Source organism: Theropithecus gelada, chromosome 11 (assembly GCF_003255815.1).
Source record: "Theropithecus gelada isolate Dixy chromosome 11, Tgel_1.0, whole genome shotgun sequence".
NCBI classification, from domain to species: domain Eukaryota; kingdom Metazoa; phylum Chordata; class Mammalia; order Primates; family Cercopithecidae; genus Theropithecus; species Theropithecus gelada.
In genome coordinates this window covers 15,545,592-15,687,221 of record NC_037679.1, presented here as the reverse complement: position 1 = coordinate 15,687,221, position 141,630 = coordinate 15,545,592, and the positions used below count along the sequence as shown (strand labels likewise).

At 45.1% G+C, this 141,630-nt stretch overlaps 4 protein-coding genes, 1 non-coding gene and 1 pseudogene across 13 annotated transcripts in view; 2 read left to right on the top strand and 4 right to left on the bottom strand.

Annotated features, from left to right (window-relative positions):
* The window catches only part of BAZ2A (bromodomain adjacent to zinc finger domain 2A), a 39,623-nt gene extending 26,227 nt beyond the window's left edge, over positions 1-13,396 (top strand). For both annotated transcript variants that reach the window (XM_025401305.1, XM_025401304.1), the window contains 23 exons: positions 1-44; positions 1,079-1,187; positions 1,383-1,484; positions 1,652-1,862; positions 4,663-4,763; positions 5,084-5,149; positions 5,333-5,566; positions 6,075-6,329; positions 6,603-6,817; positions 7,113-7,187; positions 7,710-7,890; positions 7,992-8,051; positions 8,866-9,010; positions 9,529-10,187; positions 10,323-10,545; positions 10,638-10,793; positions 10,904-11,055; positions 11,264-11,553; positions 11,659-11,791; positions 11,906-12,052; positions 12,396-12,625; positions 12,743-12,886; positions 12,972-13,396. The exon at positions 1-44 is cut by the window's left edge and continues 17 nt beyond it. In XM_025401305.1, the coding sequence (XP_025257090.1) occupies positions 1-44; positions 1,079-1,187; positions 1,383-1,484; positions 1,652-1,862; positions 4,663-4,763; positions 5,084-5,149; positions 5,333-5,566; positions 6,075-6,329; positions 6,603-6,817; positions 7,113-7,187; positions 7,710-7,890; positions 7,992-8,051; positions 8,866-9,010; positions 9,529-10,187; positions 10,323-10,545; positions 10,638-10,793; positions 10,904-11,055; positions 11,264-11,553; positions 11,659-11,791; positions 11,906-12,052; positions 12,396-12,625; positions 12,743-12,886; positions 12,972-13,137 (4,098 nt within the window). In that variant the 3' untranslated portion in view covers positions 13,138-13,396. The remainder of the gene's footprint in view (positions 45-1,078; positions 1,188-1,382; positions 1,485-1,651; positions 1,863-4,662; positions 4,764-5,083; positions 5,150-5,332; positions 5,567-6,074; positions 6,330-6,602; positions 6,818-7,112; positions 7,188-7,709; positions 7,891-7,991; positions 8,052-8,865; positions 9,011-9,528; positions 10,188-10,322; positions 10,546-10,637; positions 10,794-10,903; positions 11,056-11,263; positions 11,554-11,658; positions 11,792-11,905; positions 12,053-12,395; positions 12,626-12,742; positions 12,887-12,971) is intronic.
* A 6,652-nt stretch (positions 13,397-20,048) lies between these two features.
* RBMS2 (RNA binding motif single stranded interacting protein 2) lies at positions 20,049-91,751 on the bottom strand. Of its 3 annotated transcripts, none has more exons than XM_025401308.1 (14): positions 91,497-91,751; positions 50,303-50,469; positions 43,844-43,902; positions 42,901-42,992; positions 41,006-41,163; positions 31,089-31,168; positions 30,844-30,953; positions 30,473-30,519; positions 30,197-30,290; positions 25,329-25,406; positions 24,261-24,371; positions 23,556-23,636; positions 22,923-23,009; positions 20,049-22,797 (listed from the first exon to the last, which is right to left on the bottom strand). In XM_025401308.1, the coding sequence occupies exons 1-13, from the start codon at positions 91,560-91,562 to the stop codon at positions 22,929-22,931; spliced, it is 1,224 nt and encodes a 407-aa protein (XP_025257093.1). In that variant the 5' UTR covers positions 91,563-91,751; the 3' UTR covers positions 20,049-22,797; positions 22,923-22,928. The 3 variants fall into 3 exon arrangements, with proteins under 3 accessions (XP_025257093.1, XP_025257094.1, XP_025257092.1); XM_025401309.1 differs by having other exon boundaries at positions 20,049-22,794; XM_025401307.1 differs by lacking the exons at positions 20,049-22,797; positions 22,923-23,009 and having other exon boundaries at positions 23,243-23,636.
* LOC112635609 lies at positions 23,309-23,412 on the bottom strand. The gene has a single exon (XR_003121956.1). It is a non-coding gene; the product is annotated as a U6 spliceosomal RNA (small nuclear RNA).
* Positions 91,752-105,829: 14,078 nt separating the features above from the next.
* On the bottom strand, positions 105,830-107,624 carry LOC112635043 (annotated as a pseudogene). Its single transcript, XR_003121858.1, has one exon. The product of XR_003121858.1 is annotated as a 60 kDa heat shock protein, mitochondrial pseudogene (transcript).
* Positions 107,625-116,763: 9,139 nt separating this feature from the next.
* GLS2 (glutaminase 2) lies at positions 116,764-135,232 on the top strand. Of its 5 annotated transcripts, none has more exons than XM_025402691.1 (18): positions 116,764-117,328; positions 125,476-125,575; positions 125,962-126,083; positions 126,679-126,808; positions 127,597-127,676; positions 127,763-127,926; positions 128,145-128,203; positions 129,940-129,972; positions 130,235-130,293; positions 130,800-130,866; positions 131,017-131,067; positions 131,181-131,357; positions 132,601-132,732; positions 132,875-132,967; positions 133,438-133,499; positions 133,991-134,067; positions 134,344-134,407; positions 134,539-135,232. In XM_025402691.1, the coding sequence occupies exons 1-18, from the start codon at positions 117,147-117,149 to the stop codon at positions 134,693-134,695; spliced, it is 1,809 nt and encodes a 602-aa protein (XP_025258476.1). In that variant the 5' UTR covers positions 116,764-117,146; the 3' UTR covers positions 134,696-135,232. The 5 variants fall into 5 exon arrangements, with proteins under 5 accessions (XP_025258476.1, XP_025258477.1, XP_025258480.1 ...); XM_025402692.1 differs by having other exon boundaries at positions 116,857-117,566; XM_025402695.1 differs by having other exon boundaries at positions 116,867-117,328; positions 130,727-130,866.
* On the bottom strand, positions 135,199-137,713 carry SPRYD4 (SPRY domain containing 4). Its single transcript, XM_025402697.1, has 2 exons — positions 137,524-137,713; positions 135,199-137,160 (listed from the first exon to the last, which is right to left on the bottom strand). Exons 1-2 carry the CDS (start codon positions 137,606-137,608, stop codon positions 136,622-136,624), a joined length of 624 nt encoding a protein of 207 aa, XP_025258482.1. The 5' UTR covers positions 137,609-137,713; the 3' UTR covers positions 135,199-136,621.
* Positions 137,714-141,630: the final 3,917 nt, after the last annotated feature.

Here is a 141,630-nt window from a genome sequence, read left to right as displayed (position 1 = left end):
CGTATTGCTACCCCAGAAGAAGTTCGTCTTCCCCTCCAACATGGGTAAATGCTCTAGTTTGCTACATTTATTGACCTTGACAAGTTTAATGCACAACTCTAGAAAGAAGGGAATGCCTCTTTTCCTCTGAGATGGGGGAGGAATGAGCCATACAAGAGTAGATTACAGGACAGTTATCTGCAGTGATAATGTTTCTTGGCATGAGATTCCTAGGTTTTCCGTCTTCTCTCAAGGTCTATCTTCCATCACCTATTCTTTCTTCATCTTGTAGTGACTCAATTTTGCCCAAGGAGCTCCAGCTATTACCTTTTTCAAACCCTAGGGCTTACATCCAAACTAGCTGGCTTGTCCTATTTCTGTAGAGAAGGGATAGTAATGAATGAGGAGCGACTTAGTACTAATGAATTGAGGTGGTTTTGTTGTTTTAATGCTCTTAGGAGAGGTGAGGGCAGGAACAGTACATGACCAAAATGAACAAACTAGCTGACACCAGGGCCTTGTGGAAATAACTGCCTTCCTGGATCTTCCCCACCCCTCCCCTTCAAGGCTACTTGTGGTCACCAAGTCTGAGTACTGCTTAAAATTTTGAGAGAAAGATTAGAGTTAGTCTTAGAATAATATTGCTCAGAACACAGAGTTCCTAACTAAACCCTGGCATATTGAGTCTTTTCATGGAGTCAGCAGCAAATTTACTTTTCTGCTTGCCTCCCTGTCCTTTGTCTTCTGCTTTTATTCCCCTTAGGTCTTTATCCTCTTTACTGGAAATCCAGTAACTGCCCTGAATGGCTCAGGGAGGGGTTTCTGACTGCTTATCTCACTGATTTTGTAAAGGGGGGTGGAGATTTCTGAGCTTGTGCAGTTTGGTGTATTGCTTTTCTCCTAAGGACCTTGGTGTATTTGCTGGAGCTTAAGTCAGCCTTCTATCCAAGCTTATCTCTGTTGGTGCTTTTGCATCTGCATGCAGTTCTAGAGATACAAATGTGGGGAGGGCCATCTGCTCAAAGGGCTTGGCTCTTAGGTGGCATGGGAGTGGGTAGGGGTGTGACCTGGCGGCAGGGCCCATGTGCTTCTCTGGCAGGTGGCGGAGAGAGGTGCGCATCAAGAAGGGCAGCCACCGATGGCAGGGGGAGACCTGGTATTATGGCCCCTGTGGGAAGAGGATGAAGCAATTTCCAGAAGTGATCAAGGTAATGTAGCTTTTTTTTAAAGGACTCCTTTCTTGGGCTCAGTGGACTCCTTTCCACTGCCTAAGACTCCGTTCTTGGGCTCAGTGGCAACAGGCTGCCATTGTCTGCTCTGGGTCTGTTCTGCTTGTGCCTTTGCTGACCAAATGCATGGTAGGATTCCAGCTTTATTAATGTTACTTTACTTCCTCCTCTTAGTACCTGAGCCGCAATGTGGTACACAGTGTCCGCCGTGAGCACTTCAGCTTCAGTCCCCGTATGCCTGTTGGAGATTTCTTTGAAGAAAGAGACACGCCAGAGGTGCAGACCTAAGGGTTAAATATGCTTTTGTCCCTGAGGATGAGTTGGTGGACAAGCTGCAGCTTCCTCTTGTGGGGTTTGAAGGTTCTGGGGCATTGAATGGTTCCGAGGGTCTAGTGGCCTGCACCGATTCCTTCCTACTGTAACAGTCTCCCTTGCTACCTTAGGGCTTGCAATGGGTGCAGCTCTCAGCAGAGGAGATCCCATCAAGGATTCAGGCAATTACTGGCAAACGGGGTCGACCTCGAAACACTGAGAAGACTAAGACTAAGGAAGTCCCCAAGGTGAAACGGGGCCGAGGTCGGCCACCTAAGGTCAAAATCACTGAGCTGTTGGACAAGACAGACAACCGCCTCCTAAAGAAACTGGAGGCCCAAGGTACAGTGGTGTTTCTTACTTTGGAATTCGGCTTCCTCCGTGAGGTATCTAAAATGTTGATGAATTGCTAATACCTGGATTTCCCAGGAGCGTGACTAACATTATCTGGGAAGAACGAATCTGAATCAGCTTCTCTTTGGAATCCAGCATCATAGTCCCAGCGCTTGGGAATGCTTCTTTTCCAGCCATACTCTTTCTTGAGTTGCTGCTACCAGTGAAACCTTGGGCTGTCCCCAGATGTGTTTAGCCCAGAGGAGAGGACTTTCTTGCCCTTTTTTTCCATCTTTTAGCTCCTTATCTTATACTGGTTCAGTTGTACCCTCCTACCTTACTCATTTTTACGATCATGGAAGTTCAGAATTCACATCTGAATTTAAAAGATAATTGGGAGCCAGGCATGGTGGTGTGTGCCTAATAATCCCAGTTACCCAGGAGGCTGAGGCAGGCAGGAGAGGATCTCTTGAGCCCAGGAGTTTGGAGGCTGCAGTAAACTGCAGTTGTGTTATTGCACTCCAACCTGGGCAATACAGCAAGACCCTGTTTCTAAAAAAAAATAATAGGCCGGGCACAGTGTTTCACGCCTGTAATCCCACCTCTTTGGGAGGCCAAGGCAGGCAGATCATGAGGTCAAGAGATTGAGACTATCCCAGCAAACATGGAGAAACCCCATCTCTACTAAAAAAAAAAAAAAAAAAAAAATTAGCTGGCGTGGTGGTGCATGCCTGTAGTCCCAGCTACTCCGGAGGCTGAGGCAGGAGAATAACTTGAACCCGGGAGGCAGAGGTTGCGGTGAGCTGAGATCGCACCATTGCACTCCAGCCTGGGCAACAAGAGTGAAACTCCATCTCAAAAGAATAATAATAATAAGAAGAAGAAGAAGAAGAAGCACTGTTTTAGTGGATGGATGGGTGAGAAATACCTAAATTTTTCAGTAAATAGTGCGTTTACCCTGGTGTAGTGTGAAGAATGTGAAAAAACTTAGTCTTTTGATTCTCACTCAGACATGTAGCTCTGTCATGTTTCAACCAAATGACCTAGAACAAGTCTCTTTTTTTTTTTTTCATTTTGAGACGGAGTCTCACTCTGTCACCCAGGCTGGAGTGCAGTGGCGCGATCTCGGCTCACTGCAAGCCCCGCCTCCTGAGTTCACGCCATTCTCCTGCCTCAGCCTCCCGAGTAGCTGGGACTACAGGCGCCCGCCACCACGCCTGGCTAATTTTTTGTATTTTTAGTAGAGACAGGGTTTCACCATGTTAGCCAGGATGGTCTCGGTTTCCTGACCTTGTGATCCACCTGCCTTGGCCTCTCAAAATGTTGGGATTGCAGGCGTAATCCACGACACCTGACCTTTTTTTCTTTTCTTTTCTTTTTTTTTTTTTTGAGATGGATTTTTGCTCTTGTTGCCCAGGCTGGAGTGCAATGGTGTGATCTTGGCTTACTGCAACCTCCCAGGGTTAAGCGATTCCCTAGTTAAAACCTCCCAGGTTTAAGCGAATCTGCTGCCTCAGCCTCCAGAGTAGCTGGGATTATAGGCGTGTGCCAACACACCTGGCTAATTTTGTATTTTTAGTAGAGATGGGGTTTCTCCATGTTGGTCAGGCTGGTCTCGAACTCCTGACCTCAGGTGATCCACCTGCCTCAGCCTCCCAAAGTGCTGGGATTAGAGGCGTGAGCCACTGCACCCGGTCAAGTCTCATATTTTATTCAAAGCCTTAGGTAGTTCATCTGCCCGTAATTGTCTTAAAGGGTTGTCATGTAGACATATGGTGGCGTTTCTATACCAGAAACAAATTAATAAATATTGTTATGTCAGGGCCGGGCACGGTGGCTCACTGCTGTAATCCCAACTCTTTGGGAGGCTGAGACCAGCGGATCATGAGGTCAGGCGATCAAGACCGTCCTGGCTAAAACGGTGAAACCCCTCCTGTACTAAAAATACAAAAAATTAGCAGGGCGTGGTGGCCACACACCTGTAGTCCCAGCTACTCAGGAGGCTGAGGCAGGAGAATGGCTTGAACCTGGGAGGCGGAGGTTGCAGTGAACCGAGATTGTGCCATTGCACTCCAGCCTGGGCGACAGAGCAAGACTCCGTGTCTGTATATACATACATACACACACACACACACATATATACACATACATATATATATAGAGAGAGAGAGTCATGTCAGAAACATCAATTATGAAATACTCTATTGCTTGCAGAATTATACTTCCACAAGTCTTCCGGAAGGAAGAAATTCAGAACTTTTAGTGAAGCAAGACATGGAGCTGAGCATGATCAATAGCTATGTCAATGTTGATCTGATTCTTTTGAGGTGTCCGCTGTGTGGGCTTTTTTTCGGCACATCCTTGCTTAATCAGTGCTTCTAACTACTACCCTCTTTCCCTGACAGTTTGGCTTGCTATATCCTTTCTCTGCTCTCTGCTCTAAAATCAGTTTGTGGGTTGCTGCTCTTGTCAGGTATCCTGGGATAGAGATTGGCTACAAGGCTACTCTGCCATTGTGGCCTCTTTTCTATCAGCAGGACACCTTGTAAAGCAGTCTGATTGGAGCCAGGGGCTGGTGCTTCTGGGCAGATGTCATTTGAGTTCTTTGTGCCACACCCATAGCAGGTGCCTCTCCTACATTTTTCCCCCCAATGTTTTATTATGTATACTTAAAAAAAAAAACAACAAAAAAACTAGATTATTCAGGGAACTGCTTGGGAGGCCAGCTTTGAGACAGGCATGTGTTGCCCTGGATGCTAGAGAACTGCCTTCCTGCCTCACTTGTTTCATTTTTCTTTCTGCTCTCAAGAAACATCGAATGAGGAAGATAAAGCAAAGATTGGTAAAAGCAAGAAGAAGATGAGGCAGAAGGTACAACGGGGAGAGTGTCAGACTACTATCCAAGGGCAGGTGAGGGACATCAGAGAGATGACACAGTAGGTTAATTTTTCCTACAGTCTACTTCATGTTTTATTTTCATCTCCCACATCCACCACTCCCTGTGTAGCAGTATATCTTCATTACCCTGAAATTTCTTGCGCTTGATTTAGAGAATTGGGCTTGTTCAAAAATAACGTGGGCATCTCTAGGGTGAGAGAATTAATCCATTGCCAACCCCTCATTCCATCTCTCACCTCTCCTCCCCAGCACCCTTGTCTGTTTTTGAATCCTAGCCCAAGCAGAGATGCTTTCAGAGTTTGAGGAGAAATGACTTCCCTTATGGTTTACAGGCCAGAAATAAGCGGAAACAAGAGACCAAGAGCTTAAAGCAGAAGGAAGCTAAGAAGAAATCCAAGGTAGGTACATGTACAAACTTGCCAAGTATAATTTTGAAGCCACTAAACTGATTTTGCAAGACACATACATCAGTCTTGTTTTATAGTGAGATTTCTGGGCCGTGAGGTTGGGAGGACTGGGAACAGGGAAGGATAGTAACTGGTATCTTTATGGCACTCCTGGTTCCTCTTTTCCTTGGGTAGGCTGAGAAAGAAAAGGGAAAGACAAAGCAGGAAAAACTGAAGGAAAAAGTCAAGAGGGAAAAGAAGGAGAAGGTAAAAATGAAGGAAAAGGAGGAGGTGGCCAAAGCCAAGCCAGCCTGTAAAGCAGATAAGACCCTGGCCACACAGAGGCGCTTGGAGGAACGGCAGAGGCAACAGATGATCTTGGAGGAAATGAAGAAACCAACAGAGGATATGTGTCTGACTGACCACCAGGTAGTGAGGAGAGAGTAACAGTTCCTGGGTCAGTTGGGAAGACTTTCCTTTAAAAAAAAAACAGGGACTTCTGCAATGGGAGAAATATTTCCATTAAAGATTAAAGGAAGGCCGGGTGCCATGGCTCACACCTGTAATCCCAGCACTTTGGGAGGGCTGAGGCGGGCAGATTGCTCGAGCCCCGTAGTTCAAGACCAGCCTGGGCAACATGGCGAGACATCATCTCTACAAAAAATATGAAAATTAGCTGGGTGTGGTGGCATGTACCTGTAGTCCCAGCTATTTGGGAGACTGAGGTGGGAGAATTGCTTGGGTTTAGGAGGTCAAGGCTGCAGTGAGCAGAGATCATGCCACTGCACTCTGGCTTGGGTGACAAGAGTGAGACCCTATCTCAAAAAAAAAAAATTACATAAAGATTAAAGGAAGAACCCCAGTGTTAACTGTTTTATTTTAAAAAATAAAACAGTGTTAACTGTTTTATTTTAACAGAACACTTTTATCTCTCTAGCCCCTGCCTGACTTCTCACGAGTCCCTGGTCTGACATTGCCCAGTGGGGCCTTCTCAGACTGCTTGACCATTGTGGAGTTCCTGCATAGCTTTGGCAAGGTGCTGGGCTTTGATCCTGCCAAAGATGTGCCTAGCCTGGGGGTCCTGCAGGAGGGACTCCTGTGTCAAGGCGACAGCTTGGGTGAGGTGCAAGACCTGCTGGTGAGGCTGCTGAAGGCTGCACTCCATGATCCTGGCTTGCCCTCCTACTGTCAGGTGAGTGCAAGTCCCTCCCAAAGTAACCAGGACAAGTAAAGGAGATATAACTACTTAGTGTTTCTCTTTTCCTTATATTTTTCCATTTCTTTTTCTTCCTGATTCCTCTCTCCTTATTTTATTTTTCTTTATTTTACTCCTTTTCTTTTGTGGTCTTTTGTATTCTATCTTAACCCCCATAGTTCTCTTCTGGTGTATTTTCCTGTTGCACATTCACCCAACTTGGTTGTTCATCTTTCCCTACTCACTCCCATTATGCTCTCCTCCACACAGTCCCTAAAGATCTTGGGGGAGAAGGTGTCTGAGATCCCACTGACAAGAGACAATGTGTCGGAGATCCTGCGCTGCTTCCTTATGGCATACGGAGTAGAGCCAGCCCTCTGTGACCGCCTGCGCACCCAGCCTTTTCAGGCCCAATCACCCCAGCAGAAGGCTGCTGTCCTGGCCTTCCTTGTGCATGAGCTCAATGGCTCCACCCTCATCATCAAGTGAGAGGCTGGGAGTGGGGATGGTCATTGTATGCCTTGCATCAGAATGGGATGGAGGACTTCTAGCTTTCCAGAAGTCCTCAGAAATGTGTGTTCACTGCCATGTTCTGAAGATATGGAGTGACTTGGGACTGAATTGCAGTGCCCTCCCTGGGAGAGCCTAAGCCTTCCTCTGCCATTCATCTGATCTAGTTTCTAGGCTGGAACTCCTTTTTCAGCTGCAGCCCCTTTACCCTTGAGCCTCCTTTCCCTTTTTTTGTGCTGCCACTTCATCCTATTCCCTATTCCCCTGCAGTGAGATTGACAAGACTCTGGAGAGTATGTCCAGCTACAGGAAAAACAAGTGGATTGTTGAAGGTCGGCTCCGGAGGTAGGGACCAGACAGAGGGTAGAGCCCCAGAGAGGAGAGAAGTGGGGTGGGTGAAGCATAGCCAGGGTTTTGGCGTGAAATGTGATGCTTTAGCCCCTTCCCTGGATTTGGGACCTTACCAGGGCCCAGGATGGTTTGGAGTCCAGGTATTTCTTCTGTGGCACTATCATGTTCCTCACCAGTTTCCCTTAATTTTTTTTTTTTTTTTTTGAGATGGAGTCTTGCTCTGTTGCCCAGGCTGGAATGCAATAGTACAGTCTCGGCTCACTGCAACCTCTGCCTCCCATGTTCAAGCGATTCTCCTGCCTCAGCCTCCCAAGTAGCTGGGATTACAGGTGCCCACCACCACACCTGGCTGATTTTTGTATTTTTAGTAGAGACAGGGTTTCACCATGTTGGCCAGGCTGGTCTCGAACTCCTGACCTCAGGTGATCCGCCTGCCTTGGCCTCCCAAAGTGCTGGAATTATAGGTGTGAGCCACTGCGCTCGGCCATCCCTTCATCTTTCTCCATCTGTTTCAAGACTGAAAACTGTTCTGGCCAAGCGAACTGGGCGGTCTGAGGTAGAGATGGAAGGGCCAGAGGAATGCCTGGGACGGAGGCGCAGTTCTCGGATCATGGAGGAGACCAGTGGCATGGAAGAAGAGGAAGAAGAGGAGTCTACAGCAGCTGTCCATGGCCGCAGGGGTCGAAGAGATGGAGAGGTACTGGCCCAAGATCAAGGAAAGTGGGAGTTAGAAAATAGATTCCTCTTTCTTGAATCTGATAACCTCCTTTTTCTTAATGCTCACATGTTTCTCCCCAGGTTGATGCCACAGCATCTAGCATCCCAGAGCTAGAGCGCCAGATAGAAAAACTCAGTAAGGTATTGTGCTTCTAACCTCCCAAGAGTTGGAGATATGGGCTGGGCAAGAATTGATCACCGTATTTTTTTTTTTTTAATTTGAGACGGAGTCTCACTCTGTCGCCCAGGCTGGAGTGCAGTGGCCGGATCTCAGCTCACTGCAAGCTCCGCCTCCCGGGTTTACCGTTCTCCTGCCTCAGCCTCCCGAGTAGCTGGGACTACAGGCGCCCGTCACCTCGCCCTGCTAGATTTTTGTATTTTTTAGTAGAGACGGGGTTTCACTGTGTTAGTCAGGATGGTCTTGATCTCCTGACCTCATGATCCGCCCGTCTCGGCCTCCCAAAGTGCTGGGATTACAGGCTTGAGCCACCGCGCCCGGCCGATCACCGTATTTTTTAAATTTAATTTTAATTTTTATTCTTTTGAGATGGGGTTTCTATTACCCAGGCTGGAGTGCAGTGGTACGATCATGGCTCACTGCAGCCTCAACCTCCTGGGCTTAGGTGATCCTCCCAAGTAGCTGGGACTATAGGCGGGAGCCACCATGCCTGGCTAATTTTTGTGTTTTTATAGAGACAGAGTTTCCACATGTTACCCAGGCTGGTAACATGGAACTCCTGGGCTCTAGCAATCCACCTGCCTTGGCCTCCCAAAGTGCTGGGATCACAGGTGTGAGCCACCGCTCTTGACCTTAATCACCTTCTGAGTTAGGCCCAGATGGCATCACTTTTATAGAGGGGCTGAGAGCCATTGCCTTTCTCCGACATACTGGATGAATTCACCACTGTCACTCTAGAAATGCGTTTATTCATCTTCATTTTCATTGTCTACCCAGCGTCAGCTTTTCTTTCGCAAAAAGCTGCTTCACTCATCCCAGATGCTTCGGGCGGTCTCCCTGGGTCAAGACCGCTACAGACGTCGCTACTGGGTATTGCCATATTTGGCTGGTATCTTTGTAGAAGGAACAGAGGGGAACTTAGGTAGGTGTGTCTGTGGGAGTGTGGATTCTGAGTCCTATCAAACAAGAATTAAATAATTCCTTTTCCTTAGTAGTCTTGGGCTTCTTTCATTTTCTGATAATATGGTGTAATGGTTAAGAGCACAGATTTTAGAGTAAAGCTGCCTACCCACCTGCTCTGCCATTTCCAGTTGTATATTTCTGTTTCATTTGTGAAGTTGAGATAATAATAGTATTTGTACTTCATGAGGCTACTGAGAGGATTAAAATGAGTTAAGTCTCTTAGAATAATACTTAACCTATAGTTGGTTTGCAATAAATGTTAGCTTATGATTGTGCTGCTGCTGCTGATTACTTGGGAGAATAGTGTTTCTTCCCCAGATACTGTGTTCATTGGTATGTAAGCTCTTCCCAGTGGAATCTCGAAAAAGGGGGGCTAAGTCCAAGAGAAAAAGAAAGCATAGGTCCTAAGTTTATATACCCTTTTACTTTTCCCTTGTATGTCAGCATATGTCTTAAGCTCTTTACTTCTCTTTACAGTTCCCAAGGATGTGATAAAGAAGGAAACTGACTCCTTAAAAGTGGCAGCCCATACGTCACTCAACCCTGCCCTCTTCTCTATGAAGATGGAGTTAGCTGGCTCCAACACCACTGCCAGTTCTCCTGCCCGGGCCCGAGGCCGACCTCGAAAAACTAAGCCTGGGTCTATGCAACCTAGGCACCTTAAGTCCCCTGTCAGGGGTCAGGATTCAGAACAGCCCCAGGCCCAGCTTCAGCCTGAGGCTCAGCTTCATGCTCCTGCCCAGCCCCAACCTCAGCTTCAGCTTCAGTTTCAGTCCCATCCTCAGTCCCATAAGGGGTTCCTGGAGCAAGAAGGCTCCCCTTTGTCACTGGGTCAGAGCCAGCATGACCTCAGCCAGTCAGCCTTCCTGTCTTGGCTGAGCCAGACTCAGAGCCATAGCTCCCTGTTGAGCAGCTCAGTCCTCACGCCTGATAGCAGTCCTGGAAAACTAGACCCAGCTCCATCACAGCCCCCGGAGGAGCCAGAGCCTGATGAGGCAGAATCCAGCCCTGATCCTCAAGCACTCTGGTTTAACATCTCAGCCCAGATGCCCTGCAATGCTGCCCCTACACCACCCCCTGCAGTTTCTGAGGACCAACCCACTCCCTCCCCTCAGCAGCTTGCCTCCTCCAAGCCAGTAAGTAGCCAGAATTAGTAGTATGCACTTGATTTCATCTTGCCACAGGCACCATTGCCTGGGTATGGAGCTGCTGCCTGAAGTTGAGGCAACCTATAAACATGAAAACATCCTTATGTCTCATTTTATTCACAGATGAATAGACCCAGTGCTGCCAACCCTTGTTCTCCAGTGCAGTTCTCTTCCACGCCCTTGGCTGGGTTGGCCCCTAAGAGGCGAGCAGGAGACCCTGGAGAAATGCCACAGAGTCCCACAGGGCTGGGACAGCCCAAACGGAGAGGGAGACCTCCCAGTAAGTTCTTCAAACAAATGGAACAGCGTTACCTAACCCAGCTGACAGCCCAGCCTGTCCCACCTGGTGAGTGATCTTGGAGTGAGAGTGGAGTGGGGGTATCCAGTGTGGGCAGTGCTTCACAGCTGGCACCCCACATATATTTCATCCGCTCACAGAGATGTGCTCAGGCTGGTGGTGGATACGAGATCCTGAAACGTTGGATGCCATGCTCAAGGCCCTACATCCCCGAGGTATCCGGGAGAAGGCACTTCACAAACACCTTAACAAGCACAGGGACTTCTTGCAGGAAGTCTGCCTACGGCCCTCAGCTGGTAAATACACTCCTACACCCAGCTTGAGCTGAAGAGCCCAGGGTAAGCACTGAGCTGCTGCTGTGGACAACAGCCTCATGGGCCTCTCCCTCTGCCACCTCTCTTCTCAGACCCCATCTTTGAGCCCAGGCAACTACCTGTCTTTCAAGAAGGCATGATGAGCTGGTCCCCCAAAGAGAAGACGTATGAGACAGACCTAGCAGTGCTTCAATGGGTCGAGGATCTGGAGCAGCGGGTTATCATGTCTGATCTGCAGATTCGGGTATGGTGGGATTGGCACTGTGTAGGAAGTTGTTTAGGGAAAAGCATTAGTCCCTTATGCCCTGTTAGAAAAAACCCTGGGTCCCTACTTCACAGGTGACCTACCTTAAGTGGGTCATGTTTTTTTTTGTTGTTGTTTGTTTTGGTTTTTTCCTATGCCAAATTTTCCTCCTTTTACAGTGAGTTTTATTCCTCTCTCTTAACTCAAGGGCTGGACATGTCCTAGCCCGGACTCTACCCGTGAAGACTTGGCCTACTGTGAGCACCTCTCCAGCTCCCAGGAGGATATCACCTGGCGAGGTCGAGGCAGGGAAGGACTGGCACCTCAGCGTAAAACTACCAACCCTTTGGACCTGGCTGTGATGCGGCTGGCTGCCCTGGAACAGAATGTAGAACGGCGGTACCTGCGGGAGCCCCTCTGGCCAACTCATGAGGTTGTGCTGGAGAAGGCCCTGCTTAGCACACCTAATGGTGCCCCTGAGGGCACCACTACAGAGATGTGAGTGACTCCCACCCTCCATTCTTGGTCTTGGAGAGAAAGGGATAAGTTCCCTCTTTAGTGGATCCTGCTCCTCATCCAAAGATCACCACTTTCTCCCTCCAGATCATACGAGATCACCCCTCGCATTCGTGTCTGGCGCCAGACCCTCGAGCGGTGCCGGAGCGCAGCCCAGGTGTGCTTGTGCCTGGGCCAGCTGGAGAGGTCCATTGCCTGGGAGAAGTCTGTCAACAAAGTGGTAAGAGGCTGAGAGAGCCTGGAAAGGCTGAGGGGCCAGCCAGCAGGGGCGGGTGGGGTCACTGGCAGGTAGAGGCTTGAGAGCTCATTCTGCCTCCTCACAACCTTGGTCCAGACGTGTCTAGTCTGCCGGAAGGGTGACAATGATGAGTTTCTTCTGCTTTGTGATGGGTGTGACCGTGGCTGCCACATTTACTGCCATCGTCCCAAGATGGAGGCTGTCCCAGAAGGAGATTGGTTTTGTACTGTCTGTTTGGCTCAGGTGAGGCTTCTGCTCTTTCTTTCCCACACTCAAACAGAAATCAGAGATTATGCTCAATCTCTCGTCTCCTTGGAAAGAGTCCCAGACTGGGTATTAGGGGACCTGGGTTCTAAGTCCTTTTTTGGACAAGTCACTTAAATTCTATAGCTTTAATTGCTTTCTCTATAAAATGATAATAACTGTATCTTCCCTTTTACCTACTTCATTGGGTTATGTGAATAAACCAGTGCCGGCTTATGCATGATAGTATTTTGAAGCCTTAAATCACATTTAGGCAGAGCTTGTAGTAGGGCAAGCAGTGCATCTCCAGCTGTTGCTAATCTCACTTGTTTCCTATACTAAGCAGGTAGAGGGAGAATTCACTCAGAAGCCTGGTTTCCCAAAGCGAGGCCAGAAGCGGAAAAGTGCTTATTCGCTGAACTTCTCAGAGGGTGATGGCCGCCGACGCCGGGTACTGTTGAGGGGTCGAGAAAGCCCAGCAGCAGGGCCTCGGTACTCAGAAGAGGGGCAGTCCCCCTGCAAGCGGCGGCGACTCTCAATGCGGAACCACCACAGTGATCTCACATTTTGCGAGTGAGTTGAGTGAATCCTCGGGGGACAGTTGGCCCTACCTCTGCCAGAGGAAAGGGCTGGGAGGGGTCAGTATATTTGCTTTCTGAGATGGAGCCATCACTGTCCCTGTAATGATAGGATTATCCTGATGGAGATGGAGTCCCATGATGCAGCCTGGCCTTTCCTAGAGCCTGTGAACCCACGTTTGGTGAGTGGGTACCGGCGCATCATCAAAAATCCTATGGATTTTTCCACCATGCGGGAGCGGCTGCTCAGGGGAGGGTAAGTAGATGTGGGTGCATCCGCCTGGTATTTGCTACTGCTGCAACTCCTACCCAGCTCACAGCTTTGCCCCTGCCCTGTCCAGGTACACCAGCTCAGAGGAGTTTGCGGCTGATGCCCTCTTGGTATTTGACAACTGCCAGACCTTCAACGAGGATGACTCTGAAGTAGGCAAGGCTGGGCACATCATGCGCCGCTTCTTCGAGAGCCGCTGGGAGGAGTTTTATCAGGGAAAACAGGCCAATCTGTGAGGCAAGGGAGGTGGGGAGTCACCTTGTGGCATCTCCCCGCCACCTTCCAAACAAAAAACCTGCCATTTTCACCTGCTGATGCTGCCCTGGGTCCAGACTCAAGTCAGATACAACCCTGATTTTTGACCTTGCCCTTGGCAGCACCCCACATCCTCTTATTCCTATATCCCTTTCTCCCTTTCCTCCTCTTGCTCCTCAAATAAGAGGTGCAGAGATGAGGTCCTTCTGGACTAAAAGCCAAAAAAAGAAAGAAAAAAATTTTTCTTTTCTGTTTTATTTGCTAATTAAAAATGGGGACGGGGAAAGAAGTCCCTACTTCCTCCTCCCTGCTTCCTCTCCTCCCCTGTACGTGCCCCAGCATTCTGGGGTTATTTAACAATAGCAATAGTTCTAGTGAATGTGTGAAACCAAGAAACACTCTGTACTGTGTGCGGACCCGCAGTGACGGCCAGTAAAGTGGACTTAACTCCCAAGTGTGTCGCGCCGGACACCGGGCCCTGGACATGCTGCTTCCATGTTCAGTCCCTTCCCTGCTTTTCGCGGTCTGTTTTTCTTTTCCCACCTCCCACCCCCCAGTTTTCAGATTTTCTCTTATCCAATAATGTAAAACTATCGTGTACGGGTTCCTCCCTCCTTTTCTCTTCTCCCAAATCTTTTCCCTTCAAAGGAAAAAAAAAACGTTCAGAGGTCCCTGTCTTTTTCTCTGTCCCCATCTTCCTGCCGATAGCTATCCCCTGTATGACGTTGGATGCTCCTCACATGCTGAGTTTCCAGCCTTTTCTGAAACTCAGTAGCTGGGGAGAGGGCAGGGAGGCCTCCTGGGCCTTCCAGCCTCCTTCCCCACCTCCTTCCCAAACCCTCTTGGGAACTCCTCAGGGACAACTACTGCTGAGTTTGGGTGCACCCCAAGATGGAGGCCAGGTAGCAATGGGGCCGGCCTCAGAGAGAGAGCACGTTGTGTGTGTGTGTGTATGTGTGTGTGAGAGAAGATGCTGTGCTTGTGACCCTGTATTGTTTGATAGGATCCATTCAGTTTCCCCAAGTATCTGTTTTCATTCCCATTTTTCCCATTGTTTAAAACCATCACTTTTTTGTCTTTGGGAAACCACAGGAACAATTTCTCTGGAGACAAGGCTGTGTCTCTCTCCTGGTCATTTTTGTTCCAGCCTCTTCAGACTGTGCAATCTTTCAGCAGGAACTCCCTCTCCTCTCGGTAGTTTTGAATCTTAAGCTTCTACGGGAGAGTGGTAGAACTGGATCTTTTCCTTATCCCATTTAGTTGTGCTTTTCTTCACTTCATACTCCAGGACCCCTTCCCCAGCAGCAGAGACCCTGGAGCACAGGAGAGTAGGGAGGAGGGGTTCTGGGTCCATCACTGCCCTACATGTGACTGTGTCCAAGTTAACCCCCAACATGAGAGGAAAGCTGCTGACTCCCAGCTATAGCCATGGGCCCTTGGCCCCCTGCTTCTCCTGCTCAGCAGAGCCCCTCCCTTCAGAGATTACGGGTACTTGCACTGGGGAGGTGGCTGCTGGCTGGCCCAAGCAGAGAGCTGAGGCATCCAAGAAATGTTCCATTGGGGGTAGGGGTGCCAGGTGAGGTGGAGCATTCCTTGTATTCTGGCAGCACTGAAGAGCCACTGAAGGGGGCAGGGGCAGTGTAGGTCCTGGGGCAGCCCCTTTATTCCTTTATGCCCCTTCTCCCCCATAGCCTATTTCTAAAGTCGCCTTTTCTGTCAGATAAACCTCAAAACTTTTAATTTTATTTGAGATTTTTTTTTTTTTTTGCTTTTAAATAAGAGGTGGATTGAAGAATATTTGAATTGACTTTATATTATGCATAAATATTTATATTTTATCTAAATAACTGCGCTGTAACAAACTTTGTGTTAGACAGTTGAAACTGTTAGAGTTGGGGGCTCCGCTTTTTCCCCCTGGCAGTTTTCCCCTGGTATAAGATGTACTAGATTAATTTCATTGTTGGAGGTGAGGTGGATGGGGGAGTGAAATCTCCATGGTTCCTGCTTTGTGTTCCTTTCCCAGCTCCATCTCTTTCCCTAGGGACCAGGCACTCATATGGCGGGGTGGGGTCCTAGCCTCAGTTTGAAGAAGTGGGGGCGGAGCGGGGTGGGGTGGGGGTAGGGATAGGGCATAATCAAAGGGGCCATTTCTTGCTTTTCTTTCCTCATCTTCACTGCCCCCTTGAGCTAGGTGGATTTTCTCTCATGACAAGAGTATTTGGTAGGGAAAGCAGGTTTAAGATAAAAAGACAACCCACTCCCTGCCCTTTTGCTTCCCCTCCATCAGTCTGGTTGACAGGAAGAAACCACACCATCAACACCAACAAGTTTCCGTGTTCCTTTTACAGCAAAAGGGACTTTTTATATAACCAAATGTGGTGTTTTAGTGACTTTTTGATAATGTACAGTTTTTTGTGAATTTAAATTTATTTCTTTCTATATTTTTAGGACCAATCTCATTTTTAATAAGGTTAAAAAGAAAAAAAAGTCTAGCGAAAAAACTCCTGTTTTTGCCATGTGATGTTCCACAAGTGCAGCTGTAGAAAAGTGCTTGTCAGTTGAATAAAAAAAACCACATTTGATAGAGATTCAAAAGACTCTGTGTATTCATCTTCCCTTCTACGTGTACACCTGAGGGGGAGACGGCGTTGGGATGGTCATGACTGGCTTAAGAGACCACAGGCAGGGGAACAACATGTTCGCCTTTTCTGTGCAAACGGTACTAAAAGCCGGACTCCTGTTCCACACCCTCTGTGTGGATGGAAAGGGTTATTAGTGCTCTTGCCTAAATGTCTGGCTGAGTTGCTGGGCTGGAGCAAAGTGGGATTCAGTGTATCCAGGTCCTGCCTTGTGAGATGTGGCCCCAGCTTCCTAACTGTTTCTGTCATAGCAAATGTGGGACCATCACCAGCTTACCACTTTCCACTCACGGATAAGACACCAAAATGTAGACTTTTGTGTTTTATTAAAAAAAAAAAAAAGTGTGAAGTAAGACAAAATGGACCTCTACCAAGTTGTAGGGAAGGACAAGGAAAAGACCAGGGGTAGAAAAGAAGCGTAAGTTAGAATGATGGCATTGGCATAGATGTGAGAAGAGTATAAAACTAGAAGTCTCCAGATAAAAATGCATAAAATGTGTTTAAGTATAAATTAAACATTTTCTGTCCACATGCAAAGAAGTATTCACCCACCCAGAAAGGGTATATGTTGGAGTGGGGGCTTCACTGAGGCTGGAAAAGTATTACCCTCCAGCCTGGAAACTTTGTCTTGGTGAACCCCCTAAACTGTATGTTAAGATAGAGAAGGAACATTCGCTTCCAGCCTTATGAAAATGACAGACTCCCTCTTTGGTATTTGGTTACCTTTACAGCTATACACCAGCCACCGAGCAGCTTTCTTGTCCTCTTAAGTACTAAGTTCTGTTCCTATGCTGGTGTCCTCCAACAATTACTTATTACCCTAAGCAGTCACTGCACAGCCTACTCCCCTGGCTTATCACAGCAGGACCTATCTGGAGAGTTCACACTGTTCTAGGGTGATCAGTGAGCTAAAAATCTCAGAGAAAACATTGTAGGAATAGAAATTCCCAAGAGTTTTTAAATTCCCAAGAGTTTAAAAATTATGAGCCTTTTCTAGCCCCCACCTTCCCAACCCTCATAGAGAAGACAGTAAAGAAATAGGTGAATATGTCCTTGTTTAATTGTGAGATTGTGAGGTAGATGTGTAACAAGGACAAGGAAATTTGGGGATCTGCTTGGAGAATGAAAGTTTATTCAAAACAATCAGGTCAGGGGTAACCGGGGTGATGAGGGTACCTGGCTTTTGTATAGTCATGTGGGGACCGTCCCCTGGGAGGTGCAGCAAAGATCAGAAGGAAGGAAGAAGCTCAGTCTGGTTTTAGCTGCCAACTCCTATGGAAGTCCATAGCTGACTCCTATGGAAGGCCTACCAAATGAGGAAATTTCAGGAATTTGCTAATGCTTGGGAGGATTGAAAATGTAGGCAGCACAAAAATAAGAGTAGTTGGTTTAAAAGGGAATCAGAAAGGATTGGTATAACAAGGCACAAGATTTGGAATTTACCCTTTACAGACTGGCTTTTATAACACCCACCCTCCTCTCTCAAGCCTGCTGATTCAGGGCTAGCCGAGTCTAGGGGCAAGTTTGGGCCAGATCACCCACCCAAGTTTATTGCCCTTGGCTGAGAATGCAAAGCCCCTCATGAACACAATGCTGCCACTTTCCCAGAAGGTGGGGCATGTGCACAAGGCAGCGGCAATAGTTCTTTTCTAGAAGACTAGTAGCCACTGCTACTAGGGATTCCTAGGACATTCCAGCAAGGCCTCTTACAGCATCTGTATGACGCAAAGTAACAGCCCACATGCAGGCCTCAATTCCCAATGGGTTGACATTGGAGTGACAGGAGTAGGCACTAAGGGAGGGTGAAGGAGCTCACTGATTGTCAAGTTAGGAAAGGAAAACGAATGGAGTGGAGCTGAAGTGGCCCAACCCCCGGCATGGCCTGTGAAGCAGCAAAGTCTGGTCTTCATCTTCAGTATGAGTAATGTCCTCCTACCACCCCCACTGTCTGTTACTGACAAGGTCTATTACCCTTTAGAGCCACCAGGATTCCTGGTCTGGGCAACTCTACAAATTCTTTGGTTAAAAACACTGCAAAGGGCCAGGTGCAGTGGCTCACGCCTGTAATCCCAACACTTTGGGATGCCAAGGCAGGCGGATCATTTGAGCCCAGGAGTTCAAGACCAGCCTGGAAAACATGGCAAACCCCATCTCTACTAAAAATACAAAAATTAGCTGTTTGGAGGTCAGGAGTTAGAGACCAGCCTGGCCAACATGGTAAAACCCCATCTCTACTAAAAAATACAAAAATTAGCCAGGCGTGGTGGCAGGCACCTGTAATCCCAGCTACTCAGGAGGCTGAGGCAGGAGAACTGCTTGAACCCAGGAGGTGGAGGTTTCAGTGAGCCAAGATCACGCCATTGCACTCCAGCCCAGGCAACAGGGTGAGATTCCGTCTCAAAGAAAATAAATAAAAAAAACTAAAAAGGCCAGGTGCAGGCGCTCACACCTGTAATCCCAGCACTTTGGGAGGCCGAGGTGGATCATTTGAGCCCAGGAGTTTGAGACCAGGCTGGGCAACATGGCGAAACCCTGTCTCTATTAGAAACACAAACATTAGCCGTTTGGAGTTCAGGAGTTGGAGACTAGCCTGGCCAACATGGTAAAACCCCGTCTCTACTAAAAATAAAAAAATTAGCCAGACGTGGTGGTGCACGCCTGCAGTCCCAGCTACTTGATGGCAGGGGAACGGGCAGCTGAGGCAGGAGAACGGGCAGCTGAGGCAGGAGGATCACCTGAGCCTTGGGTGGTCGAGGCTACAGTGAGCCATGATGGTGCCACTGCCCTCCAGCCTGGGCCACAGAGTGAGACCCTGTCTCAAAAAAACAAACAAACAAAACAACCAAAAAAAAAAAAAAACCCCAAATCAAAAACATTAAAAATAACATCTCGGCCAGGCGCGGTGGCTCAAGCCTGTAATCCCAGCACTTTGGGAGGCTGAGACGGGCGGATCACGAGGTCAGGAGATCGAGACCATCCTGGCTAACACGGTGAAACCCCGTCTCTACTAAAAAATACAAAAAAACTAGCCGGGCGTGGTGGCGGGCGCCTGTAGTCCCAGCTACTCGGGAGGCTGAGGCAGGAGAATGGCGTGAACCCGGGAGGCGGAGCTTGCAGTGAGCTGAGATCCGGCCACTGCACTCCAGCCTGGGTGACAGAGCAAGACTCCGTCTCAAAAAAAAAAAAAAAAACAGATGGAATTTTTGTTTTGTTTTGTTTTGTTTTTTTTTAAGACAGAGTCTCGTTCCGTCACCTAGGCTGGAGTGCAGTGGCGTGATCTCGGCTCACTGNAAAAAAAAAAAAAAAAAAAAAAAATCTCATCCAAGCGTAGAGGTTCACACCTGTAATCATAGCACTTTGGGAAGCTGAGGTGGGAGGCTCACTTGACAGGAGTTCAAGACCAGTCTGGGCAACATAAGTAAGAACCCTGTCTCTACAAAAATTTAAAAAACTCACTGGGCTTGGTAGTACGTGCCTGTAGTTCCAGCTACTTGGGAGGCTTAGGTGGGAAGAACCCTTGGGCCCAGGAATTTAAGACTGTAGTGGGCTACGACTGCATCACTGCACTTCAGCCTGGGTGACAGAGCAAGACCATCTCTAAAAAATAAAAACATCTCTCTCCATCATCATCTCCACATCTTCCTGACCTCTACTGGCACCCTCCTCCAAAAAGTCCAATCAGTTTAGGGTCTGAGTATCATCTCATAGCCTGAGATGGGGAGTAATAACACCAACAGGAGATGGCTAGACAGGCTCAGAGCCTATAAAGGATTATGCCATCTGAGGAAGGGACTCTGGTGTGTTCTAGTTGACTGAAAACAGAAAAATGACAAGTACTAAAATATTTTAAGAATGTTATGAGCATCTATAATGAGTGGGGGTGAGATGTAAAGTACAAAGAGAGTAAGAGCTGGGCTCCGTGAAGACAGTATTCAGAAAACACTAGGCATAGTGTTTAAGAGCCCAGCCCTAGGCTGTGAGCTGGAAGGCTCCCCTACATTTCCCTCTGCCATCACCCCAACCAATTAGACTATTTCATGGGAGAAACAGTATCCCTCCTTTCTCCCTCCTTTCCTCCAAACACTCACCCACTGTTACAAATGAACTAACAGTTAGGGGGGAAATGAGTGTAAACCAAATGCACCAAAAAAGAAATTCCTCAGTGCCATTAGCCACTGCAAAATAACTTCAGGTTCCCTATCACTTCCCATGCCCAAACCAGAAACACTCATTAATACAATCTAACAAGTAGATTCATATGAGAAGAACTCCAAAAGGTAAATTCAAAAATCAAAACAAAAAATTAGAGCCATTTAAACATTTAAAAGAATAGAGAGAGAGAAAGAAGACAGAATCAGGAGTTCTGTGAGGCAGAGGAGAGGGGAGCAGCAATATCAACCATGGTTTCTATGCATGAAAGGCCCTTTCTAAACCTCCTACCATAGCAAAGCTCCCCTGGTCTATCAAATGAACAGAATTCTAGATTTGTTTTCTCTTTCTCTCAAAGACCACTGACAAGAAAGCAGCTATGGTATATTTTCCTTGACTGAGGGCTGGAGACTCAAAACCAAAAGCTATCTGCCCAGCCAAAGCCCTCTATAAGGCTGCTGGGCTTGGGGCTATTTTACACTGGGTAAGCCCTTCCTGAGGTTGGAAGCATCAATGAGAAGACTGCGGCAGTTTGTCCTTTACACTCTATATCCTACCCATTGCCCCGCACTCCCCCACCCCTAGGATGTATATAGAACGTCGACACTAGGGGGCACTGGGACTCTCAATTCTGGGGTGTCTGGGAAGGGAGGGAAAGCTGGGCCAAGTTCTACTTGCAACAACTGATACTACAGTTTCTTTTCCCCAGCTGTCAGCCCCTTCCTCTCCCTATGGCCAGCCTAGTGAACACTGTCTCTCTATCCTCCATCATTTGCCTTTGACTGTCTGGTGGAGAGGCACCTGGCCTTGAAGTGCAGGGCAGTGAAATTCTCCTTTCAGTGCATAAGGGAGTGACTGGGAGAAGACAGGAGCAGGATCTGATTTCCTAGAAGATGGGTGAAGGCTTTCTTCAATCTGTCTCCATGTGTATAGAGTCACAACTTGCAGAAGGGGACAGTTAAAGACCAAGACATAGGCTTTTTTAAAGGACTCCTGGCCTCATAAAGAGTTGGAATTTATTGTTCTTTTCTACCCTAGCTCTCTGTTGTCCTTCCACAGAAGGAACATTATTTCTCATGTCCCGGTTCCCTGGGCAAAGGGTCCAAGCACACCAGGGCAGGGCAAGTTGTTCTGGACAGTTTAGAGAGTTTTGTCCTTTCCCACCATTGCACAGCACACACCAGAACAGTGCCCACCTGAATCCCTCCGAGTACACGTTTGCATTCAGCATGGAGCCACAACTCTTTCAAGAATCACTCTTGCTACATGCAGAGTTATCAAAAGTCAAAGTCTGGGGAGAATTCAAGGATCCCAGTCCAGTCCTTCTCAAACAGTTGCATGAGTGTCAAAAGGCACTGTTTGTCCAGGGTTGGGGTGAGAATTTACCCTAACCCAGGAGGCAGGGACAACACTGATATATCAGTGTTTCCCAATCTTGGTAATATTGACCTCTGGAGTCAGATAATTCTTAGTTGGGGGTAGTGGGGACTATACTATGCAGTGTAGGATGTTTAGCAGCAACCCTGGTTTCCAGCCACTAGATGCCAGTAGCACACACATCCCACCTCCAGGCATGGCAATCGAAATTGTCTCTAGATGTTGCCAAAGGCCTGGGAAGGACAAAATCACCTCTGGTTGAGAACCTCTGGTCTGTGGGTGAAGCAGCAGATCTTCCACAGTGTGGAAGGAGCCTATGTGGATTCAACTAGGTCACAACTGCAAAGGCTCTGAGCATAGCAACGTGCAACAGGAAAGAGAGGGGCCATGAAGCCCAGGACAGAAAATGTCCTCCAGGAAGCAGGAAAGCAGGTACTCCCAAAAAGCTGTAGCTGGAAAAGATACTTCCTCAGATGCTGTTGGCCTTGGCAGTGAGAAGAGTTGGTAAAAGTCAGTAAGTCCATTCTTCCGGAACTTGCCAGGGAAGACCTAGTCTTCAAATTTGGCTCAAGGGTGTGTTCCCAGGACTGTGGAATTGTCTCTTTAGTAAGCCTGGGTCACATCTGTGCTTTCTGAAGCCAAAGTCTAGTTTTTTCTCCCAGGGTGTGGCAGGGTGAGGGAAAGAACAGCCACTTCCATGGCCTACTTAGTGTTCTACCTTGTTCCTTGCCCAGCCTGCCCCCCAACCCCAAATTCCACATGAATTGTCATTTTTAAAAATCCATAAAATTAAAAGCTGTAAGAGGGCAAAATAGGCAGGCTCAGCTGTTTAGAAAAGAGAAAAAGAAGAATCTGGACTAGAGAAAGAAGGCATAATATGGGTGAAGAGGAGATGGGGTGTGTGAGCTGAGAGCTTTACCAAACAAATTTTTTAAAGGCTGCATACTTTTTAAAACACATAGACACACATCAAAAAAGTCCAGAACTAAGCTCAGTAAGTAGAGCTCCTTCATCAATGTTCTAGCACCACATCTTTCTGTTCTGTTTTGGTTTGTAAAGAAATAATTACAAATTATTTTAAAAGCATTCCCAAATAATTCCAATATATCAAAAACTTTTTCATATCGATGAGAAGCTACAACCACCATGTCTCTTTAGGGTAGGGGAAAAGTACGTTGCAGTTAAAAACAAAAAGCTTTCTTTGCAAAAGAAAAAAACTTTTTTTGATCTCCTTGAATGTAGCACACAAGAAAAGTGATGGTTCCCCCAGGCTCCATCAGCAATGGAGAAATAGCAAAGGGCAGGAACATAGAGCTTTCTTTTTCCAGGCCCAGGCCTGTGAAAAACGATGGCTAAGTGTTAGTCCTTAGCAGGGCCGACGGATGGTCTCCATTCCTGGTTAACCCTCTGGAATCTGGGAGCAAGAGTATCTCCAAGAATTCATTTCTATTCAGTAAAGATGGGGAGGGGAATCTCCTAAAGAAGGCACAAGCCAGAGAGGAGACAAGCAAGACAAACATGAGAACCTGTCTGACTTCAGGCTGGGCTGAGCTGCTATCTGCCAGCACAGCCCTCCCTGCCCCCCAGCATGTGGTTCTTACCCACTGTTACTTGTTGAACTGGAAAGAATAGACCCCATGCTCTGAGGGTGCGTCCACTGCCACTTGGTTCTGTTGGCCGCTGCTCTCCTGTGCCATAGCCAAGGAGGGGAGTCATCTTACGCATTCCTTTCCTCACCTCCCACTACACCAAAGCCCACCCTACATCGAGCGCCCTCCCAAACCTACCCACTCTCCACACTCATGTGTGAGTGTTTCCACCCACACCACCACTTCCCCAACCTTCCTAGCAGCCTGTCCTCTTCCCAAGACACATTAGTCAATACAAGCCAGCATCCTGGTGTTAACTACTGGCTGGCCAAATGTAAGGAAGGGCCTCATTCATGAACTCAGACCAAGTCCTTCTTTCCTACATCTGTTGTTGTTTTTTAAATGTGGAACGCTTCACAAATTTGCGTGTCATCCTTGCACAGGGGCCATAATCTTCTCTGTATCGTTCCAATTTTAGTATGCATGCTGCCTAAGCGAGCACATCCTTCCTACGTTCTTCACATACCTACCAGCTATTTGTGAACACAGAATCAGCATCATTGTGAGAGGAAGATCTTGATCAGGGGGAAACCTGCCTTCGTTCATTTTCCTAACCTCAATCCAAAGAAATGATAACACCCTTACCTCGACTGAAACACTGGAAGAAGGCACAGGGGTGTACTGGGAGATGTAAGCTCCTTGCATAGCTGCAGCCGTCTGCATATACTAGAAAGAGAAACAACGGGCTTACAGCAGTGATTCTTGGCTACATTTGAAGCAGCTGGGGGGCTTTAAAAATACTGATGCCTGTGTTCTACCCCAGAGATTCTAATTTAGTTGATCTGAGCATTAGCTTCTTAAATGCAATTCAGGTGGTTCTAAAGTACACTGTTAGGGAGACATCTCCCTATACGGCTTATTTTCCTCCTCTTTCCCGACTTCCTTCTGCTTTTCCTCAACACACTTCCTTCTCTACCCTCGAGCCCTTTCTATGCAAAAAGGAATACAGTAGGCCTAAAAGAAACCTAATTAAGAAACCTCTGTCCTTCCAGGTACTATTTTGATGAGGATTCCTAGGACACATGTGTATCTTAAACTAATATGCAGACAGAAGCACTATTTATGAGGTGCATGAGTAGGAATCAGTTAAAAGGGGTGGGCTGGGGAGCAGAATGGCTGTATTCCTGGCTCATGGAACACTACCATTGTAGTTTATGTCCTGTTCTGAGTGTGCCCTGGATGACACTGAAGTAATTCCATCATTATTCATAAGTTACTTATGCTGAAGAGTATTACATAGGTATGCCGTGCTCATTCAGAGAGTTTACAATCAGAAATATCCTGCTTTACCGTGCCTGTGCTGCTGAGGGAGAGGTGGCCCAGTTGCTGGGTAAGGGGTCCCATCATGGAGGCAGGCTGGAGAGAAATGGGATGGTCCATCCCTGGTGTCAGAACTGAACCCTAGAGACAGCAACAAAGGACAGGGTTAGCTGCAGCATCCTGTGAGGCTGCCTAAAGCAGTGATTGGTGGCTGTCAGGACCACCGGAGACAGACATTTAAGAATCCTGAGAAATGGTAAGTGAGCAGCAACCCAGCTATGCAAAAGAATAGGAACTCTGCCTGTCGGTGTGGAAGGACCCTCGTCTAAGAATAACAAGCTTAGGTCTTACTGCTGGGTTGCACAAGGGTCTGAGCCAGAACTCACACCCACATCTCCTGGCATCNCTTTTTTTTTTTTTTTTTTTTTTTTTTTTTTGAGACGGAGTTTTGCTCTGTAGCCCGGGCTGGAGTGCAGTGGCCGGATCTCAGCTCACTGCAAGCTCCGCCTCCAGGGTTCCCGCCATTCTCCTGCCTCAGCCTCCGGAGTAGCTGGGACTACAGGCGCCCGCCACCTCGCCCGGCTAGTTTTTTTTTTTTGTATTTTTAGTAGAGACGGGGTTTCACCGTGTTAGCCAGGATGGTCTCGATCTCCTGACCTCGTGATCCACCCGTCTCGGCCTCCCAAAGTGCTGGGATTACAGGCTTGAGCCACCGCGCCCGGCCGCCATTTTTTTTTTCTTTATCTTTTTCTTTTTTGAGACGGAGTTTCACTCTTGTTGCCCAGACTGGAGTGCAACGGCACAATCTCAGCTCGCTGCAACCTCCACCTCCTGCGTTTAAGCGATTCTCCTGTCTCAGCCTCCTGATTAGCTGGGATTACAGGTGCCTGCCACTACGCCTGGCTAATTTTTGGTATTTTTAGTAGAGATGGGGTTTCGTCATGTTGGCCAGGCTGGTCTCGAACTGCTGACCTCAGGTGATTCGCCTGCCTTGGCCTCCCAATGTGCTGGGATTACAGGCGTGAGCCACCGCACCCGGTCAGTTTTTTCTTTACATCAAATTGCCTCTTTGGCTTCTGCCCACTTCTGAACACTCACTGAAGGCTGCATGAGGTATGAATGGTGGTGCATCCAAGATGGGTTAGGTACTTGTAGAGGAGATGTCTGAGTCACTCTCTAAAACAAGCAAAAACAAAAAATGTTAATTGCCTGGAAACTATTGTTCAGACCCAAAGATCTAATAATATTCAACAAAGCCCAGAAAAGTTGGCATGCCCCACTCAAAATAGAAACATTAAGAAAACTGTTTTTAAAATATTAGCAACTCTTAAAACTCAATAAATAATCCAGTTTAATAAAGAGCAAAGAGGAGTTCAAAATTACAGTGAGCTATGATTCTGACACTACACTCCAGCCTGGGCAACAGAGTGAGACCCTGTCACTAAAAAAATTAGGAAAAAAAAAAAGGTTTGGAAAGATATCTCTCTAAGAAGATATACAAATAGCCAATGAGTACATGAAAGAGGCTCAAGTGCAAATCACAACCACAATGGGATACCACTTCATACCTATTAGGATGGCTACAATTATTATTTCTATTTTTTGAGATAGGGTCTTGCTCTGTTGCCCAGGCTGGAGTGCAGCAGCGGGACTACAGGTGTGCATCACCACACCTGGCTACTTTTGAGACAGGGTCTTGCTCTGTCACCCAGGCTGGAGTGCAGTGGCAGGATCTTGGCTCACTGCAAGCTCCGCCTCCTGGGTTCACACCATTCTCCCGCCTCAGCCTCCTGAGTAGCTGGGGCTACAGGTGCCTGCCACCATGCCTGGCTAATTTTGTTTTTGTATTTTCAGTAGAGACAGGGTTTCACCATGTTAACCAGGATGGTCTCGATCTCCTGACCTCGTGAGACGCTCGCCTCGGCCTCCCAAAGCGCTGGGATTACAGGGGTGAGCCACTGCACCCAGCCCACACCTGGTTATTTTTTGTATTTTTTGTAGAGACGGGGTTTCACCATGTTGCCCAGGCTGGTCTTGAACCCCTCAGCTCAAGTGACCTGCCCACCTCGGCCTCCCACAGTGCTGGGATTACAGGTGTGAGCCACAGTGCCAGGCCAGCATGGCTACAATTATAAGGACAGAATAACAAGTGTTTTACACTGCCGCTGGTGGGAATGTAAAATGGTGCAGCTACTCTGGAAAATGCTTTGGCAGTTCCTCAAAAAGTTAAATACAGGGTTACTATATAGCCCATCAATTCCACTACTAGGTATATACCCAAGTGAAATGAAAACATATGTCCACACAAAAACTTGTATATCAATGTTTATAGCAGTATTATTCATAGTAGCCAAAAGGAAACAACTCAAATGATGACCAATTGATAACTGGATGGACAAAATGTGGTATAGCCATATAATGGAATATTATTCAGCCATAAAAAGAATGAAGTACTGATAAATGCTACAACATGGATACATCTTGAAAACATACTAAGTGAAAGAACCCAGACACAAAAAAAAATTGTGTGATTTTACTTATGTGTAATCTCACAATCATACAATTTTCTGAGCTTTGACTACTATATCCAGAATAGGCAAATCTATAGACACAGAAGGTATATTATGGGTTGCAAGGACATTTCAATTCAAACTGGATTTGAAATAATCCAGTAAGTTAGATTATTTAATAATTTGGTGCTAGGCCAACTGGTTAACACTCTGAAAGAAAACAGACTCCTATCTTATGCCATACACAAAGATAAATTCCTGATTACACATTTAAACGTAAATGTAAAACATAAAATCTTTGAGACCAGATACACAGTATAGAGACAGAGAATACTTTTTAAAATTAAGACAAGAAATTTGCCGGGCGCAGTGGCTCACCCCTGTAATCCCAGCACTTTGGGAGGCCGAGGTGGGTGAATCACCTGAAGTCGGGAGTTTGAGACCAGCCTGATCAACATGGAGAAACCCCGTCTCTACTAAAAATACAAAATTAGCCGGGCATGGTGGCATATGTCTGTAATCCCAGCTACTTGGGAGGCTGAGGCAGGAGAATCGCTTGAACCCGGGAGGCGGAGGTTGCAGTAAGCTGAGATTGGGCCATTGTACTCCAGCCTGGGCAACAAGAGTGAAACTCCGTCTCAAAAAAAAAAAAAAAAAAAGACAAGAAATTCAAAAGTTATTTATTTATTTTTTTGAGATGGAGTCTGGCTCTGTCTCCAAGGCTGGAGTGCATGTGGCACGATCTCAGCTCACTGCAAGCTCCGCCTCCTGGGTTCACACCATTCTCCTGCCTCAGCCTCCCCAGCAGCTGAGACTACAGGTGCCCACCACCACACCCGGCTAATGTTTTGTATTTTTAGTAGAGATGGGGTTTCACCATGTTAGCCAGGATGGTCTCCCGGGTTCACGCCATTCTCCTGCCTCAGCCTCTCCAGCAGCTGGGACTACAGGCGCCCGCCACCACGCCCGGCTAATTTTTTGTATTTTTAGCAGAGACAGGGTTTCACCGTGTTAGCCAGGATGGTCTTGATCTCCTGACCTTGTGATCCACCTGCCTCGGCCTCCCAAAGTGCTGGGATCACAGGCGTGAGCCACCGTGCCCGGTCTCAAAAATTATTTATAAAAGAAAAAGACAAATTTAACTATATACAAATTTTAAACTTTTTTTTTTTTTTTTTTTGAGACATGATCTTACTCTGTTGCACAGGATGGAGTACACCGGCACGATCACAGCTCACTGAAACCTCAATCTCCAGGCTCAAGCAATTCTCCCACCTCAGCCTCTTGAGTTGCTGGGATTATAGGCACGCACCACCATGCCTGGCTAATTTTCATATTTTTTGTAGAGATGGGGGTTTTGCCATGTTGCCCAGGCTGGTCTCGAACTCCTGAGCTCAAGTGATCCGCCTGCCTCTGCCTCCCAAACTGCTGGGATTTCAGGCATGAGCCACCATACCTGGCCGAATTTTAAACTTTTATATGACAAAAACTAGTGATTCCCACAGTATGGTCCCTGGACCAGCAGCAGTAGCAGCAGCATCACCTGGGAACTTGTTGGACATGCAAATTCTTGCCTTCCACCCATCTTACTGAACCAGAAACTCTGGGTGTGATGCCCACCAACCCAGGTTTCAATGAGTTTTCCACGTGATTCTGATACATCACTAAAGTTTGAGGACCACAAAGTCAACAGCCAAAAAATAAAATTGGAAAACAAATTTGTAACAAAGATAACATTTAGAAGATTAATACTTATATAGAGTTTTTATAAGCTGCTGAGAAAAGAACAAATAACCAAATAGAAACATGGGCGAAGCATATTAATAGCAATCAGACAGAAGCAAATCCAACTATGACAAATGAAATGATTAAATTCACCTCTAGTAAGGGACATGCAAATTAAAATAACAATGTACTTTACATTCATCAAGACAGGAACAATTTTTTTTTTTTTTTTGAGACAGAGTTTCACTCTTGTCGCCCAGGCTGGAGTGCAGTGGCACGATCTTGGCTCACTGCAACTTCCGCCTACCGGGTTCAAGTGATTCTCCAGCCTCAGCCTCCCGAGTAGCTGGGATTACAGGTGCCCGCCACCATGCCCAGCTAATTTCTGTGTTTTTAGTAGAGACTAGGTTTCACCATGTTGGCCAGGCTGGTCTCGAACTCCTGACCTCAGGTGATCCACCTGCCTCAGCCTCCCAAAGTGCTGGGATTACAGGTGTGAGCCACTGCGCCCAGCAAGACAGGAACAATTTTAAAAGAGCAGTAGCACCAATGCCTGAAGGGAAACGGGTACTTTCATACAGGGTTGGTGGAAATGTGAGGTGACACAGCCTTTGTGGAAAGCAATCTGGCAACATCTATAAAACTGAAAATCCATACAGCATTCAACCTAGCAATCCAACTCCTGGGACTCTAGCCCCCAGAAATAGAAGCACGCATATGTAAAAATATAGCACAAGGGTGTTTAGTGGAGCATTATTGATAGCAGCAAAAAAACAAATCTAAGTGAATGCCCCTATTTGGTATAGCTAAAGAATTCTGGCATATCTGCAGCATGAAATATAATGCAACCATTAAAAAAGATAAAATTAGAGCAGAGGATCTCAGCATTAGCTGCAACAGGATCACCTGGAGGGCTTGTTAAAACCCAGATCACGGCTGGGCATGGTGCAGCACTTTGGGAGGCTGAGGAGGGCGGATCACCAGAGGTCAGGAGTTTGAGACCAGCCCGGCCAACATGGTGAAACCCCATCTCTACTAAAAAGAACAAAAATTAGCTGGGCATGGTGGCGCATGCCTGTAATCCCAGTTACTCCAGAGGCTAAGACAAGGAGAATCGCCTGAACCCAGGAGGCGGAGGTTGCAGTGAGCCAAGATGGCGTCACTGCATTCCAGCCTGGGCAACAGAACTAGATGCCATCTGAAAACAAACAAACAAACAAACAAAAACCCAGATCACTGGGCCCCATCCTCAGAGTTTGTAATTCAGTAGATTTGGAGGGGAGTCCAAAATTTCTGTTTCTAAAAATTCTCAGATGATACTGATGCTGCTGGTTCAGGGACCATACTTTTGAGAATCACTGCTGTAGGATACTGTTAAGTGAGATGAGTGAATGTAAAAATATATTTAATATGGTTCAAGTTTTGTAAAATAAACAACTCCCCAAATGCTTCACATGTGTGTATCATCATATGAAAAAATATGACAAATGCTACACAGTAGGACATTAACATGAGTTTACTTGTGGAGGTGGTGGAGGGGGAGTAAGAGGACACCATTAAAACTATATACCATATATATGACCACACACACAGATCATCTTTTACGCTGTTACGTAAAATTGTGTGTAATAGGATTAAAAGAAAAAACAAGTAGTTCCTAGCCTTATATTACTTCACTTAAAGCACAACAGTAGGGAAAACCACCACACCCTTTTTCAGGCATGAACATACCTGATACGAAGACACAGGAGAGGAAAGGTATGGGGAGAGTGCAGACTGAGCAAGCATCCTGTTGGGGGTGATGTTATAAGGGGCTGGGTAAAACCTGTGGGAAGGAACCTCAATCAGTACTGAGTCACAGGAAACCACAAGGGAAGGGCCCCAACGGATAGGCACAGCCAACATTCCCTTGACTTCCAAATAGAGAGAATTAAGATGAAACATTTGAGTGTCTGGACACAGGCCATTATCATTTTCAGGTGACTTGATTATATAAAACAACCTTACCCATTCTGAAGAGCTGTTGTGGGGTCATAGGTCAAGGCCATGCCGCCCTATAAAGAAAGAACACAGTGTTCACATTGTGAGCCCTTGGGTGAGAACAGGAGCCGGTCCAGAATGTCCAAGGCTGGGAATGTTTTAGTTTAACAAATTAAAGCCTGGACAAGTCCCACTACAGCTGTTTCAGAGTTTTTCTGTTTCTGCAGGCCACAAAGCCCCACTTGAGAACATACTGGCAGTATGTTAACAGCCAGCATCTCTCAATTACATACTGTAGCTCTCAAGCTTTCCACCTAAGCTCACAGAAATCATGCCATGATCATTTCCATTCCACTTTAATGTCGTCAGTACTCCTGTCTCCTCAGAGGTCCTCTTACCATGTCTCCATTCCTTGGCCAAGCCCGTCCATTTTGCACAAATTTTCCTTGGTTCTGTCGTTTCTTTGGCCCGCCATCAGCAAATTTGCAAAGCAAGGGATCAGATGGGGCTGCCAAGAGAGAAGGGAAATGGGCAGCTGAGTCCCACCTCATGTGGCCCAGGCACACTCATGCAAAGCTGCTCCAGAATCTTCACTGGAAGTAACAACCTGTGGCCCTCTCAGCCTGAGCCCCAGATGCCTCACCTGGTACTCCAGGGGGTGTCTTAATATATTTTCCATTAAAGTGGGTGATGATGGCTTCACACTTCTCTGTGGACTCCATCCTAAGGAGCATAAGAGGGGTTAGGCTCTAGCTTCTCCAGGATCTGTGCCCTCCACACATTGAAAGAGAAAGCAAAGCTCTAAGTTCCCAGCCCCACAATTGCTCCAAATGTTATGACTACAGAAACACAGAGTGCCACACAAATTCAAGGTTCTTGACGAGGTAACCCCAGCTTGTAATGAAGGTTCTCTCAACTGGTCCCTGTATGGGATCCTCACAGCAATGACAGTCTTCAGACTATTAACATGGGCCCTCTCTTGTGTCTGCCATATACATAAGAATACAAGAAATAGAGGCCGTTACCATTATTTTTTATTAGAAAATTCTGAATGAAAATTGTTCCTTTAATTTGATAAAATTGTACAAGCTAACAATTTGCCAATATTTATTTTTTGCTTCTTGTTGTAATTAAGGTCAAGGTCTAATTAGCTATTGATGATATCATTAAGATTTCATGAATCTGTGGAAGGAAAAAGCAATAAGAAAGAGTTCATGGCCCATAGTGATAGAAAAAGGAATGCTGGAATCTACTGAGTTAGTTTCTTGTTGAAGAAAGAGGAATAAGGAATCAGAAGACTGAGATTCCAGCACCAGTTCGCCACCCAGAGCTCTGTGAGTGAGGACACTCACAAAAAGCCTCTGATTGGCCGCATGTGGTGGCTCACGCCTGTAATCCCAGCACTTTGGGAGACCGAGGCAGATCGCTTGAGGTCAGGAGTTTGAGACCAGCCTGGACAACATGGAGAAACCCTGTCTCTACTAAAAATACAAAAATTAGCCTGGAGTGGTGGCACGTGCCTGTAATCCTAGCTACTCGGGAGGCAGAGGTGAGAGAATCGCTTGAACCTGGGAGGCGGAGGTTGCAGTGAGCCAAGATTGCGCCACTGCACTCCAGCCTGGGCAATAGGGCGAGAATCTATGTCAAAAAAAAAAAAAGGCCAGGCACGGTGGCTCACACCTGTAATCCTAGCACTTTGGAAGGCCAAGGAGGGCGGATCACGAGGCCAGGGGATCAAGACCATCCTGGCCTACATGGTGAAACTCCGTCTCTACTAAAAACAACAAAAAAAAAATTAGCTGAGCATGGTGGTGCGTGCCAGTAGTCTCAGCTACTCGGGAGGTTGAGGCAGAAGAATTGCTTGACCCCGGGAGGCAGAGGCTGCAGTAAGTTGAGATCACGCCACTCCACTCCAGCCTGGGTGACAGAGCAAGACTCTGTCTCAAAAACCACAACAAAAAACAAAACAAAACAAACCCCCGCCCCCGATCCACTCCTTCTTTGTGCTTTAGAGATAACATCCATCTACCCTACCACATGGTGCTGTGTAGATCAAAGGAGATAATGTATATAAATGTGTTCTAAAAATTATAAGGGACTATATAGAACAAGGAACAGTATTTTCACCTATTTCCATATTTAAAGTAACTCAGTATATTTAACCTATTTCCATATTTAAAGAAAGACTCACATTTTCTGTGCCAGTGACCCCCAGAAATATGAACCATTCCTATAAAAGTTTTTTTTTTTTTTTTTTTTTTTTTGAGATGGAGTCTCGCTCTGTCGCCCAGGCTGGAGTGCAGTGGTGCAATCTCAGCTCACTGCAAGCTCGGCCTCCCAGGTTCATGCCATTCTCCTGCCTCAGCCTCCTGAGTAACTGGGATCACAGGTGTCCATCACCACACCCGGCTAACTTTTTTGTATTTTTAGTAGAGACGGGGTTTCACCGTGTTAGCCAGAATGGTCTCAATCTCCTGACCTCGTGATCCGCCCACCTCGGCCTCCCAAAGTGCTGGGATTACAGGCGTGAGCCACCGCGCCCGGCCAAAAGAAGATATTTTTAAAAGTCCTCAAATTGAGCCTTTTAGAGAAAACCACACATTAGGTATCGTAGAGCTGTGGTGTTCTGTTGGGTACTTCTACTCCTTACAGTCTTTCCAAAGGGTAAGCAGGCCGTGGAGCATTTCAGAATCTCAACTTTCTCAAAAACTGTTAAATCTGATCTTCCTGAGGGAGAGCTCCTGATGGCTAATGATCAAGGCTGAAGTCCCCTCTTACAATAGCTCCTCTCAAATGGTTTCCAATTCTTTAGAAACGACAAAGTTGGGGGACTTTAGCAAGTTGTCAATTCACACATAAAAAATCAATTTTGATGACAGAACACCTTGGTTCTTGGCATATAATTCAGAAGAATTTTTTGTTTGTTTTTTTAGATGGAGTCTCGCTCTGTCGCTCAGGCTGGAGTGCAATGGTGCAATCTCGGCTCACTGCAACCTCCTCCTCCCAGGTTCAAGCGATTCTCCTACCTCAGCGCCTGAGTAGCTGGGATTACAGGCATGTGCCACCATGCCTGGCTAATTTCTGTACTTTTAGTAGAGATAGGGTTTCACCATGTTGTCCAGGCTGGTCTCAAACTCCTGGCCTCAAGTGATCCGCCTGCATTGGCCTCCCGAAGTGCTGGGATTACAGGCACAAGACACCATGCCTGACCAGAAGAAATTTTTTAAATTCCTGTTTTAATAAAATTATTTCCATTCCCATCTACTTACTTATGAGAACAAGTTTTCTCAGCATGAAAACAAAAAGCAGGAACAGAACTGGCATTAAACTCTCCCTTGTTATAGTAATAAACAATATTAATTTATGCTTACCTGACCTAATTAGAAAAATCTAAACAAAACAAAACCTATCCATGTCATAGATGCTTCTGCATTTGCAATAAAATTTACTTCTATAAAATAATTTGGCCAGGCATGGTGGCTCACCTCTGTAATCCCAGCACTTTGGGAGGCCAAGGTGGGTGGATCACTTGAGGCCAGGAGTTCAAGACCAGCCTGGCCAACCTGGTGAAACTCATCTCTACTAAAAATACAAAAATTAGCTGGGCGTGGTGGCATGCACCTGTAATCCCAGCTACTTGGGAGGCTGAGGCACAAGAATCGCCTGAACCCGGGAGGCGGAGGTTACAGTGAGCTGAGATTGCACCATTGTACTCCAGCCTCGGCAACAGAGCGAGATGCCGTCTCAAAAAAAAAAAAGGCCAGGCACAGTGGCTCATGTTTAAATCCCAGCACTTTGGGAGGCTGAGGTGGGAGGACTGCTTGAGCACAGGCGTTCAAGACCAGCCTGGGCAAAACAGTGAGACCCCCATCTCTACAAAAAAACTAAGAAATTAGGCTGAGTGCAGTGGCTCACACCTGTAATCCTAGCACTTTGGGAGGCCGAGGCGGGCGGATTGCCTGAGCTCAGCTCAGGAGTTTGAGACCAGCCTGGGCAACACAGTAAAACCCAGTCTCTACTAAACTACAAAAAATTAGCTGGGCGTGGCAGCATGTGCCAGTAGTCCCAGCTACTTGGGAGGTTGAGGCAGGAAAATTGCTTGAACCTGGGAGGCAGAGGTTGCTGTGAGCCAAAATTGCACCACTGCACTCCAGCCTGGGCGACAGAACGAAACTCCATCTCAAAAAATAAATAAATAAATAAAATAAAAAATTTGCTGCCCTCACCATACCCCACCAAAAAACTTAGCTGGGCATGGTGGTAGGGGCCTATAGTTCCAGATACTTAGGAAGTGGAGGTGTGAGGATCACTTGAGCCCAGAAGGTCAAGACTATGATGAGCCAGGATCGTACCACTGCACTCTAGCCTGCACAACCAAGTGAGACCCTGTCTCAATAATAATAATAATTTTGTATGAACATTTTATTTTATTTTATTTTATTTTTTTTATCTTTTTTTTTTGAGACAGAGTTTTGCTCTTTTTGCCCAGGCTGGAGTGCAATGGCGCGATCTCGGCTCACCGCAACCTCCGCCTCCTGGGTTCAAGCAATTCTCCTGCCTCAGCCTCCCGAGTAGCTGGGATTACAGGCATGTGCCACCACCCCGGCTAATTTTGTATTTTTAGTAGAGACGGGTTTTCTCCATGTTGGTCAGGCTGGTCTTGAACTCCCGACCTCAGGTGATCCACCTGCCTCGGCCTCCCAAAGTGCTGGGATTACAAGCGTGAGCCACCGCGCCCGGCGAACATTTTATTTAATTAATTAATTTATTTATTTTGAGACGGAGTTTTGCTCTTGTTGTCTAGGTTGGAGTGCAGTGGTGCAATCTCGGCTCACTGCAACCTCCGCCTCCCGGGTTCAAATGATTCTCTTGCCTCAACCTCCTGAGTAGCTGGGATTACAGGCGCCCGCCACCATGCCCAGCTAATTTTTGTATTTTTAGTAGAGATGGGGTTTCGCCATGTTGACCAGGCTGGTCTTGAACTCCTGACCTCAGGTGATCCACCCACCTCGGCCTCCCAAAGTGCTGGGATTACAGGCTTGAGCCACTGCCCCTGGCATTGTATGAACATTTTAAGATATTTATGTTGTTCGGGCAATTGTGAGCTCATCATTGTAAAGATAATTTTTTTTTTTTTTTTGGAATCTCACTCTGTCATCCAGGCTGGAGTGCAGTGGCGTGATCTCAGCTCACTGCAACCTCCATCTCCCAGGTTCAAGTGACTCTCTCCCCTCAGCCTCCTGAGTAGCTGGAATTACAGGTGCCCACCAACACACCCAGCTAATTTTTATATTTTTAGTAGAGATGAGGTTTCACCATTTTGGCCAGGCTGGTCTCAAACTCCTGACCTCAAGTGATCTGCCCACCTCAGCCTCCCAAAGTGCTGGGATTACACAGGCATGAGCCACCACGCCTGGCCAAAATTTTTAATTTATATATATATTTTTGTGGCAGAGAAGTGTGACAAGATGATCCATAAAGGCTTTAATTATAAAAATATTTTACACTAGAATACAATTCTATAAAGAAATGGCATAGAAACTAAATTCTATAGAGAAATGGAATAGAAACACAAGATCAAGAAGAAAAAATGAATATTATAAGAATGATATGAGATTTATGACTATAGTAGTCCCCCCTTATCCTCAGGAGGTACATTCCAAGGCCCCTAGTGGATGCCTGAAACCATGGATAGTACCAAACCCTAGATATACTATGCTTTTTCATCTGATAGCCATGATGACTACTAAGTGACTAATGGGCGGGTAGCATTTGCAGTGTGAATACTTTGGACAAAGGGTGGGATGGAGCGGACAACATGAAATTTTTTATTTATTTATGTTTTTGGGACAGAATCTCACCGTGTCACCCAAGTTAGAGTACAGTGGTGCGATCTCGGCTCACTGCAACCTCTGCCTCTCAGGTTCAAGCAATTCTACTGCCTCAGCCTCCTGAGTAGCTGGGACTACAGGTGCACACCACCACGCCTGGCTAATTTTTGTATTTTTAATAGAGATGGGGTTTTACCATGTTGACCAGGCTGGTCTTGACCCCCTGATGTCAAGTGATCTGCTCGCCTCAGCCTCCCAAAGTGTTGGGATTACAGGCGTGAACCACTGAGCCCAGCCTGAAGTTTAATCATGCTACTCAGAATGGCATACGATTTTAAAACATTTTAATTGTTTATTTCCGGAATTTTCCATTTAATATTTTCAGTTGACTGTGGGTAACTGAAACCATAGAAAGTAAAACCATAAATAAGGGGGGACCACTCCATTTTTTTTTTTTTTGAGATGGAGTTTTGCTCTTGTCGCCCAAGCTGGAGTGCAATGGCGCGATCTCAGCTCACCGTAACCTCCGCCTCCCAGGTTCAAGTGATTCTCCTGCCTCAGCCTCCTGAGTAGCTGGGATTACAGGCATGCGCCACCATGCCCAGCTAATTTTGTATTTTTAGTAGAGACGGGGTTTTTCCACGTTGGTCAGACTGGTCTAGAACTCCCGACCTCAGGTGATCCGCCCGCCTCAGCTTCCCAAAGTGTTAGGATTACAGGCATGAGCCACCACACCCAGCCGAGAGTACTGTATTAAAAAAAAAAAAAATAGCACTTTGTTTTTTGTTTTTTTTTGGGGGGGGTGTAGGGGTAAGGGGGACTAGGAAGTGGCTGGGGGTCCTATGGGCCCATAGCTCCATCCCCAGGGCAAGGCCCACCCCATCTGCCTCCAGCCCTACCCATGCTCCTGTATTGATTTATTGAGACAGGATCTCTCACTCTGTAACCCAGGCCAGAGTGCAGTGGTGTGATCATAGTTGACTGCAGTTTTGACCTCCTGGGCTCAGGTGATCCTCCCATCTTAGCCTCCCAGGTAGCTGGGACTACAGGCATGTGCCACCATGCTCGGCTAATTTTTTTGTTTGTTTTATTTTTATAGAGATGGGGTTTCACATGTTGCCCAGGCTGGTCTTGAACTCCTGAGCTCAAGCAATCTGCCCGCCTCAGCCTCCCAAAGTCCGGTTGTTGTTTTTTTTTGTTTGTTTGTTTGTTTTTCTGAGACGAGTCTCACTCTGTCAGCTAGGCTGAAGTGCATGTTGCCCAGGCTGGAGTGCAGTGGCACGATTTCAGCTCACTGCAAGCTGCGCCTCCCAGGTTCACACCATTCTCCAGCATCAACCTCCTGAGTAAGCTGGGACTACAGGCGCCCGCCACCATGCCCGGCTAATTTTTTTGTATTTTTAGTAGAGACGGGGTTTCACCGTATTAGCCAGGATGCTCTTGATGTCCTGACCTCATGATCCGCCCGGCTCGGCCTCCCAAAGTGCTGGGGTTACAGGCGTGAGTGAGCCACTGCATCTGGACAAAGTCAGGTTTTTTGTTTTTGTTTTTGTTTTTTTTGAGACAGAGTTTCACTCTTTTTGCCCAGGCTGGAGTGCAATGGCACGATCTCGGCTCACCGCAACCTCCGCCTCCTGGGTTCAAGCAATTCTCCTGCCTCAGCCTCCCGAGTAGCTGGGATTACAGGCATGTGCCACCACCCCGGCTAATTTTGTATTTTTAGTAGAGACGGGTTTTCTCCATGTTGGTCAGGCTGGTCTTGAACTCCCGACCTCAGGTGATCCATCTGCCTCGGCCTCCCAAAGTGCTGGGATTACAAGCGTGAGCCACCGCGCCCGGCCTAAAGTCAGGTATTTTTTAAATGAATGATTTGTGTATCAGATTGCTATGTATTTAGATCTCATTTGAATACATTTTTAAATGAGGTAACAGTTTTATTTTAAATGCCAATATTTATAATTTGCTGGAAATCATACTTTGCATGAATCTGAACATATGAAGAAAACTTGTAGACATTAACATAGAAATATACAAGAGATTTCATAGTTTTTCAAAAGTCTCTAAAACCACGGTTCCTAAACTGTGCTCTCAGGCACTGTGGGTGGCTGTGGTGAACTCAGAGGGGCACAATGAAGGTTATTTTAACTCTTTGAAGAAAAATAGCAATATCTGTTGGAGAATGTGTACACTACTAGCTCAAAATTGTTTACTGTTTCAACATTAGTTCCCCCTACAATCCTTTTGATAGATAACATCATATTTTCACAAAGCTGGGTTTAAATAGTTGCTATGACAAAAGCAAATACCATAAGAAAACCAATATGTAACAGGAAATGAGTGTGTAGGTGTCCATTCTGATACAAAATTTTGATAAGTTGTGCAATTCCAACAGGCACATATTCCATTAGTAAGGATAGTTAGAATGAAATAAAGACATTCTCTCTTTCAATATTTGTGTATTATTTTTTCAAACAGCTACAAAGTTGTTAAAGCATAAACACTTCTTAAGCTGTGTGGACCATGAAGTTATTGCTGTCAGGAAATTTTTTTTTTAAAGTTGTGTGGACTGGCTGGGCGTGGTGGCTCATACCTGTAATCCCAGCACTTTGGGAGGCCAAGGTGGGTGGATAACCTGAGGTCAGCAGTTCGAGACCAGCCTGGACAACCTGGTGAATCCCATCTTTACTACAAATACAAAAATTAGCTGCGCATGGTGGCAGGCGCCTGTAATCTCAACTACTCAGGAGGCTGAGGCAGGAGAATCACTTGAACCCGGGAGGCGGAGGTTGCAGTGAGCCGAGATTGTGCCATCGCACTCCAGCCCAGGCGACAGAGCAAGACTCCGTTTAAAAAAAAAAAAAAAAAAAAAATTGTGTGGACCATTCAGTTACTTAATAAATTGAACTGTTAGGTATTTATTTTGGTCTAGGGTGAAAAAGTATTAAATAACTAAGGGTGCCACAAACTGAGAAAGGTTGAGAACCTCTGCTTTAAGGGAGTATGGAAGCAAAGTAAGTTCGATGGTCCCAAGCCAAGGAACTCTCCTTTAGTTATACCCGGGATTGCCAGCAGGTGGTGCTACTAAGATTGAGTCAGCTGGGGAAGAGGAACTATTTCTTTTCTTCTTTTTTTTTGAGACGGGGTCTGGCTTTGTCGCCCAGGCTGGAGGGCAATGGTGCGATCTCAGCTTACTGTAACCTCCGCCTACCGGGTTCAAGTGATTAGCCTGCCTCAGCCTCCCTAGTAGCTAGGATTACAGGAGCCTGCCACCACACCCAGTTAATTTTTGTATTTTTAGTAGAGACAGGGTTTCACCAGGTTGGCCAGGCTGATCTCAAACTCCTGACCTCAGGTGATCCGCCCGCCTCAGCCTCCCAAAGTGCTGGGATTACAGGCATGAGCCACCACACCCGGCCAAGAGAAACTATTTCTTGTTCCCAAGGTCTGAAACACTCAGAGTAAGGGGGTGTTTGTGGACCAGACAAGATATTATAAATCTAAAAGGGGTGCTTAGCTCACTTAGTCCAGTCATTTTGAAACTTAAAAAAAAAAAAAAGTCAAAAGAATCTCCTTTCAAATAAAATCTTAAAATAAATAAAAGCAGAGACATTTCTTAAGTGGGCTAAGGCAGGCTGATGCCCTGCGACAGTGAGGGCAGATACCAGAGCCCAAAGAAGGGCACCCGGGAAAACTGCAGGTATAGGGAAGACTTTGGGAAATTTCCTCATCTGAATCAATCTCCACCTCAGAGAGTGAACCAAGGCTCACAAAGCTCTGATATCACAGATGCAGAATTGTTCTAGAATAGAGATCTGAAAAGGAAGATCAACTTCATCCTACTGATCTCAAAGCCAGAAGGATCAGGGCTCTGCTCTAACACCCACTCCTGTAAGACCCTGGGCAAATCAATTCATACTAAAGAGTTCACTTTCCTCATCCGTAAGATGGAGAATATTTATCTCATAGGGCTGTTGTAAAGATTAAATGAGACAAGATGAGAAATAGTAAACTACAAGAATATACAGAATTTTTTACTCTGTTTGGGTCTGGATTAAAGGAACAAAGCCTAGCGTAGTAGGAAGTAGTAGGGAGCTCAGCCAGTGTGGTGGCTCATGCTTGTAATCCCAACTGCTTATGTGGCTGAGGCAGGAGGATCACTGGAGCCCAGATGTTCAAGAGCAGCCTGGGCAACACAGCAAGACCCCATCTTTATTAAAAAAATTTTTTAGGTAGGGGCTAATGGGTTTTTGAGTATTGTAACCTATAATAAAATGAACTTTTTTTTTTTTTTTTTTTAGAGACAGAGTCTCACTCTGTTGCCCAGGCTGGAGTGCAGTGGCACGATCTCAGCTCACTGCAACCTCCGCCTCCTAGGTTCAAGCAATTCTCCTGCCTCAGCGTCCCAAGTAGCTGGGATTACAGGCATGCGCCACCACGTCCAGCTAATTTTTGTATTTTTTAGTAGAGACGGGGTTTCATCATGTTGGCCAGGCTGGTCTCAAACTCCTGACCTCAGGTGATGTGACTACCTTGGCCTCCCAAAGTGCTGGGATTATAGGTGTAAGCCACCGTCTGGCCTAAAATGAACTTTTGACTTACCATCAAGTATTTTTTAATAATAGTATAGTATTTTGACCTTGTGTGGGAAAGGCACAGATTTTGTTTTCTGGTGACCCCTAAGTGACATTTGTTATTAACCTCATCATTTCCCCACTCCTGCCATCCTCACCTTGCAAAGCCAACACCTCTGCTGGTCCCACTGGTATCTCGAAGGATACGGGTGGAGATAACCTGGCCAAAGGGCTTCAGCATCCCCTCCAGTTCCTGCTCATCCATTGACAGTGGGAGGTTTGAGATGTATAAATTTGTGGGGTCCTGTTCCTGTTGCTATGGAAATAACAATGAGAAAATGAAGCTCACATCTCTTATCCCTCTCCCGCCCTCAGCCCGCCTCACAAATGACATTTCAGAAAAGAGACTATAGGAACGGTCCCACATAAACAGAGATTATTCTATTTGTTAACACCCAGTCCCACTGCCACGGGTTGTATATTGAGTTCCAAGAGGGAAAAGCACAGATTTAATATTTCTAGTACTATACAAGCCCATCATACAAGTCATAAATGGTGTTTGGCTGTCTCTTTTAGAAACAGGCAGAGCAGCATTCCCGCTCTCCCCAGCAGCCGGTGCGGTGCCCGAGGCTGGATTCCCTCAGACTGCCTTGCTCCTTGGCTGGCTTGTTTGAGCAGCCCCTCCCCACTTCTCTTCCGGCCAGGCCACGCAGAATCCTCTAAGTAGGAATGCCTGTTCACTCCCTGATGGAGGAAGAGCAGGAAGAGGGGAGAAGGGAACAGGGAAAGAGCCAGATGTGGAGTTCACTGGGTCACCATGGAGCCCTGAAAGCTACAGTCTCCTAGGACCCTGAAGGCTCCTAAACCTTTGAGCTTTTGCCAGAGGGTTTTCCTCCTGGAAGAAGAGGTAGGAGAGCCCTTCCAGGGAACAGAATGTGCAAAATGGCAATATCATCCAATAGTTGTATTTTTAAGAATTTAAGCAGTCACACTGCCCTGAACAGTGGTGGTCACCAGCAACCTTAATCCTCTTCTGCTTTTTCCTTTTGTTTTCTTTTTCTTTAACCTTTACAGAAAAGGTGTCTAGCAGGCCTGCCTCACAAGCTTTATGTATAATACTCATAACAGCTTCAGAAAGGCAAAGGGATGACCAGGCGTGGTGGCTCATGCCTGTAATTCCAGCACTTTGGGAGGCCGAGGTGGGTGGATCACAAGGTCAGGAGATCTAGACCATCCTGGCTAACACGGTGAAACCCTGTATCTACTAAAAATACAAAAAATTAGCCAGGCGTGGTGGCGGGTGCCTGTAATTCCAGCTACTTGGGAGGCTGAGGCAGGAGAATGGTATGAACCCGGGAGGCGGAGCTTGCAGTGAGCCGAGATTGCGCCACCGCACTCCAGCCTGGGCAACAGAGGGAGACTCTGTCTCAAAATAAGTAAGTAAGTAAATAAATAAATAAATAAAATTAAATAGAAAGGCAAGGGGACAATCCCACCTAATAGAAGAAGTGAGAGAAAAGCTTCTAGATTTCTAGTAGTCTAGGTGAAGACAACAGTTTCAGACAGATCTGAAGAGAAGGGACTGTTTCCTCCCTTGATGTGGCTTCCCTCCTGCCTCCCCAGCCCACTACCCAGCCCCTATGGGGAACAACATTGGGAGGTGGAAAGCATTGTTCTGAAATTCTGAGTTGCACAACTGACTTGTTTAGAGAATGCTGTAAAACCACCACAAGCTGTCTGGTAGGGAAGTGGGGCCAGGGTGAATAATACAGGGAAAATAGGGAAGCAGCAGGAGTACTGGAAGAGGCCACCTTACCTTTCTTGCTGCCAATAACTTGGTGACAGGAACAGAGCTGATAGAGCTACCTGCCACAGACTTTGAATACATCTTCCTCCAGCAGCCAGGGGTGCTCATGGACTGTCTAGAAAGCACTGTGGATAGCCCTTGCCCACTCAATTTCATGGTTCTGAAGCCCTCTGGAACCCTTAGAACTGGAACTTTGGTGCTAACCACAAACTCCTTGGAGGAACAGACATGGGGTAGTACCCTTACCTTTGCCATCTGTGCCTGTACACCACTGGCCTTCAGTGCTGTTACAGCTTTCTGTGCTGCTGAAGGGCTGTCAAAATCTACAAAGCCATAGCCTGGAACAGAGAAACAGCATCACTAGGAAGTGGGAGGTGTAAGGAACATAGGGAGGTCCAGGCTTTTCAGGAGACAGAGGAAGGGTTATGATCCATGGAACAGAAATGGGAGGCTACTGAGAGGTTTCAGGTAGTTATCTACATGCTCCTCAAACCCTGAGATGTGATCTAGTTTGTGGCTAAGAATGCCAAGGCAATGAGCTACTCTGGTGTCCCTGCCTTTCTCCCTCCCCCTTAAGGAATCTGAGGTTTCAGGAGCTAGGATCTTCTAATAACCCAAAGCCCCCCTATACCTCTAAAAGAATTCGCTCCTCTCTTTTCTTGATATACCCCAGAAATGCTAGGCATGTGGGGAATGCGGCCTCTCCAGGGCAGACCACCAGCCACCTGCTGGAAGAAGTCCCTCACCACCCCAACCTATAGGCCTTTCTCTTCTTTCCACTCTTCCAGCTCTATCTAGAACTGCTCAAACCCCAATAAAACTACTCACCCTCAGAAAATAACACCCACCAAAACACTCCCAAAAACAGGCATTTACATGGCTTTGCTAAGCAGAAGGAAATCTCACCCACTTCTACCACCTCATCTAGGGAAATACAAAGTCCAAAATAAGCTCAGTAGACTCAAAGGCGTTTTGTACAGTCTTCTGGCCTTGGGGCCCTAAACAGCATTTTCAGCTCTAGCTATCTGGTCACCAAATAATCTAAATATCTCCTAATCTTTTAAGCCTAAAAATTTCAGGGACTCCTTGCTGACACTGTAGACTCAGGAATCTCAGCAGTAAAGGGCAGTGGCGAGGGATGACCTCACTTACTGGTGCTCTCCATCACCAAGGACAGTTGTTCTCTCACCTTTGCATTTGTTTGTGGTCTTGTCCAGTATGGCCTTAGTGGAAACAATCTTGCCATATCTAAGGGAGAGGAAAATGCAAAGTAATAATCTGGGGGCAGAGACTAAGAATAGGACAGAGATTCAGACATCTCGACAAATCCATGCCCTTTCCATGGTCCAACTTTTCCTACTCAAGCCTTAATAAAAATAAAAAAGAAATGGGAGCCGGGTGCAGTAGCTCACACCTGTAATCCCAGAATTTTGGGAGGCTGAGGCTGGAGGATCACTTGAGGTCAGGAGTTTGAGGCCAGCCTGGCCCAACATCATGAAGCGTCACCTCTACTAAAAATACAAAAATTAGCTGGGCATCACGCCAGTAGTCCCAGCTACTTGGGAGGCTGAGGCAGGAGAATTGCTTGAACCTGGGAGGTGGAAGTTACGGTGAGCCAAGATGGCATCACTGCATTCCAGCCTGGATGACAGAGCGAGACTCCATCTCAAAAAAAGAAAAGAAAGAAATGGGTTAAAAATGCCACACTTAATATAAACTCATCCTCCCCAAAGGTACCTAAAAGAAATAAGGTAACTGTAGTCCTTATAATACCAACACATTTCTCTCTTCTTTCCCAGCTAAGACTCACACACTAGTTGGAAAGAGATGACTGTCTTTTGAGGAAAGAAGCTTGGCAATGTCCACACAAAAGAGTGTGTAGAGGCAGAGCTCGGGCTGGAATTCCCTGAGGACTAAAAAGAATCCTTGCTATTACTTATTTTCTTTTGGAAAACACCACTGATCCTATGAAAAAAACTATAGACATTTTTCTTCTCTGATACCCTATTCCCATCACCCCTCCACTGACCCCTTTAACTGAAGGTCAACCTGAGCCAAATTGCTTTGGTTCAAATGCTGGTTCTGCCACATTTTAGTTATGTGTGATCTTGAACAAGTCATTTAACCTTTTGGTGTCTCAGCCTCATCATCTGTAAAATGGAGATAGGATTGTTAGGAATGTGAAATGAATAAACACAAATCATTAATGTCTACCACATGGTAAGCACTTAAAAATTTTAATTGCTATTATTATTATACTCAAGGAACCTCAACTATAATACCTTTCTTTGCCTTAGTCTAAGACTTCTATTTCTCACTGTCAAGATTTGAGAGTGTTAGGGAGGGGAGTGGGAACTGTAATATTAAAAAAAATTGTGTGTGTGTGTGTGTGTGTGTGTGTGTGTGTGTGTGCGCGCGTCAGGGTCTGGCTCTGTTGCCCAGGGTGGAGTGCAGTGGTGTGAACATGGTTCACTGCAGCCTCAAACTCCTGGGCTCAAGCAATTCTCCTGCCTCAGCCTCCTGAATAGCTGGGACCAAAGATGTGCTCCACAATGTCCAGCTAATTTTAAAAATTATTTGTAGAGATAGGATCTTACTATGCTGCCCAGGCTGGTCTTTAATTCCTGGCTTCAAGCAATCCTGCTGCTTTGGCCTCCAAAAGTGCTGGGATTACAGCTGAGAGCCACCATGCCCAGCTCTAAGAAAATCATCTTATAAACAAAAAAAGTCTAAATTTTGGTGATATGGCCAAAGGGCTGCATATCCTTTCTTCTTCTTCTTTCTTCTTCTTTATTCCTCTCCCTCCTCTCCTTCTCCTTCTCCTTCTCCTTCTTTTTTTTTTGAGACAGAGTTTTGCTCTTGTTGCCCAGGCTGGAATGCAATGGCGTGATCTCAGCTTACTGCACCCTCCGCCTCCCAGGTTCAAGCGATTCTCCTGCCTCAGCCTCCCAAGTAGCTGGGATTATAGGTGCACATCACCACACCCAGCCAATTTTTACATTTTTAGTAGAGACGAGGTTTCGCCATATTGGCCAGTCTGGTCTCAAACTCCTGACCTCAGGTGATCCACCCGCCTTGGCCTCCCAAAGTGCTGGGATTACAGGTGTGAGCCACCACACTTGGCCAAGTTATAGATATTTGTACAGTAAAAATGCAAATTATTTCTGTACAGTAGAAAAAATAATTGCAAAGGTTAGTGGCTTTACTATCCTATAGGACATAAACCAGTTTTTATCTAGTGTAGCAATCTTATTCCAACATTCTTTCTTCATTTCCTATAGTTCCTCAAATGCTCTTTGAACTCATTTTGCCATCCTGCTGGTTGGTTCCCTCATTAATGAGTTATAAAAATCTTTGACACTTGTTCATTTTATATTTGCATGACAGTTGTGTTTTCTTTTCATTTTTTGAAACAGAGTTTCGCGCTTGTTCCCCAGGCTGGAGTGCAGTGGCACGATCTCGGCTCACTGCAACCTCCGCCTCCCGGGTTCAAGTGATTCTCCTGCCTCAGCCTCTCAAGTAGCTGGGATTACAGGCATGCACCACCACACCCAGCTAATTTGGTATTTTTAGTAGAGACAGGGTTTCACCATGTTGGTCAGGCTGGTCTCAAACTCCAGACTTCAAGTGATCCACCTGCCTCAGTTTCCCAAAGAGCTGGGATTACAGGTATGAGGCACTGTGCCTAGCCTGACAGTTGTTTTTTTCAACTTTTTGAAAATTATACTTTGGTAGCAGAGTCACATGGAACTTCTAAAACTTGAATAGTAGTGTATCACAGATCAGGGATTGTATTAGAGGTGTTCCACTAGAAAAAAGCCTCTACATTCCACTCCAGGAGGATGAAACTATTAAAGAGACAGAACAGAAATCACTAACAAAGTCAGAAGTACAAGAGCTAACTGAAAATAGTTGGCAGGGACTGAATTTGAGAACAATACCCCAAACAAGCAATTTTCCCATCTCTCCTTCCATCCCTAAAGAACATATGATGACTGATTTGTTTTCACTCCTTGGCAGCATCTCACTGACTTTTTCAGTGGAACTTCTGTGATCCAAAGGATTAGACAGAATAAGCCACGCAATGCCCTGGAAGCTAGGAACAGAACACATTAAAAGGAGGGTGAGGATGGATGTGGCTACCCTAGCCCTTCCAGGCTACATACTTGGATTCATTCCCAAGTTTAGGCAAGGGGAGGGACTCTTGAAAAGTCTGACTGTGGGGCGGAGGACACAAGTGCTGCTATCCCTATGAAGGCCCCAGGGTGGAGCTTGCTGTGGTCTAGCAGCTGAGACTTTGAGCTCAGAATTTCCACTGCAGCTGGCAACAGCTGGGTCACTGCTGCTGCTTCCTTGAAGGAGCCCCTCTGAGAACCAGGAGTTCCAGTCCTAGACTCCACGCCTCTCCTTCCCACATACCAGACTTTAGGATCCAGCAATATTTACTTCCTCTACAACCCAGGGAGAGACAACTGGGACAAAGGCAGGAAGTCCTTCTACGCATGAGAAACATCCTTCCTAGAAAGGCTTAACTCCCTGCTCACAGCAGACCGAGGGCTCTACCCACCTGCTCTGCTCAGTCTCCTCGTCAGGACTCCTGTGGCACCTCTTTCATCCCTGCCTCACTCCTGCCTCTCCACAGTCCCCTTTTGGGCTCCTTACTTCAATCCTACATGCTGTCCTTGACTATACTTATGCTTCAGACTCAGCAAAAAATATGGCAATTGTTCAGAATGGCAAAATAAAAATCACTGTGTATCTGTGGGTTTCCCACTTGTGGATTGAACCAGCCATGGATTGAAAATATACAGGAAAAAAAAATGGCCTTTCTTCTATGAGAGGTTCAGGGAAAAAAAACTAAAAAAATAACTGTTGGGTACTATGCTTAGTACCCAGGTGATGAAATAATCTATACACCAAATACCTGAGTCCCGAGTTTACCTATAGACCAAACCTGCACATGTACCCCTTAACCTAAAATCAGTTAAAATATATTTTTAAAAAAAGGATGGTTGTATCTGTACTGAACATGTGCAGACTTTTTTCTTGTCATTATTCCCTAAACAATACAGTATAACATTTATTTATATGGCATTGGTATTGTATTAGGTATCATATGTAATCTGGAGATAATTTTAATGTATATAGGAGCATGTGCAAAGGTTACATGCAAATACTACACAATTTTATTTTATTTTGATTATGTTTGAGACAAAGTCTTGCTCTGTCACCCAGGCTGGAGTGTAGTGGCGTGATCTCGGCTTACTGCAACCTCTGCCTTCTGGGTTCAAGCGATTCTCCTGTCTCAGCCTCCTGAGTAGCCGGGACTACAGGTGCCCACCACCACGCCCAGCTAATTTTTGTAGTTTTAGTAGAGACGGGATTTCACCATGTTGGCCAGGCTGGTCTCAAACTCCTGACCTCAGGTGATCCACCCATCTTGGCCTCCCAAACTGTTGGAATTACAGGTGTGAGCCATTGTGCCTGGCCACTACACCATTTTATCTAAGGGACTTGAGGCCAGGCTCAGTGGCCCATGTCTGTAATTCCAGCTTTTGGGGAGGCCAAGGCAGGAGGAATGATTGAGTCCATGAGTTTGAGACCAGCCTGGGCAACACAATGAAATCTCATCTCTATAAAATATACAAAAAATTAGCCAAGCATGGTGGCGTGTACCTGTAGTCCTAGCTACTCAGGAGGCTGAGGTGGGAGGATTGCTTGAGCCCTGGAGGCTATGGTTAGTTGTGATTACACTGCTGCACTCCAGCCTTGGTGACAGAACAAGATCCTGTCTCAAAAAAAATGGGTAGGGACATGAGCTCGGTGAATTTTGGTATCCATGCAGGGGGACAGAGGAGGTCCTGGAACAAATCTCCCACAGATACTGAGGAACGAATATATGGTAAAGTCTAATCAAGGTTCTTCTCTGAGCAGGGTGCGGTGGCTCACACCTGTAATCCCAGCACTTTGGGAGGCTGAGGTGGGCAGATCACCTGAGGTCAGGAGTTTGAGACCAGCCTGGACAACACAGTAAAACCCCATCTCTAGCAAAAAAAAAAAAAAAAAAAAACACAAAAATTAGCCGGGTCTGGTGGTGTGCGCCTGTAATCTCAGCTACTTGGGAGGCTGAGACTCAGTCTTAAAAAAAAAAAAAAGATTCTTCTCTGTCTTGTGATGTGAGAGAATTTCTGTAGCACATTATATTTAGTATGAGAAACAAAATTTAGAAATCAAGGACCTAGATTGATATGATACTCTTTCCCTCCCTCATAAACCAACATATCTGCCAATTCCCACCTCTCAAAAATTACTAGTCCAAGACAGTCCCCTTAGTTCCACTTACATACCTTTCTAGCAAGGTAAGCTGAGATAACAGACCAGTTAAAAATTTTTTAAAATATATATTTTTACTATATTTTTTATAGAGACAAGGTCTCACTATGTTGTCCAGCCTGGTTTTGAATTCCTGAGCTCAAGCAATCCTCCTGCCTTGGTCTCCCAAGGTGCTAGGATTACAGGTGTGAACCACCATGCCCAGCCCAAGGACCAGTTTTAGATATACACCAGACTTTATTTTTTATTGTTTATTATTTTTTGAGCTGGACATCTGTGCACTCTTGCCATTTTTCCAACATTCCTAATTGGGCAATTCCATGATTCAAATCTACTAAAAAGAACTCTGAGGGGTCTTCACGGGGTAGATGCACAGCAGTTGCTTCTATCTCCACCTTCTTTATCTGCTAATTTGAGGTCTCCATTCCCAACGAATATCTCCAGCAGCAGAAAGTCTCCGAAGTGCATGATTTGATTGGCGAGTCCCACTTTCTTCCATCCCCACTGCCAGCTCTCTCATGCCTTCTAATTAACATCTATAGAGATACTAAACTTTTCTATTCAAGGTGTAAGGACAGCAACTTTCCACTAAGACCATCAGGTTGGGGGAGGTGCTGGAAAGAAAGCTAGATATTAGGCTTTAAAGGCCCTTCCCACACTGGCTTTCCTTAAAGAAACACATAAAAGCTTTATAATATATATCAGTAGCAGTTAGAATTTTTTTTTTTTTTTTTTTGAGATAGAATCTCACTATATTGCCCAGGCCGGAGTGCAGTGGCACGATCTCGGCACACAGCAAGCTCTGCCTCCTTGATTCACACCATTCTCCTGCCTCAGCCTCCTAAGTAGCTGGGACTACAGGCGCCCACCACCACGCCTGGCTAATTTTTTTGTATTTTTAGTAGAGACAGGGTTTCACCGTGTTAGCCAGGATAGTCTTGATCTCCTGACCTCGTGATCCGCCTGCCTTGGCCTCCCAAAGTGCTGGGATTACAGGCGTGAGCCACCACACCCAGCCAGTAGCAGGTAGAATTTTTTAAGAGAGAGGCTACTGAGTCTCTGGAGTAGAAACAAAATGCTAGGTGTCTTTTGTTTCTATGTGTCTATGGAGTAGAAACAAAATGCCATTGCCTTTTAGGATAAGTGAGCTGGCAAGGCCAGGAGTGGTGGCATGCATCCGTAATCCCAGCTACTGAGACAGAAGGATCACTTGAGCCCAGGAGTTCAAGACTAGCCTGGACAACATAACGAGACCCTGTCTCAAAACCAAATCTATACTGTCCCTGGAAGCCTACCCACACGCACTCCAACTTACGGCTGACACAGCTTGACAAGATCTTGGTCAGTAGTGCCTGGCTGCAATCCTCGGATGTATAGGTTGGTTTTGCTCAGCTGGTCATTTCCATTGCTTCCACTACTGCTGTTAGGTGTACTGTTGCTTGGGCTAGGTGGTGCCATCTGCTGAGCCAATGACACATATGGCTGCAGGGAGACATGAGGAAAAGGTAGAAGGATTATACATTTACATGTTGGAGAGTGAGGAAGATCCTGGCCCTCTTGAAAAAATGATTCCAAACTATATATAATCACAAATGTGCACTCACTTGGACACACATAGTTTGTTCCTTAGCTCCATATTTTAGCAGAGAAGAAGAAATCCAATACCACATTCTGAGATAGCCCAAAGACTTAAAATCCTGTTGTAGCTTTTAATACATCCTTTATATTTCCTATTCCTTTCTCCCTCTTTTTGCCAGCACTTACATTAGGATTTCCCAGATAACACTCTGTAGGCTGGGCGTGGTGGCTCACACCTGTAATCTCAGCACTTTGGGAGGCCAAGGCGGGTGGATCACAAAGTCAGGAGATCAAGACCATCCTGGCTAACATGGTGAAAGCCCATCTCTACTAAAAATACAAAAAAATTAGCCAGGCATGGTGGTGGACGCCTGTAGTCCCAGCTACTCAGGAGGCTGAGGCAGGAGAATGGCGTGAACCCGGGAGGTGGAATTTGCAGTGAGCTGAGATTGCGCCACTGCACTCCAGCCTGGGCAACACAGCGTTTGAAAAAAAAAGAAAGAAATGCAGACCGGGCACGGTGGTTCACGCCTGTAATCCCAGCACTTTGGGAGGCCAAGGCACGTGGATCACGAGGTCAGGACTTCGAGACCAGCTGACCAATGTGGTGAAACGCTGTCTCTACTAAAAATGCAAAAAAAAAAAAAAAAAAAAAAATTAGCCAGGTGTAGTGGCACTCACCTGTAATCCCAGCTACTCAGGAGGCTGAGGCAGGAGAATCCCTTGAACCTGGGAGGCAGAGGTTGCAGTGAGCCGAGATCACGCCACTGCACTCCAGCCTGGGTGACAGGGCAAGACTCCGTTCCCCCGCCCTCCAAAAAAAATGCAACTCAAAACCACAGTGGGATACTGTCTCACAACAGTCAGAATGGCTAGCATTAAAAAACTAACAGATGCTGGTGAGGTTATGAGGTTATGGAAAAAAGGGAACACTTATACACTGTTGGTGGGAGTGCGAATTAGTTCAATCATTGTGGAACACAATGTAGTGATTCCTCAAAGACCTAAAAACTGAAATATAATTTAGCCCAGCAATCCCATTGCTGAGTATATACCCAAAGGAATAGAAATCATTCTATCATAAAGACACAAGCATGTGTATGTTCGCTGCAGCACTATTCACAATAGCAAAGACATGAAATCAACCAAAATGCCCATCAATGGTAGACTGAATAAAGAAAAGGTTATACATATACACATGTAATACTATGCAGCCATAAAAAGGAATGAGATGCTGTCCTTTGCAGGAACGTGGTTGGAGCTGGAGGCCATTATCCTTAGCAAACTCACGCAGGAACAGAAAACCAAATACTGCATGTTCTCACTTATAAGTGGGAACTAAATGATGAGAACACATATTTACATTAAGGGGAACAATACACACTGGGGTCTGTCCGAGGGCGGAGGGTGAGAGGAGGGAGAGGAACAGGACAAATAACTAATAGGTTACTAGGCTTAATAACTGGGTGACAAAATAATTTGTAAAACAAAACCCCATAACACAAGATTACCTATATAACAAACCTGCACATGTACCCATGAACTTAAAATAAAAGTTAAATAAATTTAAAAAAGAATCACTTTGAAATTTCCATTTAAGGCCGGGCGCGGTGGCTCAAGCCTGTAATCCCAGCACTTTGGGAGGCCGAGACGGGCGGATCACGAGGTCAGGAGATCGAGACCATCCTGGCTAACCCGGTGAAACCTCATCTCTACTAAAAAAATACAAAAAAAACTAGCCGGGTGAGGTGGTGGGCGCCTGTAGTCCCAGCTACTTGGGAGGCTGAGGCAGGAGAATGGTGTAAACCCAGGAGGCAGAGCTTGCAGTGAGCTGAGATCCGGCCACTGCACTCCAGCTTGGGTGACAGAGTGAGACTCCGTCTCAAAAAAAAAAAAAAAAAAAAGAAATTTCCATTTAATTACTAGTTCTGCAATAATAATAATACACTGGTCCAGGCACAGTGGCTCACATCTGTAATCCCAGCACTTTGGGAGGCTGAGGTGAGAGAACTGCTTGAACCCATGAGTTTGAGACCAGCCTGAGCAATATAGCAAGACCCCATCTCTACAAAAAATACAAAAATTAGCTGAGGCAGGGTGCAGTGGCTCATGCCTGTAATCCCAGCACTTTGGGAGGCTGAGGCAGATGGTTCACTTGAGGTCAGGAGTTCAAGACCAGCCTGGCCAATATGGCAAAACCCCGTCTCTACTAAAAATACAAAAATTAGCCGGGCTTGGTGGCGCATGCCTGTAATCCTGCCTATATGGGAGGCTGAGGCAGAAGAATCGCTTGAACCCGGGAGGCAAAGGTTGCAGTGAGCCAAGATTGCACCATTGCACTCCAGCTTGGGTGACAGAACAAAACTCTGTCTCAAAAAAAAAAAAAAAGGCTGGGCGTGGTAGCTCACGCCTGTAATGTCAGCACTTTGGGAGGCCGCGGCTAGTGGATCACAAGCTCAAGAGACCGGGACCATCTTGGCCAACATGGCAAAACTCCGTCTCTACTAAAAATATAGAAATTAGCTGGGCATGGTGGTGCGTGCTTGTGGTCCCAGCTTCTAGGGAGGCTGAGGCAGGAGAATGGCGTGAACCCGGGAGGAGGAGAGCTTGCAGTGAGACGAGCTCGCGCCACTGCACTCTAGCCTGGACGACAGAGTGAGAGTCTGTCTCAAAAAAAAAAAAAAAAAAAGAAAGAAAGTAAAACCCAGGCAAGGTGGCTCACGCCTGTAATCCCAGCACTTTGGGAGGCTGAGGCAGGTGGATCCACCTGAGATCGAGAGTTCGAGACCAGCCTGACCAACACAGAGAAACCCTGCCTCCACTAGAAATACAAAATTAGCTGGGCGTGGTGGTGCATGCCTTTAATCCCAGTTACTCAGGAAGTGGAGGTTGCAGTGAGCTGAGATCGCCTATTGCACTCCAGCCTGGGCAACAAGAGTGAAACTCCCTCTCAAAAAAAAAAAAAGAAAGAAAGAAAGAAAAAAAAAGAGGCTATTGGTTTGCTACCATGGTTACCATCTTGGTTTTAATACTAAGGTCTTAGCTATAGTTTAAAAATATGACTTAGTCAATAATAAACTTACTACAAGGCCTGAAAAAATTCTTAGAAAAGAAGATATAGCTCAGAAAAAAACAACTTTTCTGCCTTTATGGAGCTTACAGTCAGCAAAAACACTGTGGGACTGGCCCCTCTGATCAGGAGGTAAATTCTTTAGGCTTTTTGCTCTGTAGTAAGCCATTGCCTACTATAAAACAACTTTTATCTCTTGCTATTCTCACGTACCTTCTGAAATTGCTGCATAGGTTTGACAACAAAGAAAAATGGTAGAAAAATATTCACTTTTAAGGGTAAGAGAATACAAGGGGGGAGAAATGGCTAACAAAGCCCCTAAGTAAAGCTTATCTGGCTTCCTAAAACAATTTGGAGACAAAGACCCTGTAAACTAATAATATGTTTACCTATAATATGTGAGAGAGAAAGGGGTAATACGTATGAGCACCCAGGGCACTGACATATTCTTACTGGAGAAGAGAAGAATAAAAAGAAGCTATGGTTTCTCCAGAGCCCTATAATGGATTCCCTTTTAAAGTTTCTCAGCTGAGGAAGTTCTAATTCTTCAACAGAAGAGCATCATAAATGCATTTATATCCAAATTGGTAGAAAGATGAAGGCTAGGGTAGGCAATGGCTTCCTATAGAGCAAAAGGCCTAAAGAATTTCCCTCCTGATCAGAGGGACCAGTCCCACAGTGGTTTTGCTGACTGTAAGCTCCGTAAAGCAGAAAATTGTCTGAGTTGCCTATCTTTGAATCCATAGTGACTAGCACATGGCAGACATTAAATATTTGTTGATGAATAAATAATATCATCAGTTAATATTATCAGCTAATATCATCATCATGAATGAGCTGCCTTCTCAGCTCTGTTCAATCATTGATAAAGGGAACTACCAAGGGGGCAGTTTTACCTCTATACTTCTTTCATGTTATTTTGGCCTTAAATATAGTTCGGAATGTGGTTAGTATTAGTTCTCAGCAGCTGCTTAAAAGCTAAAAGACAGGCCAGGTGAGGTGGCTCACACTCATAATCCCAGCACTTTGGGAGGCTGAGATGGGTGGATCACCTGAGGTCAGGAGCTCAAGACCATCCGGGCCAACATTGTGAAACCCTGTCTCTACTAAAAATACAAAAATTAGCTGGGTGTGGTGGCGCATGCTTGTAATCCCAGCTACTCCAGAGGCTGAGGCAGGAGAATCGCTTGAACTCAGGAGGCAGAGGATGCAGTGAGTCAAGATCATGCCACGGCACTTCAGCCTGGGCGACAGAGTGAGACTCTGTCTCAAAAAATAAAAAATAAAAAGCTGGGTGCGGTGGCTCAAGCCTGTAATCCCAGCACTTTGGGAGGCCGAGACGGGCGGATCACGAGGTCAGGAGACCGAGACCATCCTGGCTAACACGGTGAAACCCCGTCTCTACTAAAAATACAAAAAACTAGCAGGGCGAGGTGGCGGGCGCCTGTAGTCCAGCTACTCGGGAGGCTGAGGCAGGAGAATGGTGTGAACCCGGGAGGTGGAGCTTGTAGTGAACCAACATCTGGCCACTGCACTCCAGCCTGGGTGACAGAGCGAGACTCCGTGTCAAAAAAATAAATAAATAAAATAAAATAAAATAAAAAAATAAAAATAAAAAGCTAAAAGACAAAGTAATGTTTAATATAAGAGGAGATTACAGTGACATACTTTTACATTAAATACTTTAGATCCTATGATCCCCAGATTTTTTATAGGGTATCTTACAGCATAATTCTCTATCCTTTATTTATTATTTTTCAGGTCTCGCTATGTTGCCCAGGCTGGTCTTGAACTCCTGGGCGTAAGCAGTCTTCCAGCCTTGGCCTCCCAAAATGCTGAGATTACAGGTCTGAGTGAGCCACTGTGACTACCCTGTCTATTCTTTAAATACCACATCACCAATTTATAGGGAATTGAGGTATTTCTCACTCCCTCTCTCTCGTCCTCTTTTTTTTTTTTTTAAGACACAGAGTCTAGCTCTGTCTTCCAGGCTGGAGTGCTGTGGCATGATTATGCTCGCTGTTACCTCAAACTCCTGGGCTCAAGTGATCCTTCTGCCTCAGCCTCCCGAGTAGCTAGGACTACAGGCACACACCACAACACATGGCTAATTTTAAAAAACATTTTTGGCTGGGTGTGGTGGCTCATGCCTATAGTCCCAGCATTTTGGGAGACTGAGTGAGAGGCTTGTTTGAGGCCAGGAGGTTGAGACCAGCCTGGCAACATGGTGAGACCCCCATCTCTACTGAAAATACAAAAATTAGCTGGGCATGGTGGTGGGCGCCTGTAATCCCAGCTACTCAGGAGGCTGAGGTGGGAGGATCACTGGAGCCCAGGAGGTGGAGGTTGCAGTGAGCTGAGATCGTGTCACTGCATTCCAGCTTGGGTGACAGAGTGAGACCTGGTCTCAAAATAAAATAAAATAAAATAAAAATTCGTAGAGGTGGAGTCTTGTGATGTTGCCCAGGTGGATCTTGAACTCCTGGCCTCAAACAATCCTCCCACTTCAGCCTCCCGAAGTGCTTAGATTACAGGTATGAGCCACCATACCTGATCAAGGTCGTCGTCTTCTTTTTTTTTTTTGAGACGGAGTTTTGGCCTTGTTGCCCAGGCTGTAGTACAATGGCGCAATATTGGCTCACCGCAACCTCCGCCTCCTGGGTTCAAGTGATTCTCCTGCCTCAGCCTCTCGAGTAGCTGGGATTACAGGCATGCGCCACCACACCCAGCTAATTTTGTACCAAGGTCTTCTTAATATTATGCCTTAAAGATCTCAGTCTCAGTCCTAGACAATTAAAGAAAAACAAAACAGGCCGGGCGCGGTGGCTCAAGCCTGTAATCCCAGCACTTTGGGAGGCCGAGACGGGTGGATCACGAGGTCAGGAGATCGAGACCATCCTGGCTAACACGGTGAAACCCCGTCTCTACTAAAAAATACAAAAAACTAGCCGGGTGAGGTGGTGGGCGCCTGTAGTCCCAGCTACTCAGGAGGCTGAGGCAGGAGAATGGCGTGAACCCAGGAGGCAGAGCTTGCAGTGAGCTGAGATCCTGCCACTTCACTCCAGCCTGGGCGACAGAACAAGACTCCGTGTCAAAAAAAAAAAAAAAAAAAAAAAAGAAACACAAAACAGAAGGAATTGCTATATAATTTAAACAAAAGTAACTTTCTGAGTCAGAGAGAGGTAGTCCTCAAGATATTCAGGGCCAGCTCACTGAGTAGGTATCCAGGTACTTGGCTGCCCGCCTCAAAGCCCTAAATCTTTTCTTTTTAAGTGTATATATCCTTTTATTCAGAAATTCCACTTGTAGGGATGCTTATATATGTGCACAAATATATATGTACAAGGATATTCATTACATCATTCATTTATAATAGTAAAATACTGAAAAAGCATATACTCATCAGTAAGAAGACTGGTTACATAAATTATAGTGCATACATAAAAAGAGTATCATGTAAGCCATTAAAAATGATATGGCACATCCATGCGTCTTTTCCTGGAAGGATACTAAAAATATACTATTACATGAAAAAACTAAGCTGTTTAGTACCACTATTACCAATGTTTATATTACTATTTTATTTATTTAAAACATTTTATTTTAAGTTCCGGCATACATGTGCAGGTTTGCTATGTAGAGAAACAGGTGCCATGGTGGTTTGCTGCACCTATCAACCCATCACCTAGGTACTAAGCCCCACATGCATTAGCTATTTATCTTGATGCTCTTCCCCCGCCTGTCCACACAACAGGCCCCTGTGTGTTGTTCCCCTCCCTATGTCCATGTGTTCTCATTGTTCAGCTCCCATTTATAAGCAAGAACATGCAGTATTTGGTTTTCTGTTCCTGTATTAGTTAGCTAGGGATAATGGCTTCCAGCTCCATCCATGTCCATGCAAAGGACATAATCTTGTTCCTCTTTATGGCCACACAGTATATTCCATGGTATATATGTACCAGATTTTCTTTATCCAGCCTATCATTGATGGGCATTTGGGTTGATTCCATGTCTTTGCTATTGTGAAGAGAAAGCTCTAAATCTTTAAATGTGCTTTCCACAAAGGCATCTCAAGTTCTCCTGCATCCTTGACAGCTGATAGGGGAAATATCAAGCCTCTGCAGACAGATGACAGTTCAATATGGGTGAATTATCTATACCTGCAAAGGAAGGAGAATTTTGCCCTTCATTCTAATTTTAGAAACATTTGGCCCGGTGCGGTGGCTCACGCGTGTAATCCCAGCATTTTGGGAGGTCAAGGTGGGTGGACCACTTGAGGACAGGAATTCAAGACCAGCCTGGCCAACATGCTGAAACCCTGTCTCTACTAAAAATACAAACATTAGCCAGGCATAGTGGCATGCACCTATAGTCCCAGCTACTCAGGAGGCTGGGGCAGGAGAATCGCTTGAACCCAGGAAGTGGAGGTTGCAGTGAACTGAGATTGTGTCACTATACTCCAGCCTGGGTGATAGAGCGAGATTCCGTCTCAAAAAATAATAATAATAATTAAATTACAAGAATTCTTTTTTTAAAAAAGACTCAATTTTTAGAGACTCTTAGTCAGATGCAGTGGCTCAAACTTTTAATCTCAGCACTTTGGGAGGCCGAAGTGGATGGATCACTTGAGCCCAGGAGTTTGAGACCAGCCTGGGCAACATGGTAAAACCTCACCTCTACTAAAAGAAATACAAAAATTAGGCTGGGTGCAGTGGCTCACTTGTAATCCTAGCACTTTGGGAAGCCATGGTGGGCAGATCACCTGAGGTCAAGAGTTTGAGACCAGCCTAGCTAACATGGTGAAACCCCATCTCTACTAAAAGTACAAAAACTAGCCGAACTTGGTGGTGTATGCCTATAATCCTAGCTACTGGGGAAGCTGAGGCAAGAGAATTGCTTAAACCCAGGAGGCGGAGGTTGTAGCGAGTAGAGGTCACACCACTGCACTCCAGCCTAGGCGGCAGAATGATCTTTGTCACACACACACACACACACACACACACACACACACACACACAAATACAAAAATTAGCCAGGCATGATGGTGCATGGCTGCAGTCCCAGCTACTCAAGAGACTGAGGTGGGAGGATGGCTTCATAGAGTGATACTCTGTCTCAAAAAAAAAAAAAAAAAAAGACTCCTGGCAGGATGCAGTGGCTCACGCCTGTAATCCCAGCACTTTGGGAGGCCGAGGCAGGCAGATCACATGAGGTCAGGAGTTGGAAACCAGCTTGGCCAACATAGTGAAACCCCGTTGCTGCTAAAAATACAAAAATTAGCCAGGCACCTGTAATCTCAGTTACTCAGGAGGCTGACACAGGAATATGGCTTGAACCCAGGAGGATGAGGTTGCAGTGAGCCGAGATTGCACCACTGCACTCCAGCCTGGGGGATAAAGCGAGACTCTGTCTTAAAAAAAAAAAAAAAAGACTCTTAATTTTTTTTTTTTTTTTTTTTTGACAGAGTCTCGCTCTGTCGCCCAGGCTGGAGTAAAGTGGCATGATCTCGGCTCACTGCAAGCTCTGCCTCCCGGGTTCACGCCATTCTCCTGCCTTAGCCTTCCAAGTAGCTGGGACTACAGGTGCCCACCACCACGCCCGGCTAATTTTTTGTATTTTTAGTAGAGACGGGGTTTCACCGTGTTAGCCAGGATGGTCTTGATCTCCTGACCTCGTGATCCGCCCACCTCGGCCTCCCAAAGTGCTGGGATTATAGGCGTGAGCCACCGTGCCCGGCGAAAGACTCTTAATTTTAAAAGAATAACTATTACTGGTATTTGGCACTTGTATATGGTGCTAAGTATTTTATTTATTTTTTGAGACAGGGTCTTGCACTGTCACCCAAGCTGCAGTGCAGTGGCATGATCGTGACTCACTGCAGCCTTGACCTCCCAGGCTTAAGCAATCCTCCCACCTTAGCCTCCCGAGTAGCTGGGACTACAGGCGCTTGTCATTACATTTTTTAATTTTGTAGAGACACGCTATGTTGCCAAGGCTGGTTTCATACTCCTGGGCTTGAGGGATCCTCCTGACTCTGCCTCCCAAAGTATTTGGATTACAGGTGTCAGTCACTACACCCGGCCTGTGCTAAGGATTTTATGTCTACTGTCTCAATTATCCTACCTCTCTTGCTTTCCTTCTGCTTTTATGTGTGGTTGCTCACTCTGAGAAGGGAGTGATGCTTCTGGGAAATAGAAATGTCCTTTCCACATGGGTGTCTTCACACATCTTTATATGCTAGATTCCAGTCATCCAACTAACCTTAAATCTGCTGTTCCCTAGCATTCTGCTTTGAATTTGAATGATCAATCAAAGTTTCCTTTTCTGTCTTGGTAACCACGTGGGTACCTGTCTAGGTTTCACTGGCAGATCTGAAGTCAACAAAGCCCCAGCCTTGAGACTACTTCCCACCTCCAGGGAATAAAACTGAAATTCCTGCATTTCACACCAAAAAATCAGTGAAATACTAGAACTTTTTAAAAACATTATCTACTTTACATGCCTATGGTTCTAAGGCAATACATTAGCTTTCAGTTAATAAATCAAACTTCAAGACTCGTCATCACACTACCAGGCTTTTCGTGCAGTGGCACGATCTCGACTCACTGCAACCTCTACCTCCCGGGTTCAAGCGGTTCTCCTGCCTCAGCCTCCCAAGTACCTGGGACTACAGGCACATGCCACCATGCCTGTAAATTTTGTATTTTTAGTAGAGACTGGGTTTTGCCATGTTGGCCAGGCTGGTCTTGAACTCCTGACCTCAGGTGATCTGCCCACCTCGGCTTCCCAAAATGCTGGGATTACAGGCATGAGCCACCATGCCTGGCCTCAAGTACTCAAATGTTTACTAATTGAATGAATTAACCCGTGTTTATTCTGAAAGCATTCAACATATATTCATTAAGCAGGTAATCTCAAATTCTGCAAGTCTAAAATTAATTTCTGCACCTTTTCCTGAATTCCCTTATTTCTAATATCTCTTAACTTGTCTGACTGCCTCTGTTCTCCTACACCTCCAAACCACCCTCAGTAATGCAGCTAGCATTAGCCTTCTAAAGTATATGTGATCATGTCATTTCTCTCTATATAAACCCATTAATGTTGCCCATTCACCTCCAGTGTACTACATACGAAGACTCATACCTAGAATACTCTTTTACTGGATATCTTTACATATTTCTTTGCTACATGATGTTATGCTACCATTCCTTACTTCTAAAAGCAAATCTAATATCATCCCAGACATCTAAGATTTTAAGTCACATGTGATGGCTCTACTTAAATCTTGAAATCATGAGGGGCATAGTACAATTATGAGTCCTCTTCTAAATGCCACTAATTCAAATGACTTCCGCCGTTTCACCTCATGAGCATAAACCAAGGTTATGAGTAAAAACCTGCATTTCTTTTTCTAGGAGCCAAATAAAACTGCATGCCATTCAAAGGAGTGAAGCAAACTGATGGGTTAGAGCAGAGATCTATCCCTTTTTCTTTTCTTTTTTTTTTTTTTTTTTTGAGACAGGGTCTTGCTCTGTCACCCAGGCTACAGTGCAGTGATGCGCAATCATAGCTCACTGCAGCCTCAAACTCCTGGGCTCAAGTGATCCTCCTGCTTCAGTGTCCCAAGTAGCTAGGAATACAGGTGCACGCCACCATACCTGGCTAATTTCTAAATTTTTTGCTATGTTGCTTAAGCTGGTCTTGAACTCCTGGCCTCAAGTGATCCTCCTGCCTCGGCCTTTCTCTTCCCTTCCTTTTTTTTTCTGATACGGAGTCTTGCTCTGTCACCCAGGCTGGAGTGCAATGGTGCGATCTCGGCTCACCGCAACCTCCGCCTCCCAGGTTCAAGCGATTCTCCTACCTCAGCCTCCTAAGTAGCTGGGATTACAGATGTGTGCCACCACACTCAGCTAATTTTTGTATTTTTAGTAGAGACAGGGTTTCACCATGTTGGCCAGGGTGCTGTCAAACTCCTGATCGCATGTGATCCACCTACTTCGGTCTCCCAAAACGCTGGAATTACAGGCGTAAGCCACCGTGCCTGGCCTTTTTTTTTTTTTTTTTGAGAAAGGGTCTCAACCTGTCACCTAGGCAGGCTGGAATGTAGTGGCACAATCACAGTTCATTGTAGCCTCAACCTCCTGGGCTCAAGTGATCCTCCCACCTCAGCCTCCTGAGTAGCTGGGACTACAGGCACACACAATTACACCTGGCTAATTTTTGTATTTTTTGTAGAGACAGGGTTTCACCATGTTGCTCAGGCTGGTCTCAAACTCCTGAGCTCAAGCAATCTGCCCACCTCAGCCTCCAAAATGGCTGGCATTATAGATATGAGGCACTGCGCCTGGTCTAGTCTATCCCTTTCTTAAGAGAAACCTGGAGAATTGACAATTCAGCCAATTCAGGTCCTCTAATAACCCTGACATTGATTCTCACATGAAAATGACATTTAAGATATCAATAAATAGCAAATGAGATTTAAGATTTAGAATCTGCTGCAGTTTATGAAATCCACCATAGTACAGGAGGATTAAGGAAAAAATCTGGCTCTTCATTTTCTTTTTTTTCCTTTTTTTTTTTGAGACGGAGTTTCGTTCTTGCTGCCCAGACTGAAGTGCAATGGCATGATCTTGGCTCACTGCAACCTCTGCCTCCTGGGTTCAAGTGAGTCTCCTGCCTCAGCCTCCTGAGTAACTGGGATTACAGGCTTGCACCACCACGCCTGGCTAATTTTGTATTTTTAGTAGAGATGGGGTTTCTCCATGATGGTCAGGCCGGTCTCGAACTCCTGACCTCAGGTGGATCTGCCCGCCTCAGCCTCTCAAAGTGGTGGGATTATAGGTGTTAGCCACCGCGCCCTGCCTGGCTCTTCATTTTCTAGCATAGGGCTTGACATAAGACTGATGGCCCCTGAGAACCATTTCAAACTAGTGTGAGTGATAATACAGTCCTATCCTTCCCTTCCCCAGAACATTCACTAATCTGGGGGAAAGGCTGGTGGGACGTAGACATAAAAATATATAACTCCTTCATCTTTCACCCAGAAAAAGAAAAATCAAATTCCCCTGTTCCTATAGCAGAAACTTCATGTTTCCTGTCTTACTGAGTCGCATGAAACAAGGAGAAAAGAGAGTATCCTTCTGTTTGCTCTCTTTCAAGAGATTATAATGATAGGGTGGCACAATGCCTACTTCCCAATCACTAGGTTTTCATCAGATCTTTTAAGAGAATGATCCAATCAGATGAGCTACTTGTAATTATAATCTAGTATAAGTAAAACATTGTCTTTAAAGAAGCTGCATTTCTGGCCCGGCCCAGTGGCTCGAGCCTGTAATCTGAGCACTTTGGGAGGCAGAGGCAGGTAGATTGCTTAAGGCCAGGAGTTCAAGACCAGCCTGGTCAACATGCTGAAACCCTGTCTCTACTAAAAATAAAAAAATTAGACGTGGTGGTGTGCACCTGTGATCCCAGCTACTGGGGAGGCTGAGGCACGAGAATCACTTGAACCTGGGTATCAGAGGTTGCAATGAGCCGAGATCATTCCAGCCTGGGTGACAGAGTGAGACTTTGTCTCAGAAAACAAAACAAATAAAGAAGTTGTATTTCTGAAAATTAAGCTCTCCGATCAAGTGCTCATTTAGTCTAGTTTCATAAAGTTTATGAATCCTGTATCCATTCATTTGCCATCAAAGTCATCCTCACCCTGGGCCCTTAACTATGAACTGCCAGAGCAGGAGAAAACCCGACCCCACATCTGATACCTAGCTAAGTTCCTGGTACATAATAGGCACAGATATTTGTTAAAATGACTGAAATAAACACAGGGTTTTCTAATTGAGTATCATGTTAATAAATCCCTAAAAAGTCTCACAGATACACAATCCAGCGGCCTAACGTCAAAATTCCTAATGCAACTGGAATGTGGATGATCCACAAGACATATTACTGGAGCCAGTGGTCTCCAGGACATATAACATATCTGAACGTTTGCCTAAAATACATTATTTCCTGGGTTCCAAGTCATTGTATCACCTAATAAGAGAAAGTTCACTTTCTCTGAGAAGTAACAGAACCCATAATAATTACCCATGAGATCCTTTGCACTATTTCAGTCATTCAGCAAATATTTGTTGGTTTGTTTGTTTTTTGAGACAGAGTTTCGCTCTGTTGCCCACGTTGGAGTGCAGTGGTGCAATCTCAGCTCACTGCAACCTCTGCCTCCTGGGTTCAGGCAATTCTCCTGCCTCAGCCTCCCAAGGAGCTGGGATTACAGGCATGTGCCACCATGCCTGGCTAATTTTTATATTTTTAGTAGAGATGGGGTTTCACCATGTTGGCCAGACTGGTCTTGAACTCCTGACTGCATATGATCTGCCCACCTTAGCGGCCTCCAAAAGTTCTGGGATTACAGGTGTGAGCCACCACATCCAGCCAAGGAAATATTTGAATACCAACTATGTATAAACACTGCTTGATGCTGTGGGGACTCATAGATGAATGGCGTATGAGTGAAATATTTCATAATATATTTATTTATTAACACACTCCACAGGGAGGTACATAATAAATTTAAATGCACATCCACAAGGAGTCACTAACAAGTTCACAAACTAGAGCTTACAATCTAGAAAAGTAGCAGAATGGGCTGGGTGCCGTGGCTCGCACCTATAATCCCAGCTACTTGGGAGGCTGAGGCAGGAGAATCACTTGACCTTGGGAGGGAGAGGTTGCAGTGAGCTGAGGTCATGCCATTGCACTTCAGCCTGGGCAACAAGAGTGAAACTGTCTCAAAAAAAGAAAAGAAAAGAAAAGAAAAGAAAAGAAAAGAAAAGAAAAGAAAAGAAAAGAAAAGTCAGAACAAAATATTTGTACTAATGGTATAAGAATATGAAAGAAGACACAATTAATTCCTGAGGGTGAAGTCTCTCAAAAAAGACACTTGGGCCTTGAAAGGATAAGCAGAACAATAATTAATTACTTTTGAAAAATAGAGACAGGGACTCATTATGTGCCCAGTCTGGTTTCAAACTCCTGGACTCAAGCAATCCTCCTACTTTGGCCTCCCAAAGTGCTGGGATTACAGGCATGAGCCACCATGCTCAGCCAGAACAATAAACTTTTTTTGTTTTTGTTTTTTCTGATGGAGTTTCACTCTCGTTGCCCAGGCTGGAGTGCAGCGGCGCGATCTTGGCTCTGCAACCTCTGCCTCCCGGGTTCAAGCGATTCTCCTGCCTCAGCCTCCTGAGTAGCTGGGATTACAGGCACCCACCACCATGCCTGTCTAATTTTAAAAATATTTTTAGTAGAGACGGGGTTTCACCATGTTGGCCAGGCTGGTTTTGAACTCCTGACCTCAAATGATGCACCCGCCTCAGCCTCCCAAAGCGTTAGGATTACAGGTGTGAGCCACCGCACCCAGCCCAGAATAATAAACTTTTAATGGAGAGTCATCAAGGAAATGCAAATCAAAATCACAGCAAGCTATCACTTCATACGTACTAGAATGGCTATAATAAAAAAGACAGATAACAAGTTCTGAAGGGTGTAAAGAAATTGGAAACCTCATATACCACTTATGGCATTGCAAAACGATGCAGCTGCTTTGGAGGACAGTTGGGCAGTTCCTCAAATGGTTAAAGCATAGAGTTACCGCAGCAACTCCGCTGCTAGGTATACACCCAAGAGAATTGAAAACATGCCCACACAGGGCCAGGTGCGGTGGCTCAAGCCTGTAATCCCAGCACTTTGGGAGGCTGAGGCAGTTGGATCATTTGAGGCCAGAAGTTTAAGACCAGCCTGGGCCGGGCGCGGTGGCTCAAGCCTGTAATCCCAGCACTTTGGGAGGCCGAGGCGGGCGGATTACGAGGTCAGGAGATCGAGACTATCCTGGCTAACACGGTGAAACCCCGTCTCTACTAAAAATACAAAAAATTAGCCGGGCTTGGTAGCGGGTGCCTGTAGTCCCAGCTACTTGGGAGGCTGAGGCGGGAGAATGGCGTGAACCCAGGGGGCGGAGCTTGCAGTGAGCCGAGATCGCGCCACTGCACTCCAGCCTGGGAGACACAGCGAGACTCCGTCTCAAAAACAAACAAACAAACAAACAAACAAAAAAAGACCAGCCTGGCCAACATGGTGAAGTTCTGTCTCTACTAAAAATACAAAAATTAGCTGGGTGTGGTGGTGCATGCCTGTAATCCCAACTACTCGGGAGACTGAGGTACAAGAATTGCCTGAACCCAGGAGGCAGAGATTGCGGTGAGCCAAGATCCTGCCACTGCACTCCAGCTTGGGCAACAGAGTGAGACCCTGTCTCAAAAAAAAAAAGAAAAAAAAAAAAGAAAAGAAAAAAAAGAGAAGAAAACATATGCTTACACAAAACCTGTACACAAATTTCACAGAAGCACTATTCATAATAGCCCAAAGTGGAAACAAGACAAATGTTTATCAACTGATAACTGGATAAATAAAATGTGATATATTCATACGATGAAATACTTATTCAGCCATAAAAGGGAAGAAAGTACTGATACATGGTACAATGTGAAGTAAGCCTAAAAACATTATGCAAAGAGACAGAAGCCAGTAACAAAGGACCACATGTTGCATAATTCCATCTATATAAAATGTCCAGAATAGGGCAATCTATAGAGACAGAAAGTAAATTAGTGACTACCTAGGGGAATGGGAGAGAAGTAATGGGAGGATTAAATGGTGATGGGTAAGTGGGTAGGATTTCTTTTGGGGGATAATAAAATGTTCTAAAATTGACTATGGTAGTGGATGCAAAACTGCATATACTAAGAACCACTGAATTTTATACTTTAAATGTATGATGTGTGAACTTTAAATTGTATGATGTGTGAATTATATCTCAATAGAGCTGTTATAGAAATGTGATGAGGTGCATGTTTATAGCAGCACAATTTGCAATTGCAAAGATACGGAACCAACCTGAGTGCTCATCGACCAACAAGTGGATAAAGAAAATGTGGTATATATATACCATGGAATACTACTCAGCCATAATAAGGAACAAAATAATGTCATTTGCAGCAACTTGGATGGAGCTGTAGGCCATTATTCTAAATGACGTAACTCAGGAATGGAAAACTGCATATTATATGTTCTCACTTATAAATGAGAGCTAAGCTATGAGGATGCAAAGGCACAAGAGTAATATAATGGAATTTGGGGACTGGGAGGGAAGGCTGGAAGGGGGTGAAGGATAAAAGACTACATATTGGGTACAGTGTAAACTGCTCAGGTGACAGGTGCACTAAAATCTCAGAAACCACCACTAAAGAACTTATCCATGTAACCAAAACCCACCTGTACCCCCAAAACTATTGAAATTAAAATATATAGTCAAAAAAAAATGTGATGAGGGCCAGGTGTGGTGCCTCATGCCTATAATCTCAACACTTTGGTAGTCTGAGGCAGGTGGATTGCTTGAGCCCAGGAGTTCAAGACCAGCTTGGGCAACATGGCAAAATCCCGTCTCTACCAAAAAAAGAAAATTAAAAATTAGCTGGGCATGGTGGCATGTGCCTGTAGTCCTAGCTACTCAGGAGGCTCAGGTGGGAAGATCATCGAACTTGAGAGGCTGAGGATGCATTGAGCCATGATTGCACTACTGCACTACAGCCTGGGCAACAGAGCAAGACCCTGTCTCAACAACAACAACAAAATGTGATGAAGATGGGTAGACAGAAGAAGACATTCCAACTACTGAAACTATCTTGAGACGTTAGGTTAACAGAAGTTACCATGAACTGGCACAGAATTCAGCCTAGGTGGCATCACTCTACTTCATTTCCAGGTAGAAAAGTCAGTCACAAGATAAATATATTTTATTGAAGCTCAAATCATGTAAGAGAAATAAACAAATATTTCCTGCAACTCCTCTTACTAAAAACAACAATGTAAAACAAGAAAGTCATCTCTAAAACAGAGCCTGAGGCAGAGAATACATGCCGCATAACTGCTCAGCATAGACGGGTTTTTTTTTTTGAGATGAAGTCCCGCTCTGTTGCCCAGGCTGGAGTGCAGTAGTGTGATCTCAGCTCACTGCAAGCTCCACCTCCCGGGTTCAAGCGATTCTCCTGCCTCAGCCTCTTGAGTAGCTAGGATTACAGGCATTCAACACCACACCTGGCTAATTTTTGTATTTTTAGTAGAGATGGGGTTTCACCATGTTGGTCAGGCTGGTCTCGAACTCTTGACCTTGTGATCCACCCGCCTTGACCTCCCAAAGTGCTGGGATTACAGGCATGAGCCTCCACGCCCGGCCTATAGCTGGTTTTAAAAGGTGACCCTATGGCCGGGCATGGTGGCTCATGCCTATAATCCCAGCACTTTGGGAGGCTGAGGTGGGCGGATCACCCAAGGTCAGGAGCTCAAGACCAGTCTAGCCAACATGGTGAAACCCCGTCTCTACTAAAAATACAAAAATTAGCCAGGTGTGGTGGCATGCACCTGTAATCCCAGCACTTTGGGAGGCCGAGGCAGGTGGATACTTGAGGTCAGAAGTTTGAGACCAGCCTGTACTCTACCCTGGGCCACAGAGCAAAACTGTCTCAAAAAAAAAAAAAAAAAAAAAATGGTGACTGTCAGTAGTTTCTTTTTTTTTGTTTTTTATTTTTTTTGAGACAGAGTCTTGCTCTGTTGCCCAGGCTAAAGTGTAATGGCATGATCTCGGCTCACCACAACCTCTGCCTCCTGGGTTCAAGCGATTCTCCTTCCTCAGCCTCCCAGGTAGCTGGAATTACAGGCACCCACCACCACGCCCAGCTACTTTTTTGGTTTTTTAGTAGTGATGAGGTTTCACCATGTTGGCCAGGCTGGTCTTGAACTCCTGGCCTCAGGTGATCCACTTGCCTCAGCCTCCCAAAGTGTTGGGATTACAGGTGTGAGTCACTGTGCCCGGCCTTCATGGACACTTTGAAATGAAGTATGGGGCTGGGTGTGGTGGCTCATGCCTGTAATACCAACACAGAGAAACCAAGGCAGGAGAATCATTGAGGCCAGGAGTTTGAGACCAGCTTGAGAAACACAGTGAGATACTGTCTGTATATAAAATTTTTTAAAAAAGAAATTTGGAGGCTGAGACAGGAGAATTGCTTGAACCCAGGAGACGGAGGTTGCAGTGAGCTAAGATTGTACCATTGCACTCCATCCTGGGTGACAGAGTGAGATTTCATCTCAATAAACAAACAAACAAACAAACAAATAAATAAAAATAATAAAAAGAAATGAAATATGGGATGGTTAAAAAATAAATAAAGAGGCCAGGTATGGTGGCTGATGGCTATAATCCTAACACTTTGGGAGACGGAGATGGGAGGATTGCTTGAGCCCAGGAGTTTGAGACCATCCTGGGCAACACAGGGAGACCCTGCCTCTACGAAAAAGTTTAAAAATTAGCCTGACATAGTGGTGTGCACCTGTAGTCCTAGCTACTCAGGAGGCTGCCCTGCGAGGATCACTTGAGCCAGGGAGGTTGAGGCTGCTTCTCTCTGGATTGTTATCATCTTAGCAGGGAAAAACACTTATTCCCTACTCCAGATGTTTCTTTCAATGTAGACAGCCAAGTGTTTAGCATATCACCCCTCCCTTCTTAGTGACTAGAAGAAAAACACAGCTCCTTCTTTCCTATTTTGAGATCCAGCTGGCTACAGGGAGTACACACTCAGCTTTGCTACTCTGAACTGGTCAAATTTTATAGGGTAAGTGCCCGCATGAAGAAGTCCATAGGTTTTTGTCTGGTTTTTAAGTACTGTTTGTATTTAGGTGGATAAATCTGTCTAATTCTGGATTCAGTATTAGAACATCTACTAGCCCACAAATATAAGCTATCTTCTTGAAGATTAGTTTTATTAGTAATAACAGTGTTACTTTATTTCCATCTGTCAAACTTTTTTCGTATTTCTCAACTGGATTGAAGTAAGAGGAATGCTTCAGATTGAAACCCTCAAACACCAACAATCTTTAAGAGCTATGCAAATGTTATTTTTGGTAATTGAAATAATGGGGTAAAGGTAAGAGTATAGTCCTATCAGTTTGCAAATCCTATTATTTGTAAAATAATAATTTAATAGTAATTCAATTTGAGTTAAAGTAATCAATTCCATTCCTAATTAATGTCTTTATTTTACAAATGAGGAAAAATCAGATTCACTCTTTATATAACTACTTAATTTTTCACTGTTCATTCAGCAACTGAATAGGCAAGGAATCAATGTTTACTCAATTTTTAAAAAAGTATTTTTCTTGACTGTAAATCCCATTAACCAACAGAAAATGGTTAAAACACTGGCTCAAAAGTCACAGAGAATTAGGGGTTTTTGGGGTGTGTGGTTTTTTTTTTTTTTTTTGAGTCAAGGTCTCACTCTGTTGCCCAGGCTGGAGTGTAGTGGCACAATCATGGTTCACCATAGCCCCGAATTCCTGGACTCAAGCAATCTTCCTACCTCAGCCTCCTGAGTAGCCTCGACTACAGGCGCATGCTACCACACCTGGATACTATTTGAAATTTTTGTAGAGACTTAGTCTTGCCCTGTTACCTAGTCTGGTCTTGAACTCTGGGTTCAAGTGATCCTCCTGCCTTGACCTCCCAAAGTGCTGGGATTACAGGCATGAGCCACCGAGCACAACCAATATTTGGGTTTAACTCTACCATTGTCTTGTACTACCTGTGTGACTTTGGATAAGTTGCTTGACCTTACCTATAAAATGGGGATAGTTAACAACACCTATGAAATAGGACTGTTGTGGGGATTAAGATAAATGCAGGTAGCCAGGTGTGGTTATTCTTGCCTATAATCCCAGCTACTCTGAAGACTGAGGTGGGAGGATCACTTGAAGTCAGAAGTTTGAGATCAGTCTGGGCAACATAGTGAGACCTTGTCTCTAAAAAAACAATTTTTAAAAAATCAGTTGGGTGTGTTAGTGTACACCTGCAGTCCCAGCTACATGGAAGGCTAAGGCAGGAGGATCACCTGAGCTCAGGTGGTTGAGGTTGCAGTGAGCTATGATCACACCACTCCACTCCAGCCTGGGAGAGGAAGTGAGATCCCCTTCTGCAATAAATAAATAAATACATACATACATATATGTAAATACAAATAAATACATAAATACATTCATACATACATGTAAAACTCTTATCATGGTGCCTGAAACATAAAGGGAGCTGACATCTATTCATTCAATAAATATTCAATGCCCACTTTAGAGTACTAGACACTACATCAGGTACCAAGGACAAAATGCTTAGCTAAACCAGACATGGTTTTGGCCTAATGAAATTTTCAGGGGTATTTAGTGGGAAGAGAGACATTAATCAAATAATCATAAAATAATTTAATAATTAACCACTGTGATAAGTGGGCTACCAAAAAAAAAAAGAAGGTCGTGGCCTATTTTCATTAGACTAGTCAGAAAGATGACATTCAAGTACAAAAGACTTCAAGGATGAGAAGAAACTAGTCATTGGGAGAATGAAAGAGATCGTTCCAGAAAGAGGGAATAACACAGTTAAAAGCTATAAGGTGGGACTTTGGAGGGAAAAGAAGGCCAGTGACACTGGAATGTAATGAAACATGTAGCCTCTCAGTTTTTAGGTTTATGTGAGTTAAATTTTATAAAGGGCTTAGAACAGTAACTGGTATGCTCAGGAGGCTGAGGGAGGAGAATCGCTTGAACCTGGAAGGCAGAGGTTGCAGTGAGCCCAGATCACGCCTTTGCACCCCAGTCTGGGCAACAAGAGCGAAACTCCATCTCAAAAAAAAATAAAAGAACAGTAACTGGTATGTAAAAATGCTGTCGGCCGGGCGCGGTGGCTCAAGCCTGTAATCCCAGCACTTTGGGAGGCCGAGGCGGGTGGATCACGAGGTCAGAAGATCGAGACTATCCTGGCTAACATGGTGAAACCCCGTCTCTACTAAAAATACAAAAAACTAGCCGGGCGTGGTGGCGGGCGCCTGTAGTTCCAGCTACTTGGGAGGCTGAGGCGGGAGAATGGCGTGAACCCGGGAGGCGGAGCTTGCAGTGAGCCGAGATCACGCCACTGCACTCCAGCCTGGGAGCACAGGGAGACTCCGTCTCAAAAAAAAAAAAAAAAATGCTGTCTATTATATAAAATAAAACTAAGAAACAAGGTAATTATTCACTCCAGGGAAAACAAAAATTGAACAAAGGAACTATTATTGTAGCATATTATACAGCTTAGTTAGAAATAATACTTATAAAATCATAATATAAATACTGAATACTGATTTAACTAAAAATCATGACACAACTTATACACGGAAGTTGGGAAGAAAGGGGAGGCTGGAACATAAGGGCATGGGGTTTAAAAGAAATAAATCTTTACCCTCTATAACAGAAAGGCAATATCTGATTTGCTGAATCAATACACAAAAATAGACTTATAGAATTGCTGAATTCTGGCTGGGCGCAGTGGCTCATGCCTGTAATCTTAGTACTTTGGAAGGCTGAGGAGGGCAAATCACTTCAGTTCAGGAGTTCCAGACCAGCCTGGCCAACATGGTGAAACCTCATCTCTACTAAAAATACAAAAAGTTAGCTGGGTATGGTGACATGCACCTGTAATCCCAGCTATTTGCGAGGCTGAGGCAGGAGAATTGCTTGAACCCAGGAGGCAGAGGTTGCAGTGAGCTGAGATTGCTCGACTGCACTCCAGTCTGGGCAAAAGAGAAAGACTCTTTTAAAAAAAAAAAAAAAAAAAAAAAGAATTTCTGAATTTTATATAATTAACAACGAATGATTTGAAAAGGAAATTAAGAAAACTGTTCCATTTCTAATAGCACCAAAAATAATAATATGCTTAAGAATAAGGTTAACCAAGGAGGCAAAAGACTTGTACAGTGAAAGCTAAAAATATTCCTAAAATAAATTGCAGAAGACACAAATATATGGAAAGACACTCCATGCTCATGGATTGGAAGCATTAACATTGTTAAGATATCAGGGCCGGGCACGGTGGCTCACGCCTGTAATCCCAGCACTTTGGGAGGCCAAGGCGGATGGATCACGAGGTCAGGAGTTCAAGACCAGCCTGGCCAAGATGATGAAACCCTGTCTCTACTAAAAATACAAAAATTAGCCGGGCTTGGTGTAAGGCACCTGTAATCCCACCTACTGAGGAGGCTGAGGCAGAGAATTGCTCGAACCCAGGAGGCAGAGGTTGCAGCGAGCCAAGATCGCGCTACTGCACTCCAGTCTGGGCGACAGAGCAAGACTCCGTCTCAAAAAAAAAAAAAAAAAAAGATATCAGTACTATGCAAAGCAATCTGCAGATTCAATGTAATCCCTAACAAAATCCCAAAAATGGGCTGAATGTGGTGGCTCATGCCTGTAATCTGCAGATTCAATGTAATCCCTATCAAAATCCCAAAGATGGGCCGGGTGTGGTGGCTCATGCCTGTAATTCCAGGCACTTTGGGAGGCTGAAATGGGTGGATCACATGAGGCCAGGAGTTTGAGATTAGCCTGGCCAACATAGCAAAACCCCATCTCTACTAAAAATACAAAAATTAGCTGGGCGTGGTGGTGCATGTCTGTAATCCCAGCTACTCAGGAGGCTGAGGCAGGAGAGTCACTTGAACCCGGGAGGTGGAGGTTGCAATGAGCCGAGATCATGCCGTTGCACTCCAGCCTGGGCAAAAAGAGCAAAACTCCATCTCAAATAAATAAATAAATAAAATAATAGAATAAAATAAGCAAAGGACTTGAATAGACTTATCTCCAAAGAAGATTTACAAATGACCAATAAGTATACGAAAAGATGTTCAACATCACTAATCATTAGAGAAACAGAAATCAAAACCATGGGATACCACCTCACACCCATCAGGATGGCTACTTGTCAAAAAAAAAAAAAAGCAGAAAACAACAAATGTTGGTAAGGATGCAGAGAAATTGGAACCCTGTGCAGCATTGCAAACAGGACAGTGGTTCCTGAAAAAGTTAAAAATAGACTTACCATATGATGTAGCAATTCCACTTCTGGGTATATACCCAAAAGAATTGAAAGCAGTGTCTCAAAGGGACACTTGAGTGAATTTGTACACTCAAGTTCATAGCAACATTATTCACAACAGCCAAAAGGTAGAAGCAACCCAAGTATCCATCAATGGGCAAATGAATAAACAAATATGTGCTATATGCTGAACATACAATGAAACATTATTCAGGGTGAAAGGCAAGGAAACACTGACACATGCTACAACATAGATGAACCATGAGGGCATTATACCAAGTGAAATAAGCCAGTCACCAAAATATTGTATGACTCCACTTACATAAGGTACATAGGGTAGTCAAATTCATCGAGACGGAAAGTAGAACAGTGATTGCCAGAGGCTGGAGGGAGAGGAGAATGTGCAGTTGTTTAATGGGTACAGAGTTTCAGTTCCGTAAGATGAAAAGAATTCTGGAGATGGGTTGCGCACAATGTAAATGCACTTAATGCTACTAAACTGTACACTAAAATGTTCAAGATGAGCTGGGCGCGGTGGGTGCCTCACACCTGTAATCCCAGCACTTTGGGAGGCTGAGGCGAGTGGATTGCTTGAGGTCAGGAGTTCAAGGCCAGCCTGACCAACATAGTGAAACCTCATCTTTACTAAAACTACAAACATTAGCCAGGCATGATGGTAGGTGCCTGTAATCCCAGCTACTTTGGAGGCTGAGGCAGGAGAATCACTTGAACCTGGGAGGCGGAGGTTACAGTGAGCCAAGATCATGCCACTGCACACCAGCCTGGACAACAGAGCAAGACTCCGTCTCAAAAAAAAAAAAAAAAAGGCCAGCGTAGTGGCTTATGTCTGTAATCCCAGCACTTTGGGAGGCCGAGGTGGGTGGATCACCTGAGGTAGGGAGTTCAGGACTAGCCTGACCGACATGGAGAAACCCTGTCTCTACTAAAAAAATACAAAATTAGCCGGGTGTGGTGGTGCATGACTATAATCCCAGCTACTTGGGAGGCTGAGGCAGGAGAATCGCTTGAACCCAGGGGGTGGAGTTTGCGGTGAGCTGAGATCGTGCCATTGCACTCCAGCCTGGGCAACAAGAGTGAAACTCTGTCTCAAAAAAAAAAAAAAGTTCAAGATGGTACATTTTATGTTATGTATATTTGTCACAATTAAATATAAAAATAGGCCAGGTACAGTGGCTCACACCTGTAATCCCAGCACTTTGGGAGGCCGAGGGCGGCGGGGGGTGGTGGCAGATCATGAGGTCAGGAGTTCGAGACCAGCCTGGCCAGCATGGTGAAACCCTGTTTCCACTAAAAATACAAAAAATTAGCCAGGCATGGTGGTGCACGCGTGTAGTCCCAGCTACTCGGAAGGCTGAAGCAGGAGAATTGCTTGAACCTGCCAGGTGGAGGTTGCAGTAAGCCAAGATCATGCCACTGCATTCCAGCCTGGGAGACAGAGCGATACTCCATCTCAAACAAACAAACAAAAAAACAAGAAAGAAGGAGAGGAGAGAAAAGAGAGAAAAGAAAGAAAAGGAAGGAAGGAAGGAAGGAAGGAAGGATCTTACTAAGAAAAAGAGTGGGATGTAAGGAAACAGAGACTCTATACAGACTACTCTTTCAAGAAGCTCAGGCCAGGCATGGTGGCTCACGCTTGTAATTCCAGCACTTTGAGAGGCTGAGGTGGGGAGATTATTTGAGCCCAGGAGTTCAAGACCAGCCTGGGCAACATGGTGAAACCCCATCTCTACAAAAAATACAAAAATTATCTGGGCAGAACTCCTGACCTCAGGTATTCTGCCTGCCTCAGCCTCCCAGAGGGCTGGGATTTTTTTTTTTTTTTTTTTTTTTTTTTTGAGACGGAGTTTCATTCTTGTTGCCCAGGCTAGAGTGCAAGGGTGCGATCTCAGCTCATTGCAACCTCCACCTCCCAGGTTCAGGTGATTCTCCTGCTTCAGCCTCCCAAATAACTGGGATTATGGTGTGCGCCACCACGCCCAGCTAATTTTTGTATTTTTAGTAGAGACATGGTTTCGCCATGTTGGCCAGGATGGCCTCAAACTTCTGACCTCAGGTGATCCACCCACATGCCTCAGCCTCCCAAAGTGCTAGGATTACAGGTTTGAGCCACCGCACCCAGCCAATCGTTAACCTTAATGATCATTTACTATGTGCCAGGCATTCATTACTAACAGCTCAATAAAGTAGATACTAGTAGTATACCATTAGATATGGAGCTATGGGAGAAAAAGGTCAAGGATAATATTAAGGTTTCTGGTCTGAGCATATGGAAGAATGAAGTTGCCATTTACTGAGATGGAGAACAGTTTTGGCAGGGCAGGGAGGAAAAGAACAAGCAGGAGATCTGTTAAGTTTGAAATGTCTAATTAATGTCTAAATGGAACTGTCAGGTGTGATGTTAAATATATGAATCTAAAATACAGGAGGGCAGTCCAAGTTGAGAGTTCCATCATATGGATGCTATTCAAAGCTATGAGACTGGAGATATATATATATATATTTTGAGATGGAGTCTTACTCTGTCACCTAGGCTGGAGTGCAGTGGCGCAATCTCAGCTCACTGCAACCTCTGCCTCCTGGGTTCAAGTGATCCTTCCACCTCAGCCTCCCGAGTAACTGGGACCACAGGCACACACCACCACGCCTGGCTAATTTTTGTATTTTGGTTTCACCATGTTGCCCCAGCTGGTCTCAAACTCCTGAGCTCAAGCAATCTGCCCACCTCAGCCTCCCAAAGGCCTGAGGTTACAGGCATGAGCTACTGCACCTGTCCAAGAACTGGATAAAACTATGAAGAGAGAAATATAGACAGAAAAGAGGTCAAGGACTGAGTTCTGGGGTACTCCAAGGTTTAGAGGTCAGGAAAATGAGGAGAAACCAGGAAAGGAGCCAGAAAAAGAGAGGCCATAGAAATGAGAAGAAAACCAGGAGAGTGTGGTATTCTGTAAGTCAAATGAAGAAAGTTTCTCAAGGAATAGAGTGATAAATTGTGTCAAGTGTTGTCGATAGGTTAAGATGCAAGTTAAGAAATAAGCATTTTCTGGCCGGGCGCGGTGGCTCAAGCCTGTAATCCCAGCACTTTGGGAGGCCGAGACGGGCGGATCACGAGGTCAGGAGATCAAGACCGTCCTGGCTAACACGGTGAAACCCCGTCTCTACTAAAAAATACAAAAAACTAGCCGGGCGAGGTGGCAGGCGCCTGTAGTCCCAGCTACTCGGGAGGCTGAGGCAGGAGAATGGCGTAAACTCGGGCGGCGGAGCTTGCAGTGAGCCGAGATCCGGCCACTGCACTCCAGCTTGGGCGACAGAGCGAGACTCCATCTCAAAAAAAAAAAAAAAGAAAGAAATAAGCATTTTCTGGGGCCGGGCGTGGTGGCTCATGCCTGTAATCCCAGCGCTTTAGGAGGCTGAGGCAGGCAGATCACAAGGTCAGGAGATCGAGACCATCCTGGCTAACATGGTGAAAACCCGTCTCTACTACAAATACAAAAAAATTAGCCGTGCGTGGTGGCGGGCGCCTGTAGTCCCAGCTACTTGGGAGGCTGAGGCAGGAGAATGACATGAACCTGGGAGGCGGAGATTACAGTGAGCCGAGATCGTGCCACTACACTCCAGCCTGGGCGACAGAGCGAGACTCCATCATAAAAATAATAAACAAACAAAGAAACAAACATTTACGTAATAACATCAGTCACTGCAGACTTTCAAAAGAGCAATTTTGGTGGAGTGGTAGGAATAAAAGCCTAATTAGTTTGGGTTTAATAGGGAATGAGAGAAGTCTGACATTATCAAAAAATGGAAAGGATGTAAATCCATGACAAATTTTATACATTGTTGATGGGAACAGACTTGGTACAATACTTTGGAAATCAATTTAGCATTATCTCCCAAAGTGGAATATTCGCATACCTGATGGCTCAGCAATCCCACTCTTAAGTAGAAACCCAAGAGAAACTCTTGCACAAGGACACTACATACAGAAGAATGTTCAGAACAGCAATTTCAAAAACAGCATAAACGAACAAACAAAATCTAGAAACAATCTAAAAGTTCACTGGTAGGAGAATGGATAAATTACAGTATATTCACAAATGAAATACTATAAAGCATGGAACAACGAATAAAACACATCTACATGCAACATGAATGAATCGTGAAAACACAACATTGAAAGTAAAAAAACAAAAACAAAACAAACAGAAGACTATGTGCTGCAATAAGAGACTATAGCAGTGGTTACAAGCACAGATTTGGAACTAGATTACCTGGGTTCAAATCCCAGTTGGGCCATTCACTAGCAGTATGATTTTCAAACTCTCTGTAACTCACTTTTCCTCATCTATAAGATGGGAATAATAATAATGAAGTTGTAAGGATTAAATAAGAAAAAAATAGTTATATAATTATATATTATGCAGATATAATTACAGATAGTTATATAAAGTACTCACAACAATGCAAACAAGTAAATTAAACATGATTTTAAAACTATGTTTTTTGGGGAAGACTTTCAGTCCAAAATGGGAGTATAGAAGTAAACTGGCTTAACTTTCCTCCACGGAAAACTAAAACTATGTTTTCAAAAAGTAACAGGGCTGCCGGGCGCAGTGGCTCATACCTGTAATCCCAGCACTTTGGGAGGCCAAGGTGGCCGAATCACTTGAAGTCAGGAGTTCGAGACCAACCTGGCCAACATGGTGAAACCCAGTCTCTACTAAAAACACAAATATAAGTCAGTTGTGGTGGCATGCGCCTGTAGTCCCAGCTACTCAGAAGGCTGAGACATGAGAATCGCCTGAACCTGGGAGGTGGAAGATGCAGTGAGTTGAGATCATGCCACTGCACTCCAGCCTGGGTGACAGAGTAAGACCCCGTCTCAAAAAAAAAAAAAAAAAAAAAAGTAATAGGGCTGGGTGCCACGGCTCACACCTATAATCCCAGCACTTTGGGAGGCCAAGGCAGGAGGATCACTTCAGGTCAGGAGTTCGAGACCTGCCTGGGCAACATAGCGAGACCCTATCTCCACAAAAAATTTAAAAATTAGCTGGGCATGGTGATGCACACCTGTATTCCTAGCTACTCAGGAAGCTGAGGTGGGAGGATTGCTTGAGCCAGGGAAGTTGAGGCTGCAGTGAGTGAGCCATGATTGAGCCACTGTACTCCAGCCCAAGTGACAAAGTGAGACCTAGTCTCAAAAAAAATAATAAAATAAAAAGCAAGATAATGATAAATACAGAATTTAGACAGTGGTTATCTCTAGAAGAGGTGCAGAGGATGAGATGGAGAAATTCCTGTGTACGTAATTTATAGGCAATGAATCTAGTCTAGTACTTGAGAGTACCTCTTACAGGTGTTCTTCTATTATTACACTTTATAACTACATGTAAACTTCTGTATTATCAGACAATATATTCAAGATAATAAAAGAAAAAAGAATGAAAGGAAATAAATTGGAGACAGCAAGTATATATGATTCTTGAATAGATAGCTCTTTCAAGATGTTTTACTGAAAGGAAAGTAGAGAAATGAAACAGTGGCTAGAAGAAGAAGAAAAAGTGCTTTAATTTAATTTTTTTTTCTTTTTCTTTTTTTGAGACAGAGTTTTGCTCTTGTTGCTCAGGCTGGAGTGCAATGGCACAATCTTTGTTTACTGCAACCTCCGCCTCCAGGGTTCAAGCGATTCTCCTGCCTCAGCCTCTCTAGTATCTAGGATTACAGGCATGCACCACCATGACTGGCTAATTTTGTATTTTTAGTAGAGATGGGGTTTCACCATGTTGGTCAGGCTGGTTTCAAACTTCTGACCTCCGGTGATCTGCCCACCTCGGCCTCCCAAAGTGCTGGAATTACAGGCATGAACCACCGCGCCTGACCAATGTTTTTTTCTCTTTTATACTTTTTAGACAGAGTTTCGCTCTTATAGCCCAGGCTGGAGTACGATGGCATGATCTTGGCTCACTGCAACCTCTACCTCCTGGGTTCAAGCGATTCTCCTGGCTCAGCCTCCCAGTTAGCTGAGATTACAAGCATGCATCATCATGCCCGGCTAATTTTATATTTTTAAATAGAGACAGGGTTTCACCAGGTTGGCCAGGCAGGTCTTGAACACCTGACCTCAGGTGATCTGCCCATCTCAGCCTCCCAAAGTGCTGGGATTATAGGTGTGAGCCACCACACCCAGCCCACAATGTTTTCTTAAAATAAAAGAAATAACAGCCAATATACAGGCTGATATGTGATTATAAACATTACCAATCCTCAAAATAATTCGATAAAATATATCAGCACTTTTTTTTTTTTTTTGAGGTGGAGTCTCACATTGTCACCTGGGCTGGAGTGCAGTGGCGGATCTTGGCTCACTGCAACCTCCGCCTCCCAGGTTCAAGCGATTCTCCTTGCCTCACCCTCCCAAGTAGCTGGGATTACAGGCACCCACCACCATGCCTGGCTAATTTTTTTGTATTTTTAGTACAGACAGGGTTTCACTATGTTGGCCAGGCTGGTCTTGAACTCCTGACCTCATGATCTGCCCGCCTCCACGGGCTGATCCCAAAGTGCTGGGATTACAGGCATGAGCCACTGTGCCCGGCCAATATATCAGTACTTTAAGATGAAAAATTCAAGGTCAGAAAGCCTAAGACCTAAGACCTGGCACTGGTCACACAGCTAATACGTGACAAAGCCACATTTAAATTCAGATCAATCAGTAAATAATTACTTAAAAAATACATTCAGATCTATCTAACTCCATATTTCAGGGTTTGTATAGAACACAATGCTTCCTTCCTTTGCTTAAGCTTGATTTCGTGACTACCATAGGCACTAAATGTGATAGCTTAATCGCATTTATTAGGATATGTTTTTTGAGTATCTACTAGATAGGCCTAAGATGCTACATTAGGTATTTGGGGAGATAATAAACTGAATAACACTGTCTCTACCCTTAAAGAGCTTACACTCTAGCAATGAAGATAAGACAATTACCTAAATGATTCCAGTACAATGCAAAATCATATAAACACAATTTAAGAAGTATAAAACATTATGGGGTTTCAGAAAAAAGTCCCCTTTGGGAAAAACAGTCCCCTCTGGGGCTGGGAAATGGAGCGATTAGCAGAAGCTTTATATAAGAGGTAATATTTCAACTGAACTTAAAGGGACGGGTAGGATTTTTAAAGACAGTTTTGACTGTGAGTTCTTAAAGGACCACTGTCATGCCTTACCCCCAGGGCCTAGCATGCTGCAGCAGTTCAATAAATTTAAGTAATATGAGTGAAGTAAACAAATGAAACGAAAGGCCATTCCAGAATTAAGCAACAACAACAAAAACGATCAGAGGCTGAATGCATAAGGCACAAGAACAACAAAAAGATCAGAGTTGGTGGGATGTTAATATGCATATTTTGAGAATAAGTACCAAGTAATTGGTCATGATTCTCTTTACATTTGGCTCCTACATCTCCCATCTTTAAGAAAATTATCTCAGCCAGGTGCAGTATCTCACGCTTGAAATCCCAGCACTTTAGGAGGCTGAGATGGGAGAATCACTTGAGCCCAGGAGTTTGAGACCAGCCAGGGCAATATAGTGGGACCTCATCTGTACAAAAAATTTAAAAATTAGCCAAGTGTGATGGCGTGAGCCGGTAATCCCAGCTACTTGGGAGACCAAGGTAGGAGAATCGCTTGAGCCCAGGAGGTTGAGGCTACAGTGAACCATGATTGTACCACAGTGCTCCAGCCTGGGCAACAGAGCAAGATCCTGTCTCAAAAAAAAAAAAAGGAAAAAGAAAATTCTCTCTTGACAGCACCGCTATCCTCGTCCAGCTTTTATCTCATTTCTCTGCTCCCTATCTTTTTAAAAAATAACAACTCTACTGAGTTATAATTCACATACCATACATGTCGCCCATTTAAGTATAAATTCAGGACTAGGCACAGTGACTCACGCCTGTAATCCCAGCACTTTGGGAGGCCAAGGCAGGAGGATCACTTGAGCCCAGCAGTTTGAGACAAGCCTAGGCAACATAGCAAAATCCCGTCTTTATAAAAAAAAAAATGTTATTAGCTGGGCATGTGGCACTGTAATCCCAGCTACGTGGGAGGCTGTGGCAGGAGGATCCCTTGAGCTCAGGGGTTTGAGGCTTTAGTAAGCTATGATTGTGCCACTGCACTCTAGCCTCGGCAACAGAGTGAGACCCTGTCTCTAAATAAATAAAGCATAAATTCAATGGTACTTAGATCACAGAGTTGTGCAACCATAACCAGAATTTTAGAACATTTCATTACCCCAAAAAGAAACACAATACCCATTACCAGTCACTCCCTATTTCCCCACTAAGCCCTAGGCAACCACTAATCGACTTTCTGTCTCTATAGATTTCTGTATTCTGGGCATTTCCCATAAATGGAATCATATAACATATATGACTGGCTTCTTTTATGAGCATAATGTTTTTAAAGTTCATCCACATTTAGGATGTATCAGTATTCCATTCCTTTTTTTTTTCCCCTAGGGATCTTTGTTTTTTGTTGTTGTTGTGTTTTTTGTTTGTTTGTTTGTTTGTTTTTGTTTTTTTGAGACAGCATCTTGCTCTGTTGCACAAGCTGGAGTACAGTGGTGTGATCCACTGCAGCCTCCACCTCCCAGCCTCAAGCAATCCTTCCACCTCAGCCTTCTGAGTAGCTGGGGCTACAGGTGTGTTGCACACCAGCATGCCTGGCTAATTTTTGTACTTTTTGTAGAGATGGGATTTTGCTTTTGCCATGTTGCCCAGGCTGGTCTAGAGCTCCTGGGCTCAAGTAATCCATCTGCCTCGGGCTCCCAAAGTGCTGGGATTACAGGCATGAGAAACCACACTCAGCCTAGTACCCCATTACTTATTATTGTTGAATAATATTTCACTGTATGGGCACACCATGTATTTTATTTATCCATTCATCAGTTGATGGACATTTGGGTTGTTTCCTCTTTGAACTATTATGAATAATGTTCCTATGAACGTTTATGTACAGGTCTTTGTGTGAACATGTTTTCATTTCTCTTGGGCATATATCTAAGAGTGGAATTCCTGGGTCTTTGCTTAACCTCTTGAGAACTTGCCAAGATGTTTTCCAAAGCAGCTGTACCATTTTACATTCCCACCAGAAGTGTATAAAGGTTCCAATTACTCCACATATATTATGTCTCTTTCTTTCTTTTTTGATACAGAGTCTTGCTCTGTCACCCAGAATGAAGACAGTGATGCAATCAACAGCAGCCTTGACGTCTTGGGCTCAAGCAATCCTCCCGCCTCAGTCTCCCAAGTATTAATAGCTAGGACTACAGGTGTATACCACGACAGCCAGCTAATTTTTGTATTTTTGTAGAGATGGGGTTTCACCATGTTGCCCAGGCTGGTCTCAAACTCCTGGGCATCATGGTGCCAAGGAGTTATTTATCCTTTCGATTATCTTTTTGATTACTGATTATTGTCTTTTTCATTATAAACAGCCTAGTGGGTGTGAAGTGGTATCTCAGCGTGGCTTTATTTTATATTTCCTTGATGGCTAATGATGTTAAGCATGTTTCCATAGAGCCTATGGATAAACATCGATTCAGATCTTTTGCCTACTTTCTATTTGGGTTCTGTTCTACATCTTAATCAAAGTTCTTAAAAGATTAGTGTGTATATATCATCTATACTTCCTTACTTTTTTTCACTCATCAACCTATTCCAATCTTGCTTTTGCTCCCCATGCCTCTGGAAATTGCTTGTCAAAGTCATCAACCACCTTTACACTGACAAATTCAAAGACTATGCTTCACTCCTCATCTTCCAGCATTATAATTTTATGATTTGTACACTTGACTTTTTTTTTTTTTTTTTTTTTTTTGAGACATGGTCTCACTCAGTTGCCCAGGCTGCAATGCAGTGGCATGATCACGGCTCACTGTAGCCTCGACCTCATGATCACGGCTCACTGTAGCCTCGACCTCCACCAGCTCAGGTGATCCTCCCACCTCAGGCTCCTGAGCAGCTGGAACGACAGGCACACACCATCATACCTAGCTAATTTTTGTATCTTTTGTAGAGACAGAGTTTTGCCATGTTGCCCGGGCCAGTCTAGAACTCCTAGGCTCAAGTGATCCTCCCACTTTGGTCTCCCAAAGTGCTGGAATTACAAGCATGAGCCACTGTGCCTGGCCATACTTGCCCTTTTAATTCCAACTGACTTCTTATTCTAATTGATATTTTCCCTTGTTCTGTTTCTGTTCTGTATTTTTTTGTTATACTGCATACTGCATATTCTCCTATGGAATAATAAATGTAAACCAGCAACCAAAGGGTATATCCAGAAAAACTGCATTAAAGTAACTGGCTAAGGCCAGGCGTGGTGGCTCACGCCTGTAATCCCAGCACTTAGGGAGGCCGAGGCGGGTGGATCACGAGGTCAGGAGATCGAGACCATCCTGGCTAACATGGTGAAACCCCGTCTCTACTAAAAATACAAAAAAATTAGCCAGGCATGGTGGCAGGCACCTGTAGTCCCAGCTACTTGGGAGGCTAAGGCAGGAGAATGGCGTGAACCCGGGAGGCAGAGCTTGCGGTGAGCCGAGATAGCGCCACTGCACTCCAGCCTGGGTGACAGAGCGAGACTCCGTCTCAAAAAATAAGTAAATAAAAATAAAATAAAATAAAGTAACTGGCTAGTAGAGCAAATGTAACAGAATCAAGGCGGCGTGGTGCAGGAGGGAGATGGGGGAGATGAGGAAGATAAGGAAAGGCCAGATAGATAGTGGGTGTTGGGCTAGAAATTTGCACTTTGTTCAGCAGGTAATATACGGCCATTAAAGTTGTTTTTTTGAGATAGAGTCTGGCTGTTGTGGGCCCTGGGCTGAAGTGTAATGGTGCGATCTCGGCTCACTACAACCTTGGCCTCCCGGGTTCCAGCAATTCTCCTGCCTCAGCCTCCCAAGTAGCTGAGATTACTGGTGCCTCCCACCATGTCTGGCTAATTTTTGTATATTTAGTAGAGATGGGGTTTCACCATGTTGGCCAGGCTGGTCTCAAACTCCTGACCTCAGGTGATCCACCCGCCTCGGCCTCCCAAAGTGCTGGGATTACAGGAATGAGCCATCACTCCCGACCTGAAGTTTTTTATACAGAAAATAGTGCTAGACCGCTGGATTATAGGAAGATTGTGCTGGCAACAGGTATAAAATTACTTGGGGGCAAGGAATAGGGAAGTTGAAAAATAGGAGGCAAGATGCTCATGCTAGATGTTTATTGCAGTAGTAAAGGTAGTCAATAATGAGGGCATAAATTAGAGTAGTAGTGCTAAAAATTGAAAGGAGGGGTCAATGGAAAGACATCACCACTAAAATTTATTTATTTATTTATTTTTTTCACACGGAGTTTTGTTCTTTTTGCCCAGGCTGGAGTGCAATGGCGCGATCTCGGCTCACTGCAACCTCGGCCTCCCAGGTTAAGTAATTCTCCTGCCTCAGCCTCCCAAGTAGCTGGGATTACAGGCGCCTGCCACCATGCCCGGCTAATTTTTTTGTTTTTTAGTAGAGATGGGATTTCTCTTTTTTTTTTTTTTTTTTTTTGAGATGGAGTCTCGCTCTGTCGCCCAGGCTGGAGTGCAGTGGCATGATCTCAGTTCAGTGCAAGCTCCGCCTCCCGGGTTCACGCCATTCTCCTGCCTCAGCCTACCCAGTAGCTGGGACTACAGGTGCCTGCCACCACGCCTGGCTAATTTTTTTGTATTTTTAGTAGAGACGGGGTTTCACCATGTTAGCCAGGATGGTGTCGATCTCCTGACCTCGTGATCCACCCGCCTCGGCCTCCCTAAGTGCTGGGATTACAGGCGTGAGCCACCGCACCCGGCCAAGACAGGGTTTCACCATGTTGGCCAGGATGGTCTCGATCTCTTGACCTCGTGATCCACCCACCTCGGCCTTCCAAAGTGCTGGGATTACAGGTGTGAGCCACCACATCCAGCCTATTTATTTTTTTGAGACGGAGTCTCGCTCTGTCGCCTAGGCTGGAGTGCAATGGTGCAATCTCCGCTCACTGCAACCTCCCAGGTTCAAGCGATTCTCCTGCCTCAGCCTCTGGAGTAGCTGGGATTACAGGTGCCCACTACCACACTTGGCTAATTTTTTTTTTTTTTTGTATTTTTAGTAGAGACAGGGTTTCACCATGTTGGTCAGGCTGGTCTCAAACTCCTGACCTCAGGTGATCCACCCACCTTGGCCTCCCAAAGTGCTGGGATTACAAGTGTGAGCCACCGCGCCCGGCCTACCACTAAACTTTAACCATTTGAGTTAGCTTATCACTGATAACAGAACAGCTGCCCCAGTCAAGAGGTGGTAGACCTACAAGTTCTTAATTCTCAGTCCTATTACATTTGATTTGATGGAAACTAGAAGGAAAAGTAGTAAACATACACAGAGAAAATTCTCTATCCTGTTAGAAGTACTAAGTGATTACAGTACTGTTTGTCACTTCTCTCTCCTGAGTAAACACTCTTAACAATCGCAGGTAACAAGCTTCTCAAAGAGTGAGGATCTGGCAGTACCCACCAGTCAGTCTTATTTTCATCACCTCCTACTCCCCATCAGTCTTCAATATATTAACATTGAGAAGAAATAGAAATGTATGAAAAGTACGTTGGGGAAGGCAAATTATCCTAAATTAAACACAGTCCCTTTTCTTTTTTTCCAAAGGAAATGGTTGTTGATCCTATGAGGAGTTAAATTATAATAACACATGCCAGGGAGATGATGTCAAGAAAGGCGTGGTTAGGCCCTTTACAAGTTTGGAATTCCTTTAGTCCCAAACATTTCCTCTTTCAATCTCACCTATACTCAAATCTCTCTACTTAGGCAACTTCTTCAAACATTGAAGAAACAGTGTTGAGACCCTGTCTCTTTTTACTTCAGCCTTTTTTTTTTTTTTAATGAACCAAGTTATTGAAGGGCATTAAAACTGATGTTTAAAAAAAACCCACGAAATTATCTTGCAGAATCCCTCTTTGAAATCCACATTTTTCCCCTTCAGTAACTATTTTAATTCCAAAGAAAGGAAAAAAAAATTAACACTATTTCCTGAGAAAAAAAGTCTGCCTTTATTAGGCATTACACACTTGTTGACTGCATTCCTGTATTTACCACCAGCCAATAAAGAGTAAGAAAATTATGACTGTCATGGCCTCCACAGTAAACATCTTTCTGGATAAGTGAAGTATATATTTCAAAATAAAACAATCCTGCTTTTCATGTTTTTTATTTTATTTTATTTTATTTATTTATTTTTGAGATGGAGTCTCACTTTGTTGCCCAGGCTGCAGTGTGGTGGCACAATCTTGGCTCACTGCAACCTCCACCTCCTGGGTTCAAGCAATCCTCCTTCCTCAGCCTTCTGAGCAGCTGGGACTATAGGCATGCACCACCATACCCAGCTAATTTTTGTATTTTCAGTATTTACGGGGTTTCACCATGTTGGCTAGGCTGGTCTCGAACTCCTGACCTCAAGCCATCTGCCAGCCTCTGCCTCCCAAAGAGCTGGGATTACAGGCGTGAGCACTGAGCCCAGTCAAAGTTAAATTTTTACAATAACTTTTATTAGTTTCAGTAAGAAACAATAACTTTTATATACAAGTTATATGTAGGTAGGGCGTGGTGGCTCACGCCTGTAATCCCAGCACTTTGGGAGGCCGAGGTGGGCAGGTCACTTGAGGTCAGGAGTTTGAGAACAGCCTGGCCAATACGGTGAAACCCCGTCTCTACCAAAAATATAAAAAATTAGCCAGGCATGGTGGTAGGCCTCTGTAATCCCAGCTACTCAGGAGGCTGAGGCAGAAGAATCGCTTGAACCCAGGAGGCGGAGGTTGCAGTGAGCCGAGATCACCCCACTGCACTCCAGCCTGGGCGACAGAGCGAGACTCTGTCTCGAAAACAAACAACAAAATGTTATATATAAAAGTTGGCCGAGGTGAGAGGCTCACTTAAGCCTAGTAGGTGGAGGTTGTAGTAAGCCGAGATCATGGCACTGCCCTCCAGCCCAAGCTACAGAGTGATATCCTGTCTCAAAATAAATGAATAAATAAATAGGCTGGACAGTGGCTCACGCCTATAATCTCAGCACTTTGGGAACCTGAGGCTGGCAGATCACTTGAGGCCAGGAGTTCGAAACCAGCCTGGCCAACATGGCAAAACCCCGTCTCTACTAAAATTACAAAATTTAGCTGGGCATGGTGGCGCGCACCTGTAGTCCCAGGAGGTTGAGGCAGGAGAATCCTTGAACTCAGGAGACTGAGGTTTCAGGAAGCCAGGATTGTGCTACTGCACTCCAGCCTGGGTGACAAGGTAAGACTCTGTCTCAAAATAAATAAATAAACAAATAAATAAAATTTAACTGGGTATGGAAAATACACAAATTACATAAGCAAATGCATCTATAACACTTTCCACAACAGAGAAACACAGTAAGCCCTACTTGACAAGACAAAGAGCAACACAATAATGTTGTAGTTTAAAAACACCCTCCCTAGTCTTCTAGTGTTGAGGAAAAAAATTAAGTAAAATAAAAATATGGGGCCAGGTGCAGTGGCTCACGTCTGTAATCCCAGCACTTTGGGAGGCCAAGGCAGGCAGATCACCTGAGGTCAGGAGGTCAAGACCAGCCTGACTAACATGGTGAAAGCCCGTCTCTACTAAAAACACAAAAAATTAGGCAGGCGTGTTGGCGGGCACCTGTAATCCCAGCTACTCAGGAAGCTGAGGCAGGAGAATCACTTGAACCCAAGATCGTGCCACTGCACTCCAGCCTGGGTGCGATAGAACAAGACTGCATCTCAAATAAATAAATAAATAAATAGGCCGGGCGTGGTGGCTCACGCCTGTAATCCCAGCACTTTGGGAGGCCAAGGCAGGTGGATCACGAGGTCAGGAGATCGAGACCATCCTGGCTAACACGGTGAAGCCCTGTCTCTACTAAAAATACAAAAAAACTAGCCGGGCGAGGTGGCAGGCGCCTATAGTCCCAGCTACTCAGGAGGCTGAGGCAGGAGAATGGCATGATCACGGGAGGCGGAGCTTGCAGTGAACCGAGATCGTGCCACTGCACTCCAGCCAGGGGGACAGAGTGAGACTCCGTCTCAAAAAATAAATAAATAAATAAATAAATAAATAAATAAATAAAAATATGGGCCGGGCTTGGCGACTCAAAGTGCAATCCCAGCACTTTGGGAGTCCAAGGCAGGCAGATCACTTGAAGTCAGGAGTTTGAGACCAGCCTGGCCAACATGGTAAAACCCTGTCTCTACTAAGAATACAAAAAAATTGGCCGGGTGTGGTGGCACTCCTGTAGTTCCAGCTACTCGGGAGGCTGAGGCAGGAGAAATGCTTGAACCTGGGAGGTGGAGGCTGCAGTGAGCTGAGATCACGCCACTGCACTCCAGCCTGGGTGACAGAGCGAGACTTTATCTCAAAAAAAAAAAAAAAAGTAAAAATAAAAATATGAAAACTCTCTGCATTCACAAACTTATATAGGCACAAAAGGAGTCATATGCATAGCCACAAAGTGATGCACAGATACCGCATCCTTATATCTGAACATAACATTGACTTATAAGAACCCAAAGAATTGACAAATACATTAGTAATTAGTAATTATGTATCTACCCAACCTCCCCCACCAATCCCAATAATTCCTGAATTGTCAAACCTTACAGTTATCAGGAAGAGAAGAGATTTCAACCCAAACCCACAACTATACCTCTTGTCCCTTATACTATCCTAGATTTAGAAGCTAGTTAAATTTTTCCTATACTCCAAGGTGGGAGAGGGAGTAGAGAATGAAAAGAGATTTTTAGATAGCTTCAAATACATGAAAACTCTAATAGGGAAGCAATTCATTTTGGGAATTCCTTTTATTTTAATGAGTTCTGGGTAACCTGAGAGACTAGGAGGGAAAAAAATCAGGAAAGAAATTTTCACATGGTACTCTACAAGGTTTGAAAAGAATAAAGACACATGAAATTTTCCCTTTCAAATATATATGTATAATATACAATATATTATCTATACATACATTTGATACAGGGATGTCAGCATATGTACATATAAACATACATTGATAACCAACAAATATGTATAAACTCATATTTCATTTCTTTTTGAGATGGAGTCTTGCTCTGTCACCCAGGCTGGAGTGCAGTGGCACAATCCTGGCTCACTGCAACCTCCGTCCCCCAAGTTCAAGTGATTCTCCTGCTTCAGCCTCCTGAGTAGCTGGGATTACAGGCATGTGCCACCAAGCCCAGCAAATTTGGGGTTTCACCATGTTGACCAGACTGGTCTTGAACTCCTGACCTCAAGTGATCCACCCGCCTTGGCCTCCCAAGTGCTGGGATTACAGGCATAAGCCACCGTGCCCAGCCTCATTTCTTTTTTAAAGTAAATTTCATTGTGTACCTTTAAGGTATATAACATGTTATGGGATACATATAGATAGTAGAAAGGTTACTGTAATAAAGTAAATTAATCATCCCACATAGTTATCCCTTTTGTTTCTCTTTGTGGCAAGAGGAGCTAAAGTCTGCTTATTTAGCATGAATCCCATATACATACAATTTTATTAACTATGGTCCTCATGTTGTACATTGGATCTCAGGATTTGTTCATCCTACATATCTACTACTTTGTATCCTCCGACCTATAGCTCCCCATTTCCTCTCCCCTCTACCCATATTTCTTTAGGATATAAACAGAATGAGTACCACATAGACTAAGCCCATAAATCAACACTAAGTGTTTTGGGTCTAAACATTTACCCACTGCATTGATCAGACACTTTTGTTTAAATCTACCTGTAATGGTCTCATTGGTACATGAGAAAGCAGCAGGAATTGTTCCTCACCCTCCAACATTCCATTAGATGAGCAAAAGATTCCCTAAATGTCCATGTCACATTTTTTTCTTAAAAGAACAGCTATAACACGAAGAGAGGGTAAAGCTTCTTCTTCCTGCTACAGCATGAAATTCCTCCTAATCAGTATGCTGTGTGCCCTGAAATGCCAGAAACTGCCAAATATATTCCTTGTCAAATATGGACAAGATTGTCCATCTCTCCCCAGATTACCCAAGGACAGCACAACTCTCAGGCAGCCATGGGTTAATCATAAAGACTCCTAGGGTCACTGCAAAGTCTGGCTATCTGCAGAGCTCCAAGTATCAGCTCAAATGCAAGATCCAAAGTATCACAGCGCTCTGTGCCTTAATCCCAAGGTGCGAAGTCTCTCAAGACTCCTTCTCTATAGGCTGGGTGGGGTAGGATCTGTAGTCTAGAAGAATATACGCAGCTCTTGATAAACTGTTGTGGCTTCACTGACTATCTATGATTTCAGCTATCTAATACTACTGGTGGTATGGGTAGGAGGGAAGGTTGGGGAGAGAATGGAAACAGTTAATCAACAAATAAAATAATCTTGTAGGGGGTGGGGTGGACTGGGGGACAGGGTCTGAGATGACATATTATCCTTGTGGAGACTGATACATCAGCAGGAAGTCAAACTAACTTCATTTCATAAGGATACAAACTTGCAAGCTTGATTTGTTGTTAATTCCCCTGTCTTTTCAGGCCTCACAAAGACTGTAAGTTCCTTGAACTCCAGAACCAGGTGAGAAAAGATGCCGAAAGAAGTAGTGGAAAAGGGAGAAGCACGGTGAGGAATTAGGAATCTTGAGAGAGAAATCCCCTTCCCCTCTTTAAAAAGAATGTAAAAACCAAGGGCATTGCCAGATCCCCAGAAAAAGAAGTAGCTAGACACCAAAAAAGCGCTTTTCCCTACCTTCTTGTTGTTTCTATTGTAGCCAAAAGTCGAAATCCCAGGCCTGGAAGTCACCGATAGCAGCATTTTCTCTTTAATGTTAGGGAACGAGTGAGAGAGAGCGAGAGAAAGGGAGGGGGTAAGAAAGACGGGGAGGGAGGGAGGAGGGGAGCGAGGGAAAGGGGGAGAGGGAGGGAGGAAAAAAGGGAGGGGGAGGAGAAAGGAGGAGAAAAGGAGCAGGAGGGGAGAGATGAAGGGGGGCTGCGGGCAGAGAATGAGCTCGGGCTGCTCCTTTACGTCACTGAGAGAAGTTAACAGAGTCTGAATGAGGCAGAGGCACTTCGACTGGGTCCTAATGCCCAAGATGTTATTTTTTGTTTGTTTTTCACAGTCTCAGGAGTTAAAGCTAGAAAGCAGAGTTCTTAGGTCTAACCCCTTTCAAATTTATCCCCTTTCCTCTATGAACAAGTTCTGATTCTCATATAAAGACAACAAGGGCTTTATTTCCACCCTTAGATCTCAGCTATAAGATTTCAAGCTTGATTTTAAAGGGGCTCCTGAGACATTGCCTTGGAGAACACGTTAAAGAAAAACCAGAGTTAGAGACAGAGTGTTTGAGATAAGCTCAGGGCTTCCCCTACTTTACATTTACAGTGATTTTTTTTTTTTTTTTTTTTTTTTTTGACAAAGTTTTACTCTGTCACCCAGGCTGGAGTGCAGCGGTGCAATCCTGGATCTGGCTCACTGCAACCTCCACCTTCCACAATTCTCCTGCCTCAGCTTCTCGAGTAGCTGGGATTACAGGTACCCACCACCACATCCAGCTGATTTTTGTATTGTTTAGTAGGGATGGGGTTTCGCCATGTTGGACAGGCTGGTCTCAAACTCCTGACCTCAAGTGATCTGCCCACTCAACCTCCCAAAGTGCTGGGATTACATGCGTGAGCCACCACACATAGCCCATTTGCAGTGATCTTAATATACAAAGGAACAAACAGAGGAACACACCAAAGAGCAGAGCTAAGCAAAACAGAGTATGGGGTATAACTAGTTTCAGATTCTTAGATCTGTTTCTCTTGGCTCATACCAATGGGCTGATGCCCCTCACCCCTATTTCAGATTCTCCAAGGAATGATCAAACTGGACTATATCATGAAACTTGGGGCCTAGGCATTTCTTTAACAATTGCAGGCTATCTTATTTAACACTTTACCCTACTATTTCCTCATCTTTAAGATCCATGAAACTGAAACAATTACAGTAACTCACCAAACCTGGAATTTATGTCTAAATTGATGTCCACAGTTGGGATATCTGCTTCGAGTTGTCTTTGAGCTGTCAAAAAAAACCCCAAAAAACAAAAAAAAACCTACTTAAAAAGCATATGCTTCTAACAGAATAAAAACACAAAATTCTTAGGAAGGGATATAAATTTCAGAGTCAAGAACCTAATAGAGTTGCAACACTTACCTCTATTAGTTTCCAAAGAATGTCTTTGTAGGAGTAACCTTAACAAGAAAGGAAACCAAAAACTTCAGAATGATATCCAGTAACCCCTACCAATCCAAGTGGAATAGAGATATAAAATGAAAGCCTTCAAATCCATTCATAAGGCCACCTTGCTGCCATCCTAAGTATTCTCTTGAGATATAAATTAACCCTGTCTGTTTTATGACAACAAATATTAAGCCCAAACCCTCCCTCAAATGAAGTTCTGGTCTCTATTCTAGTTTCCCTGTCACTTTTTTGCTATGATAATGGAACAGACAGTATTAGCATTCTGCAGAGTAAATATACATACCCTACCCCCAATCTCTAACTTTCATTTCCAATAGGACAGGAAGTGCCTGCTCAGCTCAAGGGACACAGGAAGGGTGGGACAGCCTCAGTGTGGGAATTGCAACTGAGACTGGAAACACAGCAGCCAAATGCAGTAAATAAATAAATGAAGACATCGCTCAGTGATACTTTTTTTTTTTTGAGACAGAGTCTTGCTCTGTTGCCCAGGCTAGAGTGCAATGGCAGTATCTCAGCTCACTGCAACCTCTGCCTCCCAGGTTCAAGCAATTCTCCTGCCTCAGCCTCCCCGGTAGCTGGGACTATAGGCGTGCCCCAACATGCCTGGCTAATTTTTGTACTTTTAGTAGAAATGGGGTTTCACCATGTTGGCCAGGCTGGTCTCGAACTGCTGACCTCAGGTGATCCGCCTGCCTCAGCCTCTCAAAGTGCTGAGATTACAGGTATGAGCTACTGAGCCTGGCCCCAGTATATATTTTTTAAGTCCCTTTTCTGCTCTCAGAGACTCTCAACCAATTTATCCTTGCTGTTTAGGCCCTTGGATGATATCTTCTCCTTTACCCTAACAAGGTGGTACAGAAACCTTTCTCTTGAAGGCCTGACTCATAAAGGCAATCAACCCAATTTAACCTTTTTTTTTTAAAGTCTAATTTTTCTTTCTACTTTTTGTTTTTTTTCCCCCTGAGACAGAGTCTCACTCTGTCGCCAGGCTGGAGTGCAGTGGTGCAATCTCGGCTCACTGAAATCTCTGCCTCCCAGGTTCAAACGATTCTCCTGCCTCAGCCTCCTGAGTAGCTGGGACTACAGGCATGCGACACCACGCCCAGCTAATTTTTGTGTTTTTAGTAGAGACAGGGTTTCACCGTGTTGGCCAGGATGGTCTTGATCTCTTGACCTCATGATCCGACCACCTCGGCCTCCCAAAGTGCTGGGATTACGGGCATGAGCCACTGCGCCTGGCCTTTTTTGTTTTTGAGACAGAATCTCGCTCTGTGGCCCAGGCTGCAGTGCAGTGGCATGATCTCAACTCACTGCAAGCTCTGCCTCCTGGGTTCAAGCGATTCTCCTGTCTCAGCCTCCTAAGTAACTGGGATTACAGGCACACGCTGCCAAGCCCGGCTAATTTTTTGTATTTTAGTAGAAACAGGGTTTCACTGTGTTGCCCAGGCCTGTCTCAAACTCCTGAGCTCAGGCAATCCAACCGCCTCGGCCTCCCAAAGTGCTGGGATTACAGGCATGAGCAGCTGCACCCAGCTGAGAATTTTTTTTTATAATAGTCATCCTAATAGGTGCAAGGTGGTATCTCATTGCAGGTTTTCTGACTGTTGTTGTTGTTTGTAAACTGACAGTTCATAATTGTATGTGTTTATGGGTACAAAGTGAAGTTATGACTTATACATATAATGTAGAATAATTAATTCAAGCTAATTAACATATCTATCACCTCAAATACTTACTATTATTATTATTTTTTAGATAGGGTCTGGCTCTGTCGCCTGGGCTGGAGGACAGTGGCGCGATCTCGGCTCACTGCAGCCTCTGCCTCCCAGGCTCATTATCTTTTTTTTTTTTTTTTGTGAGACAAGAGTCTTGCTCTGTCACCCAGGCTGGAGTGCAGTGACATGATCTCAGCTCACTGCAATCTCGACCTCTCGAGTTCAAGCCATTCTCGTGCCTCAGCCTCCCAAGTAGCTGGAATTACAGGTGCACAACCACCACGCCTCGCTAATTTTTGTATTTTTAGTAGAGACAGGTTTTCATCATGTTGGCCAGGCCGGTCTCGAAATCCTGACCTCAAGTGAGGCAAGTGATCCACCTGCCTCAGCCTCCTAGAGTGCTAGGAGCCACCAAGCCCAGCCTACTTATCATTTTTGTGGTGAGAACACGTGAAATTTACTCTTTTAGCAATTTTGAAATGTATAATACACTATTATTAACAATTTTAACCACACGTGCAATAGAGCTCACAAAAAAAATCTTATTCCTCCTAAGATTTTGTACAGTTTGACCAGCATCTCCCCATTTCCTCCATCCCCCAACTTGTGGGGGTTTTATTGGTTTTTTTTTGAGACGTAGTCTCACTCTGTTGCCCAAGCTGGAGTGCAGTGGCACGATCTTGGCCCACTGCAACCTCCACCTCCCAGGTTCAAGTGATTCGCCTGCCTCAGCCTCCTGAGTAACTGGGACTACAGGCACACGCCACCACGCCCGGCTAATTTTTGTATTCTTAGTAGAGACAGGGTTTCACTATGTTGGCCAGGCTGGTCCTGAACTCCTAGTCTCGTGATCTACCCGCCTCGGTCTCCCAAAGGGTTGGGTTTACAGGCATGAGCCACCAAGCCCGGCCGGTTCCCCAGCTTTCTGTAACCACCACTCTATTTTCTGCTACTGTGAGTTGATTGTTTTAGATTCTATGTATAAGTGAGAACTTACAGTATTTGTCTTTTTGTGCCTGGCTTATTTCACTTAATGTAATATTCTCCAATTCCATCCATGTTGTCACAAATGACAGAATTTCCTTCTTTTTTAAAGTTGAGGCTAAATGAGGCAGCTCACACCTATAATCCCAGCACTTTGGGAAGCCAAGGTGGGAGGATCACTTGAGCCCAGGAGTTCAAGACTAGTCCAGATAACATAGTGAGACCCCATCTATACAAAAAATAAAAAAAATTAGCCAGGTATGGTAGGCACGTCTGTGGTCCCAGCTACTTGGAAGGCTAAGGTGGGAGGATTACTTGAGTCCAGGAGTTGGAGGCTGCAGTGAGCAATGATTACGCCACTGCACTCCAGCATGGGTGACAGAGTGAGACCCTGTCTCAAAAATAAATAAATAAATAAAGTTGAATAGTACTCCATTGTATATATATAGCATATTTTCTTTATACATTAATCTGTTGATGTCTTGGCTACTCTAAATAGTGCTGCAATAAACATGGGAATGCAGACATCTGTTCAATGAACTGATTTCAAATCTTTTGGGTAAATACTCAGAAGTGACATTGCTATTCTTGAACAAGCGAGACCAAGCTGGTCTTGAACTCATGGTCTCAAGCGATCCTCCCACTTTGACTTTCCAAAATTCTAGGTTACAGGCATGAGCCACTGTACCCAACCCAATTCTAATATTCCTAATGTGTTATAGTCTCACTTTTCATTCCTTAATGCTTAATGATACCTTAGAATTTTAAGTAGTTGAGACTTCACCCCTATAAAAAAAAAAGGGTGGTGGGGCAAGAGACCAGGCATAGTGGCTCACGTCTGTAATCCAGCACTTTGGGAGGCTAAGGTGGTTGGATTGCTTGAGCTCAGGAACCCAAGACCAGCTGGACAACATGGTGAGAGCCTCGTCTCTATTAAAATATATATATATATACACACACACACACACACACACACACACATATACATATTTGTTTTAAATAGTTAATGCCAAGCACATGGCTTGTGTCCATAATCGCAGCTACTCAGGAGGCTGAGGCAAGAGGATAGCTTGAGGCCAGGAGTTCCAAGACCATACCAGTAACAGAGCAAGATTCTGTCTCTAAAAACATTAAAATAAAAAAAAAATTAGCTCAGTGTAGTTGTGTGCGCCTATAGTCCCAGCCACTGGGGAGGCTGAGACAGAGGGATTACTCGAGCCCAGGAGTTCAAGGCTGCAGTAAACTGTGATCTGTCACGACACTCCAGCCTGGGCGACAGAGAGAGACCCTATTTCTAAAAAAATACATAAATAAATATGTAATAAAATAAAAAGTTTAAAAAATAAAATCAAATTAAGAAAAAATTAAAAACAGTTAAAAACCATGAGTTTTAGAAAAAGGCAGACCTGAGTTCAAATCCTGACACCAGGCTGGACACAGTAGCTCATGCCTGTAATCCCAGCACTTCGGGAGGCCGAGGTGGGCAGATCACTTTGGGCCAGGAGTTTGAGACCAGCCTGGCCAACATGGCAAAATGCTGTCTGTACTGAAAATACAAAAATTAGCTGGGTGTGGTACATGCCTGTAATCCCAGCTACTCGGGAGGCCGAGGCATAAGAATCTCTTGAACCTGGGAGGCAGAGATTGCAGTGAGCTGAGATTGCTCCACTGCACTCCAGCCTGGGTTGACAGAGCAAGACTGTCTCCAAAAAGAAAATTAAAATCCTGTCACCACTGTTAGTTACTACTTATATGACTTTAGACCAAGTTACTTAACATCTCTCATTCACCCATGTGCAAAATGAAGATAATACTTCACTTTTGCACTAGGAGAAATTACCTCACATATCTGATCCCTACTTTTCTCATCTGTAAAATGGAATAACAAATAGTATCTACTCCCTAAAATTGTAGTGAAATGAAATAAGGCAATGCGTATAAAGCCCTTAAGAAGGTGCCTGACACTTGGTAAACACCCAATAGATGCTAGCTTCATTGCGATTAATTACTCTACCGCCTGCCAGCGTGTATCCCTCTGGGTATCATATAACCCAAATTTGAAGATCTGAAGTGAGCAATTCCAGAAACTGGCATCTTAGTTACATTCAAAAGATTATCCTAGAATCACACAGGCTAAACTACATACCTCGAAAAGTTTCAGGGATCATCCAATTTAATTTCTTCCCTCTCCCCCATAAGCATACAACCTGATTATTCATAAATTATTTTCATAATTCTCAGTCTCCTGGAAATTGGTGGAATATGTCTTATCTCTAGAAAAAAAAAGGAAACAAAATAATACAAAATCAAAAAACACTAGATACAAGACACCCCAGCTCCCATTTCTCTTTGAGTCCTACCATCCAAGAAATAAAAACAAATCTGGCAGAAAAAAAGGGGGACTTCCTTACATGCTAAGATTTAACCCCATTCCTCTACTCTACAAGTAGAGAATATCAGATAGAAGGGAGATAAAGAAGGATCTAATTCAATAAGCTCTACTTATATTAACTAATACAAAAACCTAAATTTTTGTTTGTTTGTTTGTTTTTGAGACAGAGTCTCTCTCTGTCACCCAGGCTGGAGTACAAAGGCATGATCTTGGCTCACTGCAACCTCCACCTCCTGGATTCAAGCAATTATCCTGCCTCAGCCTCCCAAGTAACTGGGATTACAGGTGATTGCCGCCACACCCAGCTAATTTTTTGTATTTTTAGTAGAGAGAGGGTTTCACCATTTTGGCCAGTCTGGTCTCGAACTCCTGATGTCAAGCGCTCCACCTGCCTCGGCCTCCCAAAGTGCTGGGATTACAGGTGTGAACCACCGTGCCTGGCCTAAAAATCTAAATTTGTATAGTCTAGTAAGTTGGGACCACAGAAGTAAAAGGACCCAGATATGCAAACTGTTGCCAAGGGTGTATTATGTTAAAGAGCACCAACAAAACTGGAAACTAAATCCTTCATTCTGGTGAGTATATATATTATAAACATATATATATGTATATATATTTTATGACAGGGTCTCACTCTGTCACCTAGGCTGGAGTGCAGTAGCACAATCACGGCTCACAACAGGCAGCTTTGACTTCCCCAGGCTCAGGTGATCTTCACACCCACCCCACCCCTCCCCACCCTGTAGCTGGGACTACAGGCATGCCCCACCACACCTGGCTAACTTTTGTAATTTTTTTTTTTTTTTTTTTGGTAGAGACAGGGTTTCATCATGTTGCCCAGGCTGGTCTTGAACACCTCAGCTCAAGCAATTTGCCCACCTCAGCCTGCAAAAGTGCTGGCATTACAGGTGAGTATATTTGTAAAGGAGTTATGGAATTCCGTGGAAATGATGGGGAAGGTAATGGTGTTCTGTGGTTAGATCCAGGAAGTATATGGGAGGAGGAAGAATCCTACTTCCTCCAGTGTATTTACTTTGATGCCCTTCTGCTTTGCCCATTATATTGCCCACATTTTTCCAGATTTAGCCAATGCCTCACTAATTCTTGGTTCTCATGAACCCAGCACTCAGGAATTGTTTTGAAGGGAAAAAAGCAAAATGAGAGCTATCTGTAACCTCTTTGGGGAAGAGACATTTGTACCTGATTCAATATAGGCTTGTGATTTCTCCTGAAAAACGACTCTTTTTAACAAGTGTCCAAGGTGAAGGAGTAGGGGCTAGATCAACCCCAAAATGTAGCTGAAAAATGTCCCAGCACTTTGGGAGGCTGAGGTGGGCAGACTGCTTCAGTCCAGGAGTTCAAGACCAACGTGGGCAACATGGCAAAACCCCATTTCTGCTAAAAATACAAAAAACTAGCCAGGCATAGTAGTGCACATCTGTAGTCTCAACTCCTCAGGAGGCTGAGGTTGAAGAGCCACCTGAGCCTGGAAGGTCGAGGCTGCAGTAAGCTGAGATGGCGCCACTGCACTCCAGCCTAGGCAACCAAAGTGAGATCCCATCTCAAAATAAAAAGAAAAATAAAGAAAAATGTTTGCATGCCTCTATTGGCCCCTCCATATCAAGGTGGAGAACTCAGAAGAATGTATTACCTGTAGATGTGTTGGACCCTAGCGAGACATTCCAATGGAGACAACCTGGTGTGGTATATGTGTCTGAAAGCAATGAGACAGGTCAGTTTGCATGTGAGGCTCTGAATGTGGCTCAGAGACCTGAACAAGGTATATTAGAGCCAAATAAACATTTTTCCCTAGGTGTAAATACTCCCTGTGGATTATCTTTCCATTCCACTGATTTACTTTTGTGTCCAAAATGCTATGTAATGGAAATAGTCCAAAATTTGAGTTTATTGGCCGGGTGCGGTGGCTCACGCCTGTAATCCTAGCACTTTGGCAGGCTGAGGTGGGCAGATCACTTGAGGTCAGGAGTTTGAGACCAGCCTAGTCAACATGGTGAAACCCTGTGTCTACTAAAAATACAAAAATTAGCCAGGTGTGGTGGCACACGCCTGTAATCCCAGCTACTTGGGAGACTGAGGCAGGAGAATCACTTGAACCCGGGAGGCGGAGGTTGCAGTGAGCCGAGATCATGCCACTGCACTCCAGCCTGGGCAACAGAATGAGACTCTGTCTCAAAAAAAAAAAAAAAAAAGTTCAGTTTATTTCCTGGTAAAAAGATGAGATTATGTCTTGGGGAAAAGTAAAAAACAAAAACAAAAACAAACAAACAAAAAACAAAAAACAAACAAAAAACAGTTTATTGAACATACCAGTTTCCTTAGGCAAGAAACATTAATGAGCTACATCACACAGTAAAGCAAAGCTTAGCCGTGACCCCTTCTGATGTAGGATGGAATGACAAAATTGGTCTAAAACTAAAAATTGGAAAAGTTTGTCTTTTCACCTCTTTGACTTACCTCACTGGCAAACAAGGAAAAAGACAGCTCTAAAGAATTATTTCTTTCACACCCTGGATATCAGTGCTAACAGGCTGTATTCTCCTACAGCAACAGATATTCCTGGCCAAGCATTGCTACAGAGAATATTCTAATAAAATTGTCAAATGGACTTTTCCTTTGCCAGACGCTGAAGGAATACAGGAACGAAATCATTTAGAATCACTGGGCTAGAAAATTACCATATTGTAGAACGAAAAGGCTGGAATGGATTCTATGTAACCCAGAATATACCACATTGATTATATGGTGGTATTCATTGTATTCTCTTTTTATTTTATCACCTACCAGAAAGATTTATTCTCTAAATGTGTGTTTCCTTCACACCTGAGGCATTAATTTTGCTTGGCCTTGGCCTCATCTATCCCTCAAATAAATAACTCAGATGATCCCAATAGGGCCCACAACTGATTCAACAATTAGGCTGAATCAAATGAAACTGCTGTCTCTATAGGTTAAATCTTAATCTTTTCATATCATTGAATACTAGCAATTTCATATGGTCAAACTAAATATTGCAAGAAGTATGAGACCGTGGGGATGATAATGAACCAAAACAGTGATTAATTGGATAGTTCCTTCCCCTTGTCCTCTCTCATTTTCAGATTAAAAAAGCAAATCCCAGAGAGGCAAACTCACTTACACAAGGTCATAGGGGTCAAACAGCAGCATAAGTGACACCAGAATCCAGATTTCTTCTTCATTTTTCTTTTTTTTCTTTTTTTGAGATGGAGTCTCGCTCTGTTGCCCAGGCTGGAGTGCAATGGCACCATCTCAGCTCACTGCAACCTCCGCCTCCTGGGTTCAAGCAATTCTCCTGCCTCAGCCTCTGGAGCAGCTGGGATTACAGGCACGCATCACCATGTCCTGCTAATTTTTGTATTTTTAGTAGAGACGGGGGTTTCACCATGTTGGCCAGGCTGGTCTCGAACTTCTAACCTCAGGTGATCTGCCTGCCTCGGCCTCCCAAAGTTTTGGGATTATAGGTGTGAGCCACTGCTCCTGGCCAGAACTCAGATTTATTATAGGTGTGAGCCACTGCTCCTGGCCAGAATTCTACCCTTTCTATTTGCCCATAAAATAATTCCAGTAAATATGTACTTTGGGGTCAGAAATAATAAAGGAATAATCCTAGGAATCCAGAAGTGAAAGATTCAACTATTTTCCTCAAGCCAGCCCCTTACCTCAAGTAGTAGTCATATTCAATATTCTGACTTATTCTTAACTTACATACTGGGTAATATTTCTAGGGATAAACTTACAACACAAACAGCAAGAGGTTTGTTGAAAACCACATTTGCTGAGAAGCACTCCTAATGAAGCTTCTACCTGAGTTTTGATTTGCTATATATTTAGAAGATAATTTGCTTTAAATCTGCTTTCCAGATAATTAGGACCATATCCTAAAACTCTCAGGTGAAATATAAGATTTGAATATAAGGGCTGGGCATAGTGGCTCACACCTGTAATCCCGGCATTTTGGGAGGCTGAGGCAGGCAGATCACTTGAGGTCAGAAGTTCGAGACCAGCCTGGCCAACATGGTGAAACCCTGTCTCTACTAAAAATACAAAAATTAGCCGGGCATGGTGGTGTGGGCCTGTAGTCCCAGCTATTCGGGAGTCTGAGGCAGGAGAATCACTTGAACCCAGAGGCAGAGGTTGCAGTGAGCCAAGATTGCACTACTGCACTCTAGCCTGGGCAACAGAGGGAGACTGTCTCAAAACAAAAAAAAAGAGAGAGAGAGATTTGAATGTAAGAAATAATTGTTTTTCTATTTTTCCTGTTCCTATGGTGCTGAAAAAGTAATTGTTAAAATATCAATATACATTAGTTATATGGTCACTAGTCATGAGCAGGCTTCACCAGAAGCATAAACTTGATGAGGACAGAGACTGTGGCTGTTTTGTACACCATTATATCCTTAGCATTCAGCAGGACCTGGCTAATTTAACATTTTTAAATATTTGTTAAATGAATAAATGGACTGTCTCAGAACACAAAATTTACATCTGAAAAAAAATGTTACTAATTAAAAATGGTAAGGCCAGGCGTGGTGGTTCACGCCTATGATCCCAGCACTTCTGGGAGGCTGAGGTGGGTGGATCATGAGGTCAGGAAATCGAGACCATCCTGGCTAACATGGTGAAATCCTGTCTCTACTAAAAATACAAAAAAAGTAGCCAGGCGTGGTGGCAGGCACCTGTAATCCCAGCTACTTGGGAGGCTGAGACAGGAGAATGGTGGGAACCCAGGAGGCAGAACTTGCAGTGAGCCGAGATCTTGCCACTGCACTCTAGCCTGGGCAACAGAGTGAGAATCCGTCCCAAAAAAAAAAAAAAAAAAAAGAAAAAAAAGAAAAAATGGTAAAAGTAGGGCTGGCAGTGATGGAATGGCACATTAGAACATCTAGGAACTTTTCCCTTTATATCTACAATATATTATTTTCTTTTTTTGGTTTTTGAGACACGGTCCTCTAGCGATCCTCCTGCCTCAGCACCACCCCTGACAAATAGCAAAGACTACAGGCACATGCCACCAGGCCTGGCTAATTTTTAAATTTGTTGTAGAGATGGGGGTCTCATTATGTTTCCCAAGCTAGTCTCAAACTCATGGCCTCAAGGGAGATCCTCTTGCTTCAGCCTTCCAAAGTGCTGGGATTACAAGTATGAGCCACCATGCCTGGCCTGACTTTCTTTTTATTGCCTATTTTTGTGTCTTGGAAGTCAGACAGCTTGAACTTACCTGTGTCTCCTAACAGTGGAGTAAGCCCACTCTCACCTGTGGGCTAAAGTTAAACTGCCATTAAAGACATCACATCAAGAGGTCAATTACAAATTTGTATTCCTGTAACATTTTGTTTGAAATTTTCATAGGCTTTTTTTTTTTTTTTTTTTTTTTTTAGACAGAATATTGCTCTGTTGCCCAGGCTAGAGTGCAGCAGCACAATCTCGACTCATGCAGCCTCTGCCTCCCAGGTGCAAACGATTCTCCTGCCTCAGCCTCCCCAGTAGCTGGGATTACAGGTGCACATCACCATGCCTGGCTAATTTTCGTATCTTTAGTAGAGATGGGGTTTCGCCATGTTGGCCAGGCTGGTCTTGAACTTCTGACCTCAAGTTATCTGCCTGCCCCAGCCTCCCAAAGTGCTGGGATTACAGGTGTGAGCCACCACAGCTGGCCTTTTTAGGCTATTCTTTGACTCTGCTTCACAGTTCCACCTCCACGAGCTCTTGCTCCTAGATTGTCAACTCCTAGAAGGCAGGCACCAACTTTACTAATCTTATTATCATTAACAGCTAAACATAATTTAACTCAAGATTATTCACTGAAAGAATACAATTTTCACTTTAAGTATTTCACCTTCGATGGGAAAGTGAGCGCCCAATAAATATAACAGTAAGAGAAACACTGCCATCTCCTGGGTAAAACGGGTTGTGCCTCCTTTAGCAAATCCTGGGAAAAGAAAGTATAGAATTTGCAGTGGGTAGATCAGGTTATGAACCTGCAGCTAGAGAATCAAAGCAAACTCGTCAAATTTTAGATTGCTAAAGACAAACTTTTTTTTTTTTTTTTTGAGACAGAGTCTTTCTCTGTTGCCCAGGCTGGAGTGAAGTGCCTTGATTATGCCTCACTGCAGCCTTGACATCCTGGGCTCAATTGATCCTCCCACCCCTGCCTCCTGAGTAGCTGGGACTACAGGCACATGCCACCATGCCTAACTAATTTAAAAAAAAAATTTGGCCGGGCGCGGTGGCTCACGCCTGTAATCCCAGCACTTTGGGAGGCCGAGACGGGCGGATCACAAGGTCAGGAAATCGAGACCATCCTGGCTGACACGGTGAAACCCCGTCTCTACTAAAAGTACAAAAAACCAGCCGGGCGAGGTGGCGGGCGCCTGTAGTCCCAGCTACTCGGGAGGCTGAGGCAGGAGAATGGCGTAAACCCAGGAGGCGGAGCTTGTAGTGAGCAGAGTGGGCGCCACTGCACTCCAGCCTGGGCGACAGAGCAAAGACTCCGTCTCAAAAAAAAAAAATTAACTTTAAACAAATTTTTATTACACAAAGGTTGTCACATAATTGGATATTTCTCTACTTATTCTCATTCTCCACAGAAAGGCTACTTAACTTCTCATCAGGTGGTGGCAAGCACTAAAATCCTGATTTTAACAGAATAGTAGTAAAAATGCCTCAGTGATTTAAGTTGAAAGCAGTACATTGGTACATGGCTCTTGTACCCAGTATCAGGAATGTACAAATGTTTTTTTATTCAAAAATACAAAATAGCCGGGCGCGGTGGCTCAAGCCTGTAATCCCAGCACTTTGGGAGGCCGAGACGAGCGGATCACGAGGTCAGAAGATCGAGACCATCCTGGCTAACACGGTGAAACCCCGTCTCTACTAAAAATACAAAAAACTAGCCGGGCGAGGTGGTGGGCGCCTGCAGTCCCAGCTACTCGGGAGGCTGAGGCGGGAGAATGGCGTAAACCCGGGAGGCGGAGCTTGCAGTGAGCTGAGATCCGGCCACTGCACTCCAGCCTGGGTGACAGAGTGAGACTCCGTCTCAAAAAAAACAAAAAAAAAAAAACAAAAAAAAACAAAAATACAAAATAAAAGGCTAATACCAGGAGGCAAGGAAGCAACTTTCTGAGAAGTCAACTAAGAAATGAAGCCTTCCCAGTCCACAATGAAGTCTCTTGCCTTTGAGCTCAGCCTTCATTGACTGGATTACCCATTTGGAAGTTAATCACAGGCAGCCTTGTGACAGCTAATGATTATGGAATCGATTTCACTCTTAAATTGCCTTAACTCTCCAACTAAATTGTAAGCTGATGAAGGGTAGGGACCTTGCCTGATTCAGCTTTGTACCATTCTCCTCCCCACCTCCTAACAAAACCCCACTTGGTGTCCTGTCACATGTGATATTTTATTGCAGTGCATTACTTCTTACTTTATGTCACTAGGAGATTAATTCATCACATTTCTATGCTGATGTGCTAAATGTAGAGAAAAAGTAAGTGTGTCTCATAATGTACCTAAATACAAGGACTGTGTATTGTGAAAAAATAAAATAAAAATAAATTATCTGGAGGCATGGACAATGACAGCAGTAAACCATTATATATTTTGTCAACTGAAACCAGTAACTGATGGTTATAGTGATTTTCAGCCAGCCTTTTTCTTCATTTTCTCCAACTGACTTCTCTGAAGTTACTGGTGAGGAATACTGCCTTGGGTTTCCTGTCACAGTTCATTAATAAAGGTAAAGCACTAGTCTAAGAGTTAGAACATGCCACCTCCCATACCACCTCCCATTCCACCCATTGCACCCGTTCCATGGTCCTTCTCTTCTTTAGGAATTTCTGTGACTACAACTTCTGCTGTAGTTAACAGAGAGGCCACACCAGCAGCATCCAGTAAAGCAGTTCTCACAGCCTTTGTTGGGTCAATAATTCCTTTTTCCACCATATTCACAAAATCTCCAACCATAGCATATAACCAACTTCTGAGGAACTTTGCATAATTTTCTCAACTATCAAAGATCCTTCAACACCTGCATTCTTAGCAATGGTCATTGCTGGAATTTTGAGTGTTCTTTTAATAATTTCTATACCAATTTTTTCATCTTCATCAGCTGGAGTCAATGAGTCCAAGGCTGGAATGCATTGAAGCAGGGCACAACCCCCTCCCAATACAATGCCTTCTTCAACAGCAGCTCTTGTAGCATTAAGGGCATCTGAACTCTGTCTTTCTTTTCATTCACTTCAACATCATTTGTCCCACCGACCTTCAGCACAGTTACTCCATCTGAAAGTTTTGCCAGCCGTTCATTCAGTTTTTTCCTTTTCATATTCACTAGTTGTGACATCTAACTGCTCAATGGTTTCTTGAATACATTGTTTTCAGTTTGAGCTTTGTCACCTTTTCCTTTTAAGAGCATGGCATCGTCTTTGGTCACAATGACCTCTCCAACGTTTCCTAAGTCATGAGGCTGAATGTCTTCAAGATTTATGGTCAGCTCCTCTTCTCCAAACACTGCACCACCAGTAGCAATAGCCATACCTTTCAGCTGGTTCTTTCTATTGTCACCAAACCCTGGAGTCTTGATTGCCACAACCTGAAGACCAACCTTTAGCTTATTCAAGACGAGTATACGTAGAGCTTTTCCATTAATGTCTTCAGCAATTATGACCAAAGGCTTACGGTGAAAAGTGGCAATTTCAAGAGCAGGTACAATGGACTGGACACTAGAAATTTTCTTTTCACTCAACAGAACATAGGCATCCTGGAATTCACATTTCTGACCTTTTGATGTATTAATAAAGTATGGAGAAAGATAGCCTCGATCAAACTTCATACCTTCAATAATCTATAATTCATCATTCAATGTTTTTCCATCCTTTACTGTGATGACACCCTTTCTTCCAGCCTTTTTCATTGCATCAGAGATTATATTGCCAATTTATTTGTCTCCGTTTGCAGAAATCGTAGCAATCTGTGCAATTTCTTCAGGGGTCGTCACAGGTTTAGACTGCTTTTTAAGTTCAACAATTACAGCTAACATCACACCTCTCCTGATTTCCACTAGATTAGCAGCTTTGCTAATCTTCTGGAAGCCTTCCTTGGCTATAGAGCATGCCAGTACAGTAGCAGTGGTAGTGCCATCCCCAGCCTCTTCATTTGTGTTATTGGCAACATCTTGAACAAGTTTAGCTCCAATGTTTTCATATTTATCCTTTAAGTCAATTGACTTTGCAACCGTCACACCATCTTTTGTTACTCTGGGACTTCCCCAGCTCTGCTCAATAATCACAGTTCTTCCCTTTGGCCCCATTGTAACGGCTACAGCATCGGCTAAAAGGTCTGCACCTTGAAGCATTAAGGCTCGGGCATCTGCACCAAATTTTACATCTTTGGCATAAGCCCGAGTGAGATGAGGAGTCAGTACCCTGGACACTGGTCTCATCTGGCGAAAGACTGTAGGTAACCAAAGCATTTCTGCGGGGCGGTGGCAGGGCGTGCGCGCAGCGAGACAGGTCGTCACTGGCGAGTGAGGGCTAAAAATTTTTATAGAGATGGGGTCTCACTATGTTGTCCAGGCTGGTCTCAAACTTCTGCACCCAAGTGATTCTCCCGCCTTGGCCTTACAAAGTGCTGGGATTACAAACATGAGCCACTATGCTTGGCCTGCCTTCTTTAAATGTCAATGCAGGTTTGCTATCATCAACTTATTAAAATGTGATTTTGAACATAAAAATATGCTCACATTAAAACTACATGGAGTAGGCCGGGCATGGTGGCTCACGCCTGTAATCCCAGCATTTCTGGGAGGCCGAGGCGGGCGGATCACGAGGTCAGGAGATCGAGACCATCCTGGCTAACACGGTGAAACCCCATCTCTATTAAAAAATACAAAAAAATTAGCCGGGTGTGGTGGTGGGCGCCTGTAGTCCCAGCTACTCGGGAGGCTGAGGCAGGAGAATGGCGTGAACCCGGGAGGCGGAGTTTGCAGTGGACTGAGATCCTGCCACTTCACTCCAGCCTGGGTGACAGAGCAGACTCTCAAAAAACAAACAAACAAAAACAAACAAACAAAACTACCCGGAGATACCATTTCTCACCTGCCAGACTGGCAAAAATCCAGAAGCTTACAACAAACTGTTGGTGAGACTGTGGGTTAAAAGGTACTTTCAAGCTTGGGCAACATAGCAACACTCCATCTCTAAAAAAAAAAAAAAAAAGGTTTTTAAATAAGCCAGGCACAGTGGCATATGCCTTAGTCCTAGCTACCCAGAAGGGTAAGGTGGGAGGATAGCTTGAGGCTGCAGTGAGCCAAGATCATACCCCTGCACTCCAGCATAAGCGACAGAGCAAAACCCTGTCTCTACCAAAAAAAAAAAAGGCAGGGAGGGCACTTTCATATATTGCTTGTGGAAAGACAAAATAAAATAATGCCTTTCACACTATCTACCAAAATTATATGTGTATTTACTCTTCAACCCAACAGTCCCACTTGTAGGAATAGATCCGAAAGATACAATTGGCAACAATAAGAAGAGACAGTACATACAAGGCATCTTCACAGCAGTAAGCAAGAAAGCTATCAAAGACTACTGGGGTTATGTCAAAAGGATTCAAGAATCAACTTTAGAAGCCGGGCATGGGGGCTCACACCTGTAATCCTAGCACTTTACGAGGCAGAGGCAGGAGGTCTGCTTGAGACCAAGAGTTCAAGACCAGCCTGGGAAACACAGTCTCTATTGAAAAAAGTGAAAAATTAAATGAATAATATTTAAAAAGAATCAACTTCAGTGGGTTGCTATTGTCCAAAGATGGTACAGTTTGAGCATCAAAAAGAATAACTACAAAGAATGTAAACATGCCAAATTTAATAAAATCCACAAGTTCATAATAATTTTTCAAAGCCCTAATTGATCGTCTTTAAGAGAATATTACATAATCAACTTACTATCCCTAAAACTAGTAAATAAAGGAAAACAAGTTGAATATATAGCCTGCCTTTTCTATATGAATTGTTTCTCAGAATAACCAAGTAATTGATGAAGAAAATCCTCCTTTACAGATGAATACAAAATAATAAAGAAATAAGGAAAACAGGCTGGGTGCAGTGGCTCATGCCTGTAATCCCAGCACTTTGGGAGGCTGAGGCAGGTGGATCACGAGGTCAGGAGATCGAGATCATCCTGGCTAACACAGTGAAACCCCGTCTCTACTAAAAATACAAAAAATTAGCCAGGCGTGGTGGCGGGCGCCTGTAGTCCCAGCCACTCGGGAGGCTGAGGCAGGAGACTGGCGTGAACCTGGGGGGCGGAGCTTGCAGCGAGCCGAGGTCGCGCCACTGCACTCCAGCCTGGGCGACAGAGCGAGACTCCGTCTCAAAAAAAAAAACAAAACAAAAAAAAAAACGGCCGGACGCGGTGGCTCACGCCTGTAATCCCAGCACTTTGGGAGGCCGAGACGGGTGGATCACGAGGTCAGGAGATCGAGACCATCCTGGCTAACACGGTGAAACCCCGTCTCTACTAAAAATACAAAAAAAATTAGCCGGGCGTGGTGGCGGGCGCCTGTAGTCCCAGCTACACGGGAGGCTGAGGCAGGAGAATGACTTGAACCCGGGAGGCGGAGCTTAAAGTGAGCCAAGATCGCGTCACTGCACTCCAGCCTGGGCGACAGAGACTCCATCTCAAAAAAAAAAAAAAAAAAAGCCAACAACAACAACAAAAAAACAATGACACTGTTTGCCTCCAGGGAGGGAAACTGGAGAGCTGGGAAACAGAAGCAGGATAGCAACTTCATTATATGCCCTTTTGAATTCTGAACCAGCTGAATAAATAAAATAAAATGGCTCCAATAATGAGTTGACTACTTGAAAACTTTGGTGACATATTTTTTTCCCTGCTTGTGCTTCTATATTAAATTATAATAATTGTGTTAAATATTGTGATTCTAGAGTTCCTTAAGCAGTTTTTGGTTTTTGGTTTTCTGTTTTTTTTTTTAAGATGGAGTCTCGCTCTGTCGCCCAGCTGGAGTGCAGTGGTGTGATCTTGGCTCACTGCAACCTCTGCCCCCCCGGCGTTCAAGCAATTATCCTGCCTCAACCTCCCGAGTAGCTGGAATTACAGGTGTGTGACACCATGTCTGGCTAATTTTTTGTATTTTTAGGAGGGACGGAGTTTCACCATGTTGGCCAGGCTGGTCTCGAACTCCTGACCTCAGGTGATCCGCCCACCTCAGCCTCCCAAAATGCTGAGGTTACAGGCGTGAGCCACCGCGCCTGGCCTAATTTTGCTATAAATATAAGAACATGTTTCATACTGTTCCAGACAAGCCAGGAAATATGGTGATTCTAGTAATAATAAAAAATGGAGACCAGGCTCAGTGGCTCACGCCTGTAATCCCAGCACTTTGGGAGGCCGAGGCGGGTGGATTACCTGAGGTCGGGAGTTCGAGACCAGCCTGACCAACATGGAGAAACCTCATATGTACTAAAAATACCAAAAATTAGCCAGGTGTATTAGCGGGCGCCTGTAATCCCAGCTACTCAGGAGGCTGAGGCAGGAGAGTCGCTTGAACCCGGGAGGCGGAGGTTGTGGTGAGCTGAGATCGTGCCATTGCACACCAGCCTGGGCAACAAGAGTGAAACTCCATCTCAAAAAAAAAAAAAAAAAGGGAAAATAACACAAATATTCACCAGTAAGGGACTTGTTAAATAATAATAATTCAAAAACAAAACTAAGATGATATTTCAGAGAAACTTGAAATCAAGTACTGGTACCATTAGCAACTATCACAGAAATTTTATATGTAGTATTATTCCTTTAATTTGGCACCTTCACCTACTTTTTATTGTGAATTTTCATCTAATTAAATTAACTAAATTGGAACAAGAAATGCAAACAAGGGAGTAAATATACTTAACACCAAAAATCTCTTTTCTGAGTGGTAGTTACATAAATTACCTGATGATCTAAAATTGTATTATCTAAAACTTTCCTGAAAATCAGTAAACTATAACGACAGTTTTTTTGCAAACTGACAGGTCAAAGCAGGTGACGTAAAAAATTTCAAATTATATAAAATCTTAATAAAATATGGCTTATGGAGTGTTTCACTTAGGTAAATGTGGTTAAAAGTTAATTTAACCTAGTCTTTTAGAGAAGGGTCTCATTTGTTCACTATAGAGTAATACAAGATTCTGACATCTTCCATATTCTTTAAGTCAAAGAAAAACAAGCATTAAAATACTATTTCTCTACCAATAACTTGGAGAAGGGAAAAAAGAAAAAAGAAAATCCTATCAATCAAACCCTGAAGGTATTTTCTTTTTGCTGTGTCAGCAAAGGCTTTCAAATTCCTTCAAATTAGTTTTTGCCTACAGACTTTTCTAAATCCTTTTTAGGAATTCTAGCAAAATCTACATTCTTTTAGTATATTTTGTTGATTAAGATTTGCTATAATCTACTTTAATGGCTATTGGAGAACCCAGATTATAGAAGATATTATTTGGCAAAATAGAGAAAATGCATGTTAAGCATCATAAATGGACCAGTGTGATGATATGTTTTTTTAATAGGCTTATATTTATATTTTTTCAGTCCTATAAATTTTCATTTTGTTATTGCTAAACCAAAGAAGAATTAGGAAAGCACACTGGAGTAGATCACAGACATGTTTAAACTTTTATTAAATTTCATTTACTCTATGAAAGACTAGCATCAAGTTAAAACATGCATCTCATACTTACATCCTCAGTTTCATTGGTCCACATTCTTTTTTTTCTTGAGACAGAGTCTCACTCTGTCACCCAGGCTGGAGTGCAGTGGCGTGATCTCGGCTCACTGCAACCTCTGCCTCCCAGGTTCAACTGATTCTCCTGCCTCAGCCTCCTGAGTAGCTGAGATTACAGGTACATGCCACCACGCCTGGCTAATTTTTGTATTTTCAGTAGAGACGGGGTTTCACCATGCTGGTCAGGCTGGTCTCAAACTCCTGACCTTGTGATCTGCCTACCTCAGCCTCCCAAAGTGCTGGGATTACAGGTGTGAGCCACCACGCCCGGCTGGTCCACACTCTTATACCCACGTTTCATTCCAACCCAACTAGAGGTAGAGTCCCTCGAATGTTCCTCTCAGGCTCTGTTTATTCTTGTAGAGCCCTCTGTCTGAAACACCTCTCATGCTTTAAAAACCAGCTCCTGTCAGCCAACGTTCCTCTTCTATCCCAGTGGCCCTTCATCCCCAGCTTAGATGTCCTCTCTTTATACTTTCTCTTGCATGTCTCTACATCACAGCATTTTTCATTAGGAATTTTTTTTTTTTTTTTTTTTTGATACAGAGTCTTGCTTTGTCGCCCAGGCTGGAGTGCAGTGGTGCGATCTCGGCTCACTGCAAGCTCCGCCTCCCAGGTTCACGCCATTCTCCTGCCTCAGCCTCCTGAGTAGCTGGGACTACAGGCGCCTGCCACCACGCCTGGCTAATTTTTTGTATTTTTAGTAGAGACGGGGTTTCACCGTGTTAGCCAGGATGGTCTCGATCTCCTGACCTCCTGATCCGCCCGCCTCGGACTCGCAAAGTGCCGGGATTACAGGTGTGAGCCACCGCGCCCGACCTTCATTAGAAATTTTAAACATAAACTTTCTCATTTCTTCCAATAGAAACTGGTTTATTAAATTTTTAAAATTCTGGATTCTCCAGCACTGGACCTGGCACACTGAATGCCAACAAATAAATATTAATTGAATTAGTGGAAGCTGATTATGTCAGAGCCCCAAGTACTTACATTTTACCCAGTAAAATACAAGTTTATCTTTTACAAATGGAGAAACTAAGGCAGAAAGGAGTTTGTAACAATACTATCATTAGCAAAGATTAATGAAAAAAAAAAAGTGAACTAATCCTTTACTTGGACCAATTAACATCCTAGCTACAGTCTAAACAGTGGAACAGACCGGGTGCAGTGGCTCACACCTGTAATCCCAGGACTTTGGGAGGCCAGGGCAGGCGGATCACGGGGTCAGGAGTTTGAGACCAGCCTTGCCAACATAGTGAAACTCCGTCACTACTAAAAATACAAAAATTAGCCGGGCGTATTGGCGGGCACCTGTAATCCCAACTACTTGGGAGGCTGAGGCAGGAGAATTGCTTGAATCCGGGAGGCAGATGTTGCAGTGAGCCGAGATCACGCCATTGCACTCCAGTCTGGATGACAGAGCGAGACCCCATCACCAAAAAAGAAAAAAAAAAAAAAAAAAAGAGTAGAACAAATGAGTTTCTTTTTTTTTTTTTTTTTGAGACGGAGTCTCGCTGTGCTCCCAGGCTGGAGTGCAGTGGCGCGATCTCGGCTCACTGCAAGCTCCGCCCCCCGGGTTCACGCCATTCTCCCGCCTCAGCCTCCCAAGTAGCTGGGACTACAGGCGCGCACTACCGCGACCGGCTAGTTTTTTGTATTTTTAGTAGAGACGGGGTTTCACCATGTTAGCCAGGATAGTCTCGATCACAAATGAGTTTCTTAATCATAAGAAATAAACAAGGCCGGGCGCGGTGGCTCAAGCCTGTAATCCCAGCACTTTGGGAGGCCGAGACGGGCGGATCACGAGGTCAGGAGATCGAGACCATCCTGGCTAACACGGTGAAACCCCGTCTCTACTAAAAAATACAAAAAACTAGCCGGGCGAAGTGGCGGGCGCCTGTGGTCCCAGCTACTCGGGAGGCTGAGGCAGGAGAATGGTGTGAACCCGGGAGGCGGAGCTTGCAGTGAACTGAGACCTGGCCACCGCACTCCAGCCTGGGCGACAGAGCCAGACTCAGTCTCAAAAAAAAATAAAATAAAATTAAGAAATAAACAATCTCCAAACATCAATTTCCTATCACAGAGGATTTAGCTTTTCTTTTTTTTTTTTCTTTTTTTTTGAGATGGAGTTTCACTCTTGTTGCCCAGGCTGGAGTGCAGTGGCACAATCTCGGCTCACCGCAACCTCCACCTCCCGGCTTCAAGCAATTCTCCTGCCTCAGCCTCCTGAGCAGCTGGGATTACAGGCATGTGCCACCACATCCGGCTAATTTGGTACTTTTATTAGAGTCAGTGCTTCTCCATGTTGGTCAGGTTGGTCTCGAACTCCTGACCTCAGGTGATCCACCTGCCTCAGCCTCCCAAAACGCTGGGATTTCAGGCGTGAGCCACCGTGCCCGGCCCAGATTTAGCTTTTCTTAAGGATTCAAAATCATTAAGTCCAATCCTCTCTCACATATCACAAAACTCTGGCACAGCCGTGGACTAACCTAAAAATCCACTGTTAGAGACACAAAAAACTTTCTTTCAGTTATGAAAATCTTCATTTATAGCTGCCCCTGTCATAGTTGGCTAATAGTTTTGCACAAATTAAACTAGATGATGAGTATTTTTCAATTAGAAACAAAAAGAGGACCCGACCCTGCCAAGCTTTAACCACCTGGGACAACAAACTTGTTCTTCTCCAGTATCTTATACTTTACACAGTACCACTGGCCTCCCAAATCACCAGTTCATGCTCCATCCTCATGCAAAGACAGCAATATTGTATTGGAGACAGAGTTAGTCCAAAGGTCCAAGTGCAGCTGGAGCTAGTTCTCTAAGCAAAGAACCTCTGCTTCCATGCATAGATCTTCTTCACTACCCAAACAGTTCCTATTAGCAGAAGAGTGCTAGGAGAAAGAGAGTAAGGAACTCATTAGAGTATAAAGCTAATTCAAAGAGGCGGAAATTGGAAATAAAGGAAGCAAATTAATTCCGGGTAATGTTTAGAAATTCCTTAACAGGTGGTATTTTTCTCTTGAACAGATGAAAACGCTTCAGATAAATAATATTCCTATGAAACAAGAATAAGATTCATCTGTTACATATGAAAAAACTAATGCAGGATTGAATTTACACTATTAAGACCCAGAACTCTGCCTCTTGGGCAAAGCCAAGCATAAAGCAGCAAGCCGGAGTCCCAGAATTAGACGGCTTTCCACGGACAGGAGAACGGATACAGCAGGCACAGAATGACTACAGAAGAGAAAAACAAGCAAAAACAAATGTTACTCCATCTGGTTTTAAGCCAAATAAGCCCTCCAATCCTAACCAAGGCAAAGGAGAACTGCCTTTCCACAGAACACACCATACTGGTTTCAGTATTTGTTTTCCCACGGGCACCCTTGAAACTCATTTTAATTCAAAAATGAAAACTATGGGCCAAGCACGGTGGCTCATGCCTGTAATTCCAGCACTTTGGGAGGCTGAGGCGGGCGGATCATCTGAGGTCAGGAGTTTGAGACCAGCCTGACCAACATGGCGAAACTCCGTCTCTATAAAGACAAAAAATTAGCTGGGTGAGGTAGCACACGCCTGTAATTCCAGCTACTAGGGAGGCTGAGGCAGGAGAATCGCTTGAACCCAGGAGGCGGAGGTTGCCGTGAGTCGAGACTGCGCCATTGCACTCCAGCTTGGGCAACAAGAGCAAAACTTCGTCTCAAAAAAACAAAAAAGAAAAAAGAAAAAAAGAAAACTAGTGTTTTGTGAAACAGCCAGAACTACCACAAGGAAAAGGCTCCCAGTACTGTATCATAATACTTCCACACACATAAAATACCTCCTTTAGGGATGGGGTCATTTCTCTTGGGATAATTCAATTCAATGCTTAATTTTTGGGAAGGGCTGCATGAAGGAGAGACTTGTAGTTAAAAACAAAACAAAACAAAACAAAAAACGGGTCTAACTTCTGGCTTTGGTACTTACTAGCTGGGTTACCTTATGCGAGAAGTCTTAATTTCCGAGTCTTAGTTTCCTCACCTTCAAATTGAGACTAATAACTACTTTGTAGGTCTCTGGTAAGAGGGAGAGAAACGAAGTGGTTGGCACACCATGGGCACTCAATAATAGCTATTATTTACATAATGAGTCCCTACTAAATATGGATGCTGGGTTAGGCGCTGCCCAGATACAAGGTGAAAATTCTAGTTGCAAATGGCAAAAGTCCTGAATGTTCTTAGATTTCAAAATGCTTTTTGTACATCGCCTCTTTTCTGCCCGTGAGGAGGACAACGGCAAACAATTAAAGTAGGAAAAATGTGGGGAGCACTTCACGGTTTATAAAATATTTTTCTGCGTGCCACCTTATTTTAATGTTTTAACTTTCCAGATTTTAAAACAAGTCCCACATCAAATAAATGGTAGAGGGACACAAACTGGAACCAGGCATCCTAACCGCCAGAGCGACCTTCCCGCCGCCCCATGCCTCCCTGAGGTGCTGGTCGGCTGCTTCTGCCCGCGGTACCCAGCAGCCATCCTGCTCTCCACTCAGCACCACGGCAGGTCGGCCGCGGGCCACGCTACGCGCCGGATTATTGGGCGCTGGTTTGGCCTTCGGAGGTCGAGGCTCTCTAAGTGACCTCCTGAACTGGGCTCACTCTTACTTGGCCTCCTCTCTCGAGGCAGCACCCTCCTCTCTAACGAGAACTCCATCGTTCGCAGCCCCACGGTGTCCCCGGAGAGCGCCTCCCGCCCCCACCGGCTTTGCCTCAGCTTGTCCTCGCCTTTCCAGCCCTCAGCATCCGCGGACACCCGCGCTCTCGGGGTCCACGCGGAAGCGCTCGCGGGGCCCACGTGGAAGCACCCGCAGGCTGTCGCAAGAGCCTACCGTCTTGCTCTCATTGGGCAACCTTACCCTTTCCCCGCCTCAATGTTTTTGCTTCCTCAGTGATTGGGCCTGGGCATTGTCCATTCCAGCTCCCAGGCACCGCCCTCTCTCCACCCGCTGGGGTTCTCCTTTATTCCCAACGCTCCTCACCTAGCCCCTGTCCTGAGGGTGTGCCTAACCCTGGAGCCAGCTTTAAAGGGGCAGGCCCCTCCTCCTGCCCCAGCCCCACCCACCGGGCCCCCCTTCTCGGTCTTTCAGGCCCAGAGCTCCCTCACAGAACTCCCCCGCACCTTGTCTCGCCCGCTCCGCCTCTCCTTCTCAGCCACAGCTAGAGGTCCTGGGCGCACCTGCAGAGCCAGCGGCTTGCTGGGGGCATGCGCTCCATGAAGGCTCTGCAGAAGGCGCTGAGCCGGGCCAGCAGTCACTGCCGGCGGGGAGACTGGGGTCACCTGAGCCGGAGCCCCCTCCTTGGCGGGGGCGTCCGGCACCACCTCAGTGAGGCCGCGGCGCAGGGCAGAGAGACACCACACAGCCGCCAGCCGCAGCACCAGGATCAGTAAGGCTCCTGGGACAGGGCAGGGGACGGGCTTGCCCCAACTCCCACTGTGGTCCTCGCTAGTTCCCGAGTGCCCTCCCCAGGCAGCGTCCCTCATCTCCCCTCTCCTGGCTCACTAGCCCTGGATGCCTTTTCCTTTGGATGTGGAGCTTTGGGTACGCCGCGTTCGGGCGGTAATCTGCAATCTGCCTGGGAGTGCGTTCGGGCAAGCGGGTCCTGGGGATGGCGCCTGTCCAAGGTGCGCAGTTAACCTGGATCACAGATGCGCCCCGAGTGTTACTTGGTTCACGTGTCTGAGTGCAGGGCCTGGCGCACGCCGCCCGTCCTCACCTTCCCTCGTCTCGGTGTATATTTTAGGAGATGCGTGGGTGTGGAACAGCCTCCTGCCTCAGGTCCAAGTGTACTGGGGTCTGTCTGTGTGTTGTGTTTCTGCGTGTCCTCGGTGGGTAATGTGTGATGCTCGTGTGTTACTGGTGCGCAGGTACGTGCATAAGTGTTAGGTGTGTGCGTAGTAGTGCTCCCTGAACAGCAGAATGGGGGGGGGGGGATTTTCCAAACTGGTTGTTGAATGGGGAGAATATTTGTAATAGAGGAAAAGTCTGTAAGACGCAGATTTCCCAAACCAGAGCCAGTCAGAGCTATTATTTATGCTGCCCAGGCTCCGGAATCTAAAAGGTTCTTTCTTTGGGTACTTCTTCCGCCCAGGTGGCCAAACTTTTATCTTTCCCACCGCCTAGGACACACTTGGTGGCTGAGCCTTTTTCTCCGAGACGCAGACGGTGCTGAACAGGAAATCTTGTCCTCCCCAGAGGGCCAGCATAGACACTGTTCAAAGAGCCATTGCTCTACTGTAGCAGGAACAGGAAATGGGCCATCTCCTTCATGACACTCAGAAACATAGACACTATCAGTAAAGTAGCCAGACTGACACAACACTACCTCACCAACTACTCGAGTCTCTGTCGTAAGGGACACCAATAGGTATTATTTATTATTAATGACATTATGCCGTACTTTTATTTCTTTCTTTTTTGAGACAGAGTCTCACTCTGTCACACAGGCTGGAGTGCAGTGGCACCATCTTGACTCACTGCAACCTCCGCCTCCTGGGTTCAAATAATTCTCCTGCCTCAGCCTCTAGAGTAGCTGGGATTACAGGTACGCGCCACCACACCCCGCTAATTTTTGTAGTTTTAGTAGAGACAGGGTTTCACCATGTTGGCCCAGCTGGTCTTGAACTCCTGACTTCAGATGATCTGCCTACCTCAGCCTCCCAAAGTGCTGGGATTACAGGCATGAGCCACCATGCCCGGCCTTTTCTTTCTTTTTTTCATAGTCATGGTGTCTGCTTATCCATATTACACAGTACTTTTCCATCAGCTTCTTCTCAAAGAGACACAGAACATTTAAAGGATAAGCCCTCTCCCTCCTGTTCTAGTCTCCACCCCAACTTCCTCCCAGATATTCACCATGGGAGAAATAAGGTGGGATACAGCAAAGGCTGAACTTCCCTCATCTGTCTACCTTCTGCAGAGTAGGGAACTATAGGTATCCCTAGTTCCCCCGCCACACACCTCCTTATCCAGGGGAGTCTGGTGATGGAAGTCTTTTCAGGGGACCTTGTTTCTTCTGCCCAGGGAACCCCCTGTCATATCCTTGGACTGGTACTCCCCATGCAGAAAGGGTTGTGAGCACTGGAGAGTGATGTGCCCTGGCAGTGTGACACCATAATGGGGTGGGGTTCCTGTGTTTGGCGGAGGAAAGAGAGCAGCAAAGAGGAAATGCGCTGTTATTCGGGTTATTGTTTGTTTAATATTTAGCTATTTAGCTGTATTTATGACTTTTTTTTTTGGAGACAGAGTCTCTTTGTCGTCCAGACTGGAGTGCAGTGGCGCAATCTCGGCTCACTGCAACCTCTGCCTCAGCTTCCCGAGTAGCTGGGATTATGGGTACCCACCACCATGACTGGCTAATTTTTGTATTTTTAATAGAGACGGGGTTTCACCATGTTGGTCAGACTGGTCTTGAACTCCTGACCTCAGATAATCCACCCTCCTGAGCCTCCCAAAGTGCTGGGATTATAGGCGTTAGCCACCGTGCCCGGCTGTATTTATGACTTTAAAAGAAAAGTAAGAGTATCAAGAGGAAAATATCCCAACACAAAGAAATGATAAATGTTTGAGATGATGGATATACTAATTACCCTTACTGATCACTATAATTCTATGTATTGAAACATCGCTATGCATCCCATAAACATCTGTACAATTATGTGTCAATTAAAAAAATAAATTTAGAGCCAGGCGCAGTGGCTCACACCTGTAATCCCAGCACTGTGGGTGGCCAAGGTGGAGAGGATCACTTGAGCTCAGGAGTTTGAAACCAGCTTGGGCAACATGGCAAAATCCTGTCTCTACAAAAAATATATATATACAAAAATTAACCAGGCATGGTGGTGTGTGCCTGTAGTCCTAGTTACTTGGGAGACTGAGGTGGGATGATCACTTGAGCCCTGTAGGTTGAGGCTGTAGTGATCCATGATTGCACCACCACACTCCAGCCTAGGCAACAGAGTGAGACACTGCCTCAAAAATAAATAAATAAGTTTATTACTTAAAAAATTTAAAAAGAAAATAAAGATCCCAGTATTAGAGATAACCAATTAATATTGTGATATAGTCATATATATCCTATATATATATGTAATTTAACAAAAATGGGATAGTCATATTCTTGAACTTATCTTTTCCATTTATGAACAGCTTTTAATATCATTGAATATGTATGACATTGTCATTTTGTAATTTTAAAAGATTCCATTGTTTGAGGTATCATAGTTTAAATAACCAGTCTTCAATTTGGTTACTATATACTCTTGTACACTTGTTCAATTATTTCTTAAATTCCAAGGAAATTTTGCTCCCCAGAGATAATCTGATGTCAGTGATATCATGTATAGTTTTCTAGAGATATTTTATGCATAAAATACATGCTGATATTACTTTACTTTTTTTATACAAATGGTATCCTAAACACATTATTCCTGTACCTTGGTTTTTTGGTATCATACTATATACATTGCTCTTGCACCTTGCTTGTTTTCCCTCAAGATTACATTGGTGATCCATCCATATCTGAGGGACATGCAGTTTTTTTAGGCTTGTGATACATTCAGTGGTATAGCATTATTTCCTGTCTTCTGTCAGCTTCCAGGGACAGAGTCCTGAGTCCTGCCTTCAAAGTGTTCCTATGTACTTTCCTTCTTGAGTTATCCCTCAGATAGCTTTTCTCCTCCTCTCCCCATATAGACCCTAGCTTCATTGTGACAACCAGATTTACCCAGAAGCAGGAAAACTCTTCTGGTGTTCCCTCTTCTGGTATTTCTCCTGACTCCAAACACACACATGCCTAGTCTATGCCAAGCTGTTTGAGTCTTATTTTTTAATCCATTGTTTCAATAGATAATATATTCCATATGGTTCAAAATTCAAAATATACAAAAGATAGTGAAAAGTATCCCTCCCATCCCTTTTTCCCAGCACCTATGTCATCTCTGTAGAAGATGAATCAATCTTACCTATTTATTTATTTATTATGAGATGGAGTCTCACTCCGTTGCCCAGGCTGGAGTGCAGTGGCGTAATCTTGGTTCACTGCAACCTCTGCCTCCTGGGTTCTAGCAATTCTCCTGCCTCAGCCTCCTGAGTAGCTGGGGTTACAGGCGGGCGCCACCACACCAGCTAATTTTTGTATTTTTAGTAGAGATGGGGTTTCACCATGTTGGTCAGGCTAGTCTCGAACTCCTTACCTTGTGATCTGCCCACCTTGGGCTCCCAAAGTGCTGGGATTAGAGGCATGAGCCACCATGCCTGGCCAGTCTTACCTATTTCTAACTAAATGTTCATCCAGAAATATTCTGTGCCTGAATAAGCAAACACATATATATTTTTCCCTTTTAAACCTGTGCTTCAACCTGAGAAAACTGATAAAGAAAAAAAAGAAAAAACAAATGAAAACATAAAGCTAGCACTAAAGAACTTATTCATGTAACCAAACACCACCTGTTCCCCAAAAACCTATTGAAATAAAAAATAAATTAAAAAATAAAAATAAATAAAGCTGGGCATGGTGGCATGCACCTGTAGTCCCAGCTACTAGGGAGGCTGAGGCAGAAGGATCACTTGAGCCCAGGAGTTCAAGGCCAACTTGAGCAATACAGCTAAGCTAAACCCCATCTCTAAAAACAAACAAACAAACAAACATAAATACTACCATACTCTATACACTGTTCTATAACATACTTCTTTTAGTTAATATTATATCTTAGAGGGAATTCCATATCAATACTTAGAGCACACCCCAATTTCTTTTTTTTATACTGCATAATATTCCATTACATGAATATACCATAATTAACCAGTTCCCTATTGCTGCACATCAGGTTGTTTCTAATCTTACTATTACTAACTACATAGTGAAGGCCGGGCGTGGTGGCTCATGCCTGTAATCCCAGCACTTTGGGAGGAGGAGGTGGGCGGATCACTAGGTCAGGAGTTTGAGACCAGCCTGGCCAACATGGTGAAACCCTGTCTCTACTAAAAATACAAAAATTAGCTGGGCATGGTGGCACGTGCCTGTAAATCCCAGCTACTTGGGAGGCTGAGGCAGGAGAATCGCTTGAACCCAGGAGGCAGAGGTTGCAGTGAGCAGAGATCATGCCATTGCACTCCAGCCTGGGTGACACAGCAAGACTCCGTCTCAAAAAAAAAAGAAAAAACAACAATGTGATGAATAATTGTAAATATGTTATTTTTGAGGTGTGTAAGTGTACCTGTAGGACAAATCCCTGGAAGTCAAATTATTGGGTCAAAGATTTTTTTTTTTAATTTTATTGTTTTATATATTTTTAAAATTTTATTGTTTTATAATTTATTTATTTATTTATTTATTTATTTTTTGAGATGGAGTCTGGCTCTGTCGCCCAGGCTGGAGTGCAGTGGCGCAATCTCAGCTCACTGCAAACTCCGTCTCTGGGGTTCATGCCATTCTCCTGCCTCAGCCTCCCAAGTAGCTGGGACTACAGGCGCCTGCCACCATGCCCGGCGAATTTTTTTTTTTTTTTTTTTGTATTTTTAGTAGAGACAGGGTTTCACTATTTTAGCCAGGATGGTCTTGATCTCCCGACCTCGTGATCCACCTGCCTCAGCCTCCCAAAGTGCTGGGACTACAGACATGAGCCACCGCGCCTGACTGGGTCAAAGATCTTTGAAGGGTCTTAATCGAAACTGGCTGTCATATTTGGAAATAATCTGATAAAATAACTCCGCTTGTCTGGGTGTGGTGGCTCACGCCTATAATCCTAGCACTCTGGGAGGCTTAGGTGGGAAGATCACTTGAGTCCAGGAGTTTGAGATCAGCCTAGGCAACATAGTAGATCCCTTTTCTACTTTAAAAAAAATTCCTCTAAATATTTTTTTTTTTTTTTTGAGACGGAGTCTTGCTCTGTCACCCAGGCTGGAGGGCAGTGGCTGGATCTCAGCTCACTGCAAGCTCCTCCTCTCGGGTTCATGCCATTCTCCTGCCTCAGCCTCCCGAGTAGCTGGGACTACAGGCGCCCGCCACCTCGCCCGGCTAGTTTTTTGTATTTTTTAGTAGAGACGGGGTTTCACCGTGTTAGCCAGGATGGTCTCGATCTCCTGACCTCGTGATCCGCCCGTCTCGGCCTCCCAAAGTGCTGGGATTACAGGCTTGAGCCACCGCGCCCGGCCTCCTCTAAATATTTTAACATATTAATGGAAGTCTTGAAAACTAAGAAGTCTTCAGTACCTGGAATTTTAGGTGCTATAAGCCAGAGAGATACTTTGGGGCACAGGGACCTTGCCAGCAATACAATTTAGTAATTCTTATTGAAGACCCACTGTGTGCTAGGGACTTTGCTCAGTGCTAGGAAGACAAAGATGTATAAAAAAGATGTGTAAAACACAAAGACCTAACAGTGGAGCAAGGGAGATCCTTCTGTCAGTAAGATGGTGTGTTGTGTCAAACCGGCAGCATAAGCAATACCTGGAGGTTTGGGGAAGCCTTTACAGAGTTGGCGACATTTGATCTGGACCTTGAAGAATGAGCAGGACCATACTAAGCAAAGGTCATTCTATGCAGAAGTTATAGCATAAGCAAAGGCCAGGAAGCCTCACAGTTCCCGGCCCATTTTGGGGAACCATCTATATTGCCTGTTACATCTGGAGTGTGTGGGCATGATGGGGAATAGGGAAGTTAAGTGAGCAGGTTTTATTTATTTATTTATTTATTTTTGAGACAAAGTCTCACTCTGTCACCCAGGCTGGAGTGCAGTGGCGCAATCTCGACTGACTGTAACTTCCACCTCCCAGGCTCAGGCAATTCTCCTGCCTCAGCTTCCCAAGTACACACCTGGCTAGTTTTTGTATTTTTAGTAGAGATGGGGTTTTACCATGCTGGCCAGTCTGGTCTCAAACTCCTGACCTCAGGTGATCTGCCCACCTTGGCCTCCCAAAGTGCGGGCATTACAGACGTGAGCCACCGTGCCTGGCCAATTGGCAGGTTTTAAAGAGCTTTTAATGGCCTACCAAGTTTTTGTTTGTTTTGAGACAGAGTTTTGCTCTTTTTGCCCACGATAGAGTGCAATGGCGAGATCTCAGCTCACTGCAACCTTCGCCTCGCAGGTTCAAGCAATTCTCTTGCCTCAGCTTCTGTAGTAGCTGGAATTACAGGCATGTGCCACCACGCCCAGTTAATTTTGTATTTTTAATAGAGATGGGGTTTCACCATGTTGGCCAAGCTGGTCTCGAACGCCTAACCTCAGGTGATCCAACCACCTCAGCCTCCCAAAGTGCTGGGATTACAGGTGTGAGCCACCACGCCTGGCCTACTTTCTTATTTCAAGAGCTTATTCTGTAGGCATAGGGAGTTAGCAAATGTTTTTGAGTAGAGAAATTACATTTGAGTTTAGAAAGATCACTGGCACATTTTGGCCGGGCGTAGTGGCTCATGCCTGTAATCCCAGCACTTTGGGAGGCCGAGGCAGGCGGATCACGAGGTAAGGAGTTCCAGACCAGCCTGACCAAAATAGTGAAACCCCGTCTCTACTAAAAATACAAAAACATTAGCCGGGCGTGGTGGCACACACCTGTCATCCTAGCTACTCAGGAGACTGAGGCAGGAGAATTGCTTGAACCCGGGAGGCAAAGGTTGCAGTGAGCTGAGATCGCACCATTGCACTCCAGCCTGGGCAACAGAGCCGGACTCTGTCTCAAAAAAAAAAAAAAAAAAAAAAAAAAAAAAAAGATCACTAGCACATTTTAGAAGATGGATTGAAGCAACAAGCAACAAGAGTGAAACACTGTCTCAAAAAATAAAAAATAAAAAAGACGGATTGAAAGTCAAGAGAGTGTAGTGGCAATTAGGTAAAAGGGAATAAGGAGCTGATGATATATATGATTTATTGAACATCTACTTTGTGTCAGACAGTTTTTCATGGAATTTTTATCTTAAGCCTCATATCACCCAGGTGAAGTAGACATTACTACCCTTATATTACAGATAAGGAAGCAAGGCAATATTAAGCAAACTGCTCAAGATCACACAGCTATTATGGGGCAAACTGGTCTACTACAGCATGCTGGCACAGGGAAAAGGAGAATAGAGGGTGGATTTGAGACATTATGAGGCAGATTCATCCAATGTTGGTGACCAACTAAGCATGGACTTAAGGTGTGGAAACTATCAAAATGATGCCACATTTCCAGCTTGGCACCCAGGTGGGTGGTAATGCTGTTAACCCAGGTGGGAAACAAGAGGAGAAGAAGAGGAAAGGAGGTAAGATGACTCAGGTTTGGACATACTGAGTTATCAGTGCTTGTGGGGCACCTATAGGTGGAAGTGTGAGAAGGGAGCTAAAAATAAAGATCTGAAGGTCAGGAGTAAAAGCTACAGAAAAGATCTACAACTTCTTAGGACAGACATGAAAGTTAGATTTATAGGCATAGATCAGATGGTTTAAGGAGGAGGCATAGAATGAGGACACTCACCTACTTATAAGCCCATGTTGCAGAAGGAGGAGCAGGTGGCAGTTCTCAGGCCCCACTTTCCTCCCCATTCTCTGCCCCCAGTGATTCATCAGAAAGTGGCATGCTGTCCCGCCTGGGTGATTTGCTCTTCTACACTATTGCTGAAGGACAGGAACAAATCCCTATCCACAAGTTCACCACTGTAAGTTGCTCTCTACCTGTTCAGGATGCTAATTCCTTAAGATCTCTGAAAAGTGGGGAAACGAGGGTATGACAAGTGCAGGGCAGCTAATGGGTTGCTACATGAGGGTGAAGCATACAGATGGATGAGAATCCAGATGTCTAGGCTGACAAGACAAGCCCATCCCTGCCCCAGGGTCAGAAGATTAAACCCTCTGGAAAAAGGACAGGAAACCCTTGTTAGCCTTCAGAGTTGCTCCATCCCCTCCTTTCTTATTCTCCAAACCCATTTGTTCCACCTATTGTAGTGGCTGGGGTTCAGCTAATCGGGTATCCACTGGGAAAGATTATGAGGAGTACATCACTGTCCTTGTAGCTGACCTTTCCGGTCTCTTCTTTCCTCTAAAGGCACTAAAGGCCACTGGACTGCAGACATCAGATCCTCGGCTCCAAGACTGCATGAGCGAGATGCACCGTGTGGTCCAAGAGTCCAGTAGTGGTGGCCTCTTGGACCGAGATCTCTTCCGAAAGTGAGGGCCCCAGAAACAAGGGCACTGCTCTCTGAAAACTGTCCTGTGGACGTAGACTCTCACAGCAGGGAGGAATTTGGGAATTGTATAGTTCAATTCCTCATTTTATTTTATTACTTATTATATAAGTTATACATGAATACTCATTATAAGAGTTCAAACAATATAGAAATACATGTTCTCCTTTCCCTCCCTACTCAATCCTATCCTCTTTTCCCTGAAGTAAATATTAACAGATTAGTGGGTATCTTCTAGATAATGTCCTATGTATTGACACACATACATGAATATATGTAAATATACTTTCATGATTTAGGATTTTTTAAATATCAAGGTAACATACATACATATTATTCTGATATTTATTTTTTTTCTCATATCCCAAGACATAGTCTTTCCACATCATTAAAACCCCTCATTTTACAGGTAAGGAAACTAAGACATAGAAAGGCAAACTGATTTGCCAAAGGTAACAGAGCTGTTGATCCCAAACCGGAAGACCACTCAACCTTCTTTATTCGCGACTTCCATGGCTCCAGAGTGAGTCCCAGCTGCATCTCTCTAGCCCCCTAATCCAATCGTATCTGGGATCCAGGTGTGTGAGCAGCAACATTGTGCTCCTGACCCAGGCATTCCGAAAGAAGTTTGTCATTCCTGATTTTGAGGAGTTCACGGGCCATGTGGATCGCATCTTTGAGGATGCCAAAGAGCTCACTGGAGGCAAAGTGAGAGCCAGGGGACTAAGGGAGGGGTCAGGGACCTGGGCCAAATATCTTTTTTTTTTTTTTCTGAGATGGAGTCTTGCTGTCACCTGGGCTGGAGTGCAATGATGCAATCTCAGCTCACTGCAGCCTCCACTTCCCGGGTTCAAGTGATTCTCCTGTCTCAGCCTCCCGAGTAGCTGGCATATGCCACCATGCCCAGCTAATTTTTGTATTTTTAGTAGAGATGGGGTTTTGCCATATTGGCCAGGCTGGTCTCGAACTCCTGACCTCAAGTGATCCACCCACCTCGGCCTCCCAAACTGCTGGGATTACAGGCATGAGCCACCACATCTAGATATACCTTGCTTCTCAGAGATTTCCTGCGGCTGGGAATCCTATGAATGAGAAATGAGAAGCAGAACTTCTGTAAATGGGGACCTGGCTTCATGTGTTTCTATACACATGATTCCTAGAGCAGGTGAGGGAATCAAGAGTCTATAATACAGTCTTCAAAGGGATTTATATGGTAATTGAGCCTAAGAAGCAAAAGGGGAAGGTGACCTCAGAATTCTCCTTTTTTAACTTCCATTAGCTTTACTGGTATCTCTACAGGATTGGGGATACAGAAAGATATGGCCTTCTAGGACTTAAGGCTCGGAATTTCTGGGAGCAACAGGCAGCAGGGAACCCTTCTGCCCTATAGAAGACAGAATTTTAGCTTTTATCTAAAAGATTGTCTTTACCCTCATCCTCAACTCTATTCCTTTTCTCCACATCCATCTCCCTTTTCTCTACCCATTCATGTCCAGGTGGCAGCCTACATCCCTCAGCTGGCCAAGTCAAACCCAGACCTGTGGGGTGTCTCCCTGTGCACTGTGGATGGTCAGCGGTGAGATGCTGGGCAAGAGGAAGGGGAGGCAGGGCACAGGTGCCGAACACAGGCCAACCCCTTTCATGGCATCTGTCTGCCTCCAGGCACTCTGTGGGCCACACAAAGATCCCCTTCTGCCTGCAGTCCTGTGTGAAGCCCCTCACCTATGCCATCTCCATAAGCACCCTAGGCACTGACTACGTGCACAAGTTTGTGGGCAAAGAGCCTAGTGGCCTGCGCTACAACAAGCTCTCCCTCAATGAGGAAGGTGAGCACTACCAAGGCTCAGACCGTACTTATAGCCGTCCCCTCCTCCTTACCCCCACCCCATCCCCCAGCCTTTTTTGTTTCTCTGCCCTTCCCGATTAGCCCTGTCATGCCTTTCTCCCTAGCAAGCAATCTTTCTTGTCTAACCCACAAAATGAGCGGGCTGTCAGGGAGGCTTTGTTCAGTGGCTGAGACTCTTGGTGGTTTGTATTTCCCCAGGAATCCCCCATAACCCCATGGTCAATGCTGGTGCCATTGTTGTCAGCTCCCTGATCAAGGTCAGTGCCACCTTAACCTTCTGACAGGTATTATCCTCTAAGCTCCTGTGTTCCTGTATCCCTCATATTTGTTCAGCTCTCCGGGGAGACTGGTGGGGCTCTGATTCCTTTGAGGGTCCCCAGAAGGCACATGAGGCACAGCAGGGACCCACGTTATGCTGACGATGTCAGTAAAAGAGACTGCACCACCTCCCTCACCCCTACTAGTACTGTTCCCTGCCCCCACCCATGAGTCTAGAGCCTAGAGCTTCCAGACTCTTAGAGAAGTGAGCAGGTCCTGACCCCTGCCTAGGACCAAGGGCCAAATGCCAGAGACAAGGGGAGGACAGCACTACTGGGCACTGATTGGCCATTTCTGGGTGTGGGACACCTGCAGGGAAGGGTGAATGGCCAGGCCAGGGCAGTTATTCACGTCACCTGGAACTGTGAGTTGGCCTTGAACAGGGTGTCAAACTAGCCCATCAGCTGTAGGTCTCCCAGAGGTTGAGCAAGAACCTGGGAGCAGCTGGGCAGCAACACCCTGGGGCCAATCACAGCCCCTCCTGAGGAAGGTGGTGTTAGGAATCCTCCCCCCAGGGACTCAGGTGTCACAGTCCCTGTGGTATTGACTCTGTAATTGACACATGAGTAAGCAATGAGTCTGGGTGAGGAAATGAGGCTGAGTCTCTCCCCTTGTTCTGTGATGGCTCCATCTACAAACCTGTATCTGGGACCTGCCTCATCCCATTCCCATCTAAGTAGGAACTTTAAAAAAAAAAAAAAAGAGGCCAGGCGCAGTGGCACACGCCTGTAATCCCAGCACTTTGGGAGGCCAAGGCCGAGGCGGGCGGATCACGAGGTCAGGAGATCAAGACCATCCTGGCTAGCACGGTGAAACCCCGTCTCTACTAAAAATACAAAAAATTAGCCGGGCGTGGTGGCGAGTACCTGTGGTTCCAGCTGCTCAGGAGGCTAAGGCAGGAGAATGGTGTGAACCCGGGAGGCAGAGTTTGCAGTTGAGCCGAGATTGTGCCACTGCACTCCAGCCTAGGTGACAGAGCAAGACTCTGTCTCAAAAAAATATATATATATGTGTGTGTGTGTGTGTGTGTGTGTGTGTGTGTGTATTGTACAGAGAGAGAGAGAGACAGGGTCTATCCTATGTTGCCCAGGCTGGTCTCAAACCCCTGGGCTTGAGTGATCCTCCCACCTCGGCCCCCCAAATTGCTGAGATTACAGGCATGAACCATCATGCTGGCCAATGGGATAGAGTAAAGGTCTAGTATGGGGTGTAAGGAATGAGGATGGAGATCAGGGATAGGGTGGGGCTGGGAGACAGGATTAGAGTCAGGAAAATGAACGTGGGAGTCAGGGATGAGGGTTTGGATTGAGAATGGAAGTGGGATGGTCCAGCAAGGTGGCTCATGCCTGTAATTCCAGCTACTCAGAGGCTGAGGTGGGAGGATCACTTGAGCCTGGGAGGTCGAAGCTGCAGTGAGCCACGATCATGCCACTGCACTCCAGCCTGGGTGAAAAAGCAAGACTCTGCCTCAAGAGAAAGAGAGGAGCCAATGGAAGTGCGGTGTTTTCAGGAAAAAAAAAAAAAAAATATATATATATATATATATATATATAAAATTGAACACATTTGCAGCAGCAGGACCAGTCTAACACTTGAACTCCACTAGATCCTTCTGACCCTTCCCTCTGTCATCCTCCTAGGCTTAGAAGACTGACATCTCTCTCTTTCTCTGCAGATGGACTGTAACAAAGCAGAGAAGTTTGATTTTGTAAGTTCCCTTGCTACTTGGCCCCTGGCTGCATTTCTCCACAGCATGCTGTCCTCTCCAGCTGCCCCAGTGGCTCTCTAACTCCACTACCAGGTGCACCAGCCCATACTAGAAGCCTTATTTCCAGAAGTGTGGAAATCTGCTGGCCTCAGAGAGGAAAGCCTCTTGACAAGACCTGAGTTCAGAAGGGCTAGTCAGCCTGTGAGGTATTAATAGAGCTTCTTAGTCAAGTGGAGCCTCAATGTCCCTTTTTCGCTTCCAGGTGTTGCAGTATCTCAACAAAATGGCTGGGAATGAATACATGGGTTTCAGCAATGCCACGTAAGTCCCTATTCAGAGGACTGACCGAAAGCATTGTGGTGTATCTGTGTGTACTTAGGATGGGGACAAGAGGAATGGGGGAGAGAGAATCTTAGGAGGAAGAAATCCTTTGGCCCTCCAGCTTCCTCTGAGTCCCTTCATTAACAGTTGTTTACCTTGTAAAATAATTTTTTCCATTACTAATTAGTACGTAATGAGAGAGTGTGATGGTTTGTGCCTAAGCCCTTTCTTGCCAAGACTTTCAAAGCCAAAAACTTCACCAGTTTTCCTAGACTAGATGACTAGACAGTTTGGGGTGTTTGGTTTGGGTTTACTTTATAACAAAGCTATGCTGAGTGTTTGCTGAGGTTCAGAAATTTCCTCTAATATTACTGTGAGAAGTTATAAAGGGGTTCATTTAGTTTGTGGTGTGATGTAGTTCTATCTCTCTCAGGGAAGGTAATTTTTCGCCTTCTCCCAACACCTATTCCTCCAACTTCAAGTACTAAATTGGGTGTTTGCTTTAGATTCCAGTCGGAGAAGGAAACAGGGGATCGGAATTATGCCATTGGCTATTATCTCAAGGAAAAGAAGGTAACCAGGAGAGGCTGGGAGAGAAAGTCCCTGGGAATTCTGCTGCTAGTGGAAGGGCAGTAGGGGTTGGGGGTTTCGGCCGAGACCCTGACAATGTGAAAGGGCTGCTGATGTCCTGAAGAGAAATGCTCTCCCCTCTCTTCCTTGCAGTGCTTTCCTAAGGGGGTGGACATGATGGCTGCCCTTGATCTCTACTTCCAGGTAAGAAAACACTGCTCAGGGCCGAGGGAACAGGACAGACTGTCCTCGCCCTACACCGGAGGGTACCATGTGCAGGTTCACATCACATCTTCACCTATTCTTTGTTTTCATAGCTGTGCTCTGTGGAGGTCACTTGTGAATCAGGCAGTGTCATGGCAGCCACCCTCGCCAATGGTGGGATCTGCCCCATCACAGGCGAGAGTGTGCTGAGTGCTGAAGCAGTGCGCAACACCCTCAGCCTCATGCATTCCTGCGGCATGTATGACTTCTCTGGCCAGTTTGCCTTCCACGTGAGTTTCTGGCTCTGCCATCCATCTGTCATGTGCCCAGTGCTAAGAAGAGAGAACACTGACTCTCTGAAGATAGAGGTGGAAGCTTGTTCCTGCCTCTCATTCACCAACTTCCAGGAAGGCAATTAGGTTGAGACTCCTTAGACGAGTTTCTCAAAAACACCAAGTTCCTTGAATATATAAAGAGATGTCTGGCCGGGTGCGGTGGCTCACGCCTGTAATCTCAGCACTTTGGGAGGCCAAGGCGGGCAGATCCGAGGTCAGGAGACCGAGACCATCCTGGCTAACACAGAAAATTAGACGGGCATGATGGTAGGCACCTGTCGTCCCAGCTACTCAGGAGGCTGAGGCAGGAAAATGTCATGAACCCGGGAGGCGGAACTTGCAGTGAGCCGAGATTGCGCCACTGCACTCCAGCCTGGGTGATGGAGCAGGACTCCGTCTCAAAAAAAAAAAAAAAAAAAAAGATATTTCTTTGGGAGGCCGAGGCAGGTGGATCACCTGAGGTCAGGAGTGCAGACCAGCCTGACCCACGTGGTGAAACCCCATCTCTATTAATTACAAAAAATTAGCTGGGAGTGGTGGTGTGCACCTGTAATCCCAGCTACTTGGAAGGCTGAGGCAGGAGAATTGCTTGAACCTGGGAGGTGAAGGTTGCAGTCAGCCGAAATTGTGCCATTGCACTCTAGCCTGGGCAAACAAGAGCAAAACTCCATCTCAAAAAAAGAAAAAGAAAAAGAAAAAAAACCAATGAGAGATGTCACAGCTCCTGAATTGTGCTTCACATTGCTGGCTCTTCTCCTTGAGGTCTCAGCTTAGATGTCATTTCCAAAGAAAGACTTTTCTGACCACCCTACCTCTATTTACAGCACCCTACTTCTTCTCACTACTTATCACAATTACTTTAAAAATTACTTGTCTATTTATTTACCTGTTTATTACCTACCTCCTAACACTATTTATTTAGCTGTTTATTACCTATCTCCTAATACCACAATGCTAGTTCTATCACAGCATCCAGCACAGAATGCTGTATTTCAGAAAATATTTTCTAGCTGAATCAATGAATTTTAAGAGAAGAAAAGGACAGGAGTAATAAAAGAAGCTAATTAACAAGCCAAAAGGTTGAGGTGGATTGTGGCCATGCAGTCATTTGTAAACTTGTTAAGAGTACAGCCTAACTTGTTTATTTTCTGATTTGGGGCACACCCACGTCATCCTCAGCTTCAATTCTGTTCCCCAGGTGGGCCTGCCAGCCAAGTCAGCTGTATCAGGAGCCATCCTCCTGGTGGTACCCAATGTCATGGGAATGATGTGCCTGTCACCCCCACTGGACAAGCTGGGGAACAGCTATAGGGGGACCAGCTTCTGCCAGGTGAGATGCTTTGCATATAGTACTTAATATTTTTGAAGCAATAAATTTGTTTAATTGTACCACTTTTATTTTAATAAAACAATTTTGAGCTCCTACTAAGTGTAAGGAGTAAATACACAGTATTTTTGGCTTACAATTCTAGAAGTTGGTGTCTCTCTTCAATTTCCACAACTATGACAACCTGAGGCACTGTGCTCGGAAGTTAGACCCACGGCGTGAAGGGGGAGAAGTTCGGGTAAGGAAAACTCCAGGTGGCTTGTAAGAATATTTCAAAGGCCAGGTGCGGTGGCTCACACCTGTAATCCCAGAGAGGCCGAGGCAGGCGGATCACGAGGTCACATCAAGACCATCCTGGCTAACGTGGTGAAACCCTGTCTCTACTGAAAATACAAATTAGCTGGACATGGTGGCATGCGCCTGTGGTCCCACTACTTGGGAGGCTTAGGCAGGAGAATCGCTTGAAACCGGGAGGTGGAGGTTGCAGTGAGCCAAGATCACGCCACTACACTCCAGCCTGGACGACAGAGCAAGACTCCGTCTCAAAAACAAAAACAAAAAAACAAAAAGTATTTCAGAGTAGCGCACTCCATAACACTTCAGCACTTCAGCAATACCCTTGACTAAGCACCCATGGAGGAAGGTCACAGGGCAGAGCTGACATAGGTGAGTTCAATTAATGTCAGGAGGGTATGATTTGTGTTCCAGAACAAGACTGTGGTCAACCTGTTATTTGCGGCCTACAGTGGTGATGTCTCAGCTCTTCGAAGGTAATGCTACTGTTGACCAAATACACACAATAAAATATTCCTGGTCAGAGATTTTACTGGGAGGCAGCATAGCAAAACAGTTAAGTGCTTCAGCTTTGGAATTAGACAGAATGGATATAGATTGCATTTAAATTAGACTTTTTTAAAAAAGGAGACTTTTTTTTAAGTAAACTGCCTGCTCTATAATTCATGTTAGCCGTTGTTATTGAGTGTTAAGAGCAGAGTCCGAGGAAGTAGGTACCCTGCCTCCAATGGGCACTTACCACAGGTAGGCCGTGAGTGATATTTCTGGCAGCATCACATTCCCATCTCTCTAATATGGGTATAATAGTCTCATCTGGGTATGGAAAAAAGATTATTGAGAGCCTACAAATCTGGGTATAGGCTATTTCACTTCTCTGAAACTCATCCAGTCTGACACCAGCTCACAAAGAACACCTGTGATTCCAGTCTGATCTAGGCAACTCTAGCTGCTTTCCCACTACCCTCAGGTTTGCCTTGTCGGCCATGGATATGGAACAGAAAGACTATGACTCGCGCACAGCTCTGCATGTTGCTGCAGCTGAAGGTACTGAAGGGTTAAGGATGGGAGGGCAATCATAAGACCCTTTCTTTTTCACCAAAAGTTCCTTTGTTATATGTGCTCTCAAGGTTATAGGGGCAGCAACTAGTTTTATCTAGACACCCTTCGCTTTGCAGCTAGACTATTACTGGGTGCTGCAGGGTACAAAATGGGAAGAAGCCTTTTCCGCTCCCCTCTTGGTAAAGACTTCAGTGGCTAAGTGTCTGCACCAAAGGGTTCAAGACCTGTGCCTTCTCATTTTCCTTCTGCCCGTATTCCTAGGACACATCGAAGTTGTTAAATTCCTGATCGAGGCTTGCAAAGTGAATCCTTTTGCCAAGGACAGGTGAGTATTAGGCTAAAAGTGGAGGAGGGTGGGCACAGCTTCTCTACCTACCCTCCAGCCACCATGCAAATACATACAACCACCACACTCTCCATGTCTCCTTTGCCTGATCATATCATTATTCCTTTCAGATGGGGCAACATTCCCCTGGATGATGCTGTGCAGTTCAACCATCTGGAGGTGGTCAAACTGCTTCAAGATTACCAGGATTCCTACACACTCTCTGACACTCAGGCTGAGGCAGCAGCTGAGGCCCTGTCTAAAGAGAACTTAGAAAGCATGGTATGAGCACAGGTCATGGAGAGCCCCTGCTCAAGAAAAAGCATGAGCTGGCCACACATGTAATCCATAACCACCAAAAATGCTATGGAGAGCTACACTGCTTCAGTGGGGACCAAGCAGTCATGTGGTGACTTAGGCTAGTGCTTTCTATGAGAGTCAAAATACCCCATTCCCTCAGCAGACAGAGTACAGAGAAGGGCCTCAGTGGACACCTGCAGTAGAGCTATCCAGAGAGAATGGGCTTCAAGGTACAGCCTAATGGCTTGCCCCACTCAAAACCATCCCAGCTCTTCACCCAGGTCTCCTCTTCCTCTCCCTGAAGAAACCATCATGAGAGAAAGACACTCTGGTGGAGGGACTCTAGCTACCATGCACATGTATATATCCACAGAATATGGGAAGTGGGAATGGCTACGTACATGGCTTTAGTAGTCTGGAGAGATCTACTCCCCTTGGCCAGGACATGCTGCTGCTACTGCTAACAGCCAATTTTATAGACAGAGAAAGTATTTTGTGTTCAAATAAACTTTAATTATCAAATCATTTTTGCTAAACCCAGTCCTTCTTTCTTCCCTAGGGGTATCTAGCTTCATCACCATCATAGAAGGGAGAAAAAGATGGAATCACGGGGTCAGAGCACAGCTTCTCTACCTACTCTACCAAACAGTACATATTCACTTACCCTGCCAGGTTTTTCTAAACTCCAAATACTGCTTTAGGTTAAGTATATTCTGCTGCCAAGGGAAGTGTAGGTTTGAGTCTAAACAGGCTCTGAAACAGATTGTGCAAAAAAACCTCAGGCCTCCCTCCTTCCTCGGGAAGTTCCAACTGTGGCAGAAATGAAGATGGAACTTCTCAAGTACAAACAGTGTTGGCCGGGCATGGTGGCTCACACCTGTAATCCCAGCACTTTGGGAGGCCAAGGTGGGTGGATCACGTGAGGCCAGGAGTTTGAGACCAGCCTGACCAACATGGCGAAACCCCATCTCTACTAAAAATATAAAAATTAGACGGGCATGGTGGCACACACCTGTAATCCCAGCTACTCAGGAGGCTGAGGCACGAGAGTCGCTTGAACCCTGAAGGCAGACGTTGCAGTGAGCCAAGATCATGCCACTGCACTCCAGTCTGTGTGACAGAGTGAGACTGTCTCAAAAAATAAATAAAAGAATCAACAGTTTCTAGCACTCATACCCTAGATATCCCCCAAGTATCTCTCTTCTCCTTTGGTCATGGTTATAACTGGGATAATGATTATGATAGACTGGCTGGGTGTCAGAGGTATAGATTAAGGTAGATGGACTCAGGGTAAGGATAGCTACAGCTGTCTAGGGCTGAAGGTCTGTGGCACTGAGCTACTGGGGAAGGAGGGCTCTGTTTTCATTTTGACACACTGAGTTAATAAAGCACTTACTGAGGGAGCCAGAGCCCAAACTCTGAATGTGCTGTAGAAAAAGGGCCAAGTCATTGACTGCACCACTCCTTCAGCCAGAGGTAGAAAGGATTTACTCTTCAGCGATCTGGTAGAGCCCCAAGAACAAACAAGTTACATGTGGACAAAGGGAGGGAGAAGTATCACGGTGATTAATAAATTCAAACAAAGCTGAATGATAAGACCCCAGGATGGAATACAGTCTGAGAAAGGTCTGGGCAAAGGGAAGCAGAGGGACTGAAGGAAGCAGGTCAGGGAAGATATATCACCCATGGTAGCCTAGGAAATTGGCAGTAGTTGGTGGGTGGGAGAAGGAGGGTTTGGCTGTATGCCTAGCTTTCACAAGGTAGGGGATGAGGAAGATGATTATGATATTGCACAAAGGACCCAACATTGAATTGCGGGAGCTAGAGGTTGCTTGAGGCAAAGTAAAAAGGCTTCAGACATTTTCAAAAGGAGGCTGGCCAAGAGCGTGATTAGGGACTCCAGTAATGGAAATACTAGAGGCCCGGGGGCACCTCAAGCCCTGAATGGGTCAGCAGCTCTCCATCCCAGAGAGCAAAGGCAGGCACCACTGGACCCCGGAAATCTGTCTGTAGCGTGTGAACCACAGAGACCTGGCTCACATCCACCAGGCTCAGCTTCTGGGCCTCATACTCCAGCAGCAGCCCCACCTTCTCTGGCTGCCCAATACCCTCAATTGGGGCTTTCTCGTTGGCCAACATGGTGTACCACTTGCGCTGGGCATAGGTGAACACCCAGGAACGATCATCAACACCAATGCAGCTATCCCGGGACATGTCCACATCTGCCACTCCTATCCGGAACTGCTGGGAGCGCTTCACTGTCACTTCCCAGTAGTGTCTGCCACTGGTGACCGCTGTGTCTGCCAGCACCACTGCCCACTCCCGGAAGCGCTCCACATTCAAGGCCACCTTGGTGGGCTCCAATCCCACCAAGCCATATTTGACGCCCGTATCACCTCTGAAGAGTGCCAGGCTGCTGTGGGCGGTTTTTTCTTCCAATTTGAAACTGACGCCTGCGGGCAGAGCAAAAAGACGGGATAATAACAGGGGCTAGAACCCTAGGGCTGGTGATATATTCAGATCTAAGGCAGGCAGTCATGAGACACGAGCAACTAGGGAAGAGTCAGAATGCCAAGCGGGCAAGAGAGTCGGGGGGTCGCTTTAGTATGGATAGCTCATGGAGCTGAAAAACTCGGATTGAGGAAGTCCCGGAATTTAAAGAAACCAAATGGTGTCAAAGGTTTGGAATCTAGAGACCAAGGCAGGTGGGGGAAGGAAAAGACCCGAGAGGGTTGGAATTGCTTCTCGGAGTCGGGTCTGGGAATAATAGACGGAAGCCATTCTGGAGGTAAAAGAGTAAAAAGAGATAATCCTACCTCTCTGGGCCTCTGTGGAGGCAACTCCCAATCGTTTGGCTCCCCAACGGCACAAGCGAAAAGAACGTGCAAAAAGCAGCGCCATCTTGCGCCATGGATGAGCCGGACACGCCTCCCGCTTACAGACTCAGCCATCTGCCCGCCTGCTCCCCTAGCACGTGGTGCGCGAGGGGCGGCCGCGCAGTGTTATGACGTAGGAGCGACGCCCTGCGGGAGGCGGCTGCGTTAGCGGTTTCTTTTCTGATTCTACCCGGTGGTTGATGCTGTTTATTCAGTTTTTCTGCGTAGAGGGACGCTGCTCACATTTGAACTACATAAAACTTTTAGAGATGTAGTGTTGCCAGATGCTTAAAAGTATAGATTTAAAAATTAAACAGTACTGTAATTAGCTTTGATCCCGGCTTCACTGTGAGTTTGGGCAACTCATTCCACTTTTCTGAGCCTTAGTGTTCTCATTTTTAAAATAGAAATTATATACAGACCTTAGTAATAATTAAGTGAGGATAATCTAGGACGGGCGCGGTGGTTCACGCCTGTAATCCCAGCACTTTGGGAGGCCGAGGCAGGCGGATCACGAGGTCAGGAGATCAAGACCATCCTGGCTAACATGGTGAAACCCCGCCTCTACTAAAAGTACAAAAATTAGCCGGGCATGGTGGCGCGCGCCTGTAATCCCAGCTACCCGGGAGGCTGAGGCAGGAGAATCGCTTGAACTAGGAAGTCGGAGGTTGCAGTGAGCCGAGATCCTGCCACTGCACTCCAGCCTGGTGACAGAGCAAGACTCCATCTCAAAAAGAAAATAATAATAATAATCATCATCATCATCATCTAGATATATATTGGCAAATAGCAACCATTGGGTAATTTACAGTTGTTTATAATACTAAATGCATAAATACTGTTAATGTTGGTTTTATATGTTCAAGGCTAGGAACGGATGGTTTAACTCAGCTTTTCTGAACTTAACCAAAAGTAGCAATATTTTGGTTTAGTGTATGAGGTAGGAGATTACGAACAGCCTATATTTAACATTTAGATCTGCATTCCATTTTATTTTGTTTTTTGAGACAGGGTCTCATTCTGTCACCCACGCTGCATACAGCACAGTAAGGCGAACGCAGCTCACTGCAGCCTTCATCTCCCAGGCACAAGCGATATTTCTGCTATAGCCTCCCGTATAGCTGGGACCACAAGTGCATGCACCATGCCTGGTTAACTTTGTAGAAACGAGGGTTTCACTTTGTTGCCCCGGCTGTTCTCGAATTCTTGGGCTCAAGCCATCCTCCCACCTTTGCCTCCCAAAGTGCTGTGATTACAGGTGTTAGCCACCATGCCAGGCCCACATTTTTAAAAATCAATCCACTTCTCAAGGTTCTGCTGGCCAGTGCAATATCAACATACATCCCACCTCCATCCTCCTACCCCTCAAAAAAAGGATTTTAGATATATGTTTTGTAAATTTATATTTTGAGACGTAGTGTCATTCTATCACCCAGGCTGGAGTACAGTGGTTTGATCTTGGCTAACTGCAACCTCCGCCTGTGGGGTTCAAGCAATTCTCCTGTCTCAGCCTCCTGAGTAGCCGGAATTACAGGTGCCTGCCAACCACATCCGGGTAATTTGTTTTTTGTTTTTTGTTTTTTGGTTTTTTTTGAGACTGAGTCTCACTCTGTTGCCCAGGCTGGAGTGCAGTGGTACGACCTTGGCTCACTGTAACCTCTGCCTCCCAGGTACAAGGAATTCTCTTGTCTCAGCCTCCTGAGTACCTGGGACTATAGGCACATGCCACTACATCTGGCTAATTTTTGTATTTTTAGTAGAGACAGGGTTTCACTATATTGGTCAGGCTGGTCTTGAACTCCTGACCTCAGGTGACCCACCCACCTCAGCCTCCCGAAGTGCTGGGATTACAGGTGTGAGCCACTACGCCTGGCCTAATTTTTGTATTTTTAATAGAGACAGAGTTTCACCATGTTGGCCAGTCTGGTCTCAGACTCCTGATCCACCCACCTCAGCCTCCCAAAGTGCTGGGATTACAGATGTGAGCCACCATACCTGGCCTCTGGCCTAGATACTTAAAAGCCTAAATAATTAACCAAAAATTCTTCCTCCTCTCCCAGAGTTCTAACTGCCTCGAATCGTGGACATGGCCCTAGTTCAGGCCACTGTCATCCTTGACCTTAAGCCTTTCTTATTTCTTTTCTTTCTTCTTTTTTTTTTTTTTTTTACTGAGACGGAGTCTCACTCTGTCACCCAGGCTGGAGTGCAGTGGCATAATCTCAGTGCACTGTAACCTCCACTGCCCAGGTTCAAGCGATTCTCCTACCTCAGCCTCCCAGGTAGTTGGGACTACAGGCACCCACCACCATGCCCGGCTAATTTTTGTGTTTTTAGTAGAGACAGAGTTTTGCCATGTTGGCCAGGCTTTTCTCAAACTCCTGACCTCAGATAATCCGCCCGCCTCTGCCTCTCAAAGTTCTGGGATTACAGGCATGAGCTACCACACCCGGCCAAGGCTTTCTCATTTCAATGTAGAAATGTGAGTAGCTTCTAAGCTGATCTGCCAGCTTCTATTTATCTGCTTCTAATTCAATGTTGGCATTACAGTCAGACATGCCACCTCTCTGCTTAAATCCTTTAAGGTGCCTGCCTCAAATTCCCTTGCATGGTCACAAGGCTTTACGTGATATGACTGCTGCCTACCTTCTTTGTTCATTTTCACAAAACATGATTTCTTCAAGGGTTCACAGGGCCATTGCAGTATGATTCACTAGGTGCCATGATTGAAGTCATACAGGATGCAAAGGAAACAAAGGTGAAGCCTCTGATTTAGTATATGGAAAGGTGGGAAGAGACTTCCCAAAAGCCATAGCTATGGCTTGAAAAGCAGAAATGGTTAAGCAAGTGAGGGAATTAACCAACAAGCTGCCTTCAGGCACTTGTTTAACAAAGACACATCCTGCACAGCCCAAAATCCATTAAACCTTGAGTCACCACAGCACATGTCTCTTACAAAGACAAGGTTGGGGGTAGGGTCGCAGATTAACAGTATCTCAAATACAGAACAAAATGGAGTCTCTTATGTCTACTTCTTTCTATATAGACCCAGTAACAGGCTGATCTCTCTCTCTTTTCTCCACAGTCTGTCTCCTCTCACATAACTGATTGTCACTGAATCCCTATCACATTCCCCCTACTCCTACCCAGCCCCCACCATCAACTGCATCAGCCTTCTAACTGGTCTCCATTCTCCCCAGTGCTGCTGAGAGAAACTATATCACCCATTAGACTGTGAATTCTTAAGAAAGGTGATTAAATACTGTGTTCTCTGTGCCCCAGGGCCTTAGTGTTCCCTTTAGCACAGAATATGTGCTCATTAAAGCAAATGAGTATAAAAGTAGAGGGTGGTTGGGCACGGTAGCTTATGCCTGTAATCCCAGCACTTTGGGAGGCTGAGGTGAGAGGATCACTTGAGCCCAGGAGTTCGAGACCAGCCTGGGCAACATAGGGAGACCCTATCTCTACAAAATAAATTTTAGAATTAGCCAGGTGTGGTGGCACACACCTGTAGTCCCAGCTAATTGGGAAGCTGAGGCACGAGGATTGCTTGAGCCCAGGAGGTTGAGGCTACAGTGAACCTGGGCAACAAAGCAAGACCCTGTCTGAATAAAAAAAAAAAAAAGTTTTGTTCCCACATTTTTTGGAGTGCAGTGGCTCATTCTCTCCACCATTTTTTTGTTTTTTCTTTCTTTTGAGACAAAGTCTGGCTCTGTCGCCCAGGCTGGAGTGCAGTGGCATGATCTCAACTCACTGCAACCTCCGCCTCCTGGGTTCAAGCGATTCTTCTGCCTCAGCCTCCCGAGTAGCTGGGACTACAGGCATGCACCATCACGCCTGGCTAATTTTTTGTATTTTTAATACAGACAGGGTTTCACCATTTTGGCCGGGCTGGTCTTAAACCCCTGTCCTCAAGCAATCTGCTGGTCTTGGCCTCCCAAAGTGCTGGGATTACAGAGGTGAACTGCTGTGCGAGCCTCGCCACCAGTTTGGAGTGCAGTGGCCCATTGTCTCCACTAGGAGTCAGCATGGCCCAGACTTTTCAGTCAG

Coding starts and splice junctions, on each gene's coding strand:
- RBMS2 (XM_025401307.1), bottom strand. CDS start 91,562: ATGCTGCTATCGGTGACTTCCAGGCCTGGGATTTCGACTTTTGGCTAC. Junction 30,291..30,472: donor ACAACAGCTCTTCAGAATGG/GTAAGGTTGTTT, acceptor TCCTTCCCACAG/GTTTTACCCAGCCCCTTATA. Junction 24,372..25,328: donor CATACCTCATGCAGCCTTCA/GTGAGTGTTCAG, acceptor TGCTGTCTCTAG/GGTTCAGTTCTGACACCAGG.
- GLS2 (XM_025402691.1), top strand. CDS start 117,147: ATGCGCTCCATGAAGGCTCTGCAGAAGGCGCTGAGCCGGGCCAGCAGT. Junction 132,733..132,874: donor GGGGGACCAGCTTCTGCCAG/GTGAGATGCTTT, acceptor TTACAATTCTAG/AAGTTGGTGTCTCTCTTCAA. Junction 134,068..134,343: donor GCATGTTGCTGCAGCTGAAG/GTACTGAAGGGT, acceptor CCGTATTCCTAG/GACACATCGAAGTTGTTAAA.
- SPRYD4 (XM_025402697.1), bottom strand. CDS start 137,608: ATGGCGCTGCTTTTTGCACGTTCTTTTCGCTTGTGCCGTTGGGGAGCC. Junction 137,161..137,523: donor CTCCACAGAGGCCCAGAGAG/GTAGGATTATCT, acceptor CTCTGCCCGCAG/GCGTCAGTTTCAAATTGGAA.